Below are 110749 nucleotides of genomic sequence, written 5' to 3'. Positions count from 1 at the left end.
AAAAACTAAAAGATTTAAAAAAAACCATTCCTTCTTTTCACTGTTTGCATAATATTTCTCTAGCTTCTACAAGCGTCGCGACGCGGTTTTATTAGATTAGGTTAAAAAATCCTCGTTACCACACAGTAAAAAATTTTGCGTCAAAAAAGTTAGTGTTAAAAATTTTTGTGTTAATTATTTAACACTTTTAAGCGTAAATTTAACATTTATTGTGTTAAATCAACACAAAAAAATGTTAAATATTTAACATAAAAATTTTTAACACAAAATTTTTTAACGCAATGACGTAAAATTTTTTACTGTGCATCTTACATAGCAATAGTTACCATTTTACATTGAAAATATAACTATTATTTCTTCTCTCCGTAGTGCTCTAAATTTTAAAATTACAATTTAGAATTATTCATTCAAATTAATCACTTGAAAAATTAATTATCAAACATACTAAAAAAATTATTTTAAACCCCATTTTTGATTCACAGTCGCAGAAACTAAAAAAAATAATACAAAGGTTTAAGACTACTGTAATAGTAAGTACTTTTTTTTCTATCTATAACATGATAATTGTATATGTATATATTAAGTAGTTATTAATTAAATATTAAACATTAATGGACTTGCTTACAGTAATATTATTTAACTTAAGTGTTTATTGACTAGACACTTGATTAAATGTTTTATTTACTCATCTCAAAACAGTATTTGAAAAAGATACGAGTAGAGATAAAAAGCACGAGCCTTCTTGATTGTCTAAGCTAACTGGCGTTTTTCGCCTCTTAATACTTTTAAACGGCTCCGAAAATCTTGGCAGTGACTTTATTGATTCCAAAATTCGTTGTTGTCTTCTTTGAAATTATACAAAAAATTCCGGTGATTTTTTTCGGAAATTCAAACAAACAACAAACGGATGTCATTCAACGCAAGTTGCCGATCTAATTAAAGGCGTAGCGTCGCATCCATCGACTTCTTCACTGGATTGCGCGATTCTTTTTTGGGAACTCAAAATCATAGAACCATGTCTAGGGCTGCTGGGAGCCGAGCGACAATTGCCGTCCAACAAGACTTTATTATTACCAAAGTACAATGCCCTTCTAAAATACTGTTCACCATTACAAATGTTGTTAATCATGTCATTTTTATGATTGTCGTCCGACTCGCACAATTGTTCAACGCATGGACAAGAATTGCTGGACGATCTTGAACTTTCCATGCAATTGGAACGAATGGAACAGAGTCCTTTACCCTTGCAAGGGCTGCTGTCGACAATACACTCCAGTTCATTGCTAATAACGGGACACTTTTTATTCAACTGATCAGAACTGGAGAATCTGAGCCGTTTGGGCGACTCGCTGGAGCATCTTAAGAAAGTGGTGCGCGTTAATGACTTGTTTTTCAAAGAACTCTTCGGGACCAAAAGATCTTGGACTGCTTTCTTCCCTCCGACGCCATTTCTACGCTCCAATCGATCGTTGGTGCGTTCTGCCCTTTGGATTGGATCTTCGCCTATCAACCAGTAAGTCAAACGCTCTCCTTTTCCTTTCATTGAAACTATTCCTCGTTCTACTAACTTGAATCCGCCCAATTTATCCAGGAGTTTTTTTGTTTCTTGACTACAGTGGATTTTTAATGCTGTTGAAATAAAGTTTTATCAGAATTTGCTAATTGAGTCATTTCGAAGTTATGCAGATCCTTGTGAAGTTATCATTGATGCAATAATAAAAAATTCATGATATGAAAATATGGAGGTTTATAATTTAAACAATTTATTAATTACATTAATTTAAGGGGGAACACCACTGTGACGGTCGAAAAAAAGTGATTTTCGGGAATTTTTTTGTCAGGGATAATAAAGAAACTTGGGGATCGGATTTTTTTTTATTTTATTAAGGGTACATTAAAGATTATTACTCTAAATTTTTATGAAAAAATATTTAATTATTACAAAGTTATTAACAATCTCGTAGAGCACTACACGGAAAAAAGAAAACTCGAAAAATTACAGTATATAATGCAACGTGGTGCTTCGTGATGAAAACTGGAAAAATGACAGTTTCAGATTGTAGTTATAACAGATTTTATAAGAATTACATTGTAGAATGTAATATTTACATTAAAAGCTCTGAAAATTAAATTAAAAAATTGAATTTAGAAAAATTTTATTTCAAACTGTAATTTTTCTAGTTTTGATTACGACGGGACCAATTTTACATTTTATACTGTAATTACCCGAGTTGAAAAAATTAACAAATGAATTAAATAAATTTAACTGCTATATTAAAACAACTGATTTAAGCTCATCTAAGTTCATTTTTTTGACTTGGGTATTCCTGTTTTCTTTTTTCCGTATAGAAAAAATTTCTTCATCCATGGTCGCATCGATAATTCAAAAACGGATCATCTGAAAATAAAAAACCAAATTGCTTTCTAATCAATAGTAATTATTGTTGCACGTACGAAATTTTAAAAATTTTGATTTTAAAGATTTTTTTAGCCGGGTAAAAACAAACAAAAAACAGTAAAAATAATGGGAAAATTTTCAATCAGTCGCCATTTTTTTGAAAATTAAAATTTTTAAAATTTCATACGTGCAACGATAACTACATCTTTACTAATTTAAAAGCAATTTGGATTTTTATTTTCAGATGATCCGTTTTTGAGATACGACCATTGAGGGGGAAATTTTTTCTAGTACTCGACGACATTGTTAATAACTTTGTAAGAATTAAATAATTTTTAATAAAAATTTAGGGTTATAATCTTTAATGTACCCTTATTAATAAAATAAAAAAAATTCGATCCTCAAATTCCTTCATTTTCCCTGTCAAAAAAATTCCCGAAAATCTCCTTTTTTTCGACCATCACAGTGGTGTTCCCCTTTAAACAATTCGAATAATTTAAAAAAAAGTTAACTAAATTGTTTTCCATCTGTTTAAAAATATCGATGAAATTTGAATTTTTTTCAATAACTTAAATTCTTTTTTTTTGTATATATAAATATACAGTTTGCATTAAGCGATAGCTTTTCGATTAATATTTTTAATCAGGGCTATTAATTTTCATTGAGTTTTAAATTTGAAAAATAATAAAAGTCTAGATTATACATGGAACTAAATAATTAAATATTTGTTAAAATTATCTTCAAAAACAGCATATAAAAATTTACAGAGTATTAATTATAATTTATAATTCTATAATTTCACAAAATTATTCGAAATTTTGAATTCTTGAAGGGGAATAAATTACTCCATAATTCCTACAATAAATTTTGCAAGCAGAGTAAGAAAAAACTTCATGATATGTCTGACAAATTTCTTCAAACTGATCAAATTGAATTTTACTATTCGATTTGAACAAGATTCACACTCCCCTATTTTAAATATAATTGTAATTAGCATACTATTTCACGAAACAATACTATAAAAAAATTGCTGCTGGACTCGAAAAAATAGTAATTTTTTTGGATAATTACTAATAAATTACAAATTATATCAATATAGTAGTCAATTAATATTGACTCACCAGTTCCTGTAGATTCCATTCGACTGGCAGTGTTAACAGTATCACCAAAAAGGCAATACCTTGGCATTTTCAAGCCAACAACACCGGCACAAACTGGTCCAGAGTGAAGACCTATTCTCAGTTGAAGTTTTTCTAATGGCCGGTGACGAATAGTGAATTGCTTTATTGCGTCTAAAAGACATAATGACATACTGGCTATTTCTCCAGCGTGCTGGATACCATTTCTGATAGGTAGTCCACTGACCTAAAAAAAAATATGTATGTATATAAATATGTGTTTTATTATTTACTTACTGAATTATCAGTGGTAGTTTGTTATCTCTCACGTTTCATTATGTTATTTTTATAGGGAAGACAGCCAAGACAAACCACTTAAGGATTTTTATTAGCTTATAAATAAACCAACAGAGTATTTTTATCACATTTTATCTAAAAATACATTTCCTGTCATATATTTGATAGATTTAAAGAATAATAACATTACCGTCGAGCAAACAAAAATTACTTTTTAATTTATAGACTTTTAATTTTATTGTGATAACTGTTTCATTTCACGGTCACCCTTTTTTTGTTCATGAAAAATAAAAGAGTTGATGGTTCTCAAAGTGTTTATGGCTGTCATTATGACTACAGTGAATTAAAAGTAAAAGCTACATTGATAAAAAATTTAACTTGATTCAAGAAAAAAGATCTTGAACCAAGAGTACCATTTTGAAGGAAATCATTTTCTTGAGTCAAAAGAAAAAATTCTTAATTCAAGAATTTTTCCTCTTGACTTAAGAAAATTTTCTTGAAAATGGTATTCTTGAATCTAAATTTTTTCTTTTGAATTAAGGTAAATTTTTTATTAGTGTACTAAATTATTTTTTAATATTGAAAAGATATATTTATTTAAAACCAACAAAATCTTTCTTTGCTAAGCAAGTAAAATAATAATCAATGAATACAACACACTAAAAAAAATTCTTACACCAAGAAAATTTTAAGGAAGACAAAAGTTATTTTGGAGCAAGAAGAAATTTTCTTGGCTCAAGAAACTGACTTAATTTCAGAAATTTTCAATCTTCCTTAATATTTTCTCGAGCCAAGGAAATTTACCCTCCAGTCAAGAATTTTTTTTTCAGTGTACCTTTTACAGGCCAAAAAAATGAACTTTATCTAAATTGAAAAAATCTTTTATAAACGATGATTTTGAATTTGATTATTTTTAACTGAAAATTTTTTTTGGCTTAGCTTTTACTCGATTCAAAATTTTCTGCGCTTGATTTGAAATAAAGAAAATTTTCAAAATCTTAATTTCAGTTTTTTTGAAGATATAATTATAAATAATTGTTTCGTTCTTTTATTTGTAAATTATTTGTTGGCCTATTTTTAATGAACGTTTAAAAAATTTATCAATAAAAAAGTGCGCAGTAATTCTAAAAATAATAATTTAATTTATTTATGTTACTTGTAATTTCATCATATATTTTTAAAGTTATATCATTAAATTGCTTTTTTTTAAATTGGAAGTTCACAATTATGTACTGTTAAAAAATTAACTTGATTCAAGATGAAAATCAAAGAAAGGCATTTTTAAATGAAGATAATTTTCTGAATCCAAGAATTTCTTATCTTGAATTGAAACAATTAAATAATTTTTTAACAATAGATCTTTCAGATTAAAAAATTTATCAAAAATTATCAGGTGAGTATATTTAATTTGTCTCTGTTGAAAAAAATATCAAGAATTTTTTTTTCAGTGAAGAAGAAATAAATACGTACCACCATGTAAGCATCACCAATAGTTTCAACCTTGTAAACATCATAATTTTCAATGGTAGAATCAAAACAAGTATAAAGATCATTAAGAAAATCAACAACTTGTAACGGCGTGCTTTCAGCAGACATTGACGTAAATCCAACAATATCACTAAAATAAATGGTGACACAATCAAACCCTTCAGCTTCGACTTTATGGCCTCGTTTCAATTGCTCAGCAACATAACGGGGTAACATTTCATACAAAAGCGCATCGGTTTTCTTCTTTTCTTCAGTCAACTGATCCGTACGTTCATCTACAAGAGCCTCTAAATTATTGGCGTACTTCTCCATCATCGCCATCATATTATCGAAAATATTAGGCTTCATTCCTTTCCTCAGAGGTCGTAATTTATTTCGTATTATTTTAAAGTCTGGACGGCTCTCAGGATCTTCTGCCCAGCATTCGATCAAACAGTCGCGTACAAAGTCGAAGCAATTCTCCAACTGATCGACTGACGGTCGGAAAGGTGGTACTCCAACATCACGGACAATAAGCCGCTTCAAAATTTCTGGAGCTGTTAGTTCTGTTATACCGAAAGGTCCATGCCGACCGTGAAGTTCATACAGCACAATTGCGAATGAATACACATCTCCTTTTTGATAATCTCGCACTGTTGGCTCTTCTATTGCTGTTGATCTCAATAACTCTGGCGCTTTGTAAAGCAATCCTGTGGATAAGTTTTTTAACAATTAATTTATAATTCTGTAATCTAATATTATTTTATTAAAACTTTACCTTGATATTTCTTCATGACATCTTCTGGGTCACACTCAGCATCTTTTTTAAATTCCCGGAGACCAAAATCAGCTAGTTTTACTACCCAACGTGAATCGACGAGACAATTTGAGGTACTTAGGTTACCGTGATATTTTAGAACTGATTCATGAAGATACACCATGCCCTGCAATGTAAAGAAGAAATCAGGAGTAAGCAATGCTTAGTGTGATTAATTTTTTTGATAAGTGAAACTCTAACTTAAGAAATTAGGTGCAGTCAGAGGAATAAAAAATGAGTATTTTCATTAACTTTTTTTTACTAATTAAATTTATTTTACAAAATTAATAATTATTAATTATTATAATTTAATTATAATTAATTATTATAAATTATAATTTATTTATTTGTTTATTTAGTAACCCGAGTAAAAACAGAATTCCGCCGCACCACCGCCGCAACACCGCTGCACGGCTTTTTAAGCGCCGCACCACCGCTGCACTACAGCCGTGACAATTTTGGTTATTTTATAAGTGCCGTATCACCGCCGCACCACCGCCGTGACAAGTAAAGAATTTATCTATTCGCCGCACTACCGCCGCACCAGCGCCGTGACAAGTAAATAAATTTCTATTCGCCGCACCACCGCTGCACCACAGCTGTGACGCGCCCGGGTAAAAATAAAATTATTAATTTTTACGAAAAAATAATAAATTTCGTTCGACCGCCGCACCACCGCTGCACCACCGCCGCACCATACCACTGTTTGATGGTATATACATTGAAATAATATATTCGTTGATGATTCAAATAGCTTAACTAAATTTTTTAAGTTAAGTATGGCTTGCAGTGCAGTTGGCAATGTTCGAGACTTCCATGCAGACGATCCAGGTTCGAATCCCATCACAGTTCAATTTTTAAAATTCTTTCAGAGTATTTCGATAGGCGTACCGCTTCTGTGCAACCCGAGGACGAAATTAAAAATCTACATCAACAATACGACTAAAAAAATCAATAATTTCGCGGTGCTTTGGCCTGATTTAAAAAAAATTTTTTTTTTTAATATTAGGCATTCGATTAAAAGGAGGTTGATCGATAGGTCTTACATAAAGATTTCTAGTCGCATTATTTATTAATTAATTATTGCGTGATAAATTAATTATGATACCATTTTTTGTGAAATTGTAGGTATGATTTAGCATTGGTGCGGCGGTGGTGCAGCGGTAGTGCGGCGATGCTAGGGGGAGTAAATTTTTAGCGTGCGGCGTAATAGTCCGCCAAACGGCGGTCGTGCAGCGGTGGTGCGGCGGTATGGTGCGGTGGTGGTGCAGCGGTGGTGCGGCGGTCGAACGAAATTTATTATTTTTCCGTAAAAAATAATAATTTCATTTTTACTCGGGCGGTGAAGAATAAATTAAACTCCACTAGTAGATACATAAGAACTTTAACTATTAGATAAAAATTAATTTTATGCATAATCTAATATTTTTTATTTAACATTGATGACGAAAGGACCTTCTTAAAAGTAAATCTAGTACTTGATCAGAGCTTTTCTTTGGAAATTAAGAATTTGGAAATTAAGAAAATTTTAAAGTTTAGTGGTTTACTTGTAAACTTTGTTTAAAAAAAATTAGGAAAACGGTTGACCTTGAAGGCCATCCCTGCAACTTCCCGCTAATTCCATACTTAGGCGCTTAAAATTGCACCCATGACGTTTTTGAGCTCTTCGAGCTCAAAAATACAATTTATGGGTTATTTTGAGCTCTCCGAGCTCAAAGAGATTGCTTTCTTATGCTTTAAAGCTCTTCCTCAAAAGTCTGATAGAGATTTGATAAGATACTATTTTTTGAATTTTTAAACCGCAATAAATTTTGAATGAATAAACCGATTTTTACGCGATTAAAAGCATTCGATGCAGTTTTTCAAGCCTCACACAGAATCTCAAATTTTGAATTGATCGCGCTAGGAATTTTGGAGTTATTCCGAAAAAACACTTTGTTCGGTTTTCTTTCGTTCACGATATCTCTCGAACGAATCAACCGATTTTGACCGGACTGGTGGCGATCGACGTGGTTTTTTGAGGTTAAGAGCTGATTAGTTTTTGGAATTGAACCTTTAAGCCGTTTAAAAGTTATTCCAAAAAAACCACATTTGAAAAAAATTTTTTTTTCAGTTTTTTAAGATTTCTCAAAATCTATTGATTTGAATCGGTCCAAATAGTTTTTAAAATCTAAGTTTGGTCAAGCCCTTTCGAATGGCACCAACCGCGATGAAATCGGTCAAGCCGTTCAAAAGTTATAAGCGGTTCACATACTTTCACACACACACACACACACACACACACACACACACACACACACACACACACACACACACACACACACACACACACACACACACACACATACAGACACCGTGACAACCTCGCAAGGATAGTCAGGGAAGCTTCCTGTGACCTTCAAACGTCGAGATCTGATGAAAACTCGATTTTTGCAAAACGGGGTGAAAACAATAACTTCCCGATTTTTGAAAATCTTTGATTTTCTAAGCGGGAAGTTAAAATATTTGAAGTTAAATTTTAGTCTAAGTAAAGGTATTATTTTTTTTGTATAATTAAAAAAAATTGATAACTCAAAAATGATTAATTTTAGAGTAATTTTATAAGAATAACTTTAATTAAAAAATGACCCAAATTAATGAAATACAAAAATTAATTCACTCCCAAAAAAGTTGTTTAATTAAAATTAAAGTTTCCAGGAAAATTTTTTTAATATAAAATACTTCAAGAAAGTGCAAAGCTCAAAAATCAATTTTCTTTTTTAATTTGATTACACCTAATCCCTTAAAGACGAAAAATTATTACAGATTTTTTCAAAGAGAAAATTCTATTTATCTAAAAAAAAAAAAAAAAAAAAAAAAGACTAAATTAATTCCCAAGTTTACTGAATTTATTTTCTACCGTAATAATTCTTTCTATTAAGTAACAAGTTCATTAAGTCAACATCTCAAGCTTGAAATTGTCCTTTTTTCCGAATTTTACGATTGGACCATTTGCGTGATAATAATTACGTCGAGGTAGAAATCAAATCAAGGATCTCTCGATACGTACATATAAGTTCCCAAAAAAGAACAAGGTTAAATTAATTAAAAAAAAAAAAAAAATTCTTAGTTCCGGAAGAATGTAAAATAATAGTTAATTGCAGGAATTTAATTCTTATCTCCGGCTTTTAAATTACATAAAAATATTTGATACAGTGAGGGATAAAAGATTTTAATCAACGTAACAGCCTTTAGAAAATAGGGGAGTGCCGAGTATAATAGGACCGTTGAGAAAATATTGAAGGTAGATAAATATGAATTTTATTATTATTAAGAGCTAAAAAATATTATTGTTATTTTTCTCGAGGGCTGCAATCAGAACTAATATTTATTACATTTAAAAGCAATATATTTATCATTTGAATAATGGATTTTTGTAAAAGTTTGTTTAGTATATTTAGATAAATAAATTTTTCGCTCCCTTGGAAACTATTGAGTTGTGAAATTGAAGAATATAAGCCTATTTGTATTCATATTCACAAAGCAATACTCATCTCATAAGATGGAAATTTATTTTCTTCAACCCTCGTTACTTTCAAACTAAAAATATATATTATATATTTATACATTAATAATACATAATGAAAAAACTCACTTGAATAATATCCGCGACTAGAGAAGCCATGAACATATTATCCAGTTTCATATCTTCATTTTCCAAAATATCTTTCAAGCTACCTCTGGGACAATATTCCACAACAATACAAATGTTAGGCGGATCAGTGCAAGCCCCAATAAAAGCGTTTAAATTGTCATGCCTGAGATCGCGCATTATCTTCAATTCTTTCTTCATTTCCCTCGTAATCTCAATAGATTTTTTACGGACTTTCTTTACCGCAAACATCCTACCCTTGTAAAATCCAATCTGGGTGTAAATCATTGAGTAGCGGAAATCCGCGTCGGGGTTTGAGCTCAGAGATACTTGGCTCGTCCTTACAACAGGCTGAAAATCAACAATCAATCCTCGTTATAATCTATATAATTAAGAGAATAAGAAAAATTTTGTCTTCAGGATAGTCATATGATAAAATCGTTTTTTATTGCTATAGAGCATTCGAAAATGATCTATCGCTAGATACACGAATAAGAAATTGACCTTGTATCTTGTGAATTATTGACATTTTTATAGATATAAGCTCACCCCGACATTACACTCATCGAGACCTTTCATTTGAGTACCCACATCAATTTTGCATATATTTATATATATTATATATATGTATATATGAAAAATATATCGAAATGCATGTGGGTACTCAAATGAAAGCTCTTGATGAGTGTAACATCGGGATGAGCTTATAACTTTAAAAATGTTAATAGTTAAGGAAGTACAGTGCAATTTAACATAATTAAGAAACGACCTTGTATCTTATGAACTATTGACATTTTTGAATATATAAGCTCACCCTGACATTGCACTCATCAAGACCTTTCATTTGAGTACCCACATCAATTTTTTATATATTTCATATATTTATATATATTATATATGTGTATACATGAAAAATATATCAAAATGCATGTGGGTACTCAAATGAAAGTTCTTGATGAGTGTAACATCGGGGTGAGCTTATATCTTTAAAAAAGTCAATAGTCTAGAAAATACGATGCAATTTAACAGAAGTCATTATTTAATAAAGCAAAATTTTATTTATTTATAGTTTACAAGTCACGGCAGTCACATAGTGACTGCTAGGTCGTCAGTCTATATAATTAGGAGAATTAGGAAAATTTTGTTTCTGGCGTATTTATATGATAAAATGAGTTTTTTAAATTAAATATAGTTCATTAGGAAGGATTTGTCCTGAATTTATGCCTTTTTAATGTTTCATATGCTTTTCAGCAATAGTTAATTTATTATGATAAGCTTTCGAAGTTGTTTTAAATAGATTCGAATTTCGCGATAAACAAAATTTTTTTATTTACTTATTTTGTTTTGTACGTGTGAATGTTGTTATAAGTCAAAAATTAATTTATATAATTAAGAGACTAAGAAAAATTTTGTAACGGGTATATCTTTATCGTAAATTGGGTTTGATATTTTTTCAGCGATAGTCATTTATGATTTAAATAATTGAGAGAGTAAAAAAAATTTTGTGACGAATATATTATTATTTTTAAAAGAATTTTTATAATTAAATTTAGTATCATTAAATAGGTTTTGATAAGAATTTGTGTCTTTTCACGGTTTTATATATTTTTCAGTGATAGTCAATTTTTTATGTAAAGTTTTTGGAGCAGTTTTGAATAGTTTGGGGGCGTCCATAAATTGCGTGAGGCATTTTTGAGAATTTTTTAACCCCCCCTCCCCCCTTGATAAGATTTCGTAAGATTTTCCTCAACTCCCTCCCCCCTCCCCTAATCTCACACGAGATTATTCAAAATTTATGTTTTGGCTGTAAACGGGTTGGATTATTGAGAAAAAAAGTGCCATTCGGCTACACCCGACATGGATAGGTAGATTTCTTGTTTGAATATTGAAAAAAACACGTTATTAAAAGGCCGTAATGTCCTAAAATTCATTTTTTATTATATTTTTGCAAATAACGATATGAGACTGACTACAGCAAATAGATATTTAAAGACATCTACCTAAAAAATAAGATTTTTTACATATAAAAGTCATTTGATGATAAAAGCTAAAATTTAATTTATTATTGATTTTTTTTGAATTTTCTCAACTACGAAATAAATTGAAAAAAGTATTAAAAGTCGACGAACAATAGTTTAAATTGAAGATAATTAAACATATTATGACAAAATTGTATTAAAATTACGACATGATACCGGCTCCCACCGATAGATTTCTAAAGAAATCTATACCTAAAAAATTAGTGAATCCTATCGATCAATAATCAAATTAAACAATCGAGCGCTACTTTGCTGCTCTACAGGGTTCAGACGAATACGACAAACACTATTGTGTCAAATTTGGCCATATTTGATTATAGAAATACTTTTTCACGCAATTTTACACTGTTTTCTGCTAGAGAAAAAATTACGTGATATTTGTTAAGATCCCCCCCTTCCCCCTAAGTGAGATTTGGTAAGATTTAGCATGATCCACTCCCCCCCTAAAACACCTCACGTAATTAATGGACGCCCCCTTTGTTGGTTCTATAAATTTGTTTCGTCACATTTGTCCATTAAATTATTTATAATTGATCCTGTAATAGCACTGTTATTTTTAAAATTTATTTCAAAAGTACCTAAACTATCTATTATGTGATTATGAATATAAAAAAATCATTAAACCAAAGTTTTCTTATTCATAATCCGTAAATCTCAGCAGTCGCATAGTTAGTGCAAATTGCTAGTTATCATTAATTAATAAACCCAAAAAATGAATTAGTAAAAAAGAAATTACCTTAGAATGTGTCTTTGCTTCACAATTAACATTTTCATCCTTATTTTCCCGTATTTGAATGTCCTTATAATTGACTTTCCATAAAAGTGAATCTAATTCTTGCTCATATTTCCAGTTGCGATAAAGAATCAACGAAATTGATATAAAAATAATGAGTAATCCTCCAGCAATTCCACCGACTATTTCTCCAGTGTGAGCTAAAAATTATCACCTCGTTAAAAGTCGGTAAGTTTTAGAGAATTGCAATATATTAAAATAATAATAATAATAAATATATTACCATTACACTTTTCATCGTGATATCCGCAGAGTGGTTCAGCAAGAGGCGGACCATTACCCAGCCACATAATTTCTCTTGTCAGTCTTAATTTCTGAAAGAAAAAAATTTTACTAATAAATTCAAGCAAGTTGAGACATTTATCAATAATATTTTGGCATTGAAGCAAAAAATCGGAGTAGCAGTTGGCTTCAAAAGCTAACAGCTTAAACTCTGTTCTCTACTTGTGAAGTTGAAATAGCCATCAAAGAAAATTGAGGGATGGGAAGAACTATTACCCCACTCGTCTATCGATTCGCGAAATATTACACAGACTTCTCTCTACATTATTTAATAACTTATCGTATCACTATCACTATCTCTGGCCATCACAAAAGTAATATTTGAATAATAAATAGAATCAATACTTCATTGGTATTCAAGTTTCGTGTTAGTAAAAAAAGTAAACTTACAGGCAGGCTTGTAACTTCTTCTTTTCCAATAAAATAACCGATGGGATACAGCCCGTGTCCAGTGTCCGAACGATTGTCCAGAGAAATCAGTGTGTAATTTCCTTCAGCATCACCATTTTTATCCATGTAGACCATGTATCTGTGGAAATTATTTATTGATTACTTCAATTATAAAATTTGAGTTTATTTTATTGATAACAATAATTTTTAAAAGTTTGGAAAATCTAAAAAATTTTTATAAAAAATATTCTTTATTGGAAAATGATCAGGAGAAGGGGAGAAAAAAAATTTAATTTTAATTTAAAGAAGAAATTAACAGACATTACAATTTTTTAGATTTTTGTAACAATTAAATTATGGTGAAGAAAAATTGGTAAAAAAAATTCCAAATGTAGAAAATAAAAAAAATAAAAGAAAATAAAGAAAATAAAAAAATAAGTAATTTTTAAAAATATTTTTGTTTTTCATAAATAATTTATTTTAAAAATTTTTAGCTGTCTACTGATTTCAGTATCGTGAAAATTTATTATTGAAATTATTAATAGTATATTACATACCTAGGGTAGTAAAGTAAGAAAGCCTCAGCTCACATGTAATTGTTCACCGCGGCAAAGCCGATCTTACTGCCTTAGATATATAATATACTATTTATTTAAAATGTTTCGCGGTAAATTTCCTTACTCAATTCAGCTTCAGCTTTTCTTATAACACGCATGCGTATATGGAACAAAATTTACCGTGTATTTTTTAGATATAATAAGAAAGAAGACATCAGTTTAGTTTTTCATTAATTCGGCTGCCCAATTTCAAAACACAGTAACTGACAATTTTAAGATTTTTTTTAATTTTTCTTATTAAAAAAAAGTTTGCTCACCAAATCGATAGAAAATTTGATTTATGAATAGTAAATGCTTGAATATAAATATTTTTCAGAAAAAATACTTGAAGTTAAGGTCCAAAAGTTATAAGAAATGCAGCAATACTAAAAAAAATCAGGTATAAAAATTTTGCAGTTACTATGTTTTAAAATTGGGCAGCCGAATTATAAATAAACAAAACCGAGTCAGATAGCGATTTAAGATAATGAACATTTAACTATCAGACATCTGACAATTTTTAAGATTTTTCTGATCAAATAAATTATTACAAAAAAAAAATTTTTTTTAATTTTTACATGTAGAAAATTTGAAAAACTTTAAGTGCAATTTTTTAAAAATAATTTTTTTAGTTCTTATTTAATTAATGAAAAAAAAATAAAAAATTTTTAAATGTCTACTGATTTCAGTATCATTTAAAATACTAAATCTTTCTTAAATAATGAATTTTTATCAACTTATTGTGTTTCCAAGCTCCGGAAATTTTTCTATTGCGAAAACATGAACAAATTTGTTAATTTATTTTAATGGTATCTTTTTATCTTTAACACTCAATAAAATTTTGAAATTTGTAGAATTAATCTTCATTAAATTATCTTTTTGATGATACACAAATTATTTTGGATCTGTAAGCTAACAAAACAATAACAATAAAAATAATTGAAAAAAGGAAGCGAAAAAAATTTTTCGATGGTAGAGCACACTTCAGTGCTTCTTATTATAAGCCGTACAAAAGTGAAAAAATAAATACACACCCCATAGCGCTGTGATAATGAACCCCGTGAAGTGCTTCAACCATCTTGCGACCATCTCTAGGATCACGACCCTCATTTAAGGCAGCTAGAAGAGATCTTTCATAGAGATGAACAGCGTCGTAGAGATAAGCCGTCTCTGGTACTATCTACTTTGAAAGAAAAATAAAAAATATAAAAGTGGGTATAGTAGCAGTTGACTACATAACCGTCAATAAAATTTTTATGATAATTGTAGTATGGTGTCTCAAGTCACCTGAACTATTCCGCCAACGTTCGCCAGTGGATTACTGAAGTTGAAGGGTGGCTTCTGTCTGTACTCGTGAATTAATCTGGTAAAGTTGTCAAAGTTTACTGGAGCCGAAGCTACGATACTAAAGTAACTTCTGTAAGCGCGAAGAACTGAAAGATCCGTCTGCTTTTGCCACAGACCACGAAGATACTTGTCGGGTTGTTGTTCGTCATACTGTTCCGGGTCCACTCCAACCACCCAATAGTCTCCTAAGGTCAATAATAAAGTATTAAATCATACTGTACATTTACATAATATTTACAACTGACTAACTTATTTTTTTAATTTTTTTTTTTCTAGATTATTTGTGAGGTCAAGTTTTTTTCCCATTAAAAATGTCAATAATTAGATTTATAGGGGTAGACGAATTGATTCAATTTATTAACTTAACAGCTACCCGGCAAGGCAGACTTATACATGATGTAATAATAATAATGATAATTTAACGAAGTTAAAGTATGAAATTTGTGACTAACTTTGATTTAAAAAGTGAAGATGATAAATTATATAAATTGGTAAATAATTAAAACTCACTCGGGAGAATTAAACGTGTTAATAAGCAAAACAACAAAATTTATGAATATTCAATAAATTGGAAATAGCAGATGGTTGTAACAGTTTGCAATTTCTGTGCTTGTAGTTTCTTATTTACATTTTCGATCTATTTTAAACAGTTAAAGATAATCATAAATATTTAAATTCTTAAGGATTTTAATTTAATGATTGTTATACTGGAAAACTTTTGAAAGTTATTTGAATGAATAAACTTGAACGATAATAATGTAGTGACATTAATATACGAATAAAATATTAGCAACGTCTCATTAATCATAATTTCATGTACTTAGAATATGTAAAAGTACAATTTTTTAATATTTTATTTTAAATACTTGTGTTTCTACTTCACTAAAATAGATTAGATTTATTTAATACTGTACAACAGTAAGAACTGCTTTTTACAATTTTTCATCACAGTATTTTATATTAATCTGCATTTTATTAAATAATTAAAGCTTTGGTTCTAGCACCACTTTTTACTTAAATATTTCATTTTATCATTAATATCACTCTTTACTAGATTTGAAATTTAAAATTTTTTAATTATTTTACATTACATTACATTAAAGTTTCTGCAAATTAACTTTTATATTATATTATTTTATACCCTACTATTATATTATATCCTGAATTCACTATATTTATTGACGATAGTCAATTTACTATCGAAATAATTAAGAGAATAAGGAAAATTTTGTAACAGAGAGAGTTTTTTTTTGTTAAATTTTTGGAGGAGTTTTTAATAGTTTGTTTGTTTGTTCTATAAGTTTATTTTTGAAGATATTAATGTTATTTTCAAAATTTATTTAAAAAATATCTAAACTACATGTATTGTGATTAAAAGTATAAAAAAGAACGGCAGGTTTCTTTTTATTATAATTATTATTCAATACTTTTGAAAATTGAAGTGATAAAATTCAACAAAAGATTTTAGTTTTAAAATTTACAGTTATTACACCAGCGCTGATTATGTCAATAAGTTATTTCGTTCCAGATATTCTGTCTGCGGGTCATATGTTACAGAACTAGAATACAGAAAACTGTGGAATAGAAGAAACTGGGTTGATACATAATTAAGTTCTTGGTTTTAAGTTAAATTATGTAGTTTGATTAAATGGTTGCAATAAAAATATCTTCTTGTAAAAGAGTTTTCAAAATAAATTAAAACTTAATTGAAAATTTACGTATTGTATCTAATCTTGGTTTAATGAATAAAAATATAATAAAATAATAATATCAGGAATAAAAACAATAAAATGAAGTAATAGTTACCATTTTCAAGTAATTTCTTGTCATTTAATGCCATCAGGAGACCCATGTGCTCATAATAGTTGCCAAGTATAACATATACTAAAACAAATAAAAAAAAAATATATGTGTATATTTAAAATATATAAGAGTCAATATATTTGTAGAACGAATGAGCTCGAAAAAAGGAAATAGTAAATTATAGCTCGTTAGTTACGGCATCCGTTTCTTGGACAATATCCAAATGCTTCAGCCACTTCTATCTGTTAAAAGTTTGAATATTCAATGGCTAGTATATAGTTTATAGTATGAAGTATATAGATGGAGATGGAAAATGTTTAACCATTTATTTTCCGAGTTTAGCTTACCAGAAAAATGAAAACGGACCGTGAAAATCGTTCTTAGCTGTACGAAAGAGTTGATAAAAATATTCCCGAATATGGAGTTTCCAACACACATTTATTACTATCACTGGAAAACATTGTAAAAAAAATAATAATTTGTGAAGAGAGTGTCACGTAAATATTCTAACAAAATTTTTAGCGAGTCGTAAAGAAAAAAATAGAAAAAATAAAGACTTTTTCAAACCCTCGATCAGGTCGACGGTACTGAGAGACCAATGATCTAATAAAACCTCGTCGCGACGCTTGTAGAAGCTAGAGAAAATATTATGCAAACAGTGAAAAGAAGAATTGGTTTTTTTTTTAATCTTTTGATTTTTGTGAGTGATTTATTGATTTAAAAATTGAGCTTTTTAATTTTAATTTTTTAGCGCAATTAAAATTGAAATTAAATTCTTTTCCATTACTTAACACGGAAAGAAGAAATAATAGTTATATTTTCAATTTAAAATGGTAAATATTACTATTTAAAATGGTAACGAGGATTTTTTTAAGGCGGAAATTCCTGGACAGATTAATTTTCTCAATTCTTGATAGTGACTCCGACATGTTAACATAGTAATTATTATTATTATACATTGAGAAGAATATTATAACAGTCCAACTCATCCCTCCCCCACGGAAAAATTATGTATCCTAGAATATATGCTGGGAATATATCCTAGTATATATTCAAAGATATATGCTGAGTATAAGAAAATTCGCCGAAAAATATATCTTAGGATATATTCTAGAATATATCCTCCGATATATCCTAGAATATATTCTAGGATATATTTTAGTATATATCCTATGATATATTCTAAGATATATATATGCATGTCTTACGTCCATTGATTATGAACCAGACTATACACTGATAGAAGGATTTGTTTATAGTTAAAAATATTTGTTAATATTTAACAAATCATTTATTAGAGACCACTTTTTAGTCCTTAACAAATATTTCTTAGTATTTAAAAAGATTTATTAATATTTAATAAATGAATATCTGATTTATTAAATACAAACAAATCATTTTAAATACTAAGAAATATTTGTTTGATACTAAAAAATGGTCTCTAATAAATGATTTGTTAACTATTAACAAATATTTTTTTAATACAAATAAATCCTTCTATCAGTGTAGATCTCAAAAAAATTTTACGTACAACGGGACACATACGAGCGCAAGTATATATATCCATGGATATATCCGGGATATATACTGGAATATATACTAGCACATATATCGTAGCATATATTTTTTTGCGAATTTTCGTATATCTTAGCATATATTCTAGAGTATATTCTAGGATATATAATTTTTCCGTAGGGGCTGTTCTACATAGTTTCATTTATTATCTCCTGTATATTTATAATTCAATCAGTAAGGTTATGCATTAATAAATAAATAAATTTATTATAAATTGGATATATATTAAAATTCAATCAATAATTGAACAAATTAAAAAAAAACTAAAAACAATCTTAAATTCATTAAATCAAAATGTAATAAATAGTTTTTTTTTACTTTTATAAAAAAGCAAATTATAAAAATTTTGATAAAAGCAATTTCAGTTTAAAAAAATTGAAAAATAATAAAGTTTATTATTAAATGAAAGCAAGCTGAAGAAAATGAAAAATTTACTGTAAATTATCGCAATAAGAACTCGATAGCTACTCAATATTTAATTAAAATATTTACTTAAATATTATTGTTGACTTTTATGCTAGTGTCATGATCAATACCAATATTTCGTTATTATCAATATTTTTTAGTTATATTGCAGCTCATTTATTTAAATCAATGAAATCTATTTAATATAGGACTGAGTGGTATTCTACATAGCTTCAATTCCTAGAAATGGTATAATAGTGCTATTTACTCCTTAATTAGTTACAGTGTAACATTATAATTAATTACCATAAAATAGTAATGAATATTATCATAGATTGTATAATTAACAATTTTATTAAAAATGAGGCTCGTTACTGTTATATAATGATAAATATTACTATTTTCTTATCTCCGTGAATCATAGACGTCGCTATTTTCTTTACTTCTAAAAGATTTAAGCAATGTAATCCATATTGAAAGTGTAACATTCTTATTCTAAAAATACCATCATAGCGTAATTAAATAATACGTGGAAAAAGTGTACGCGTTGAATATTTATGTAACAGTTTATTTTTATACGACAAAGAGTAAAGAGTAATGAAAAAGCAAAAAAAGTATAAAAAAAAACGTCGGCATCGTTAGTATAGTCCCTCTTTGGGATAACGAGGCTTCAAATAAAATAACTAAACGCACGTGCGTTTTGATAACCTGCCGGGTATATAATGTACATTAAACACAGTACATTACAGTTTAGATGTGAAGGGAGTATCAAGCGAATAAAGAGCACGTGGTTGCCACATTAGTCGGCATGTAGTCGACTTATTCGCGAATAAATCCGACGTATTCCAAGCACGGTACTACTATACGTGCATGACTGTCATGCGGGTTTAGCTACTACAATACAAGTGAGAGTCTCCGAGTCTAATAAATGTGTCAAGTCCGACAATCTTACATTCTTGTGAATTGTGTGTCATATATACATAAATCGTTAAGCGCATCTCTTTTAACTTTTAATAATTACCATTTTATATAACTTTTCAAAATATCAACTGTTTTCCTTATCTTCAACGAAATTAATTATGGTAATAAATATCTGTAAGATGTCTCAATTGAAAAATATGCTGTCTTCAATTTTAATGTTTTTATTAAACTCAGATTTAAAAAAAGGCCATTCGAAAGCCCAAATGGAAGTAGATTTCATGACGAATAGAAAAAAAACTACTCGAATTATATACAAAAAAAAAAAAAAAAAAAAAAACTAGTACATAGGACATAATTTTGAGACTACACATATGATATAGTACTCAAATTCAAGCTTGTTTAACGAGCTTTCAGATGAAATTTACAGAGATTCAATAAGTTATCCCATTTAAAAGTAATTCGAGTAAGAAAGTGAAGAAAAATGAATTTTTAAGATTTCGAAAATTTTGTAATCCCGGTATTTCTAAATTACTTCATCGATTAAGCTCATCTTCGAACTTAACTTCGGTATTTATCTGTAGAATAAGTATGTTGAGTTTGATAGAGATCCGTTGCTAATTGTCGACACTATCATCCTGACAAGTTGCGTTATATCCCATACACTGTAAGAAATCCGGAGTGAATCGGGAGTGAATTTCACTTCCATTTCACTCCCATCACTCGGAGTTCCGGAGTGAAGTAATTAATCACTCTGCGTAGGGAGTGAATCCGGAGTTTTTATTTGCGGAGTGATTTCAGAGTGATTTTGGAGTGATTTCGAATTTCACTCCGAAAAACATCCGCGCTCGGAGTTTTTAAAATAAATAAAATAAGGATAAATTTTCGTTCTACAAAAAAAATCTCAAAATTAATCTTTATATATATATATATATATATATATATATATATATATATATATATATAGTATATATATATATATATATATATATTTCTTCTGTGCGTGTGTTTGTCACTGAACTCCTCCTAAACGGCTAGACCGATTTTAATGAAATTTTTTGTGTCTTCCAGTGGATTCCAGAATGGTTTAGATTCACAATTCAGTCCACGAGAAAATATTTATTTGATAGATTTCATATTTATAAATTGTTGTTGACCTTGACTACCCACATGCACTTTTCATATATTTTATAAATATCATATATATAAGATGTATGAAAAAATTCATGTGGGTACTCAAATGAAAGGTCTCGATGAGAATAGAATCATAATGGACTTATATTTATGAAAATGTTAATAATTAACGAATTATAATGTATTTTGTTAACTAATGATGTTTTTAACGATATAAGCTCATTCCGATGTTACACTCATCAAGAGCTTTCATTTGAGTACCCACATGCATTTTTGATATATTTTTCATATATATATATATATATATGCTATATATATATAGCATATATATATATATATATATATATATATACATATATATAATATATATAAATATATAAAATATGTCAAAAATTGATGTGTGTACTTAAATGAAAGGTCTTGATGAGTGTAACATCGGGATGAGCTTATATTTTTAAAAATATCATTAGTTGACAAGATACAATGTCATTTCTTAATTATTGAAGTTTTGAAAGATATAAGCTCATCCCGATGTTACACTCATCGAGTTCTTTCATTTGAGTACCCACATAACATTTTTTATATATTTTATATATATATGGTATTTGTGAAATATCTAAATATATAAAATATATCAAAAATGCATGTGGGTACTCAAATGAAAGCTCTTGATGAGTATAAAATCAGAATGGGCTTATATTTACGGAAATCAACAGACTCGATAGAGTCTGGCGCCAAGTTCCGTTCTCAAGCCAGACTACCGAGTATGTATATACCTTAAGCAGAACGGTTTTTTGAGGTTACAAATTTTTTTTCAAATTTATTTTGATTTTTTTTTTTATATGATATTTTATAATAGTAGTTCATGCTTTTTATTACGCGTATTACTTGATTATTATCGATTATCTTTATAATTTCTATTTAAAATTATTAAAAATAATCAGCACAAACTATAGCTTAAAGGGGATAGTTTGCCACCGGAAATGTATTAAATTAAAATTGTCAATTTTTATTATAATTACAAAAAATACTGGAATCCGAACAAAAACAGTTTCACTGTAAAAAAATCACGCCAAGTCCACGTTCATAAGACTATTAAGAAAAAAAAATTTTATTTCCTTACAAAAAGATATAAAATAAAAAATTTAAAAATCCAAGTAACCCGATATGGTTGTATATGATTTTCGGAAATTGAAAAAAATTTTGTTGTAAATTTAAAAATTAAAAGAAACAATTTTGGAACGTACTTGGTGTGCGTCATTGTGTACTTTAATTTTTTTTAAAAGTCCTAGTACATAGATTTTACGAATTTCATAAAAAAGTGAAATTTTTCGTAAACTGCACCACTAAATACGTTCCAAAATTGTTTCTTTTAATTTTTAAATTTACAACAAAATTTTTTTTAGCTTCCGAAAATCATATACAACCATATCGGTTACTTTGATTTTTAATAGTCTTATGAACGTGGACTTGGCGTGATTTTTTTTACAGTGAAACTGTTTTTGTTCGGTATGTTAATTATTAAAGAATGCCCATTGCATATTGTTAACTAATGATGTTTTAACTATAACAAGCTCATTCCTAAAATTTCTAAATTTAAGACGTGTGTACATGACAACGTCTGGTGGGTCCGCTAGTATATATATATGTATATATCTACATATATATATATATATATATATATATATATATATGTATATATCTACATATTTTTTTTTGACAATTTTTAATTATAATTAATTTATAAAAAAAAATAAATAAAAACATTATAATAATAATTAAAATGAAATATTATTAAAAATAATAAATTAAATTTTTAATAATTAAATATAAAAAGGGTTTATAAGAAAATATTCTTTACAAAAATTTATTTATTTCTAAATTCATTTATTTTGGGAGTGAATGCGGAGTGAATTTTATTATTAATAAAAATTAACTCCTTCTCGGAGTAAGTATCACTCCCGTTGGGAGTGAATCAATTAAAAATCATTCACTCTTCATTCACTCCTCAAATTTTTTACAGTGTATATGCATAAATAAATACATAAATAAACTTTTGAACCATATGCTTTTTCTGAATCTGATTGATGAGCTGAGTCGAAAAATAGCAAAATTTTTAAAAAGTTCCGTCATGAAGACCAATGCAATAGTTATATTTCTATGAAATCTACACGGAAAAAACATAACAACAATAATTGCAGTATAAAATGTAAAATCGGTCCCTTCGTAATCAAAACTAAAAAAATTACAGTTTGAAATAACAAATCAATGATTATTTAAATTGATTTAAACATATTTTCCAATTACCCGTGATCCTGATCATATTGTTTGAAATAACATTTTTCTAAATTCAATTTTTGAATTTAATTTTCAGAGCTTTCAATGTAAATATTACATTCTACAATGTAATTCTTATAGAATCTGTAATAATTACAATCTGAAACTGCAATTTTTCCAGTTTTCATCACGAAGCGCCACGTTGCATTATATACTGTAATTTTTCGAGTTTTATTTTTTCCATGTACTAAAAACAAACTTTAAATTTAATGACATGCTTTTTTACGCAATATTTTAGCGCATTAATGATATAAATATTAGAAAAATAAATATACTTCATTTTTTTAAATATTTTCAAATGTTGGTTTCAAAAAATTCTCGCTTCTTTAACTTAGAGAGCGCCATTTTCAAGTATAGTTTCTGTAGCGATTAATTACTGCAGAAATGAGATAATTGTAATTAAAAATAACATTTTAGCACAGGCAGTATAAATGGAGAGTGAGAAAATCACAAATACTTATGATTATTTCATTGAAAGGATCTTACGATCGTTTCAAAAAACTGATATCTGTTAGAATAATATACTTAAAATAACCCAAAAAAATTTTTAAAATCTTGACCGTGTAATTTTTTATAAATTATCAATAAACTGGATAGTTAAACAAAAATAATCATTAGTAAAAGCGAATAAGAGATAGTCTGTGAGAAAAGCAGCACTAGCGAGTGAAAAGGAAATAAATAGTACAAACTATATGTCGTGAGTGAACTACCTTAAAAAGAACAAAGATTTTAAGTAATTTACATTGGTTTATTAAAAAAAAAAGTATTTTACTAATTCGATGAAGAAATTATATTGAATTTAGCTTATAAGCCTATTGGAATTTAAATTCTGAGCGTATAGAAAATTGCAGTAAGCACTAATCGTAATAAATCTTAAGTTAAAAACTGTCAATTGAGGCTGAAAAAAAATCGAATTGTTTTAACTTACAAACATTATCAACTGTGTAATCTATCTAATTGACTAAACAATAACTTATTTTTATAGTATAATAAATAAATAAACAAATGAAAACAGAATAGAATCAAGTACATAAATAGTAAAATAAAAAATGTGTTTTCATGGCCTTACTTACTTCGCGTTTCACGATAAGTACTCGCAACGAGCTCATGGAACGGATTGTTCATGTGAGTGACGTGATACGGCTCCTTCCAGCAGCGGAGATAATTTACAGAGATTCCAGACGACTCAAATGAATCGAGAATCGTCATCGCTACGCTTGACATTTTGTTATTGAACTCAAATAAACTTGAGTTCATGTACATAAATGTGACCTAGTGATAAAAATTTATTAGAACTATTAGAAAAGATACTTTTAAAAGTAAATCATAAAACTTTTATGAATGAACTTACTTTTGTCCAGTTAAACGCTAGTAATACTGAAACGACGGATTTTGATATTTGGGTGTCTGGCGGGCGAGTCCTAGCGAATGTTGGAAATTCAATCTTGTTTGATGTTTCCTGATGTGTGCAAAACTGAAAAAAATTTATTATATTATTAGTATATTTCAATATCAAACTTTTATATTTAAGCTTGATTTATTGTAAATTTAAGAAGGTTCATTTAACTCATCTTGTCTTCTATTCTCATTCTATTACATAAGCCAGGTAATTTATCACCTGGGATTCGAGAACTTATTTTTCACTTTACTTTCCATTACATTTAGTCTATTGATGAGCTGATTTTAATATTTACTTTTGATTAATTAAGTGAAAGCAATCATTCAACTATGATGTAAAATTTTATTTTAAAAAATTTATTATTGTTTAATTTTACGGCCAAGAATATTTCAATCCATAAAAATAATTTTTATAATTTTTTGCTAAGCAATCACATATTTTTTTTATACTTTATTAAGATTAGAATAATTTTAAAAAAATTTTTAAAAAATATCAATTTTTTGACCAGAAAAATTAATAAAAATTTGACATTTTAGAAATTTTTTGTCAATTAAACTAAAATGTTTAAAACTAATTAATAAATTTATTTCTACAAATTTTCTTTACCGTATAAGATGAAATAATTTGAAAAAAATAAAGTATGATATAATAAGATGGTAATTCTCAATTAATGTTTTCATATTTAATTTAAAATAACAATAGCGTAATCTTATTCTTCTTCCTTCCTTTTGACCAGTTAACTAATAACTTAGAGCTTATCGCAACTCTATAATTAATGCAACTTACTGCGCCTTGTTTCAAGACGGAAAAGAGTTAATAACAATAAAAATAAAAATAAAATATTCTCTACTGGTTCTCACTTATAAATAATAGCCCAATCCGTAAACATTTTTACTGAATCCCAAACAGTTTTATGTCCTACGTCCTTTTTTTTACGATCAATAAGATTCAATCAAACGTACATTTTTATTCAATTTATATACAAAAGTTTATATATTTTACCCGAGTAACTTTGCGATTTTCACATGAATTGTTTTAGTGCATTTGTCGTATTGAAAACGGGAAATATAGCTTCATCGGTAAATTAAATAAAAATATAATTTAATAAAAGTCCAATTCATGTAAAATGTCTAGAAGTTTTCTAAGTCTGATTTACCATGCAATAATTCTTGGAAAAAATATATAAAGTGCTGAGTGTAGAATATCGTTATAACAATCATAGTAACAATAATAACAAGTAGATAAACTTACATATGAGATCATTGGAAGGTTGAAAGCAGCCGCCATTCTTCCTTCATGAATACAAGTCTCCTGAGGACCAATATAAGCGCTAATATTTTTAGTCCAAAGTTCAGCGGTCATGAAAATACTCGTTTCTTCTTCTCCATAAGTTTCAGCGACCAGGAACTCCAATTTATGTCCGCGTTTGCCTAGTTCACCAGCGTTGACCTTAAAAAATTGCAAGGATACCACTTTGACGTTCAGTAAGAAGATAAGTATTTTTTATGTTTCTATAGTTCTACAGTATTTTGAATTGTCCAATAGTTTTATTTAAATTAGAATTTTTCATATTGTACAATACGGTATCTTTAAACGTAGTACATAACAACAATAACATTTTTTAGTCAAACCGCCAAGGTGAAAAATTGATCTTATTTTTTTCAGGATGTAAGCGGAAAATTTTCGTTACAATTTTTATTAACAAATTAGTTCAATGATTCAAATTACAACTAAATGATTTAAAGTGTGTTTAAATTTTACAATATACTAATTATTCAATCAATTTTAATGTAAATAATAAAAAATTTTATTTTATATTAAATTTTTGACTTTATAAACACTTTTAGGTTTTTTTTTTAATAAAATTTCATTTCAACTAAAATAATTTCAATTTCTTCATAAATATTTTTATAAAGGTTTAAAATATCTGAAAAAAAAATTTTTTTTGATCTCAAAAAAACAAATGAATCAAAGTTTGATATTAATAAAATTTATTCATTAAACTTGCTGAACTACATTTCTAACTCTTGATGCAAGTAAAAATTATTTTTTGAATACAATTTCATTAAAAAAAATTAAGGTAATTATTTACAAGTGGGTACACCCTATTTTTGGCCATATCTTGGTGAAAAATTAACATTTTTTTTTATTCGGTTTGTTTTTACGGAGCACTTATGATTAAAAATATCGTGATAGGAAAAAAAAAAGATTTCGACAACTTTTTTGCCTTCAAAAGTTGGAAAAAATTTTGGCTCTCGTGTTTTTGGATAAAATTTATATTTGATCTTTTTTTGATGTTTTTTATACATTTTTTTTAAATACATAAAAAAAACGAACAATTAAAAAAAAATAAGTTGAACATCACAATTTTCTAAAAAATTTATAAATTTTTTTTTAAATTTGTTAAAATTGTGATAATCAACTTTTTTTTTATTGTTCATTTTTTTATGTATTTTTCAAAAAAAATATATCAATAAAATCAAATTAAAATTTCGTTTAAAAAAATAAAAATGGTGGACCCCACTTGTAAATAATTACCAAAATTAATTTTAATTACAATTTTATCAAGTTTTTCAAAAGTTTAAATTACTTGAAAAGTATACAAAAAAATTTTATTAGGAAAAAATTTTTACAAGTTTGATATTAACAAAATTACTTCTTAAAAATTTTCCTATCAATTTATCCACTGGTCTTTAACTATTTATAAGAAGCAAAGTGATTATTAATTGACTGAAACAAGTCTATTTTTTACAGCCAAAGGCATAATAAAATACTCCTAAAGAAGAAAGAATTACGGGGATAAAAAAAAGTTGTTGAAAACATAAAACACTTAACGATCGAGCCAAGATTTTTTTCTTCCAAGACCAAGAGCAAGATCAAGCGGTGAAAGCTATGGGAAATAATTCCGGCTGCTGTAAAATGCACGTCCAAAAATTAAAATCGTGGTTCACGCGTCATTAACACCACTCACTATTGCTTTATTTGAAATAAAATAAAAAATTAATTTTAACGAACGTTTTCAAGTCCTTGAATTATCTCCGAAATTAACCATCAATCATTTATCAAAAATTATTAATTAATATTGATAATAAATAATAATAATAAGCGATACCTCTTGAACAGCGAGAGTGATAGCTCCAGAGATACGAGTACCAGGTCTCTGGTACTCGAAATCGTCGGGCCGTCTCTTGGAACCGGTGATGTAGCCTAGGGTGAAGGTCTTCGCGTCGACAATCTCGTTGACCAAAACGTGAATCGTTGTCAGCAAGAGACACGCCCGTTCCACGTTTACTAGTCGCATGCCACTCTGATCTGCAAACATAATTTACTTTGTTTTAAATTTAAATTTAAATAAAAAAGAAGAAATAAAATAAAACAGGGATTGCGACATCAACATCGGCTCTGAGATTACTATCGATATACATGACAAATTATCGAAGTGAATTGACAATGAAAGATTGAGATTTAAATCGATGTAATGGTACTATACTTGGTACATTGAAGTAGTACAACCAAACCTTGGTCTAGCGCGTAGAAAGAATAGAAGAGACTCTGGAGATCTTAACTAAACATCTTAACAAAATATCTAACGTGTTATAAGTAATATGTAATATTGTATTAATAATGACAAACCGATCGTCTACGTCGGCATAAAATGAATTAGTCATGTTAGTGAATAGACGCGGAAGTTCTGTGACTAACTAATTCGTAAAGTTTGTTTTTTTTTTTTCGTAATCGTAAACATATTTTTAATCCTGTTGTCCTAGATGCGGCGATGATATAATCATTTATTCCTTGTATAAACCATACTATAGTCTTTTGTATTTTGAATCATGTTTATTCGATTAATCGTTTCACTGTTCTCTGTTGTCATAATTGAGTAATATTGTTTTTATAATTAATCTCTGTATTAATGAAGTATTCATTTAAAATTATGATTTGTTTATTTTTTTTTAATGTTAATTTATTGGGGACTAAAGAAGAAAATTTTGTTGATTATTTGTACAGATTTAAAAATTTTATTTGCTTTTTTAAAATACTGAAATTATGACAATATTGTTTTTTATGTAATAAATAATTTATTTTAAAAATTAAAAAAAAATATGATTGTAAAGTTTTTTAAGTATTTTATGAATTTATTTGTTTGAATCAAAATCTAAAAAATAAAAATTTAATTCTTTTTTTTTTAAGGTATTATAAAATTGTGTTTGTGTAATAGTGAATGGGTAATGTAACTATATTAGGGTAGGAAGTAAAGAAGTAAGGAAGTATATAATACAATATAATGTGATTTTAGACTTACGGAATTACTAATGGTATTATCGAGTTGTACTGAAGTTAAGTCACATTAGGAGGTCTCGTTGTGATAATGGACGAAACTGCTGCCAAGAAAAATCATTGAGGTTTCTTGATACTGAGATGTTCATTGGTATCCCGTCGATTTTTGATAAAATCATTTCCGCATCTTTAAAAGTAACGCTGGTTTTATTCTGGTGAATAAATAAATTCTTTTTTAGTAGATTTCATAGAAATCTAACTATTGCATTGGTCCTCATGATGGAACTTTTCAAAAATTTTACTATTTTTCGACTATACTCGTCGAGCTGAGTCGGAAAATGCATATGGTTCAAAAGTTTATTTTCGTCCTAGGCGGACGTATGGGGGTTTTTACGCGCAGACGACACTCAATTTGTAAATAACACGCGTACGCGCCAGTATCTACTGGGCTGTATAGAACTTTATACAGTCGAGGACAATGTCACGCAAGCGTCACCAATCTCTATACAGCCGAGTAGCTTACGTTTCAATTGTCATTTTAAATTAAAAAGCGCATCTTTGACTAACTTCAAGACTTTCATGTATTTTTATTTAGAGGATTAGAGGGTTATGGCGTCGTACGCTATTTAATTATAAATTGAGTATCCCCTGCACGTAAAAACCCGCATACGTCCGCCATAGGACGAAAAATTTTTTAAGCACCATGGGCAAGCCATGCACAAATACGGTCTCGGCGATAATTACTTGCAGCAGGGACATAAAGCCTCGGCCCTATCGGGCCTCAGGCTTATACTATCCCAGCTGAAAATATTTATCACCTCGACCGTATTGGCGCGTGGCTCGCCCAAGGTACATAAATAACTAATATGTATGTGTATGTATATGTATGTGTATATATATGTATGTATATATATATTTATATGTATGTATATATATATTTATTTATTTATTTATTTATATATATACAGGGTGTCCCAAAAGTCACGGACGCCATTGTAGCATCTGATGAAAAAAATAATTCTGAGACGAAAAGTCCTTAGCCATTTTTCAATTAACCGCATAGATAATTAATTATTAATTAAAAATAACATCTCTTTATTTGTTAGAGAGAGAAACATAACAACGAAAATTAGAGAAAAAAACATAAACATAAAACGTTAGAGAAAAAAACATAACAACGAAAATTTGTACGCCAAAATGAATGAACAGACGAACACTCATTTAGCCGAAAAATGTAAATAATTTTATAATTAGATTAGAAATTTTTTAAAATTAATTATTTTAATCAATTTAAAAATTAATCAATTTTTTAAAATTAATTTTATTTTAATTTACAAGCATGTATATAAAACACTCAAATTTCATGCTTGTAAAGGTGGACCATCTAAGAAAAATTTCCAATTTTTTGGATGAGTAATTTTCGGCTGAATCATTATTCGGATAGATAAGTATTCGGATGAATATACGTCGGAACGAACCTTTTTCGAAATCAAATTAATTTTAACTCTTGAGGAATATAAGATTTAGATTTACTTATATTCGATAACCTGGTGTTTTATAATTTACAAAATTGTTTTTCGGCTGGTATTCTATTTAAGCTAATGTATTTTATAAACTTTGAATGTAGCGGAATTTAAAATTTTCTAGAGTTTTAATAATTCGGAATGTTGTCGATCTGACTGGTTGACCGCAACCCGGCTATTCATATGTCACAATAGTTTGAATACAAATACAGTTTAATAGATAAATGTTAATTTTCCAACGAAATACTATAAATTTAATATTCAATAAAATAGGAAAAAATTATTCTAGTACTTATAAAATTATTCCAGTCATACAATTAAAAAAAAAAAAAAAAATAACTTGACTCAAAGAAAAATTTTTGAATTGAAAAATTTTTGTCTTTATTTATTTATTTTTTTTTGATATGTATAAAACCTTATACTAAGTACCAATATTTGTCTTAATCAATACATTTTATAAGACATTGAATTGATATTTTAATAAAATTATTTCTTCTTATATATATTGCTTCTGTGTTTCTTTCAATTTCAATTTTTGTTATCTATATTATTAAGAGAATAAGAAAAATTTTGTGGTCAAGATATTCATATGATAAAATCGGTTTTTTTAGTTAAATTTAGTGACATTGCAAAGGCCTTGACTTGAATTTGTACCTTTTCAAGGTTTCATATTATTCTCACCGACAGTAAATTTATTATGATAAATATTTAGGCTGCATTCGAAAATGCTCTATTTCTAGATATATAATTAAGAAATGACCTTGTATCTCGTGAACTATTGACATTTTAAAGATATTAGCTTATCCTGATGTTACACTCTATCAAGATCTTTCATTTAAGTACCTCACATCAATTTTTTCATATATTTATATATATTATATATATGTATATATGAAAAATATATCAAAAATGCATGTGGGTACCTCAAATTAAAGCTTTTGATGAGTGTAACATCGGGATGAGCTTTTATATCTTTAAAACGTCAACAGTTAAAAAAATACAGTGCAATTTAACAAAAGTCATTATTTAATAAAGCAAAATTTTATTTATTTATAGTTCATAATTCATTGCAGTCACATAGTGACTGCAAGGTTGCTAGTTATTATTATTATCATTCTAAAAAATTAAAAAAAATGATAAAATTTGGATAAAATAATGATAACAAAATTTTACGTAACAATTGAATTTAAAACGAAAGAGTGTGAACAAGTCACGACACTTACTCGTGTCGAGTAAAAAAAGGGAGATTAAATACATGTATGTAATGCGGGAGAGCTTGAGGCGAATCGTATGAAGATCGTGAGTGATTTACGTACTCGTTTACTATGGTGTCTTTTCTAGCTTCATGCCGATTTGCGAAATAACGAATAACAAGAACACACGTCGTAAACGCCTTTGAACTATAGACAAATGTGATTTATAAGTATATATTAATAATATTATTTATAAATATATACATATTTCACATTTTATATTTTCTAAGCTATACTCGTTCTAATTATACATTATTTTTTCAAGATCCATAACATGTTTTTTTTTCTACTTTATTTTAGTTTTACCGTCGAACATTTTTTTTTGTTACCTCGAAAACTCAACATTTAAAAAACGAAAGTTTATTGCTTTATTATAATAATTACATTGCCGTAAAAAATTTATCAACACACGAAATATTAAATTGCATAATAATCAATATTAATTTATTCTTGATCGTAAATACATAATATAAAATTTTTATATTTTTCTGCATTATACCAATAGTTAAATTTTAATTATCTTTTATACCTGTTTAATGCTAATTTATCTTTACGTGCGATTGTGTAATCAGTCGACGAACTTTTATGGGAAAAATTAGTGTATTTTATTTATTTTTTCATAGATTTTATTATAATTTAATTTACATAATAATATTTTTAACAAAATATGCGTGCATTGTTGTTAAATAGAGAATTTATAATTTATAATAAACATTGACAAGGTTGTAAATGATCCTACTTATCCACTTGTTAAATTACATTAAACTAATGCCTGTGGGTCTGATTCGCTGTAAAAAATATGAAATTTATTCGCGAGACATGGACACGGTAATTCGCTTGTCAAAAGTTAAGAAAACGACATGTGCTCTTTTCAAGTATAAATATTTTTAATAAAAATTATCGCTGTTTGAATTAATCTCAAAATAATATTTTTTATTTAAAATTATCATTGTTATTTTTTTTTGCATACAAGATTATAATTTATGTAACATTTAATTATGTCATGACAGTTTAAGTTCATCGAAATCAGATCAGCAATTGTCTTCTTGAGATTTATACCTAACAAGTTTGAAAAAAAAATTATCATTATTATATTATTATATATATATATCACGCAACTATTCGAGCGATAAAACCCGTGTATTTATATACTTCTTTTATTCCCCGGTAAAATATGCCGTCGACAGTTTTCACGCACAGATATTATATATATATTTTACATTATTATTGCTGTTGTTTGTTTTTTTTTCTTTGGCTTTTGGCGAGTCAAATTGAAAAGTACAAAAAGTGTTGAAAAGAGCTTGTAAATAAACAAAGTCACGAATTGGTGGATGTCAGATGCACGAGAGCGATAATGAGTCAGTACCCAATCTTGGGAGTTATCTTACAACTGTCACGATCATAAAGTACACCGGCAATCGACCTAACTATTTCAATTGCTCTGTGTCGAATATTTTATATCCTAAATAAATTAATCAACTTTTTTCCCTTCACTCTTTGATAATTTTTTTCTACATTTTATTGCAATTTTAAAAATTATAATTATTAATATTTTACTTATTTATTTAAGAACTTAAAATTATATTAAATTTAATTAAAAATTACGGATAATCAACAAATATTTAAAATTAATTAATGTTGATTCAGAATCTAATTTTAATGTTTATTTTTATTAAATGTTCAAACTTTACTTTGCAAAAAATTATTTTTTAGTGAAAAGTCGGTGCAATAAAAATAGATCTAATTTATATAAAATCTAAAGTTAAAAATAAATAGAAATAGTGAAAGCTAAGAACGAATTGGATCCTAAAAAATTAGAAATTACTTTCACTATATTCTATATCTAAAGGTATTGAAGATTAACAATTTGTTAAATTAACTTGTTGTTGAATGAAATGTGTGCCACATATGTATGAAGGAGACGCTATAAAAAGAGAATGAGAAACAATTTAGTTATACTTTTATTACAATCACGTTTTCACTAGCCCGTATAGTGTTTTAAAGTTTATCGAATCAATTTCTACTAACATATCACTCGCTAAGTGTTGTAACTTTTAACTCAACAAGTTTTAGATATAACGAAATTAATTTTTTTATTATGTTCGACCTACTTGCCCCTTAAATTCAAAGCTTTTATCATACTTATCTTTTATGTAAATTATCTTATTAATAATATTAGCAATAATAATTTTTCTTAATTTAAATTAATGTCAAAATTTACTGATGATCAATCGTTTAATATAACAAACATTTGTTTACAAAAAATTTATAGAAGAAGAAATCATTTGAATTTATTTAAAAAAATAATTATTCATATTGAAAAATGAAAAAACTTTTTAAAAGAATTTTATCAATAATTTATTAATGAAAAGTTAAATATAAAAATTTATAAAGAAAAATTCATTTGAATATTGAAAAATTTTAATAATTGAAAAATTTTAAAAATAAATTTAAAATTTAAAAATATTAAAAATTCATATAAAAGAAAAATTCATTTAAATATTGAAAAAAAGTTAAATAAATTTATATAAAATTGAAAATTAAAGAAGTTTTGATAACAATTTTACGAACAATAAGAAGAAATGATTATAATTAAAATATTAACCTACCTGAAAAAAACCCACTATAAAATGATCACAAAATAAAAGTTAGAGAGTAATAATAATACTTTTTAACTGACAAGTTAAGTTTGACAAAAAAATTAAGAAAAATAGAAACAAGAATAATTGAAAGATGTTAAGTACGTGAAAAAATTGTATGAAAAGTGAGGGAGGACAGCGACAGTAGTCGAAGACGTGCGCGCGGCCAGACTGGTCGTTCATTCACCAAGAGCCAGAATATACTCAACTAAAAACAGTGTAGAGTAAAGCTGGTATGGGATGTAGAGCTGCAATCGTATCCTCAGGGGTAATCGCACTACATTTGTGGCGCATGACCACCCACAGGATCACTTCCCTTGAGAACATGATCAGACGATGCTTTCTTCCTATACACCTTTATCCGCCCACCTTTGGATTTTCCTTTTAAAGGAAAGAAAAAATATAAAGAAAGAAAATCGCAACAATAAAACTTTAAGTACCCATGACCAACACGTCTTTGTGGTTTTATCACTCACTTGGAAAATTTATTATGTGAAACTTAACTTTTCAACTCAACATTAAATTATTTTTATTTTTCTTTTAAGTTATTGTTATACATTATAGTATTTGTAGACAAAGAATAAATAAATAACTTTATTTGAAATTTTGTAATTGCGAAAAATAAATTTAATGATAACAAAAAAATTCTTTTAAATTTTAATTTACTAAAAAATCGAACGCGCTTTGCGCGCTTCTGTCAAAATGATTATTATCGCCAATTTAATTAATCATTATTTTTACAAATTTTACTCATTTATATTTAACCGTTGCCATGGTAACTGTTGCCATAGTAACCGTAAGCCATTTCATGGTAATCGTTCTATGGTAACTGTTACCATGATAAATCGCTATGGTAACTGCTGCCATAGTAACCGTTGCCATAGTAACCGTTGCTATGATAACCGTGGCCATAATAACCGTTGCTATGGTAACTATTGCCATTGTAATGGTTTGCCAGTGAATGCATAGCAACGAAAAGCGACAACAATGAAAAACGTCACATCAACTTTTAATGCAAGGATTTAAATTAAATTAAAATTTTTTTTAATTTTTAGTTTGCTAAATAAATTTTCAAAGTAAATTTATAACTAATTAGGTACTCGCAGATCATAGCTTTTTAATAGTTAAGAGATATTTTTAATAATAAGAGATATTAAATTGGCTATCGATCCGACAGATGATAGTTTACAATACTTTATTTTACAATAATAATATTTATAATACTAGAAACCAAAATTTGTTAAAATTGCTATTATTAGAACTTACACCCCAGAAATATTGAGACTGATAGAAGGATTTGTTTATAGTTAAAAAGATTTCTTAATATTTAACAAATCATTTATTAGAAGCCATTTGTTAGTCCTTAACAAATATTTGTTAGTATTTAAAAAGATTTATTAATATTTAATAAATGAAAATCAGATTTATTATATACAAACAAATCATTTTAAATACTAAGAAATATTTGTTTAATACTAAAAAATGGTCTGTAATAAATGATTTGTTAACTATTAACAAATATTATTTAATACAAATAAATCCTTCTATCAGTGTACATTATAGAGGGTTTAAATGTTATAATTCTCTGCTGGACGAATTATAAAAAGAAAATCGTTTAAAATATATTAAAATAAAATTAAAACTATTTATTAAGAATACAATTGATTATCTACATAAACTGTAATTTTATACCAAAAGTATTATTACATTGTATATTGTGAAATTAGTGTAAATAGCTGATGTTAAATAATAAATCATTCATTCATTTATTAATGAAAAGAAAACTATCTGATAAATTTTTAATAAAAAGAAATAAAAATAGTTATTTTTACTATAACTGAAGATAATATCAAACATTTAACATGTAGTAGAGTAATGAGGCTTACAAAAAATTTTTCTTTTAATTCAAGTCGATCTAAAATGATATTTTCTTTAAATTGTTAATTTTTTATCAGTTTATTTAAATAATTAAACTAAACTTTATATATGTTGGCCCCTTAAAATTAATAATCATGTTAATTTTTAAAAATAATACTTTCATTATTGATCTTAAATACTAAGTAAAGATGTGTACAATATATGATTGAGTTAAAGTAGATTAAAATAATCCTTATACAGTAAAAAAATTTTTAATTGTTACGGTTGTTTTTGAATATTTAATTTACCCTTGTTTGTGATAAGTTTTTTATTTTTGTATATTTTAAAAGTAGAATATTTGATGATGAATTGACATGAAAATTTGTTGATTAAATTTGATATTTTTCATTTTATCAAAACATTTCATAGGTAATTTACTAAAATTAAAAAAATCAGCAGACATCTGACAATTTTACAATTTTATTTAAAAATAAATTAATCCATATCTCTGTGAAACCTTTTCTATGAATAATTTTATTTTTAACAATTCAATATGAAAAATTAAAAATTTTTAAGAATTCTAAAAATTTGTCTGTTAAGTTTTCAGTTTCATATTGGATTAATCTAGAGTAAATAAATAATGTAATTTACCACTTTTTAATATGACTCTTAAATTGACAGACATTAGAAATTATTAATGATGTTATAGCAATTAAATTTATTATGAAAAAACGACAAAAAATTTCACATGTAATATTAAAAAAAAATTACTAGTGAAATTTTTAAAAAGTATTTTCATTATTGTAATTGATTTGTTATAAGAATTTAAAAAATTGACAGCTGTCAGCTAATTTCAGTATCATCTTTTAACAATACATAGAGTTAATAAAAGTTCTACTGAATCTTATATTAATAAAAAAAATAAAATTTTACTTTTATCATTATTTTGAATCTCAATTTCACTAAAATTAGTTGGTACCATATACGTCCATAATACCCTTGCATCTTGCTTTAAGCTTCGCCAGATGTTAATTAAATTGTTTCCAACCAGGACAAACTTTTTGCTCGACGTACTTGGATTCGATTAATGAATTTATTCATTATTGCAATTACAGCTTGGCCTGTGTAATGTTCAGTATCAAACAAAACAATACAACACACATAACAGAGAAAGAACATCATAGAATGAATCGCGTAGGACGGTGAGTGTCTAAATTTCCCACTGACATTATAATCTCTGTAAATCTCATCTGAAATTTAAAGAAGATAAATTATTTATATTTAAAACTTATTGTCTTCTTTATTTACCGATTTCTTCTTTGAAACAAGTCACGTGCTCATATATGATACACCAGCGTTCTTAATCACAATAAATATACATTCTTACGTAATGCGCCTGTAACCTGTAAGTAAAAAAAGTATAAAGAATAAGCGAAAAAAAGTTAAATAAAGAAAGCCAGATTATTTTAAAGCAGGATAAATGTATCCCATAAACTGTAATTTAATTCCCGTTTTTTACCCTTTAGCGATCGTTGTCGGAAAGTTTTCCGCCAAAGTAAAGCCTTGTGCTCCGACACCGACATCTCATCAGGTATGGACTCTATCATGCTTGCACGAGTTTTCTTTACAGTAAAACTTGAAACGAAATAACTCACTGGCATACTTTCGCGACGATAAATCGTTCCCAATGGATTCGCATCCATGTACGTATCTATACACACATGTATGTACAATATACTTGTACATAATTGCGTGTATATATTACGTCCATACATCTGTATTAGTCTTCTCCTATCTTCTATCTCCTATCGTAAGTTAACGTATACACGCATGCACTTAGAGACGGAAGCGGAAGCAATGTTTCTCCGGATATTTGACCACGCTCGGGGGAAAAATTTAATAAACTTTTTCATTTTATTTATTTCTTATTCAATTTCATTATTTTTAACTGGGATAAGTTATAATTTACTATTTATCTAGGCATTGAGTTTTTCATTTTTTTATTTTCAATAAAAAATTCGACAAATTTATGATATAATGAAATCATATTAATCATCATACTGAAATCAACAGATATTTAAAAATTTTTTGATTTTCATTAAGGGGTTACATGGGTTTCCTCCGGGAAAAAATGGCCTATTTTCAATGATTTTTTTTAATAGAAAAAATGAAATATTTTATTCAAACTTTTTACTGTATTGAAGATACATGTTTAATAAGGGATTACTGAAATTAAAAAAAAAATATTAAAAACTCTGCTAATGCGACGTCATTTCCGGCGAGCTCTCGGAAAAAAGATGCGCCCGCGTGATCAACAGAACTCCTAGCAAGATCATCAGAAGTGGAAAAAAAAAAAATATGTACTTTACACGGAGAAAAATTAATAATAGTATTTACTATACGAAAATATTAACTCCTACTATTTGAAATGGTAATAAAATTAATTAGTCACAAAATAATAGGTGTTATCATTGACAATTGTACTAGTTACTATTAATAATGGTAACGATTATTATCGAAAATAATAATTGTAATTATTAAAAATTATAACTGCTATAATCGAAGATGGTAACTGTAACCATCTCAGATTGTGAAAATTCTGAAAGAAAAAATAATATAAATCCATTTAATTTAATTCTTTATTTGCATCCATATTTTAGTGATGAGCATTTTTTCCTTTAAAATACTAAAACAAATAATAACACAATCGTTTAAATCCATATATGATAAAAATTTTCAAATATTAGAGCTATTATTGATTATTTTGAATGATTGACTATGATTATCAAAATAGCAATCATCCAAGATTTGGGTTACTAAAAAAGTCTTATTATTATCAATTATTAATATTTTTTCACAAGATAAAATTATGAAACATCATATAGTATTTCCATTATAATTGAATTAAGCCAGTCCCATGGCTAAGCGGTATAATGCTTGTCATGCTTGCTTGGGACTGGTGAGGCGTGGGTTCGAATCCCGGTGTGAGCTGAAATTTAATTTTCAGTGAACATCGGTGCTCGTAACTCACGCCGGGCTGCCAGGATTTGGGTTTTCGATGGTTTCCCAAAGCCTGTGCTACCGGTGGGGCACAGGCAAATGCGTGCAGTTTCCCCAAAGTCGGCCCATCGCCGCATTACTCTCCAGGCTGAAAAAGTATGTAATACCGCCAAAACTTATTCTGCCAAAACTTAATGTACCGATCAGCCTGGAGTCCCCTTCCGGTCTCGGCCGGACCCCCATTGAGACAGAAGTCTGAAAAGCGGGGTTAAAATAAATAAATAAAATTATAATTGAATTAATTGTAATCCTATCATCTATATTATTAAGAGAATATCATTAAGAGAAAATACTCTATCTCTAGATTCATAATTAATAAATGATCTTATATCTTGTGAATTATTGACATTTTTACAGATATAAGCTCGCTCCGACATTATACTCATCGAGACCTTTCATTTGAGCACCCACATCAATTTTTCATATATTTATATATTATTTATATATATATATATATATATATATATATATATATATATATATATATATTTATATATTATTTATATATATATATAAATGCATGTGGGTACTCAAATGAAAGCTATTGATGAGTGTAACATCGGGATGAGCTTATATCTTTGAAAATATCAATAGTTAAGAAATTACCTTGTATCTTGTGAGCTATTGACATTTTTAAAGGTATAAGCTCATCCCGACATTACACTCATCGAGACCTTTCATTTGAGTACCCACATCAATATTTCATATATTTATATTTATATTATATATATATGTATATATGAAAAATATATAAAAAGGCATGTGGGTACTTAAATGAGAGCTCTTGATGAGTGTAACATCGGGATGAGCTTACATCTTTAAAAATATCAATAATTAAGAAATGACCTTGTATCTTGTGAACTATTGACATTTTTAAAGATATAAGCTCATACCGATATTACACTCGTCGAAAACTTTCATTTGAGTACCCACATGAATTTTTTATATATTTATATATATTATATATGAAAAATATATCAAAAATGCAAGTGGGTACTCAAATAAAAGCTCGTTATGATTGTAACATCGGGATGAGCTTATATCTTTATAAATATCAATAGTTAAGAAAGTAAAGTACACTTTAACGAAAATCATTATACAATTAAGCAAAATTTTATTTATTATAGTTCGCAACTCTTGGCAGTCACATAGGGACTGTAGGTTGCTAGTTTTGATAATTTGTGCATTGAATTTCTTCAACAGAATGCATAACTAGAACAGGTCAATAAGTTTATTTCATCTGCTAGCTTTAAGAATATCATTTAATTTAATGCAGAAGAAAAATTACATGTAGTCAAGCTGATTCGGTGCATTTCAAAATATGATACCATCAGCTGGAGCAAAGAGTATGCTCTCATTAATTGCAATTGTTAAAGGGAAAATTTTAATTTTAATAATTAGATAATTATGATTAATAATTAGTTTAAAGCTTCATTGTATTCAAAATTTTTTTCTGAAAATCTTAGATTTTTTGAAAATTATGTTTTTAAAAATTTTTTGTAAGATTAAAATTTTTTTTTTGAAATTTTAATTTTTTTGAAATTTAAATTTTATTGAAAATTTTGATTTCTTTGGAAATTTCAATTTTTTTTTTTTGAAAAATTTGGCGTTGAAACTTGCTTTAGACAAATAAAAATTTAAATATACATTCAATCCGAATTTAATCCCGATTTTTTGTGTACTACACTGCGCTACAACTGTTTTTAGTTTATTCAGAAATGCATCCACGCTAACGCAAATTTTTAATTTTTTTAATATTTTTTACTAGCTTAGATAGTAGCTATTATTATTACTGATGGTAACTGTAACCATCAGGTTATATTAGGAATTACGATTTTGATAATAGTAGTAACTAGTTAAAATAATAATAGCTATTATTACTGATTACCATCATAATAGTAGTAGTAACCATCAGGATGGTAACTACTACAATTCAGATGGATTACATAATTATTTAAATAATATTTACTACTATCGAATTCAGTTAATAGATTTTACCATAACTAGATAGTAATCTCTACTATAAAATTTTCTCCGTGTAGTTAAGATTTCAAACTAAGTCTTGAATGAAGGAAAAAAAATGAAAATTGGATTTTTTGCAGAGGTTTTTACAAGAAAATAAAAAATTTAGCTAAAATTTCACGGCATTTTTTTTTTTTTTAATAGTTAAAATTGAAAAAAAAAATCCTTCGTTCAAGAGCTTGTAAATTATATCTCGAAGACCTGTCTAAAATTTCATCAAGATTGGTTGAGTAGTTCTCGAGAAATCTTGGGTACCGTCTTTGAAAACATAGTTTTGAGAAAAACGCGTTTAAAGTTTTGAGTGACAATACAACAGCGTCTTGGGTGCGCAACTTTTTAAAACTATCTCCGAAATTATTATTCGAATCGATTTGAAACTTTAGGACAATATTCTAGAAATGTTGTAGAATTTAATAAGACAAAAAAATCGATTTTTTGAAACCGTGATACCCATGTAACCCCTTAATTAAATTAGAATTTTAAAAAATATTAAAAAAAAATTGAACTTATAGTTTTTTAAATCTTCTACATGTGAAATTTTTCTTTTTATTTTTTAATAAGAACAATTCAAAAAAAAATTGTTTAAATGTTTCATTTTTATCATTAATCATTATTTTCACAGACCATTATTTTTCATTAATCACTATCATTTATCGTATGACTTAATTACCTCTAATAATCGGTGTTGTATTTCCTACCGTCAAAGTTTAAATCTACGTCTACACTAATAAAATAGTGTAGTCAAACTAGAGTATGAGAGTATATTCATATTACGCCAGTCTACAAAATAATAACTCAACATGTTTTAAAAATGTCATTTTTTTGTTAAACAATTTCAACTCGTTTCATCGGTTATAAATATCTCTCTAAATTTAAAAACAATTTTTTTCTTGAGTAATTAAAAAAAAAGTCTTTTTTCGATCCACTACCCGTGTAAAAAAAAAAGTTCCGATTATGAGACGATCCGGAACTTTTATATCTTGTACACTTATAATCAATATGTATGTATATGTATAATTTACCATCAGGCCTAGGCTTTGGCATAATCTAAATAAATCTAAATCTAAATCTAAATCTAAAAGTTTGTAAATAAATTTTTTTAACTGTTTCTAAAGAGTTCCGCAAAAGTTCCGGAGAAGTTCCTTAAAAATGTCAAGAATTTAAAATTTTTGGTTACTCAAAAGTTTGTCAGTAAACTTTTTTAATGTTGTTTCCAAAGAGTTCCGAAAAAGTTCCTCAAAAATTTGTAAGTAAACTTTTTAAATGTTGTTTCTAAAGAGTTCCGAAAAAGTTCCGCAAAAGTTCCGGAGAAGTTCCTCAAAAATTTTAAGAATTTCAAATTTTTAGTTACTCAAAAGTTTGTAAATGAAATTTTTTTTAATACTGTTTCTAAAGAGTTTCGGAGAAGTTCCGCAAAAGTTCCGGATCGTCCCATAATCGGAACTTTTCTGAGGAATGTTTCTGGAAATTTTTTTTTTACACGGATATTTCATAATTTTATGATCCATAAACTTTATAAAAGTCGCTGATAAGATAAACTAATTATCAAAATCGTTAATTAAAAAAAAATCTATTTGAAATTTTTAACACTCATTTGAGTACATAAAGATACGTTGTAAGCGTAAAAATTTTTATAGTCCACGTTAAATTTTTAAATAATTTTTTTACCAATTTTTTAAATGGCTGTTTTTCTTCGTACCACTATAATTTTTTTTATAAATTTTTTAGTGATTCAAAACAAACTAACTGAAGGATGCAGATGTCTTTCTTTAAATTATAAAAATCAAATATTGATTGCAGATATGGGTAACTAAATTAACAATTTTTAATTTTTAACAAGTATTCATTAATAATAATTGCTACACTGTAAAAAATTTCGGTGTAAAAATTCGACCCAGAGACTTTTACACCGTCGTGAAAGTGTGAAAAGTCGGTGTAAAATTTCCTCCGTGTGAAATTTTCACTCCTGTAAATTTAACACGGTGTAATTTACTGTTTTACTCTATTCCGTGTTATTATTTATAACTTTGCTAATTTAATAACTATTACTATATGACTGCCGTGACTTGTGAACTATAAATAAATAAAATTTTGCTTTATATTAAATAATAACTTTTGTTAAATTGCACTGAACTTTTTTAACTATTAACGTTTTTAAAGATATAAGCTCATCCTGATGTTACACTCATCAAGAGCTTTCATTTGAGTACCCACATGCATTTTGATATATTTTTTATATATACATATATATAATATCCGGAGGCACTGTAGTGCCTCAAGCCAAGTACACGTTCAACAACATATGTAATAATATGTGTGAACGTGTAGGCGTGAGGCTACATGCCTCTATTCTCGAGTCAGATGTCAACATCCGGAGGCACTGTAGTGCCTCAAACCAAGTACACGTTCAACAACATATGTAATAATATGTGTGAACGTGTAGGCGTGAGACTACATGCTGCCTCTATTCTCGAGTCAGATGTCAACATAACCTCACCATATTTTAAACTCGATTTATTTTATTACTACATTCATATCAACACTTTACACTCGCTTTAAATAGTTTAATTATTAGTTCTTTCTGTAAAACACCAAAAACTATATTGTTTTTTTCATTATTTAGCGTTATCCTAATTTATAAAATTTTCCCTCCCCCGTTTTTCGATTCTACGAGAGATTTTACTAATTTCGGTCGAATTTTTTATTTCGAAGTTGGTACAGTTTAATTTTCTGCGGATAGTATACTACTGTGTAGTATCACAGTTAGTCCGTTTCCGTTTGGCGTCTGAGATCCTCTCCGGATAGTTACTCTGCTCTAGATTTTTAAGTTGGTACAATTCAATTTTCTAAGTATAGTAACCACTGTATAGTATGAGAGTTATTCCATTTCCATTGGACTGTCTGACATTGGACTGTCTGCTCTTATTGTACTACAACAACAACAACAACAAACTTCAGCAAATAGCTAATCGCTAACTTACTATAATCTACCACTTTCTACTACCTTGAGATTCTACCTGATGCCCAGGGGATTACGTCGCATCACGTAATAATTACCGTAACGCCTCTTCTTTCCCGCTTCACATCATTATTTAATTTTAATTTAAAAAATGTGGATTATAAATGAATCAAATATTATAAATGCTGGATCATAACAAAGATACAGTATTACTGTATTATTAATGTTGGATCATAACAAAGACACAGTAATACTGTACCTTTAATATTTATAAAAAATTTATTTAAATTAATTATATATTTGAAAATTTTATTTTTTTCCTATATAACTTTTAAACAAATTTATAATTTTTTTTTAATGTGAGTTTGGCAAAACGAAACCCTATTGATCAGCTATCGACCGGGGTTGGAAAATATAAAATTTTATTTAAAAATCGGGGTTGATCGTAGAAGGGTGAAAATTGAGAGTAATATGAATTTTTAACTTCCCGCTAAGAAAATCGAAGATTTTCAAAAATCGGGAAGTTATTGTTTTCACCCCGTTTTGCAAAAATCGAGTTTTCATCAGATCTCGACGTTTGAAGGTCATAGGAAGCTTCCCTGACTACTCCCGCGAGGTTGTCACTGTGTGTGTATGTGTGTGTGTGTTTTTTTTTTCCTTAGGGGGGGGGGGAATCCTTTTTACGGATTCTAGGCATAGCTGTTTGGCCTGGATATGTGGCAACTCGACGCAGCGTCATATTAAAACTCGACGCTGACAGCCCTACTCACTAAACCCTAAACCCCTTTCTCTTCTATCCTCTGATCCCCCATGGTACCGCCGTAAGGCATTTCTTCGCGGGGGGAGGAATTAGCTGCCGCTCTTCCTTCTGGTGGCTAAGATGTTATTTCTTTCTTCTAGATTCTGTCTTTCGCTCTTTTCCTCTCAATGGATCGCAACTCTGTAAGCACTTTTGTAGCAAAAGTGCTTGTGGCATTCCAGGCAGCTTCTGACGACAACATTGCTTCTACTATTGATTCTGGTTGGGTTCTCTTTTTCAGAATCTTCTCTAACTCATCGCGCTGTTGGTTGAAACGTGGACACACAAAGAAAACATGCTCCGCATCTTCATTGACCCCTGGACAGGACGGGCACTCTGGGGTATCATCGTGCTTAAAGCGGTGAAGATACTTCCGGTAACATCCGTGTCCTGATAACATCTACGTTAAATAATAGTTGATCTCACCGTGACTCCGGTTGAACCACACATCAATCCGAGGTATGAGACGGTACGTCCACCGAGCTTTCTCTGCAGAATTCCACTCCTGTTGCCATCTTGCGATGCTGTGTTGCCGTTCTTCACTTCTAAGTTCTTCAGGGCTCAGTGTGGTTGACCTTTTTCGTTGATATAGGTTCCGTCTTTCCTCAGCTAGGACTCTGAGAGGCAGAGTACCGGAAATAACATACACTGCTTCCTCTGATATTGTGCGGAAGGCGCTAGTTACTCGTAGGGCACTCAGTCGATATACTGGTCCAGCCTTTCTCCATGATTCTTGCGTCTTTAGTGCGTCGGCCCAAATGGATATTCCGTAAGTGAGCACCGATGTGACTACTGATGACAATAATAGCCTCCTGCTCTGCTTTGGGCCTCCGACGTTCGGCATCAGTCGTGCGAGACTAGCCCTCACTACTGACGCTTTGGCACTGACATGTTCCACTTGCTGCTTGAAGTTGAGTCGGGCATCAAGCATCACTCCCAAATATCGGATATAAGGTTGTGATGTGATTTCTTGTTCGCCGACTTTCAGCTTAATGGTCTCTACCACTTTTCTGCTGGTAATAAGCACTGCCTCAGTCTTGTGTTGCGCCAGTTGCAGGTTCACTGCGTCCATCCACCGGTTAACGCGCTCAAAAGTGAGATCGAACATATGGTTTATCTCGTCCAGGTGTTTGGCAACGATCACTATGGCTACGTCATCTGCATATGCTACGAGTTTGACGTTTCTTGGCAGAGTTAGTCTTAATAGACAGTCATACATAATATTCCACAGGAGCGGGCCTAGAACTGAATCTTGTGGTACACCTCCAGTAAAATCATACTCCCTCGGACCGTTCTTCGTGTCATACTTCAGGACCCTGTTTTCAAAGTAGCTTGCTACGATCTTAAGAAGGTATTCTGGTACATTCTTCTCTTGGAGGGCCTGCATGACGCTTGATGGTGTAAAATTTAGGATTCACACCGTTTAAATTTAACATTACATGTAGTGCGATTTTCTCACACCGCGTCCGTGTTAAAAATTTTTACACCAAATCATTTACACCACACAGAGTCCAAAAAATTTTTTACAGTGTATGATTAACATCAATGTTGGTTTAATAATTTAATTAAGCAGAAATAAGGACGTATTTTTAAAAATACTAATGATTAATTCAGCAGTGCTTCGGGTTTTTATTTAGCGTTCATGACTCACCTAAAACATATACAATATTAGACAATAACACCTAAATAAAAACATGTTATAACAACGCATAAATGTTTTTATTTATTTTTTATTGTCTAATATTGTATAAGTTTTAGTTGAATGATGAACGCTAAATAAAAACCCGAAACACTCCTGAATTAACCATTAGTGTTATTAAAAATCTGTCCCCATTCCTGCTAAATTAATTGATGTCACGATAAATTAAATTTTATGTTTATACAGTTTTAAAAATACAAGTTAAGGAAGATCAAGAATACAATCTTCACTCATATTATAATCATCTGTACAATTTTACAGTGCTGAAAGTTTATAAGGTAAAATTTAAAACAAAAAAATGCAGCTACTTACTGATAATCTAATTGAACTTCTTTAAAGGTGTCACGGAGATTTTTACCGTACTTAAATCAAAACTACTTGATCACGCCATGCAGCGATTGCTGGTGTGGAATTGAAATGCGATATAATGAAACACTCATAGTTAGTGGCATAATACAAAATGATGTCCTAACTAATGATTTATGCTTTTTTCACGTTCAAGGAGAAAGTGAAATCGCTAACTATGATACATATCGTAAAATATTTTAATTAAATAAGTAACTAACTTTAAAAAAATGATGAAACTAATTTTAAAAATAAGTACTTACATAACAATATTTTTAATTTTATTTGATTATCTACTTTTTAAAAATCGAAATTTAATAAATTTCCATCATTCAGTCCCTTATTTTACATGAAAAATTGTAGAAAATTTTCTCAATAAAAAACTCTTCTCCACTCTTCTTAAGAAATCTAAAAAAATGTGTACTAAAAATTCTTAAGCTTAATAAATTAATTTTATATTAAAAATAAATCACCTTACATTTTGTTAGTCTAATTCTGCTTATTAATTTTATCAAAATATTTATAAATTTAAGTGATAAATATATTATAAATTAATTATATAGATTTATAATTATATTAATTATATTTTAATGAATTTAAGTGATAAAGATATTGAAAAGTTATAAATAAGTTAATTGCAAAGAAGATTAAAATTTTTTTTTCATTCGACACATGCACTGGAGTGCGGAAGATGTGGAGTTAATCTTCTTGCAATTAAACCAATTTCATAGTTTCGATACTTGAACGTATCATGCATAGTTTAATTATAAACAAATAACTCTTTTACACAAAGAAGATCACAATTGATGATTTAAATTGCTAAATAACAATAATTAGAGTCATGTAACGGCGAGTTATTAAAAAACAGATAAAATAGAGTAATGTAACTATGCAATGTTTATGTATTATTTTTCCTTGAAAAAGAAACAAATTGGTATCTTATCTTCCACTGGTTCGTTTGTGTATAAATATCCGATTTTTGTTCATACTTATTCAGTAGAATAAAAAACGGAAACTTTGTTGGGTTGTTTGATTACAGAACCTGTAACAAAAAAATTATAAAAATGAAAAACTTCATTTTTTCCATCGGTTTACTAAGTATATACTTTACTGTAAGTCAATTTGATAACAACTCTTTTGAAGTTTGTGTAAATAATTTATTGAAATTAAATTTTATAGACAACAGCGAATTCACTACTAACAGAAACAAACCCTATACGAAGAGATTTCTCAGAAAATAGAGAACGGTGTTTACATCTTTTAAGTAATCGTAAGTGATTAAAATTCTTAAGTATACACTGAGAATTTCTTAATTTAATTAAAAAAATCAATTTTTTTCTCGCCATAACTTTCTTGTTTAAAAAAAGTTTTTTATAATTGAGAAAAAACAATTTTAGATAAACAACTGGCGAATTTTCATCAAAAATTGTATTTTCTCAAATTTAGAAAATTTTTTTTTAACAATTGAGTTACTATGAGAAAAATTTTAATTGTTTCAATTAAGAAATTAAATTTTAGAAAATTTTAAATATATAATTTCTTTATCTTACACTGATAAAAAAAATAAACTTATTTAAAAAGAGAAATTCTTGATCTAAGAAGATAATTTTTAAGAATTTGAATATCTTCAATCAAGTGGAAAAATTCTTGATCCAAGAAATTATTCTTTATTCAAGTAAATTTTACTCTATTTAAGAATTTTTCAACTTGAATCTATTTAATTTTTTTCATTAGTGTTCTGTTTGTTCTTTAATTACTATTTTATTATTATAAACAATTTTTTTGTGATCATGTAGAAACGGATGGAGTGAATATAACTGCAAACAGCCCAAATTTTCGGTGTTATCAAACATGTTTGGTAAAACGTAAAGGATACGTAAGTTATACAAATTTATTATTAATAAAAAAACACTTATCCAGTCGCGATTGCCGGTGACTTCAACTCCTGGGCAGTAGACTGGGGCAGCAAGCAGACCAATGCACGAGGAAAAGCACTACTAGAAGCTTTTACTACACTAGATGTAGTCCAGCTCAACAGTGGTGATACGCCAACCTATACTAAAGGAGAAGCAAGCTCTATTGTAGATCTCACTTTCGTCAGCAGCAGCCTCATCAGTGGGAAATACGACTGGAAGGTGATGAATATCTACACAGCCAGCGACCACAAGGCAATTCTCTGGGAAATATCACATGACTGGAATACAAGAAGACCAATCAAGTCACTCAATACCATTGGATGGAAAGTGAAGTCTTTTGACACAAGCACATTGGTGATAGCCCTGAATAGTGAACCGATTACTACAACAACAACAACAACAACAAACTTCAGCAAATAGCTAATCGCTAACTTACTATAATCTACCACTTCCTACTACCTTGAGATTCTACCTGATGCCCAGGAGATTACGTCGCATCACGTAACAATTACCGTAACGCCTCTTCTTTCCCGCTTCACATCATTATTTAATTTTAATTTAAAAAATGTGGATTACATACATACATACAGACATACAGACACCATCGCGGGAATAGTCAAGGAAGCTTCCTAGGACCTCAAAACATCAAGATCTGATGAAAACTCGATTTTCGGAAAACAGGGTGAAAACAGTAACTTCCCGATTTTTGAAAATTTTCAATTTTCTTAGCGGAAAGTTAAAAATATACTTTTAAATATTTATTTCTATATGTTTATATTTTTAATCTAATATCGTACAAGCCTGAAACTAAAAAATCAAATTATATGTTGGATTATGTTGAATTATCATGAAAAACAAAAACTAAAAAATGTCATAATATTAGCAATTTTTATTTAAAAATTTCAAAAAATTATAATTAATTATATATGTTTAGCTCTTGAAGAGCTCAAAAGTATAGAAAAGCTGTCCCTCTAACCAATGTAAAAAAAAATTGTCCCAAAAATGCCCCAAGCTTAGGACATTTTTAAAATATTTTTAGGACAATTTTGGACGTTTTTCAAATTATTTTAAGAAAGACAATTGTTTTTTGCTCAGTTGTAGATACATCATAAAATTAATGGGTAAAAAATTTTAGGACAGTTTTGGGACATTGTTGGGTCACTTTTAGGACAATTTTGGGAGATTCTTAAAATATTTTTAGGACATTTTTTCAATGTTTTGAAGATAATTTTAAACGTTTTTCAAATGATTTTATGACAATTGCTTTCTTGCACGGTTGTAAATTCTTCCTTAAATTAATGAATGAAAAATTTTAGGACAATTTAGGGATATTTTTGGGACAATTTTAGGACATTTCTGGGATAACTTTAAGAAATTTTTGTAATATTTTTACAACAAACTTTGAACATTTTTAGAACTATTTCATGATAATTTTGAACAATTTTTGAATGATTTCAATGAAGATAATTTAGTTTGCACAATTGTAGATTTGTCCTAAGATGCATAAATGAAAAATTTTAGGACATTTTTGAAACACTTTTGTGATGTTTCTACAACAAACTTTGAACATTTCTAGAACTAATTCCCAACAGTATGGAACGATTTTTGAATGATTTTAGAAAAGAGAATTTATTTTTGCACAGCTATAGATTTTTTTCGAAACTAATGGATGAAACATTTATTGAACTTTTTTGGGACTGTTTTAAGACATTTTTGGGACAATTTTGGAACATTTTCAGGACATTTTTGGGAACACTTTTTAGACATTTTTTTAATATTTTCAAGACACTTTTTAAATATTCTTAGGACAAATTTGAAATCTTAAAATCATTTGAAAAACGTTCAAAATTGTCCTGAAAGTATTTAAAAACGTCCAAAAAATGTTCTGAAAATGTCCTTAAATTGTCCCAAAATTGTCCTAAAAGTGTCCCAACAATGTCCCAAAACTGTCCTAAAATTTTTTATCCATTAATTTTATGATGTATCTACAACTGAGCAAAAAACAATTGTCTTTCTTAAAATCATTTGAAAAACGTCCAAAATTGTCCTAAAAATATTTAAAAAATGTCTAAAAAATGTTTTCAAAATGTCCAAAAAATGTTCCGAAAATTGTCCCAAAAATGTCCTAAAATTGTCCTAAAATTTTGTATCCATTACTTTTATGATGTATCTACAACCGTGCAAAAAACATTTGTCTTCAAATCATTCAAAAAACGTTAAAAATGTCCCGAAAATATTCAAAAAATGTCCCAAAAATGTCATAAAATTTTGAATCCATTAATTTTAGGAAGAATCTACAACCGTGCTAAAAACAATTGTCTTTCTTAAAATCATTTGAAAAACGTTAAAAATTGTCCTAAAGATATTTTTTAAATATCCTGAAAATTTAAAAAAAATGTTCTAAAAATGTCCCAAAATTGTTCCGAAAATGTCCTAAAATTGTTCCAAAAATGTCCCAAAAATGTCCTAAAATTGTTCCATGAATGTCCCAAAATTTTCCTAAAAATTTTCATCCATTAATCGTTTAAAATTGTATTAAAATTGTCATAAAATTGAAGAAGTTCTCTGAAAATCTTTAAAAAAATACGTAAAATTGACGAAAAATTACTTAAATGCCCAATTTACAATTTCTGTTTATTTCTAAGATGTCCCAAAAATGTCCTAAATTGTGTCACGTTTGGATGTCCTAAGCTTGGGGCATTTTTGGGACAATTTTTTTTTACATTGGTGAGAGGGACAGCTTTTCTATGCTTTTGAGCTCTTCGAGCTCAAAAGTCTGATAGAACTTCGATAAAACACAATTTTTCAAATTTTCAAACTGCAGTAACTTTTAAATAAATGAATTGATTTTTACGCGGTTGGCAGCATTCGACGCAATTTTTTAAGCCCCATAAAGAATTTGTAAGTTTAGTTTGATCGAACCAGGAATTTCGGAGTAATTCTGGAAAAACACTTTTTTCGGTTTTCTTTCGTCAACGATAACTCACGAACGAATGAACCGATGTTGACCGGATTAGCAGTGATCGACGTGGTTTTCCAATTTCAAGGGCGGATTAGTTTTTGAAGTTGATCGATGAAGCCGTTTAAAAGTTATTCCAAAAAAACCACTTTCAAAAAACAATTTTTTCCGATTTTTTTTTAATTTTTCAAAATTTCTCAAAATCTATCGGTCCGAATCGATTCAAATTCATAGGAAATCTAAGTTTGAGGGAACTATTTAGAACGACGTTTGGTAGATTCCGATCGGTTCAATCGTTCAAAAGTTATAAGCGATTCACATACTTATACACACACACACACACACACACACACACACACACACACACACACACACACAATCTGATGAAAATTCGATTTATGCAAAACGGGGTGAAAACTATAACTTCCCGATTTTTAAAAATCTTCGATTTTCTTAGCGGGAAGTTAAAAATGTAATATTAACAGAAATTGATTTTTAACTTCCCGCTAAAAATCTCAGATTTTCAAAAATCAGGGAAGTTGTTTTACCCCGTTTGGCAAAAATCGAAGTTTTCATCAGATCTCGACGTTTGAAGGTCACAGGAAGCTTCCCTGACTACCCCCGCGATGTTGTCACTATGTCTGTATGTATGTATGTGTGTGTGTGTGATGTGTGTGTGTGACTTATGTGACTAAAACTTATAACTTTTGAACGGTTGAACCGATTTCATCGCGGTTGGTGCCATTCGAAAGGGCTACGCTGAACTTAAGATTTCCTGAGAATTTGAACCGATTCAGACCGATAGATTTTAAGAAATCTTGAAAAAATCTTAAAAAATAAGAAAAAATCATTTTTGAAAGTAGTTTTGGAATATCTTTTAAACGGCTATATCGATCAATCTTCAAAAACTAATCCGCCCTTAAGATCGGCTTGAAAAACCACGCCGATCAAAATCGGTTGATTCGTTCGAGAGATAGCGTGAACGAAAGAAAACCGAAAACCGAAAGTGTTTTTCACATAACTTCGTCATTTCTTCTCGGATCACTTTTGATGACACTTTGCATAATTTATAGAGCTTAAAAAACCGCGTCGATTGCCGCCAAAAACGTAGAAATCGGTTAATTAGTTCAAAAGATATCGTCAATAAAAGATTTGAAAACAAGTGTTTTTAAAATCACTGCGACATTTTTAACTTCCCACTCAACAAAATCGAAGATTTTCAAAAATTAGGAAGTTATTGTTTTCACCCTGTTTTGAAAAATCGAGTTTTCATCAGATCTCGACGTTTTAAGGTCATAGGAAGCTTCCCTGACTACCCTCACGATGTTGTCACTTTGTGTCTATATGTATATATATATATATATATATATGTGTAACGTATAGTTTGAGACACCCTATTTTTCTTTAATTACGTTAAAAATACAATTGGCAATCGGGGATGAGAGTTTTTTTTTTTTATATATAAATTTCAAAGTTAAAATTTCGAAGACTGTCTCAATGTTTAAAGCATTCCTTATAATTCAAGGACATGAGTTCAAAATTTTGATACAATTTCGAGCGAATGTATTGTTTGAGGACTTATGTGCACTTTGAGACCATATATATATTTCTTTTCAGGTCTGTGCTGAAAAATTTCCACTTATTTTCAAGACATTCTTCGAAATTTATACATATTACTATAGCATAGATTGCTAAAACTTCTGAGGACAGGCCTCAAAATTTTGTTATCATTTTTAATAATGTCTTTGAACTTTACACACTTCTTTTAACTTCCTGCTAGAAAAATTGAAAATTTCCAAAAATCGGGATGTTATTGTTCTTACCCCGTTTTCAAAAAATCGAGTTTTCGTCAAATCTCGACGTTTTGAGGTCTTAGGAAGCTTCCCTGACGATTCCCGCGAAAGTGTCTGTATGTATGTACGGATTGATGATGTGTGTGATGTGTGTGTGTGTGTGTGTGTGTGTGTGTGTGTGTGTGTGTGTGTGTGTGTGTGTGTGTGTGTGTGTGTGTGTGTGTGTGTGTGTAAACCTCTCATAACTTTTGAACGGCTTGACCGGTTTGATCGCGGTTGGTGCCATTCGAAAGGCTTCGACTAAACCTTAGATTTTAAATACAAGTTGGACTGATTTGGGCCGATAGATTTTGAGAAATCTTAGAAAAACTGCGAAAAAAATTTTTTCCAAATGTGGTTTTCCGAATAACTTTAAACGGCTCGACCGATCAATTCCAAAAACTAATCAGCTCTTAATCAATTTGTGTTTAAAAATGTATCATAGAATTTGAAAAAAACTGCGTCGAATGTTGCCAACCGCCTGAAAATCGGTTCATTCATTCAAAGTTATTGCGGTTTGAAAATTCAAAAATAGTGTTTTATTAAACTTCTATCAGACTTTTTGAGCTCGGAAAGCTCAAAAATTACACAAAATTATGTTTTTCGAGCTCTTTGAGGTTTAAAAACGTAATGTGCGATGTTGAGCACTTTAATTACGAAAGCAGCGGGAAGTTGCAGGATGGCCTTCAGGGTCAACCGTTTTCCTAATTTTTCCCAGTTGAATCTATCTTCTGTTTTCCGTCGCTGCTCTTGATAATAATGAAGTCAACGTCAAAACTTTCCATCAATACTGAAACGGTTATTCACGTATGACCAATGGATGAATACGCCTAGCAGAAAGCAAGGGCTAGATTCAGACAAAGAGCTGAAGTATCGCCAGGAATCAGCGAGCTTGATCTCCGACGCTGGTCAAGTCCTGAAGCTTTCAATGGAGCTAATAAACAGTGCTGTGGTTTATATGCATCGATTTTATATGTATCATTCAATGTTTAAGTTTCATCGATACGCTACAGCTTGTACTGCGCTGTATTTAGCAGCGAAAGTTGGAAACGATTTTCGAAAATACGAACACGTGTATGATGCTTGCAAACAGTTCTTTGATGCAAGTGGTGTGTCTCTCGAGACCATAAAGGAATGGAAAATGGATCGAGAAAATATCTTCTTCGATGAAACAATAATGCTCCAAACTTTGGGCTTTGAAGTAGACATCGAACTGCCGCATACTCACATCATTAAGTGCTTGATTTTAATAAACGCTGATGAAAATCCAGATATAAGCAAAACTTCTTATCTTCTGGCGACCTAGTTAATGCAGCTGACGACTTTTAGTATTCACTTCGAGCCTTCAGTGATTGCTTGCATCGCTATTTACATTGCACTGAAGTGGACTAACTGGAAGATTCCTCTCAGCAGCGAGGGCAAAGAGTGGTTCTCGTATGATGAATCTACTGTGACTATCGAATTGATGGACCAAGCGGTCGAAGTCTTCCTGGACATCTATTGCGATTCTCCCTGCAGAATGAGGAGAACATTTGACGCCATTTGTGAAAAGTACAAACTTTAATCCCCAAAGAAATTCTACTTCAAGAATACATGAAGAGAAAACCTTCAGACAATTCAGCAACCAGAATTCCTATAGATCTACCGCTTCCGAAGTTTTCTGCTGAATTTCAGACTTCTATTTCAATGGCGGCTGAAAAATGTCCGGTCAGAAAACGAAAACACTCAAGTTAATCATCATACACTTGATAGATCTGAAAATAATTTGTAAATTATGACTGAGTACAGAATGATAGTTTTAGCTGGTGAATCACTGTAAATTTTATTGCCATTAACGCTCACAATATTAATGTTACCTATTATAGCTATTTTTTTATTTTAATTCTTAGAAATTTTATCGATGATAACGTTAAAACTTTAAAAATTAAAGAATTCAAAGACTGGTTTTACATATAATAACTGTACTAGTTATTAAATTTTATAAATTTGACTGAAGAAAATTGTTTTATCATTCGAACTGAGTCTTAATTTTTTCATGAATAAAAACATGATAACTGTAAATTTTATGATTTTTTTTATTTATTTAATAAATTATTAATTTGAATTTCAGAAACGTATTTTAAATTATTTAATTAACTGTTGTTGCATTAAAAAAAAAAAAAAAAAACATTTTTTTGAAAAATTCTAAAATTAATAAAGAAAAAAAAATATAAATAATAGAAATAATTACTTTGATTTTCACTTAAATTAATTAACGCATGAAAAATTTTTAGGATTTTTCAATGAATAAATTATGATAGAGAAAATTTTTCAAAAAATGGTTCTTTTAGAAATTAAAAAAAATAAAATATATTGATGCTGTTTTTCTTAAATATTAAAATTTATTATGAGATTAACTTATGAGATCTTTGAATTTTCTTTTAAATAAAAGTTCATAAAATTGAAAATTAAAAAAAAAAAGTCATTGATTTGCCGAGAAATAAATTGTAATAGACAAAATTTGTTTTTTAACTTATAAATTAAAAAAATTATGTTTCATCTTGCATATTGAATTTTTTAAAGATTCCATTTTGACAATTCATTTGTTAAAAACAATTTCAAAAACACTAACATCAGCAGATAGCTAACTATTTTTTGCTTTTATTTAAAAAATAAATTAGTATGAAAAATTTTTCTTCAACTATTGCTTTTATAGATTGTTTAAATTCCTACAAGGGAGAAATTATTTTTCTTTTTATAATAGTTTGTTAAAAAAATCTAAAAAATTATTATTTTATTATTAATTTAAAAGAATCATTTTGAAAGGATAAAAGAGTTTTGGAAAAGAAAACCTAAAATCTGATTCAGTTAATTCAAACTCATTAAGTTCAAAATTTTGAAAAAAAAAATGAAATCTAAGTTTGGTCAAGCCCTTTCGAATGGCGTCGACCGCGATGAAATCGGTCAAGCCATTTAAAAATTATTAGGAGGTTTACATACTTACATACACACACAAATACATACATAACAGACATAGTGACACCCTTGCGAGAGGGAAGCTTCCTAGGACCTCAGAACGTCGAGATCTGATAAGAATTCGATTGTTGCAAAACAGGGTAAAACCAATAACTTGCCGATTTTTTTCAATTTTCAATTTTCTTAGCGGGAAGTTAAAAAATTAGAACGAACACTAATAAATTCTTTGAAATTATCAATTGCCGTTACCTCGGTCCGCAAGAAATTCCAGAAACATATATAATTAATTATAATTTTTTCTAATTTTTAAATAAAAATTGCTAATATTATGACTTTTCTTAGTTTTTGTTTTTCATGATAATTCAACATTCATTTATTTATATAACGGTTTAATCATATTTAGGATTTTCTGTATAAATTTTTCATTTTCTAATCTTAAGGTAGTTGTAGCGTGATAGGCATTTCAACAGAAAATTATGAAATTTTTTTTATCAAAAGATAAATATATTAATAATTTACTACCAAAATTTCAGATCAATTGACCGCACCGTATTTGAGTAATTAATTTTCGAAATTGCATCTTTTAGCATTACCCCGAAATTTTGGGGGTACCCCATTTTGCCCCCCCCTCCCCTAAATAATTTAATGATTTCTTCTCAATATATATAAATAAAAAAAAAAAAAAAAAACAATTAAAACTTTTTAATTGTAATAAATAATTTTGGAACTCCCAGGCAACTTACCATAAGAGAAAATCATTTTTTTTTTTCTCTTAGAACCATCAATCCTAATATAAAATTGAGATGAAATGTATGTGGCATCAAACTATTCGTAACGTGATTGGTCGAATATATCATAAGCATGAAAATATATGCAAACCCTATAGTCAGGCGCGCGCTTGCGCGCGCACAATTCAATTCTAGTGTGACAAAAACTATATGAGAACCCCTGATGTTTAAATTCAGTGAACACGTGTGGCGTAGTTGAGTATCAACTCCAAACAGTTAAATTTGTCAACATAACAAATTATTAACCTTATATCTAGCTTATAACCAAATATAAATTTTTATAAGGAAAATGACGGAAGAAAATGACGAGGCATGGAAAGAATTATCAGAAATATCAGCAGATCCACCTGAAATGCGAGATCAATGTTCACAGTGCAGGTAAATCACTTTTACTTTTAATTTTTTAGAATCAAAATAATGATAACTTTTTAAAATAAATATTTCTTCACAGAAGGCCAATTACTGTGTGTTGGTGTCCAGGATTGCCGAAAACTCCTCTGTGTCCTCAATCACGGATAATAATCCTCCAACATCCCGCAGAGGTTAAACGTTGTCTCCGAACAGCTCCAATGCTCTCTCTATCTCTTGAACAGAACAAGTGTCTCTTATTTCGAGGCAAAAAGTTTCCTTCAAAACACGAAGGGCTGATGGAAATTTTAAAAGAAGAAAACACTATTCTTCTGTATCCTTCAGCGAACGCGGTGGATATAAACGAACTTCCTAAAGTTGGAGTTAATGGCCAGAGACCTTACAACCTTGTGCTGTTGGACGGTACTTGGCCTCAAGCAAAAGTATTATTTTAATATAAAATTATTTAACTTCAAAAATTTTTTTTAAATTAATTAAAACTAGCAACCTTGCAGTCACTATGTGACTGCCGTGATTTGTGAGCTATAAATAAATTTAATTTTGCTTTATTAAATAATGACTTTTGTTAAACTGCACTGTAATTTTTTTAACTATTGACGTTTTTAAAGATATAAGCTCATCCCGATGTTATACTCATCAAGAGCTTTCATTTGAGTACCCACATTCATTTTGATATATTTTTCATATATACATATATATAATATATATAAATATATGAAAAATTTATGTGGGTACTCGAATGAAAGGTCTTGATGAGTGTAACATCGGGATGAGCTTATATCTTTAAAAATGTCAATAGTTCACGAGATACAAGGTCGTTTCTTAATCATGTTAAATTGCACTGTACTTTTTTAACTATTGACGTTATTTAAAAATGTATATATATGTATATATATATATATATATATATATATATATATATATATATATATATATATATATATATATATATATATATAGATATATGAAAAATTGATGTGGGTACTCAAATGAAAGGTCTTGATGAGTGTAACATCGGGATGAGCTTATATCTTTAAAAATGTCAATAGTTGACAAGATACAAGGTCATTTCTTAATTATGTTAAATTGCACTGTACTTTCTTGAATATTGACATTTTTAAATATATAAGCTCATCCCGATATTACACTCATCAAGAGCTTTCATTTGAGTACCCACATGCATTTTGATATATTTTTCATGTATACATATCGACGTTCTAATTAGCAAATTGTCTAACTCCATTTTAAAGAATCTTCTATTTGCACGAAAAAAACAATTAGTTCAAAATTTATTATCACTTTAAAAAACCATTTATTATCATTATTATCTAATAGAGATATAATATTTAGGTTTGAATCATTCAAATAATTTATAATTCGATTATGGCTACATCAAAATGTTAAAAAATCACCCAATAAAAATAAGGAGTTACACAAATTGCTAATTAGATCATCGATATATATATATAATATATATATAAATATATGAAAAATTGATGTGGGTATTCAAATGAATGGTCTTGATGAGTGTAACACCGGGATGAGCTTATATCTTTAAAAATGTCAATAGTTCACGAGATACAAGGTCATTTTTTAATTCTGTATCTAGAGATAGAGCATTTTCTAATGCAGCCTAAATACTTATCATCATAAATTGAGTATTGGTGAGAATGATATGAAACCATGAAAAGGCACAACTCCAGCTCAAGACTTTTTCAAAGATACCAAATTTAACCATAAAAGCTCATTTTATCATATAAATACACTGGCCACAAAATTTTGCTTATTCTCTTAATAATATAGATTTAATTTTTATTTTTTAGTCCATGTATCATTCCAGTCCTTGCTTGTCGAGTCTGAAAGCTTGTAAGTTAGTGCAAAATACTGCAAGCAGTTACGTGATAAGGACTCAGCCTGCTGAAGGATGTCTATCTACTCTAGAAAGTGGTGCATTCTCTCTTTCGATTTTAGAAAACCAATCTTGGTACAAAGACGCGATGCTTGGACCTCTTCATTATCTTTGCAAGTATGTTGAATTTTAAACTTTCAGTAGAAGATATTTAATTTATTAATTTTAAACTTTTCTTTTAAGATTTCAACTTGAGAACGGAGCGGTAACGCATCAGAGCAAAGAATTTTTAATAAAACAGAAAACTTACCCAAAATTAGTGGGTAAACGACTAACTAGACAATTGAAGATATCTTCAAATGCAATTTATAATTAAATAAATATTTTAATATAACTTATGATAGAAAATTATAAATTTACAAATGCAAATATATAATAAATTTTTATACAATTTTATTATTGTTATTTTAAATAAAAGTTTTATTTTATTTATTGTAAGCGGATCCGTGTCAAATAAATTTTATGGAAGACTTGAAGTCAAAATATTGGTAGTCTTCGTTATGGTATTTAAAGAACCATGAAAGAGAGTTTTGTTTGTTGACGTTTTGGATTTTTCGCAGGAGATGGACTCCTTGGCGGTTGTTCATGTCCCAGGATATTCTCTGACCGGCGACTACGGGCTTTGAAGGTCCTGTTGAGACTACTGTTTCAGAATCCAGGGACCAGTCTATCCATAAAGCTACTCCATTGCATGATCCTTCTCTAAAGAAGCAAAAAAAAATATTTACTTACATGTTATGTATTATAATTTTTATTTTAATGTTGTGATATTCAATTTTTTTTTTTTTTAATTATTCGTTTTTTTATGTAATTTTCAAAAAAAAAATATGCTTTAAAAACATCAAAAAAAGATCAAATAGAAGTTTTATCCAAAAACTTTTGAAGGCAAAAAAGCTATCGAAATCTTTTTTTTTTTCTTTCACATTATTTATCATAAATGCGTCGTAAAAACAAGCAGAATAAAAAGAAAGTTAAAAAATGTTAATTTTCACCTAGATATGGCCAAAAATAGGGTGGACCCCACTTGTAAATAATTACCAAAAAGTTTTAAAGTAGTTCACTCGGGACACATAGTTTATGCTATTTCTTTCCTTTTCACTCGCTAGAGCTGCTTTTCTCACGAGTTATCTCTTATTCACTTTTACTAATGATTACTTTTGTTTAACTAGCCAGTATATTAACAATTTATGAAAACTACATGGTCAAAATTTTCAAAATTTTTTTGGACTATTTTAAGTATATGATTCTAACAGGTATCAGTTTTTTGAAACGATTTTAAAATCCTTTCAATGCAATAACCAATAATATTTGTGATTTTCTCACTCTCCATCCATACTGTCTATGCTAAAATGTCATTTTCAATTCCAATTATCTCATTTCTGGTAGGGTCAACTAATTTCAAATTTCAACAGCACATATAGTGCGTATTCTACTACCCATATTTCAAATTTCGATAACTTCTTAAAATTTTGCATTTATGACCGGACTGCCTTAAGCTCAATTACTTCAAATTAAGTATCATACTCACTCAAGAATCGGCACTTGACCAGAAAATTCCTTCTTGCTCTCACTATCAAAGTCATCTTCAAACCTAAAAGTCGCGACATCAAAAGTCGCTGATAGTGCCCGCCCCGTGTACTCCCAAAGTGGATGTACCTCCACTGGATGATCACTAATTTTACTGGAAGACTGAAACATAAAAATAAAAAAATAATCCCACCTTATTTAGACAAATAACATGAGGTGAAATTTTAGAAACAAGACATACCATAATTAATTTATCAAAAATTGTCAGATCAAATCCTTCGCAGACTCCAAGCGGTGCGCGGATATGATGAAGATCTTTAAACTCCACGACGACTCCTCGAATAGTTGCCGCCACCGGGATCGCAGGAATTCCTTTCATATAAGCCGAGGTCAAATACCAAAATCTTAAATTATCCCACGGAAGAATTGAATTGGCGTAATAAGGCTCTCCAATAATTAAACAGTTCGATTTATCATTATCTTTGCAAGTAAACTGTTCAATAGATTCAATAATTTCTACCTTGTCTTTCAGGTGATTAGCTTCAATGAAATATTCAATAGATCTTCGAGACAAATAATTAGGCTCAAACAAAATAACTTTTTTGGCTCCCAGATTAGCAGCCGCGACTCCAATCAAAAAGCCGTCTGATAAGCAAAGGCAGGTAGTGTCCGATGTGATATGTTTCTTCAACACACTTATATACTTTTCATTCCTCTCGCAGTCGTTCAACTGGCCCAGCCTCGTCCTCGAGTACGCAATGTGCAGCGAGCAATCACAGACTGGACTCTTGGCAGATTTAAGCTTCGACTCATTGGAAACCGGCAAGTTGAACCAAAACGAGTAGCTGTCGTGATAACCGACCAAAGTTACTTGCTCGTTCATTTTTATAGGTATTTCTTTCGGAAGATAGTAAATCGCCTGCATCCAGTGATCACGCCAAGGAAGCTTGTCAGTGATTTCAGTCATAGAAAGCCCTTTATTTTCCTCCAGCTTTGTGTACGGGTGTTCCCAAACTGGCGCGCAGCTCAGCAAAATTTCCTTGTCCTCGTCCATGTTCAGGTCCCACCACATAAATACTGCATGTGCTGTACCAGACGCGATGGCGTTGCATTGCAGAGTATTTATCTCGTTAAACACCAGAGGAACTTTTCCTGACCAGTCGAATCTAAAAATCGGCTGGGGCGCCAGTAAAGCCACGAAAGACTCTCTGGGAAGCTGGCTCAGTTGAATGTCGTGGACAGCCGATGAACCAGCGCATTTATTTACTGAACTAGGTGGCTTCATCAATTCCTTCCCGGTCTTTGGATCTTTTATCTTGTTAATGCGGTTCCATTTACGCACGGTTAAGCTGTCGATCACTTGGACCCATACTGTTCCGCTGTCAGGAACTACGATGCAGTCTTTCTGAAATAATAAATTTATATTAATATATCTGAAAATTTTTTTAATTTTTTTAACAAATAAATTATAGCAAAACCGGTGACGTTAGCCGAGTCGTCTAAGGCGCATGGCCTATAGAGAACTCGGACTAACTTACCGACCAGGCGTGGGTTCGAATCCCAAGCTGGTCTTAGAAACCAACTTGGTTGATATTCGGCCCTTGCCGCGTAGGTTAAGATTTACACAACCCAAAAAGACCCAACGTACCACTCCCAACAGTTAAAAGTCGGCGATATGACCACAGCAGTTAAAACCGACTCTAAATAATAATAAATAAAAAAAAAAAAAAAAAAAAATATAGCAAGAAAAATTTATTTTTAAAATTCCATCTTTAAAAAATTATAAATGCAATTTTGGTAAATATTTGCAAGTGGGATCAACGATTTTAATTTTCATTTTTTGGAACGAAATTTCTATTTGATTCTATGGATATATATTTTTTTTTTGAAAAATACATAAAAAAATGAACACTTAAAAAAAAAAGTTGATTATCACAATTTTAACAAATTTTCAAAAAAATCTATAAATTTTTTGAAAATTGTGATATTCAACTTTTTTTTTTTAAATTGTTCATTTTTGTATGAATTTAAAAAAAAAAAAAAACATCAAAAAAAGATAAAATAGAAATTTTATCCAACAACATGAAAGCCAATTTTTTTCCAACTTTTAAAGACAAAAAAGCTATCGAAATCTTTATTTTTTTCTTTCACGACATTATTTATCATAAATGCGCCGTAAAAATAAGCAGAATAAAAAAAAAGTAAATAAATGTTAATTTATCATCTAGATATGACCAAAAAATAGGGTGGACCCTACTTGTAAATAATGACCGCAATTTTTAAAAATAATTTTCTATACCTAATCTATTTTTCAAGAAAAATAAAAAATTGTCACTAATTTAAGTGTCATATATTAATAAATAAATCTATATTATTTTATAATCGTGGCTTCATATATTTTTTAATATAGCACGTCGAAATTTATTTACCTCTAAGAGATGCTCATGAGCGTGTTTAAATGTCGGCAAAGCACCTTCGCCAATCAATTCAGTGTCAAATACTTCAGTGACGAGAATATTTGCTCGACGTTCCATGTCACCATTATTACCGACGATTATCTCAGTTGACTTTTTCTTAATTAATTTAATCTGGGACTCGAATCCATTTTTTTTAATTATTTTTTCTGCGCACTCTGCCATGGGTCTAAAAGCCTTTAAATTAAAAAAATAAAGAATTTATAAGTAGTAATTTATTATTTTTATACTTTTAATATAATATGGTGTATGTGGAATCAAAAAAAAAATAATTGTATATAATTTCACAGCTTATTATTGAAAAAATTAATGACACTGAAATTTAGCAGACGCTTGGAACTTTTTTTATTTTTCTTGAAAAATAAACTAAGATAAAAAACCCAGTTATTGACACTGGCCTAGTTGACTGACACTTGCAATTTTATTTTAATTAAAAAAATAAAATGTTTTCAAAAAACCAATTATCTTAAAATTTATAATTCAAAAATTATATTTATTAATTTATTGGAGTCGATTTGTTTTAATTAATTAAAATAAAATTGCAAGTGTTAATAACTAGGCCAGTATCAATAACTAGGTCTTTTTCTTAGTTCTAGAAAACTGCATTTATAATTTTTTAGAGCTTCTAAAGATGGAATTTTTTATAGGATTTTTTTTTCTTGTGAAAATTTAATTAATAAAAAAAACTTTTTAAATTATCAGATGTCTCTCAATTTCAGTGTCATAAAATTAATTACCTCACACGCGACTACTGTATCAGCACCACATTTAGCTGCCATCATTGACAACAAACCTGTGCCGGTACCAATATCTAATACATTTGCCTTCAATCCTTGTTTATGTTTCTTGTCGATAGCTTTCCGAAGAGCCGAGTAATATTTCTCGTTCTGAATTAAAAAAATAAAATTATGTAAATGATTATAAAAAATTGTATTCAGTAATTTATATTTTTTTTTATTTACTGTAGTGACAGTAAACTTACTCGTTCATGATCGTGGAGCATGTCAGCAAATGCTGAACGTGCAACTTCCTGGTGATAGTCATAATTAGGGTTTTTTTCTTCCCAAACAGAACAGCCAGTAATTGGATCAAACGTCTGCGTAAATATACTCATCTTTGTTAATTTAAATTTTGGTTTATTGCGTATTAATCTGGATAACATGCAAGTACTTCGTCTAGGTTAAGTTATTACAATGTTTAATTATCAATAACACAACATGTGGGTTTATATGAGCGCCAAACAGTTTCGGATTTCACTTTCGGTCAAATTCGGATCAGCTCGGAGTGGCCTGGAGGGGGTCATCTGAGTGCAGCGCGAGCGTGGGTAGAAGTTACCCTTTCCCTAGACCTCTACCCACACGCCACACAATGATACACTACTGTATCCGTGAGCGAGCAGCGTCGATGTTGCTCGGAAGGAGCCGAGAGCGACCGAAGTCCGTTGCCCCTCGCGCGCCAAAGTTCCACCACCAAACCGCCAGCATTTACTCTAATACATGGAAGCTGAGCACGTTCGTGAGTCGGCAAGCCAAAAGTGAGGCTTGGAAAAATGAAGTCAGCGCGAGGATCCTCGCGTGTGACGTCATGCGTCAAATTTTTTATGTTTTCAGGTTCTTCTTTCATAAATTATAAATTATAATAATAATAATAATAATAATAATAATAATAATAATAATAATTATTATTATTATTATTATTATTTATCATTAATAATTGTTATTACGGTTAATTCTTACTCGGAATTCCTAAATGCAAGTTAAATATAAATTACCACTGTAAATATAAATTACCACGGATACAGTAGTGTATCATTGTGTGGCGTGTGGGTAGAGGTCTAGGGAAAGGGTAACCTCTACCCACGATCTGGCTGCACTGGGTCATCTGAGTGATGCGAACGGAAATGTAGCCAATGTAATAATTGTAAAGGAATTCAAAAAGTAACTTGCTTTCTAACGAGTTATATACATTTAACACTTTATATATAACGCTTAATTGAGGTCAAATAATAGTAAATCCTATGTAATAAAATACACACATTAAAACATTTAAATACCATATTTGTGAAAAAATTGAACTGTAACCAATTAAGCTTTACAAAACAACGACAATTGATCTGTCTTCTAAGTCACTAGAATTTAATTTACGCGCGCAAGCGCGCGCCTCATATTTATTGTCATGATATATTTGTGTGTCGTTTATGTATATTATATTCACTTTCAACCAATCAGAATGAGAGTATTTATTTTCGACCAATCACAACACGAATAAATTGGTTTCACATAAATTTCATCTCAATTTTATTATGGGACTAGAATTCAAATTTGCGCGCGTCTCATATTTATGGTCATGATATATTTATGTGTAGTTTATGTATATTATATTCACTTTCAACCAATCAGAATGAGAATAAATATTTTCAACCAATCACATTACGAATAAATTGGTTTCACATACATTTCATCTCAATTTTATATTAGGATTATGGGATAAGTAAGAAATTAGCTGTCAGTAAGGTAAGTTTTGTTAGGTAACTGGCGGTGGAGTAAATTCAAATTATATAGTTAAATTTAAATACAACTTTTATTACTAAATAAGAATAATTTTTCTTGAAAATATTCATTTTTTTTATTTATTACAATATGTAAGGATTGATTATTGAAAGAAAAGAACTAATCGCTTATTTAATTTGAAATTATTTATTTTTCCTTGTAAAATAATTTTTTTTTTTAATTTTATAAAATAGTAAAATCAGACTGTCTAAAAGATTACAGGACATAGTTTATTTTCATTTAATAGAATTATTAAATTTAAATGATATTAATAAATTTTTATGTATTTCAAACTTAGACCATTATGTCATTTATTTATATCAATTAAATAAGCGATTAGTTCTTTTTTTTCAATAATCAATCCTTGCATATTGTAATAAATAAAAAAAATAAATATTTTCAACCCTGATAGCCAGCGCTTTCTCAGTAAGTGTTGACTTCCAGCAGTTACGGTTAATTTATACATCAAGTTGGCGGTAATTCTTCACTCAACAACAGTTGTAAGCAAATTGACGGAAATTTACGGCCGCAACTTGAATACAAGTTAACAATCAAACTTGTAGTTAAATTTCCTTTCAACTTTACTACAATTTGACGAAAATACTTGTACAGCAAGTTTTTACGTCTATTTGCAGAGTAAGTTATAGGTAACTAATAGGTAATCGCTCGCTTTGCCAACTTTTTCCGTCAAGTTTGCTTCAAATTGCGAACGTAGATTGACAGTAAGTTATAGGTAAGGTGGCTATCAGAGAAGAAGAATTATTCTTATTTAGTAATAAAAGGTTGTGTTTAAATTTAACTATATGAAGTGTTAAATGTATATAACTTGTTAGAAAGCAAGTTACTTTTTGAATTCCTTTACAATTATTACATTGGCTACATTTCCGTTCGGATCACTCAGATGACCCCGCCTGGAGTTTTGAAAAAAACCGCGAAGAAATTTGTAATTTAAAAAGAATTCATGCTGACAAATTATTTATCCTCTTAAGGTAGTTGTTGCGTGATAAGCATTTCAACAGAAAATTACGAAATTTTTTTTATCGAAAGATAAATATATTAATAATTCACTACCAAAATTTCAGATCAATTCACCGCACCGTTTTTGAGTAATTAATTTTCGAAATTGCATCTTTTACACGTAGAGGTATAGAGAGATGGTAAAGTTAGTATGAAATCTTTGGCCCACTCGAGTGGTACGGAAGATTTCATACTAACTTTACCATCTCTCTATATAATACCTCTACCCTGATAGCCAAGTTGGCCGCAACTTTCTGTCAATCTACTGCCGCAACTTGTCACCAACTTGGCGGCAACTCTTGGAATGTAACTCGGTTGGTGTCAACTTGTTCACCAAGTTGTCGGCAAAAGTTGCTCTGAAACTTTTTCACACCAAGTTGACGATAAGTTTCTCAAGAAATTTGGCGACATATTGCGGCAGTAGATTGGTCTCTTTTTTCTCAGAAACTTGTAGCCAACTTGGCGCCAACAGTTACAAATTCGGAAGTTGACCGCAAGTTGTCGCTAAGTTGGTGGCAACTATCTGACACCAACTTGGTTGGTCTGAAACTGTGGCTATCAGGGTAAAAGATGCAATTTCAACAATTAATTACTCAAAAACGGTGCGGTCAATTGATCTGAAATTTTGGTAGTGAATTACTAATATGGAGGAGGAGGAGGATGGTTTTACTTGTATCACTGTAGAGTGTTTTACAAGGGAGGGTGGGGAATTATTGTCTCTCCACTTTTTTTTCTCTCCGCAATATAATCTCTCAACCCCGTCATTATAATAACTCTCAACCACTTTTTTTCGTCCCCACCTCCCTGCATGTCGGGATTTTTTCATGCCCGACACACATGTGCTGCGACTGTGGCCGACTTACGCGTTATAATCAGTACCTGCATTTGCATTACGGTCTTAAATAGTATGGAGGTACTTCTATAGTGACATTTTACCTCCATAACTATATGGGAAAACCACAGAAAACCCGACCGGTACAGAGGCTGGCAATGAAACGCATATATTCTTAGTTTATAATCATTGAAAAATATTGGTGCGCGCCGGAATCGAACCCTGGCCCCACTCTTTCGAAATGCAGGTACCGAGCTGATTAGGCTATTGCCAACCTGAATTACTAATATGTTTATCTTTCAATAAAAAAAAAATTTCATAATTTTCTGTTGAAATGCTTATCACGCAACAACTACCTTAAGAAAATAATTGTGTTACTGAAATTAAGAGACATCTGATAATTTTTAGATTTTTTTTACAAGAAAAATTGATTTAAAAAATGCTTTCTCTAAAAGCACTAAAAAATATGAAAATAAAGTTAGCCGACATTTAGAAATTTTTATAATTTTTTTTATTAAAGAATTATTAAAAAAAATTTTTTTCATTTGTTAAAAACTTCAAAAACTATAAGTGCAGTTTTTTAAAAATATTTTTTTGTTATATTTTAATAAATTAAGTAAAATAAAAAAATCAAAATGTCGGCTAAGTTTATTATTATCATCTAAAAAATTATGAATGCAATTTTTTAAAAATAATTTTTTATAACTAGTTTATTATTCAAGAAAAATAAAAAAATTGCCAAATTTCTACTAATTTAAGTATCGTAATTATTTTAAATATTTTCATTTTATAAATTTACAATTTTAAATAAAAATATAAATTAAAAAATTTTCAAACAAATTAATTATTTTTTAAAATTAATCCTTTTTTTTACTTGATTTTTTCTTTTTTTTCTTTTTTAATAATATTACATAAAATTATGACACTGAAATTAGCAGACACTTGATAATTTTTTGGTTTTTCTTGAGAAATATACTAGGTCTAGAAAATTATTAAAAAAAATTACATTTATAATTTTTCGGAGCTTCTAAGGATGAAAATTTTTAAATGATTTTTTTTTAATATAATTTATTTATTAAAAAAATTCTAAAAATTATCAGATGTCTCTCAAATGCCAGTATTATATAAAATTACTTAGTTGTAATCTATAAATAATAAAAAAACCAATTGAAATAATTTTTTTGTCGTTTATTTAACATCAACTGACAACAATGTATATACAACTTTGAAGTATATATTGTAAGTATACATGTATATTTAATATATAATTAATTTATAATATATTCATCAGAGCATTACTCACTTCACATACTCAATATCATATAGTTAAATCACAAATAATCGGTAAACAATTACTATAACAATAGTATATCATCTTCATAATAATATTTATAATAATAATAGGTCCTATAACTTAAAACAATGATTAAACAAACATAAAACTGAATAGAGGAAACATTTGGAAGCAAACACATTGTCCATAACAACAATAGAATAAATAAATAAAATACATATGTATATTTAACAATATTAAACATTGTAAAGCACATTTTATTGTCAAATTAGTCTAATAATTAATAATAAATGTTTCACTAAAAATACCACATTGTTTATTGTCAAGTGATCAAATGATCTTATTGTCAATAGGTATATTTACTTATAGTTCGTTACGCTAAAAAGCTTTGTTAATTTTAATAGTCTACTATTATTTAATTCTGTTACTCTTTCATATTAAATTTAAAATTTAAATCCATTAATCATTTTCTGTGCGCATGAATTTGTTATCACTATGTACAATTTTATATTCGTTATGTCTTCTAATAAACTTACCATAATTTACTAAATTAAATATAATAATTAGCAATCAATATAATATAATAATAATGTATAATTTATATTTCTTCTTTAACTATATATTGTTTAGCCGCTCATATTTTAATATATTTTTTTTTCCAGTATTGTCTCGGTGATAATCAGTCAACTTTTTAAGCATAAACATATGAACAAAAAAAATTAACATATTTCTTCATTATCTTATCACTATTATTATTATTAGTATTATTAATTATTATCATTATTATCGCCATCATCATCATTATTATTAATATTATTATTATTACTATTATTATCAATATTAATATTATTAATAGTATTATTGTATCTCGATTATTAATTTATATTTCTTCATTCAACATTTCACCCAGTCTCTTCATAATTTTATGTATATATGGCATTACACAGTACTACACAATTCTAAATTTTTAATCAATGATATAGGTGATACTTAACAATTAGGATATGTATACATACATATGTATATAGAACAATTTAATAGAATATACAGTAAAGTGGAAGGCATGAGGTCGCGAAACAAAGTTACCTACGGTGTAGAAGACTACCGATATGTTTTAATAAATACAATCAATATAATATAACAGGGCGACAAAAAAATATAAAACGTGCGTTAATATAATCTATTTAATAAATAAATTATCAGGTTAAATCGTTATCACTTTTATATTTTTTAAAACGTGGTTTAATTATTAGCTTCTCGATAGAAAATAGTTAACTTTCAAAGTCGAGAAATTTTTATTATAACTATAGTGTGATTTAACATGTATTGCCAGTTAGATTATTGTCAATAATGTAAATGTCCAATTTTTTTCCATTATGGTAAGGTAAATATGGACGTTTTATTGTCGTTTATCATTTCTAATATAGTAACAGTTTATTGAAAAGTTATTATCCTTTTAAACCATAAACTTTTATCTCAAACGTAAACGTTTAAATAAATTGATACTATATATTATGCCCAATGGACGGTTCCTATACTAATTTCAGTACAGTTACTTTTTTTTTTTATTTTTATGATATTTTTTTTCCATTAGGTACTTTTGTTATATCGAATAGCTTGCCCTCATGAAAGAAAATTTTTTTACCAATTTATTTATTAAAATCATGTTTAGATCTGAGGATTTATCATTTTTTTTATCAAATGTTAAAATTGAAAAATTTTTCAAAAATGTAACGCATGATATGTAATTTTTTAATTTCTTGATTTTGTTATTTCTTCATACTCTTTAATAAAAAAATATTGTGGTACTAGATAAATTGATGTGTGAAAAATATTATTGGAATTATTCGTAAATCTAATTAAGAAGAATGAAATGAAAAAAATAATTAATGAATAAGTTTTTAATTTTTTATGACTGACCTTCAAATCTAAACAATTACTCATGTATATCATCTTCATTATTTATTTTTCTATTACTTAAAAAAAAATAAATAAACAAATATTGCTGAATTTTACTCAACAAAATAAAATTAATAATAAAAATTGTACGCTGTAAAATGATTAATTTTAATTGAATAATCTCAATAAAAAAAATAATAAAATTTTTTTCCATGAGAAACTTTAAATATATAGGCGAGAGCTTCGATATGCAAATTTTCCATATGATATATTATTTGATATCTGCGTCAATATAATAATTACTTTTAATAATAGCTATTAGCATTAAATATTATAAACTTAACTAATTAAAATCCGATCTAACAAGATAATATGCAACTGTACTATTTTTAAATATATTAATTTAATATCTATTGATATAATAGCGTAATTGACACGGTTAACTTTACGATCGTTTATAAACCGAAAAACAATTAATAATAAGATTAATAAAATGTATATTAATAATAAAATATAAACATGAGATATATATGAAATGCTTTACATACGAATAACGATGGTATCAAGTACTTTAATTGTTATCTTCGTTTAAAAGTATGGGTATTGTCATTAAATGCGATGTTGATGTTACTGTTGCTGATTCTTTCAGATTGTTAAATAATATTATTGTTCTAGGTCAAGTTACCGTTATCTATATCATCGTCGTCATCGTTGAGGCCACCTGTAGGGCAGCACAGCCCTTCTGAGCCGTCAGGTCTGATACAGAACAACAGTTTCTCGGCAGCAGTCACCTCATGGGGAACAATCCCGTGGAATTCTTTAAGATCTTCTGCAGGGAACCAGGCTTTCTCATTATCGTCGATTATCGGGATTCCGAATGATCGGAAAATGGCCACCGCTGGTATCCAGAGGACCGACGCCAGTATAAGAATAAATATTAAAACTAGGGCCCAAGTCGGCCACTCTTGTCTCTCGGTAGAGCCTTTATTAGGCACCCAGGTCTGGTATCCACTTCCTTCGCATATTATTTCGACAAACGAGGCCACCAAAATCGTTAGCATCGCCAACGGGCTCAAGTACTTCCAGCAAATTAACCAATAAAGTCCTGGTCTATTTCCAGTCATCAATTCAATGTCGTCAGCAAATCGTCTCAATCCGTAGACGTAAGAGACTCCAATGCACTCGAAAAAGGCAATTATTAATAATGGAAAATTACCACTGAAGTTATCGAATAATACAAACACGTAACTTCCGGCACCGTGAGCAAATGCCATAGAAATTATACAGCATACTAAACATATTGCACCTTTTATGGTAAAAAAATGAGAAGAAGAAATAAATTTTATTAAGAGTACTGTTAAATACTTTTGCAATAAATTTTTTAATTACTTACCAGTAAGAATTTCTTTTCTGAGATTGGGAAAAAGTTTCATGTCGACGATGCTCGTTACGACGCCCTCCAATGTCCCAAATTGCGAATCAATACCGAGTGTAAAAAGCATGAGGAAAAATAAAACTGACCAGAATTGGGCTCCTGGGAATTGATTTATTGCCTCGGTGAAAATAATAAAAGCCAAACCTGTTCCTGATGCTGACTATGTTGATAAAACAATTGAAAGTTATTATTATTGTTATTTGTAATTTAAATTTTATTACATGTAAGTGGAGCTTTCTAGTGATGAGGTTTTCATTTATTTGTTGTCAAATCACATGGAAATTAATTTAAATCGAGAATTTAATGAATATGTAATTTTATTTTATTCAACAGGAAGCTTTTAATTAAGATCTACTTTTATTTAGTTGAGGGGAAAATCCCTTTAGAATTTATGAAGAGAATTTTTTTTTATATTTTAAAAATTTATCACAGTGAGAGTTTATTGAGAGAAGAAAAATCAAAATATTAAATTTTTATAGAGTTATTGCACATATTTAAAAACGTTAGGAACCTAATTATTTATTGTGAATATTATTGAAATTACTTAATTTTTTATTTCATATTTTTTATCATTTTAAAGGATTATTTTTTCTGTGCATATCGACGGTCTAATTAGCAATTTGTCTAACTCCTTATTTTTTAGAGAGTGATTTTTTAATATTTTGATATAGCCATAATTCAATTATAAATTATTTGAATGATTCAAACCTAAACATTATATCTCTATTAGATATTAATGATATTAAATGGTTTTTTGAAGTGATAATAAATTTTGAACTAATTGTTTTTTTCGTACAAATAGAAGATTTTCTAAAATAGAGTTAGACAATTTGCTAATTAGAACGTCGATATGTATACATGAAAAATATATCAAAATGCATGTGGGTACTCAAATGAAAGCTCTTGATGAGTGTAACATCGGAATGACCTTATATATTTAAAAATGTCAATATTCAAGAAAGTACAGTGCAATTTAACATAATTAAGAAATGACCTTGTATCTTGTCAACTATCGACATTTTTAAAGATATAAACTCATCCCGATGTTACACTCATCAAGACCTTTCATTTGAGTACCCACATCAATTTTTCATATATATATATATATATATATATATATATATATATATATATATATATATATATATATATATATATATATATATATATATGTTAAAATAGAAAGCAATTTTTTTTTCACATCAATAAAAAAAAGACCAGTGCAACACTTTTGGACCTTGCGCCAGAGTAGTCAGAAAAAAAATTAACCCCCCATTTTGTAAAATAAAAAAAATTGTTCTTGTACCTAATCTTTAAAAATGAAATAAAATCATTTTAAATCTTCAAAATATTTTAATTATTTTTTCATCGAAAATTACTAATTTTGAGCCAGAAGAGATTTTTTCCTATAAGTTGTCAAAAAATAAAAAAAAGTTAATAATTCATATAAATCTTACATTATCCAATTCTTTTTGAAGATCACATTCCGGAATTTCAGGCATTATTATATTGTCAACACTATTATTTCCATTTGTGAAATTTAATAATGTACCGGCCGGTGGAATTTCATCTGGGAATCTCTCAGGATGTCCAAATATACTGATCAAAGTTGAATTTCTATCCACCAAGCATTGTTCATAAACCATCGTCGCTTTAAAACCTAAAAGATAAAGAATAAATGTATTTAATAATTCGTAATTTATGACCAAGAAATAATTGCAATTAACCATAATAAATATCATTACCGATAACTGAAAATACCACGATTCCAGCGAACATCGATGTGAAACAATTCGTCAAACTGACCATAATTGCATCGCGGTAGCAGTTATTATTGACTGGATTGTAAGAGGAGAATGCGATTAAACCACCGAAAGCTAGACCGAGGGAGAAAAATATTTGCGTTCCTGCTTCGAGCCAGACAACAGGATCCGTCAGCGTATACCACTTTGGGGTGAACAGGTGACGTAGGCCGTCGGACATTCCTGGTAAGGTTACACCACGGAAGAAGAAAATTATCAAAACGAGGTACGGAAATGTCGCTGTCACGTAAACGACCTGCAATTTTTTTGTAATTAATAATTAGTCATCTTCATAAATTATTATTGATTATTAATTAATAGTGATGTAATGATAATGATTATACTTTTCCAGATGAAGCTATTCCTTTGATCATACACATGTAAACTAAAATCCAAGCGATAACGAGTGCCAAAGCTATTTTCCAATTGAACACTTCTGGGGTATTTATGTCTTTTGATATCATTAGTGTTGTACGATACCAAAAATATTGTGTAGGGCTGCTTTCCTGAATAGGTAATTTAATTTTAATTTTTTATTTAAATTAGATTTAATTTTAATTTTTTGAAATGAAAAATTTTAATAATAACGACTAAATTTTAGAAGGAATAATTTATAAAATTAGAAATATCGATTACTTGACATTCAGGTTCTAGAGCGTATGATCCATTTTGAAAATATTTATTCGGACATTCTGACCATGGTAATTCAGATTGAAAACTCTGTAATAATTTCACGTTAAAGTATGTTGAGAAAAATTATATTGCTAGTGAAATATATTTACTTGAACAAAATAGAAAAGGCACCAGGCAATTATTGTGTTGTAATAAAGCGCGACATTGAAAGAAACAACTGCGCTGCTAATTCCTATTCCTCCTAGATATGGTGAAACCTAAAAAAAAATTTATGTTCTTGTATTTGTATAAGAAATATCTCTAAAATTAATCTTGAAATGTTGTTATATATTAGAGACGTCTTCAATTATACAGCTGATGTATAAAATAGAATTTTTAATTATTGATAATTTGTCATATTAATTATTTAAACTTTAAGAAAGACAATATAAAGAGAAATAATTAAATATTTATAATTATACTTATTTATCTTCTTAAGTTTTATTAAAAATTTAATGAAGACGATACTAGTAACATGAATTTTTAATATTAATTATTTAAACTTCAATTAAATCAGAAAATTTAAGAAAGGAGAGACAATAAAAGAAGAAATAATTAAATATTAATAACTGTGCTTATTTATCATCTTAAGTTGTATAAAAAGGAACAAAAATTAACACGATATCAGTAATAAGATGAAGAAACACAGAAAAACAAGTATATAAAACTAAAAGTTATAATTGTAATCTTTGTGAATAAGTTTTTAATTACTTTTCCTATAATACAAATATATGCTTGAGAAATTTAAACGCAACTTAAAAGAAAAAAGAAAATAATTAATTTAACAGATATTTAATAATTTTTAGAATTTTTTTTAACAAATAAATATCGCAAAAATAATGAAAAAAAAAATAATGACATGTAGAAATTTTAAAAAATTATAAATGCAATTTTTTAAAAATACTTTTTTGGAACAAAATTGTTTATTAAATAAAATTAAAAAATTATCAAGTGACTGCTAACTTTAATGTCATAAAAATAAATATGAATTATAAATAAACCTGATTCCAGACTCCAATGGCTCCTTTTCTCAATCTCTGTCCGATAGCCAGCTCCAAGTAGAAAATGGGAATCCCTTCAATGGCCAGCATAACAAAATAAGGTATCAAAAACGCTCCACCCCCGTTTTTTTGCGCAAGATATGGAAATCTCCAAACGTTTCCCAATCCGACGGCATAACCAACAGTAGCCAGCAGGAATGTTAATTTGCTATCCCAATTTTCTCGCTCATCTTCGCCCGCCTCAGGACGAAATATCCCTTTGCCCTCTGTACTGCCGGTTGGCATTTTCGGCGCAGTACTTTCAACAATGCTACTGCTTACATTCACGCTGACGTGAGCGGCCGCATTTGGTTTCTTGGCCTATAATTAAAATTATTCATCATCAATCATATCACATCATAAAAATTAATCTATGCATAAAATCAAGAGGTCAATTATCATACAACCTTGGTGCTGGGGCTCGAGTCGTCGAAGCCCGGATTGGTAGTTCCATAATTAGTGGTCGGATTTTTCCGACTGTCGACCACCAATCTACCTCGCATTTCTTTCATCTCAAGCCGATCCACGCTTTTTTGGGGCTTCAAGTCCCGAGAACTTTGTCTGCGTACCAAGTGAGCCGTGTTTGCCATTTTTCTTTATTTAGGATTTTATTATCTTGAATTATTATTTACTTTTAAATTACCAAGCATATCGTTGATGACAATCTCGGTATTAATAAATAATATTCATTCTAAAATAAAAAAAAATTAATTTTATCATTTACAATTTTTTTTATTCTTCTTTAAGTTTTACTTTTCTTCCTTTGAGTTAAGAAGTTTACAGTTTTAATTATCAAATTTATTTTTTTTTTATTGACCGGTATTAATAAATAATATTCATTCTAAAAAAAAAAAAATTAATTTTATAATTAAAAATTTTTTTATTCTTCTTTAAGTTTTATTTCTCTTCCTTTGAGTTAAGAAGTTTACAGTTTTAATTATCAAATTTATTTTTTTTTATTGATCGCCTAATTCCAATACTACTTGACATTTGTAAATATAAGACAACTTTCAATATAATATATACATATATATAATATACCCACAGATCTATACATAAATGATCGTTACGTAATTTTTATATTTATATATTGAAAAATATTTGAGACATGTAAAAAATTATTTATTAAACGGAAATTGCTATTGTTTTTCGATAGTTTTAATTAAAAAAGTATAAGAACTGGTAATGGATTGTTTACACAAATATTGATTTCCGAAGCAGAAGTTTTATCGTACTAAAAGGTGAAGAAAATACATACATATATATTTATATATATATTTATTGCTATATATATTTATGTAGCTTCGAAATCTTAATTATTATTTGTAAAAGTATTTACGAAGCGCGAAATTAAAATACCAAGTCTTTACACTAGTTCCACTGACGTCATCACATTGAGCGACTCTTACAAATATAAGTACTAATTATTTACTTACATACATATATGTATATGTATAAATATTCATGTAATGTATGTATATAAAGATATTTGAATAATATATGTATATATAGGTGTATATTTGATATTTGATGTATATATTTATGTATTTTAGGATATTGTGCAAAAACTAGGTCCACTAGTGATAAAAGAAAGGAGTTGATCTAGTATTGGATGTAGGGCAATCGAAACTGTTATGATCATGTAATATTTTGTAGAAATTAAAAAGTTCGATTGGATAACTTGTATGTAAATTAATAAATCTGTGAAAAAAATGATGATTAATAAGTGTAAATAAAAAATAAATTGCAAAAAAATAAAAAGTAAAATTATTAATTATGAGTAAAAAGTATGAATGTGATTCCGTAATCACTCGATTGAAGAATTCAGTAAGATTAAATGTATATTAATGTAAGTACTAAGATAAAATAATAAATTTAATATAATAACTGACCTGATAATGTTAGGGGAAGAAGAGATGAGCGAGCGACTCCTTTTGGGATGTTTTGGGGCACTCGGGGGTGAGAGTCCAAACTTGTTCGTTAGTGTCGCGCCCTTCAGGAAAATTATAATAACTTTAACGTGGGGAATCCTTGATTTTGTGTATGGTGACGGCGAATCAATAGTAGGCGCCGGCGCGCGTTCATTTTATTTAGATTTGTTGATAAGAAAAGGTCCATTTAAGTGATTAAAGATTTCAATCAGATAATGTCAGTTAATAAAAATATTATAGATTTTTTATTCAAAAATACATCAGTACACGCTAGCGAAGTTTGTTGTTTAAGTATTGCGTGAATGCGAGAATTTTTTTTATTCTTTTACTGCTGCTGGAATTAAAAGAGTCTATTAATCTGTCAACGCTGGCTTCATCTTTTATGTTTAATGCCTTAAAACTAGCGGTTATGTCACTGTAATAATTTTTGTAGAACTCTAAACTTTCCATGGACCACTCTAGCAATAAATTCAGGCGAGGTCGCTCACTTGTTCCATTCACAAAATTAATTATTGTCGGGTCGTCGAAATTTATTTTGCTGCGAGCTTGTTCTAGCTGATGATATTTATCCTTTAGCTCCTACGGAAGAATATGTGTAATAATAAATAATTAATACCACTTAAGTAAGCAATAAAAGAAGATATTTACCTGAGTGTAATTGTTTAGAGTATTGATAGCTTCAACAATAAGCTTTAGTTCTTCTTCGATTCCCAAGTTTATTTTAAAAATAAGTTTTTCCCGGGCGCCTTTGATCAAGCAAATTTCTGCAGTATCTACCGCAGGGCTGTAACACACAGATGGCGTTAGTTTAATCCATGATAAGTTTGATAATATATTATAAAAAATTATAAATAAAATAAATATTATTTGTGTAAATTAATTAATTATTTAATTAATTATAAAATTTTTAGAGAAGAAAAGATGCTTACCTGGTTACATGACGAAGTTGTTCCATCTGATTTTTGAGTGATGTTAATGGTCCGGTTTTAACCTTATTAATCTCATTGTTGCAGTAACAATAAATTTTTTCGAGTGTTAAATAATAATTAACAATTGCTTTTTGAAGTTGCTGAAGGTCTTTGTCCATTATTATTGTTGATAATTTAACTCGATGATGTCATAAATTAAATATACCACGTGAAGAGCTTAATAACTACTTTTCAGATTGTAATTTGACGTTAAATCAAGTGGTAAAAAAAATTAACCAACAGCACGTGGCTGCTAAGATAAAACAGATATAAATATAAATATATTGCTATACATACTTATAAATATATCTAATCAAAATAGAGTATAAATAATCAAAGGGGTTAATGCCAAAAATCAAAACAATTAAGTCATGACAAAAAAAAATTATAAATATATATTATTAAAAAGAATGACAGAGAAAATTTTATTTTTACTTATGTGTAAATAAATTTAAAAATAAGATATAAATATAATTAACGTAATTGTTGCCAAAAAATATAAACAAAGCACTGGACTGAAAGAAGAAACAAAACAAATGTTAAAAACAATAACGCGGTATTTTAATTTATTTAAAAATGATGAAAATTAATTTAACAAATATTTAATAATTTTAAGAACTTTTTTAATAAATAAATTATGACAAATATAATTAGAGAAAAAAATGGACATTTATAAAATTAAAAAAATAAAAAATGCAATTTTTTAGAAATAATTTTTCGGAGCAAATTTATTTATTAAAAAAAATTGAAAAATGGTCAAGCGACTGCTAACTTAAATTTCATTCAAAAATGACATTAAAGTTAGCTGTGTCACTTGAAAAATTTTTTATTTTATTTAACAATTATCATATTAATTCTAAAAAATTATTTTTAAAAAATGGCATTTTTTATCTTTTTTAATTTCTACATGTCAATTTTTTTTCTTATTTTTTTTTGCCATAATTTATTTGTTAACAAAAGTTCAAAAAATTATTAAATATCTGCAAAATTAATTTTCATTATTTAAAAATTGAATTGACAACAAAATATTGTAATAATTATCTGTCTTATTGTTAGATTTGAATTAAAAATATGACGTAGTAGTAAATAATAAATATCACGGAAGTATACTACGGAAGATTGATTTCATTGTAAATATGAGAAGAGGTGGAAATAAAAATTCTTAAAGTAAAGTTAAAGAAGTTGGTGGCGCGTCGACTGAACAACGGGAATGATTAATATAATATAAATGAAAGGTAACAACCGCTGGCTGCTAGTTTTAGTTTATATCAGTCTGTTCTGTTTCCTTTTATTCAGTTTTACGTCTGAGTATACACGTTGCAGTCGATAATACATGTCTTGTACAGTACACTCTACTGCTGGTGCAATTCAAGTACTCAGTGCTTGTGCTATGTGCTAGCTATTTCAGACTGTCTTGTGCGGAGTTGCGCGACGGATCTTGTTGTGTTTACTTGTAATTTATACTAATTGATATTTTATTTTAAAAAGTACAACAATAAATAAAAAAAAATTTTTAATCATTTGTATTTACTTCAATTGTCAGGTGTTAGTTTTTTAACATTTCTTCTTGACTTTTTCAGTGTAAAATATATTAAAAAGTGATAGTTTCAGAAACTGTTTTTTTTTTTTAAACATTTATGATTGTTTTTAGAATAATATCGGATCGGTGGTGTTCACCCTCGTGATGCGCCGCCGCTAAACACTCACCCCGTCCTCGGATTTTCCACGGATTTTCCCGAGGCCAAGTGACAACGTCGGCACCAGTTAACGCTTGACTATTGATTTTGATAAGTTTTAGTGGATAAAAACGACATTTAATTTTTATTAAATTAGTGTTGCTTTTCTTTATAAGTGTTTGGTTTACTTAAAGCCATCCATATTTTTTGACTTATCGATTATTATTTATTAAGCACACATGGAAAAAATAGACAGCGATATGAGAGATACCAGTGAGTTAAAACCACCTTCCATTGATACTGATATCCTCAACCCTTTTGTTCATCGACTAGAACTCGATACAACTTATGAAAAACTCAAGGTCAGTACAATAACAATAACAATATAAATAAATATTATTTATTTAATTAATAATATAATATACTATTATAATTTATATAAGCTAATAACAGGATTAAATAAAACAAAGTTGACATTACGCAATATCAGATGCAGAGTCAATGACATGCGGATATTTACAGCCCATAAATGTTTGCTGAGTGTTTAAAAAATAATTTATTGTTTTATTTTTATAAGAGTTTCAGTAATAACAGAAAAAGAAAGTGGATACCTGGTTTAATTTGATACATTTTTTATTAAAGACATTGGCCTGTTAAATTCTCACGGACGGACGTACCCGATAATCGGATAACGGGTTTTAAAACTCCGAGTCATACCGAGTCAACCCGAGAAATGCCGGGTTACTTTTTAGCTTGACACAACTAAGGAATTTCTATTGCTATTATTTGTCAAGAATTGTTTTAAAAATTCAATGAGCAACAAGCAATAGATAATTAGCTAATTTTAAGTACGAGTTTGCAAATTGAAGCTTTGGATTTTGCATATGAAAGAGCGCGGTTAATGTGGGACAAAAATGTAGGCTACGAGGAGAAACGATAGTTTTTACGTGTATTAGTGTTGTACTCAAATTTGTTACGAGTTATTTTAAATATTTAAATATTTTTTGTAAGCCTCTAGAGCGTTAACGAGCTCCAAAATTACAGCCTTGATTTCTTATTGCTGAAACGGTAAACGCTTTTTTAGTGTTATAAAAAATTTTAACTTTAATTGACGATAATAATAAAAATAATTTTTATTATTGTTAAAATTATTACAACTGTTTATTTTTTTTTGATTAAAATAACATTCCATTGAAGCGTTTAATTTATTCATATAAGTCAATCTATTATTCAAAAAGTTATGCAATAAAGAAGAAATTAGTAATTAAAAGTGCAAATATTGTAAACAATGTAATAGTAGTGAATAATTTATTTAAAAAAATACTGTATGTTAAGCCGATGATCATGGTGAGATGAAAGTAGCGGTCGTGTTCACCTGCAAAAGATGTAGGTCAACATTCGAATAGAATGTATTCGATAACTCAAGAGTGAAACGTCGTAACCACGATAAATTTTTAACAGTATTACTTACAAGTTAAAAAAAATTGCTGTGTAAAAATTGAGTCAGTATAGTATAGAGCGTCGCAAAAAATGACACCGTTTACTTTACTACAATTTTTAATACTATTAAAATTATTATTTTTATTAAAATTATAAAAAAAAAAAGAAAGTCAGAGGGATTAAATGATAGACCACGTGTTGTATTGACGTGTCGGGCACGTGAAGAATGCTATTAATTCTCGGACGCGCTTGTGCTTATCACTAAATCGATGTTACTATTAGTACCAATAAATCTATTTTTTTTTTAATTCTAATTAATTTTCTTCTTGATATTTGATAATAGTAAATTGAATAAAAAAAATTTTTATTGTTTAAATGATTTAATACAACGAAAAATTCGCTTAGGGTAGTTCGGTCATAAATGCAAAATTTTAAAAAGTTTTTGAAATTTAAAATATGGGTAATAGAATACGCATTACATGTGCTGTTGAAATTATAAGTCAATTGATCATAACAGAAATGAGATAATTTTAATTAAAAATGACATTTTATTTTAGCACAGACAGTATAGGTACACAGAAAAAAAATTTCTTGACTGAAGAACAAAATTCTTGGCTCAAGAAAATTTTTGGGTGCCTGAAGGAAGACTAAAGTAGTGTTGGCCGAAGTAAAAATTTTTCTTGAAATTCTATTCTTGGTGGAAGTAATTTTTTCTTAATTTAAATTATCATAAATACTTGATACAATAAATTTTTTTATTCGATCAAGATTTTTAGATACTTTAGGGAAGCAGCGCAATCTACTTCAGCTGAGAAAAAAATTTTGTCACCTTGAGAAAGTTTTTCTCTTGAATATTTGATCTCCATTTTATATTATTTTTGCGTGCAATTATACATATTGAATGAAAAAAAATGATTCAATAATATTTGATTTTCCCATTTGACATGTTAATCAATAAAAATATTAATGAAAATTTACTTCGAGATATTTAATTTTTTGGAGCAAGAGAGAAATTTTCTCAAAACAAGAAAATTTACTTCTATCAAGAATTAAATTTTTTGGAGCAAGAGGCTTAATTTTGTCAAAACAAGAAGATTATCTTGACAAATAAATTTTCGTGGATCAAGATACGTATTTCTTAAAGCAAGAGAATTAATTTTGTTGGAATAAGTGAAATTTTTTGTGACAAGAAAAATTTTTTTTTTCACTCAAGAAAATAATTAGGAAGAAAAATATTTTCTTGACTCAAGTGAACCTTTTTTTTCTGTGTTGAGAGTGAGAAAATCACAAATATTAATGGTTATTGCATTGAAAGGATTTTTCAAAAAACTGATACCTGTTAGAATAATATACTTAAAATGATCCAAAGAAATTTTGAAAATTCTGACCATGTAGTTTTTTATAAATTGATAATAAACTGACTAATTAAACAAAAATAACCATTAGTAAAAGCGAATAAGAGATAACTCGTGAGAAAGGCAACACTAGCGAGTGAAAAGGAAAGAAATAGTACAAACTATATGTCCCGAGTGAACCTTAAAGATTTTTTCAGAAAATATTCATCAATTTAATGAAACTTTTTTATTTTTATATTTATAAAAATTTGTATATATTTTCAGACAGCTTTCCTAACGGTGGCTTTGCTGCCTTTACGACTGGCAGCGATCACAGCATTAGTGATTATCGGATGGCTACTAGCTTGTTTAGGACTTCATGGATTGTCTGAAGATGATTTACGGCGAGCACCTCTTACTGGTTGGAGACGGTAAGCTTAAGCTATTATTTTTCCCTATTAATTTTTAGCTTATAGTATTTGTGTTACTATTACTATTAATTTTATGATTTTTAAAATAGTTTATTTATGTTAAGTTATAAAATTGTAACTAATGCGCATTGAATTTTATTTTCCATCGCCAGTATTTTAAAAACAAGCCATCAAATTTGAAATTATCATCATATGCACTTATAATTTTTAACTACGCAGTATTTAGTACCTGTCATATTTTTATCTGTATATTCAAATTTGTGTTGCTTATTTTCTAGTACACGTTGTATATAGATAACAATTATTACTAAGCGTAATTAATTTTAAGACCTTGACCACCACTTTAGTAAATATTTCTAACTATTTATGTTTCAATGTTATTTTTTTTTGTTAGTCATTGGCTGGATTTTTTTTTTATTCCTAATTAATAATTATTTTTGTAGATAATCGTATTATAGCATTATAAATAACAAGATATAATTTAAGTAATATTAAAATCGTACTAGTAAATAATAAAAGCGTTACATAAAATGATAAAATAGCGACATGAGGGTGTTGGTGTGCTGGGTGATGAGAGCGATGTTCGTCTGTGGGGGATTCCATCAATTGAAGGTGAAGGGTCAGCAAGCAACAACTAAAGATGCACCGGTGCTAGCACTGGCTCCGCATTCGAGTTTCTTCGATGCATTGCCGGTAGTTTACCTCGGCGGACCAAGCATCGTCGCTAAAGCTGAAACTGGAAAAATACCTTTTTTCGGAAGTAGGTCTTCTTTCTTATTCCTACTTACGTAGATGATTTTTTTTTTATTTTCATGTCATCAGCATCAACCAGCATAATTTATACTGTAATTATTTTTAAATTCTCTTGACAGTTAATATTAGTTTTTAATCTATTTATTATTAATCTAAATTGTATGAATGTCATTGATGCATAATTAATGGTTCATTTTAATAATGCAGTTTTCTAGTTCATATTGACTGTTCTTAACCTGACTATAGAGATTTCTTAATGTCAAGGTCCGAATTTTTATTCAAATTCATACAAAGAATCTGAATTGAGGAAATTATTTACATAATTTTTTATAAATGTTACCAATAATTATTCTAAAAAATGTTAAAAAATTTTTAACAACAATTTTGCTTAATTTCCTTAAAATTTTGTATTTTTTACAATATTGTATACCTATTATTCAGAAGCGTTGCAAAAGTTTAAAATCTTGTCTTTTAATATTTTCAACATCATACTTAATTGAACTTTTTATCACTGTTATCAATTTATATACTGAGAAAAAAAAGTACTACTCTTGAGAAAATTTTCTTGTCACAAGAATATATATTCTTGAAAATTATCAAGAATATATTTTCTTGTCTCAAGAATTGATCGAATTATTCGAAGTGTTTTTTGTTTAATTCAAGTGAACCTATTAGTTTGTTAATCTATCATAATGAATGCCGACATTTTATTATCATGATAGATATTAATATTTTTTTGTCAAAAAACCAAAATTTATTTTAAACGATTCTTAAGCCAAGAAATTTTTTTCTGGACAAAAAATTTTTTTTTTCTCAGTCTACACAAAACTCTCTCGATTCTACGACAGTTTATCAAAGATGTATTTTTATAAATCATTTTAAATTAAATAAATAAATAAAAAAATTATAACTAAAAAACGTGAATCGAAGAAATATATATTTAATAATTTATTATCAACGAAAAAGAAAATTGTGATTGTAACTTGTGAAGAAAAGGAATTAAACTTTTAATTTCTTGACGCTTTCTAAAATACTTAGCTAATTTATCTAATAGTACAATTGTTTTACTTTGTAATGTACATACATTTCTTGAGCGCTGACAAATTAGCGTTAGAAACATTGTAGATCTGTAATTTAACTATAATTAATCACATTATACAAATAATTACTACTTATAACACTCGTTAATTATACAGTTATAAATGATACAAAATTTTTATATTGAAGAAAACTTATTAAGAAAGCCTATTTTAGAATGTAAAAACTGTTTACAGATTTATTGATGTTTGTTAATTATTTTTACTGTACGGTACTACTTTTTATTATCTTCGGAGAGTCAATGGATTGATAAAAAAAAATTTTACTGGAAATTCTCAAAGGAAGAAAGAAAGAAAATAATATTTTTCTTCTTAAAGAAAAAGAATGTGAGACCAAGTTATTGTACTTTTTACAAACTTTTAAAGGTTTTTTTCACTTCAATATTTTTATGACTAATATAATTTTTTCTAAAAACAGTTACAGTATTAAAAATTAATTGCATTACATTCTACTTCAATTCTGCAGATAGAAATCTAAAAGCATTAAATTTATTACGGTTCTTCTTACAGTTCCTTAATACAACATTAATCTTTCTGTTTTTACCAATCATTGCCACTCATTATTCCGAGTGACGGTTCAATTTTTTAGCAACACAACAGCTCTATTTAAACATAATAATATATCACCTCGTTAATGTGGTAATGAAAACCTAGAAAAATTGTTTACTTCGAAGTAACAGCAACTACAAATATTAACGACTATAAATGAAGTTCTTAAATACATAATTAGTTGTTTAGCTTTCTACTTTTCTTGTTTGATAGATATCAAAGTTATATTTTAGATAAATTTTGTAATTTCTTTATTTTCTAACTTTCTTACGTCAATAAGTGTCCGTTATTCGCTAAAGATAAAATTTTGTTATAAATATTTATTTTTAACATGAAAGTACTATATAATTATTATATAAGTATACACGCAGAAAATAAATATTTTATGTATCTACTCATACATTATTCATTTATTGTAAATATTGTCTTCACTACCGTGTCATGATTTCTTCACTATCATTTTTATAATTTTAAGTAAGAATTTTTACTTATAGTAAATTTATAAATTATAATTATTAAAAAAATTTTTGAATATTCCAGTTGAATTTTGAATCTAAAACATTTATGAGTTTCATCTTTCTTTAACTTTTAATTTATGATCTTCCGGAATATTCTAAAACTTTCGTGAAAGTTATAATTTACTTTCAAGAACTATTAGAACTCCTTTAAATTATTTTTAGAAGTCATAAAACGATTTTATAACCCCGTAAAAATTATTTTAATGTCTGTCAATTTACTTGGAATATTTATTGGTTAATGGGAAGAATATAAAAATTAAAACTTTTTATATTCTTCCTCTAAAAACACAAGCGAAGTTATATATTTTAAGCATGTAAATATATGGTGGATGGTACGGTAAAATAATTTAATGTCATCATAACTTCTTTGTACAATGAGCGATGGAAAATTAAAATTGATAAATAATAATCAGCAATCTGAAAGAAAAATGATTATATATAAAAATATTTATAAAATGTACATTTTGAAATATAAAAGTAAATGTATAATACTACTACCACAGAAAAATAGTGCCATGGCTATGTTTTCTTGGCCGTTTAACATATACAGCAGCAGGAATGAAAATAGTGGTCCGGGGAAGACAAGCCTCAAGATCAGAAGCTCCGATATTGGTGGTGGCGCCACACTCAACTTTCATTGACGGAGGTATTGTTTACATCCTGGGATTCCCGTCAACAATCGTCAGAAGAGAGTCTGGTCTTAATCCATTTACCGGAAGTATGTTTTCTTACTCGATTATCCTTTACTGAAGCTACATAAATAATAATAATAATGAAAAAAATATAAACAAAAATAATAATAATGATAAAATTATCTTCTTGCCAATTCCATCCACCGTATAATACTTAACAATTTCACTTCCATTACTGTAATCATTGTAATCTTTTATTTCTTCTTCCTACTAATAACTAATGCTGCTCATCTGAAATGTTAAATATTATTTTTAGTTCATTTCTTATGTATTATTTTACCAATTATGTTTATGTTTGTGTTTTTTTGTTTTGTTTGTAATTTTTTTCTTCTAAATTAATTTATAGAATTGATAAACTATACGCAGCCAGTCTATGTGTGGAGAGATGACCCCAACTCCAGACAGAACACGATTAAGGAAATAATTGAGCGTGCCACTTCAAAAGAAGACTGGCCTCAGGTAAAAGGAAGCCTTTTTAATTTTTAAAAATTTTTAATAATTGTTTTATTTAAATTATAATGCACGAATTTATTTTATTTTAGATAATGATTTTTCCGGAAGGAACTTGCACTAATCGATCCTGTTTAATAACTTTTAAATGTGGAGCATTTTACCCCGGTGTCCCAGTCCAGCCTGTGTGTATTCGTTATCCCAATAAATTAGATACCGTTACTTGGACTTGGGAAGGTCCCGGAGCGTAAGTTAAATTTTATGTTAATATTTTTTCTTTAGACTTTATTTTATTCATCAGCGTGTTTTCACTAATGCTTAAACTTTCTAAAACAAAGTTACTGTGAATCGATAGTTTCAAAGTTACCATCTTTTTCTTATGCTTTTATTATTAACTTTTTATATCAAGGCTTTTTTATTTCTTTTAACTGCTTAAAAAATACGTTATCGAAAAAACATTCTATTTTTATAGTACATTCCGATAAGTCTATATGGATCATTAAGTTGATAAATTACTTATCGAAAGAACAGAGATTGTCGCTATCGACCGATTATTGTTAATTAATAAAACTAATGGATTTTTTTTTTTTATTTTTTTAGGCTTAAATTGTTGTGGCTTACATTGACCCAATTGAACAGCAGTTGTGAAATCGAATTTTTACCGGTCTACAGGCCGAGTGAAGCTGAAAAGACAGACCCTAAATTATATGCTAATAATGTCCGTCGATTAATGGCAGAGTGAGTTTTTAATTATATTTTATTTTTTGGTACTAAATATCGGTAAATTAAAAAGAAATTTTTTTAAGGGATATATTTAATTGATAAGAATTTCATTTATGCAAATTAAAGAGTTATACGCACTTAGAAAGCAAAAAAAAAAACGGACGTTTCATTCATTTTTTCTAAAGAGAATTTTTAGTTAATTAATATGAAAATAAGACAATAAGAGGCGTCAACAACTTCCAATGAAGTAAAAAAAGGACAATCAACCAATTCTATCATGCGTTTAGGATGACTTATTTTAAGGATGCAAGATTATGTCCAAAAAATAAAAAAAAATTGAAATTAATTTATTATTTAATATTTCCACGTCGTGCATTTGATTTTTGAATGCTCAAAATTACAAAATTATGTATCTGCATAACTTTACCTTATTTAGAAGTTGCAAAAAAAAAATTTTTTTTGAAATTCAAAAATTCATATTTTTGAGAAAAAAAACTCCTTCCCAAAAATTTCAAGATCTTTTAAAATTAGTACAAGGTATTATACAAAAAAAAATTGAGCCAAAATTTTAATTGTGCTCGTCATTTTTGACGATTTCCAAAAATTTTAAATTTGGCATTTTTCTAAAATATTTTTTTTCAATAGCCCCAAGTGTCCTCTTTCAAACAAAACGAAAGACCATTCCTGTATCTATAATAGCGTTCGAGATATTACAAATACAAAATTGAAAAACTGGAAAAACCGCAAAATTTTGAATTTGCATATCGACGGTCTAATTAGCAATTTGTCAAACTCCTTATTTTTTAGAGGATGATTTTTTAACATTTTGATGTAGCCATAATCGAATTATAAATTATTTGAATGATTCAGACCTAAATATTATATCTCTATTAGATAATAATGATATTAAATCGTTTTTTAAAGTGATAATAAATTTTGAACTAATTTTTTTTTTCAAACAAATAGTAAATTCTCTAAAATGGAGTTAGACAATTTGCTAATTAGAACGTCGATAGACAGCTTTTTAAGTTGTATTGAAATTATATTTTCTGCGTAGTTACTTAAATATAAGTAAATTTCAAAATACATTTTTATAAAATTCTAAATGCATTTAACTCCTTAATTTAAAAAATATATAAAGTAAGTAACTCCTTATTGATCATCCATTACAAAATTGTTTTAAATTTGTTTCCTAAATTACATAAAATGATTTTAGCGTAAATAATTAATTAAATCATCATAAATTAAATAAAAAAAAATGATTTTTGTCAACATCATAAAAAGCAAATATCTCATATTTACATTTTTAATTATTATTTATAACATATGATAAGTCTTCTTCGGAATATTAATTAATGAGAAAGTTTTAGTAAACAATAACTGACATTTTAATTAATTAAAAAAAAGTCACCGATACTATAATTAAATCGATTGGCCAACAGAAGAGTTATGAATGACAAATTGATTAAATTTTTATTAAATGTTACAGAGCTCTCGAAATTCCTGTCTCGGATTACACATACGATGATTGTCGCATAATTAACAAAGCACACATGCTACACTTACCCCACGCAGCGGGAATTGTGGAAGCCCACAAGCTGCGCTGCAAACTCGGTCTACAAAAAGTTAAAGTAGAAGAAGAATTAGTACAAAAAAGACTGGTAAACATTGAAGAAACAGTTAACTTTAATGAATTCGCCAGGATACTTAGATTAGATGCCAAAGATCCTTCAGTCCAGCAGCTGTTCAGGATCCACGATCGTGCTAATAAAGGAACAATAGATATTGAAGAGTACATGTTTACAGTTCTCGCAATAGCTAACGCAAATTCCGTCCTAGATCTCGTTGATATTGCATTTGATGTCTGCGACGCCAATGGTACTAAATGCCTCGATAATAAAAAATTACGAAAGGCCTTGAAACTTTCTCTTCAGCTGGAACCAGAAGAAAGTGAAAGAATTTTTTCACAAGCCAGTCACGATGTCAGTGGAGGCGAAGCTGTATCTTTCGGTAAATTATCTTTTATCATAGAATTGCTTTGCATAACTACACCGCAAAACATGAGATTTTTTTTATCTTTACAAGATGTTATTTTACCGGTTAGGTACATGCATTCAAATATTATTGTTTTCACCTGTTTCCTTAGAAGAATTCTATTGAACGGGTTGATTACGGTTTAGAAAAAAAAACTAAACTTTCATATTTCTGATAAAAAAGTTTGTTATTTTCCATACAAGAGATATCTTCCGAAAGACGTAATGAGTACATAACAAAATACAAGTTTCTAACATAGATCATAATGATAGGTCTTTTAATTTATTTAAATTTTCTTTTCACGATACTAAAAATTTTTACTTTTTTGACATGAAAATTGAACAATTATTTGGCACATTTATTTTATTTAAAGAGTTAGGGGAGAAGGGGGGCAATTGAACCACTCGACTTAAAAAATCAAAAAAATTGAAAAAACGCTACATGCTATTAGAATTAGATTCTAATATGTTAAACTCGGATATGATCAAAATTTGAAATTATTGTGATTAATAAATTTTGAAAAATTGAGATTTTCTTATTTTTAGGCATGTAAACTGTTTTTTCGGCTGGTGACAAATTGTTTAATAATATTTCAATTTTTGAATTAATTGATAAAATTTGAATTGTAGTAGTTGTATATACTTATACTTTATAATCCTCAACTTTGTTCATAGTGATATAATAGTTTATTTATTTATTATTTACTATTAATTGTTATAAAATTATATGGGGTCAATTGAACCAGTAGTCCTGGGGACGATTGAACCATACGGAGAAGCATGGGACATGCGCGCGCATCTTGACTCTATGTGAAAAATACTCAGGGAAATAACCTAACAATTTAATGAACAGAATTTATAATGAAAATTATTTTTAAATTGATTTTTAATTTATTTAATATAATATCTGTGCATTAAAAATGTGCAACAGTAATATTAGCAAGTAGCTATTAATTTATTATTTATTAAAAGTTCGGGTTTGAGTTTTAAATATTATTGGTTCAATTGACCCCAAGCAGTGGTTCAATTGCCCCCGAGCGGGGGTCAATTGAACCATTCGACGCGTTTGGATAAATTAATAATTTTTAAAAATTCACGTTGTTTATTGACTAATTTATGTGTTGATAATAATAGTAGGCTTAATAAGCTACCATTCCAAGAAAATAAAATTAGAAAAACGGTAGACCCTGAAGGCCGTCTGTGCAACTTCCCGCTAATTCCATATCTGGGTGCATAAAACTGCACTAATGATGTTTTTGAGCTTCTCGAGCTCAAAAATACAATTTATGTGTTATTTTGAGCTCTTCGAGCTCAAAAGTCTGATAGAAGTATCATAGAACAATATTTTTAAAATTTTCAAACCACACTAACTTTTGAATGAATCAACCGATTTTCACGCGGTTGGCAGTATTTGACGCAATTTTTTTAGTTTCGTGAATAACCTTCAAGTTTGAATTGATAAAACTAGGAAATTTGGAGTAATTTAAAAAAAAAAACACTTTTTTTGGTTTTCTTTCGTTCATGATATTTCTTGAACGAATTGACCAATTTTGACCGGCTTGACGGCGATCGACGTAATTTTTTCATGCTAATAGCTGATTAGTTTTTGAAATCGATCAGTGAAACCGTTTAAAAGTTATTCCAAAAAATGTCGGAGTTATGTTAAAAAAACACTTGTTTCCAAATATTTTATCGAGAATATCTCTCGAACTAATCAACCGATTTCCACGTTTTTGGCGGCGATCGACGCTGTTTTTTAAACTCTGAAATTATTCTATATCATAAAAACGACCCGAGAAGAAATGACGAAGTTATGTCAAAAAAACCCTTTTTTCGGTTTTCTTTCGTTCACGATATCTCTCGAACGAATCAACCGATTTTGACCGGATTATCGACGATCGGCGTGGCTTTTCAAGCTTAAGGGCGAATTAGTTTTTGAAGTTGATCGATAGATCCGTTTAAAAGTTATTCCAAAAAAACCACTTTCAAAAATGATTTTTTTCTTATTGTTTTTGAGATTTTTCAAAATTTCTCAAAATCTATCGGTCCGAATCGGTTCAAATTCTCAGGAAATCTAAATGAGGGAACTCTTAGAACACCGTTCGGTACGTTCCGATCGGTTCAGTCGTTCAAAAGTTATAAGCGAGTCACATAGTCACACAAACACAAACACAAACACACACACACACACACACAGACAGACAGACATAGTGACAACCTCGCAGGGATAGTCAGGGAAGCTTCCTGTGACCTTCAAACGTCGAGATCTGATGAAAACTTGATTTTTGCAAAACGGGGTGAAAACAATAACTTCCCGATTTTTGAAAATCTTCGATTTTCTTAGCGGGAAGTTAAAAATTATTTTTTAGTTTTAATTCGAATAGTAAAAAATTACTAAACTTTTTTTGGTTCAATTGACCCCCTTCTCCCCTACATGGGTTTTCTACGGGAAAAAATGGCCTATTTTCAACAATTTTTTTTAATAGAAAAAATGAAATATTTCATTCAAACTTTTTACTGTCTTAAAGATACATGTTTAATAAGGGATTACTGCACTGATAGAAGGATTTATTTGTGATAAAAAATATTTGTTAATAGTTAACAAATCAGTTATTAGAGACCACTTTTTAGTATTAAACAAATATTTCTTAGTATTTTAAAAGATTTATTAATATTTAATAAATGAATATCAGATTTATTAAATACAAACTCCGCGCTCCAAAAAATAACCAAGACAATTGTTAAATAACGAGTGTCGTGTTTATCAGAGTTAGCTACTCATAATGGTTTACGGAGTCGGTTCTCCAGGAGGTCGCGGATCAGGCAGCGGCGAGATTCCCCTCGCTCCAAAAAATAACCTAGACATTTTTAAAATAGCGTGTGTATTTCTTCAGACTGACGTTGTATATGTTCCCTACAATTTTGCATTCTGTTATTATTTTTTTCTTAATATTTTTTTTTTTAGGGCCAGTTTTTCAATCCGGGATAAAATTTTATCCGAGATAAAAGTACTGCCATTATGATAAAAAAATAAATAATTCAGCACAGTGATATTGCCTACGAGTAATCCTCCTTGAATTCAGTCACTTATTTTGAATTAAAATAAATAAACATTAGCCACATGTCACAGAAATATTCACCTCCAACTGTGAAAACTTCCTGATTGTAAATAAATAAAGTAAAAATTAGGAAAACGGATGACCCGGAAGGAGATCCTTGTAACTTCCCGCTAATTCCATACTTAAGCGCTTGAAATTGCACTTATAATGTTGTTGAGCTCTTCAAGCTCCAAATTACAATTTATGCACTGATAGAAGGATTTATTTGTATTAAATAATATTTGTTAATAGTTAACAAATCATTTATTACAGACCATTTTTTAGTATTAAACAAATATTTCTTAGTATTTAAAATGATTTGTTTGTATATAATAAATCTGATTTTCATTTATTAAATATTAATAAATCTTTTTAAATACTAACAAATATTTGTTAAGGACTAACAAATGACTTCTAATAAATGATTTGTTAAATATTAAGAAATCTTTTTAACTATAAACAAATCCTTCTATCAGTGTGTATTATTTTGAACTTTATGAGCTCAAAGAGGTAGCTGTTCTATGCTTTTGAGACCTTCGAGTTCATATCTTGCGTTTGACATATATATTATTAATTTATAATTGTGTTAATTAATTTAAAATAATTTAAATGACACAATAAGAAGTTATTATTATTTTTATGATATATTTATTTATTTTTATTTAAATAAACGACCAAATTCATGGAGAACTAATTGAGAGCAATATCTCGTCGCTGAATTATTTATTTTTTTTTTTATTTTATTGGCGGTACTTTTATCTCGGATAAAATTTTATCCCGAATTGAAAAACTGGCCCTTGCGTCGTGGACGCTTATTTTTGACTGTAAACGAAGAATTTTATAAAATAAAGCAGAAACAGAAAAATAAAATAACCATTTGAAAAATTGACATGTGTATGAAGATTCAAAACTGTACATAAATTTTTATATTTAATTAAAAACTATATGAAAAAAATAGGTTATTTTTTCCAGTACAAAGAATCCATCCGCTGCCTGATCCGCAACTTCCTGGAGGACGATAAACCTCCATGAGTAGCTAACTCTGATAAGCTCGACACTCGCTATTTAAAAATTGTCTAAGTTATTTTTTGGAGCGTGGGGAATCTCGCCGCTGCCTGATCCGCGACCTCCTGGAGAACCGACTCCGTAAACCATTATGAGTAGCTAACTCTGATAAGCTCGACGCTCGCTATTTAAAAATTGTCTAGATTATTTTTTGGAGCGTGGGGAATCTCGCCGCTGCCTGATCCGCAACCTTCTGGAGAACCGACTCCGTGTAAGCATCCAAGGGTTGTAGTCGAGGGCTCTCGAGCATTATAGAAGTTTTGTTTTAATTTTCTATAACCTCATAAATTGCAAGCAATTATATATTTAATTGTATTTTTATTTTAATTTATGAATTTATAGAAATCAAAATTTACAGATGTCTAAAATTACGGGTTTCTAAATTTGCTAGTTTATATTTATAGATGTCTATTGTTTAAGAATTTATATATTAATAACTATCAATATTTTTATAAATATAAATATTCAAATGTCTTTTTACTGACTTGTCTGAATTCAGTTCATTTTATTTTATTCAATGTTTATATTTATATTTGATAAATTTTAAAATTATCCAATTATATTGTTGTCTTTTTTATTTAATATTATAAATTTACTATTATTTATTTTGTAAAGTGTAATTATTTTAATTACTGATATTTTTAATTTCTATTTTAATCGTGATTGATATTTTGAGTTGTTTATTTTCAGTGCATTATTTTTTCAATTTTGTTTAAATTGATGCTTATAAAGATTTTCCTTTTATTGATTTCTTTATTTACAGATGTCGAAATTTTGATTTTTCTATTTTACCAAAAAATTTTTAACCGGTATGAATCAATGACGCGCACTGTATATCATAACAGAAATTAAAAAAAAAAATTTATTATTTTTCAAAAAAAAAAATTTTGTTATTGAAAAATTAATATTGTTGCTTATTATTATTCTTTACTTAATGAACCTTAAGGACAACAATATATAATTATTAATTAAAAAATAATGGATTGAATTATTGTGGATCGTGAAGCTTAACAATTTCCAGTTTTTTTTTTTTTTATTATTTCTTATTTTTTTTTTTTGCATCATTAATTTTAATACATTTAAGTACAATAATCATCCCATTATTTTTTCAGAGGATGTTATAACAGTATTGGGAACAAGGACAGAATTCAGTCATATCTTCGCAGATGACAGTGAAGGCCGTCGGAAGAAAACCATTTGAGAATGTCTCTTCGGCTCGTCGCCTAGTCCTCAAATTAGGAAAAGCCGGGACTCAGACAAGCCGCTTCTGATGGGTGTATGCTCGAATTCCGTATAAATAATTAAATAATAAAATAGAAAAAAAAACCTAATAAGAACAACCAATTTAAATAAAAATAACTTACTCTGAAGATTCTGAATAATTAAGCTCTTCCTAATAAATAAATAATTAAATAAATGAATTAATTAATTAATAATTTTTTTTGCTCGTTATTATCAAGTCATGTAAATAGGAGATAATGAGAGTATTGGTAGGACGAAGAGTAATTTTCAGCATTATTAACTTATTAAATACTAGACTAGGATACTCGATCATGCAAATATTAGATTTATTTAAGTAGATTACTCAGGGTTAGTGATCACATTCTAAACGCTTGATAACATCGACAGATTAAATAGCAATATTATTCAATATTATAAATCTTTTTTTTAATTCAGATTTTAGCATTATAGAGAGATATATATTTCATGTTATTTAAAGTTCATATATTGCTCAATAATTCATTTAATATTGTTATTTATTTATTATCATTAAACCTTTATTCAGAGATCGTTAAGCAAATGAATTTGATATGTTAATAGACAATTTAGTACATCGCGAGCCGTCGTATCATCTAACGTTCTCTAAGCGTAACTTAAATTTATTTGTATACTTGAATACACATAGTTATGTAAATGTATATATAGAAATTAAATAAATATATTATTCTTACATTTTTTAAGGTTTTTTTATTTATCTGTTACTTTATAAATTATTTTAACAATAAATATTTCTCATTTATTCTTTAAGATCAAGATTAAGATATTTTTCACAACCTTTAATGATAATTATTTAATTAATCGCCGTAGCGGCGTTTAATAAAAATTCAAAAATTTTGGAATAAAATTTGGATTTAAAGAATTAAATTCTCTATGTTTCATTTATTAACAATTATTATTTTTATTAATTTATTGTGTAAAAAAAATAATTAGCAAATTTAAATAAAGATCTCAAAAATTTTTGGCACTAATAAAATTAATTATTTTTTATTTAATTTCAGCCAAAATAAAATTCCCATTTTGATTATCAATTGTACGCAAAATATTTGTAGAAATAAAAAAAAATACGTATAAAAAAATTACAGTAAAATTAAAGTTATGAGATTCCAGTAATGGTAACATTGATCATTTACAATAAAATTTAATACATTTCAAATAAATTTAATGCAGAATTAAATCTACTTTTAGAGAGATCGTTAAAAATTGATAATAGCCGTCTTTTAATATTGTAATAAGTATAAAAATTTATATATACATAAATAAATATTCTGATATATACATATATTTATGAAACCGTATATATAGAAATAAAATAATTTTGTTCATTAACCGAATTATTAAACAGTCCAAAAATAATTGTGCGATTTAAACGATTTTGAGCAGAGTAAGTATGTTTAGTACCTGCACTTTAATTTTATTAAAAAAAAAATTAAATATCACACTGTTAATGATTAAATTATTATATTAAAATTGAAATCAAGAATGTTTTCATTTTACAGTGTTTTTTTTTAGAGCAATAAATTAATAATTTTATTTTTAATTAATACTAAACACATTAATCACTAAAAACAATTAAACTGTTTTCAATCAATTTTTTTTAAATTCAAAATTTTTATTTATTTTCTTAATTAATAATAAAATATTTAAAAAATAAGAAAACAGTTATCAAACATCCTACTCTCTTCAAAACTCAATCACGATTACTAAAAATTTAAATTTCTCGCTCTTTTTGTATAACATTTAAAAAAGGCACCTCATATAATTTATGTACACGATTATCTTCATTTCTTACGGAATATGTTAGTAATACCCGGAGACGTCGGCTTTGGACTAAACATTTTCGACATCCTCTGTCTCATATCTTCGACACCTTGGCCCACATTGGTGGTAGTGAGCGGTAATGATAGTGGTGAGCTGGGAAAAATCCTAAAAGCATAAATAAATATTAATTAACAAAGAACTAGTTTAATAATCTACTATTAAGATAATTTAAGACTGCTGAAAACAACTAAGTTTACAAAAAGTTATGTGGTGAATGGACCACATGACAGAATTATAAACTTTGTGAACAAGCTAAATAGTGAAGTGGAATTCTATGGTGGCACATTCAGTGCATTTATGTCAAATATCAAAAAACAATTGCTATATTAATAGCAATTTATATAAATTACAAGGACTTTTTTCTCGTTTTTTCATTAAGGGGTTACATGGGTTTCACGGTTTCAAAAAATCGATTTTTTTTTGTCCTATTAAAATCTACAGCATCTCTAGAATATTGTCCTAAAGTTTCAAATCGATCCGAATAATAATTTTGAAGATACAGTTTTAAAAAGTTACGCGTTCAAGGCGCTGTTGTATTGTAAACACGTTTTTCTCAAAACCATCCTCTGAAAAAATAATGGGATAATTATTGTACTTAAATTTATTAAAATTAATGATACAAAAAAAGAAGAAATTATAAAAAAAAAAAAAAAAAAAAACTGGCAATTGTGAAGCTTCTCGATCTACAATAATTCAATCCATTATTTTTTAATTAATAATTATATATTGTTGTTCTCAAGGTTCATTAAATAAAGAATAATAATAAGCAATAATATTAATTTTTCAATAAAAAATTTTTTTTTTTTTTTGGAAAAATATAAAATTTTTTTTTTTTAATTTCTGTTATGACTTATGTGGACTTATTCTATTAATGATTTTCGAACGACATAAAATTTTTGTAATTACTTAAAACATTGAAACTAATTGAAATATTTATTTTTACAAATTTTCATGATTATTATCTCAAATCCACCATTAAGGGATTACACGGGTTTCACGGTTTCAAAAAATCGATTTTTTTTTGTCTTATTAAATTCTACAATTAGTCCAGTCGAAATAAAGATTTTACTTCGCAAAAATCGCTAAGAAGAAATTTCTTTCACAGAATGATCCAAAATATGCTAAAACTACGACATCCGGAAAAATCCAACAAGAAAGTTTGTCGCGAGTATTTTTTTATAACAAAACGGTCAAAATTGTGGTTTTAAGCAAATATATGATCAACTGCAGTACACAGATGAGTAAATCCTTCGTAGTAGTATATAGTTAAGACTAATGGATAAAACAAGTCAATCAGTAGACTCCTACGTGCTATAAATCTTTAATTATCTAAAAGTTAATTAATTTTCTCCGTAAGGTAATGTTATTGTTGATCCGCCATATTGCTTGGCGTCGAAAGTTTTATTGCGCATGCGCAGCACGCGCGCGCACCGACTCAAATTCAAACGCTGAGAAATAACTCCAAATAAACATCTCTAGAATATTGTCCTAAAGTTTCAAATCGATCCGAATAATAATTTTGGAGATACATTTTTAAAAAGTTGCGCATTCAAAGCGCTGTTGTATTATTACTCAAAACTTTAAACGCGTTTTTCTCAAAATTATGTTTTCAAAGACGGTACCCAAGATTTCTCGAGAACTACCGATCTTGATGGAATTTTTGACAGGTCTTCAAGATATAATTTACAAGTCTTGAACGAAGGATTTTTTTTTTCAATTTCAACTATTTAAAAAAAAAATGCCGCGAAATTTTAGTCAAATTTTTAATTTTTTAGTAAAAACCTCTGCCAAAAATCCAATTTTCATTTTTTTTTCCTTCGTTCAAGACCTAGTTTAAAGTCTTAACTGAAGCACATATTTTTTTTTTCACTTCAAATAATCCTGCTAGGAGTTCTGCTGATCACGCGGACGCATCTTTTTTCCGAGGACTCGCCGAAAATGACGTCACATTATCAGAGTTTTTAATATTTTTTTTTTTTTAATTTCATTAATCCCTTATTAACATGTATCTTTAAGACAGTAAAAAGTTTGAATAAAATATTTCATTTTTTCTATTAAAAAAAATTGTTGAAAATAGGCCATTTTTTCCCGGAGGAAATCCATGTAACCCCTCAATTAAATTCTAATTAATTTTCCTCTTAAATTAATGTTATTTAATTATGAAAATTAAATTAGCAGACATCTGAAAATTTTTATAATAATTTGTATTGAAAAAATTGTTACAATAAAATTATAAGAAAAAATTTCACATGTAGAAATTTAAAAAAATTATACGTGCAATTTTTATAAAGTATTTTTTTATTTGCAATTTAATTATTGAAAAAAATAGAAAATTTTTTTAACGTCGGCTAACTTTAATATCATTATTTAATTTTAAATACTTTCTATTGATGTATATTGCCGATAGGCGTATGTTGATTAATAAATAAATAATGTAAAAAATAAACTCATACTTTTCATTATTTTTCGCTGTATTGTGTCGTGACTCAGCTTCTCTGATTAGAGACTTAACGCTATCTCTCTGGTGCGGTAACAATTGATTAGTTAAAGTTTCTAAGTACTTTAAGCCCGGCAATAAAACACTCATGGTACACCGATCACTAAGAGAACTGTACACAAGAACCGAGTATGCATCAAGTAACGCAGTTGTTAATTCGACCTTATGCGGTTGTTGAGATGCAGATGCCGTTATTCCGGCCAAGTGTGGAGCAATAACATCCTCAATGTAATGCTGAGAGCAATTTGGTGCTATACAAGTGAGTGTAGTTATCAAAGGTATCGTTAAAGTTTGGGAAACTCCTTGAGGATCTTTAACAATCGACTCCAAAGTCAACCGGCCTTTGTCTCTCACTTGACTTGCCGCGCAATCAGTAATAAGTTTCCCAAGAGCTGAAACAGCTGCTGCTTTTACAGTTATGTCGCCATCACTCGCCAAAGTCACTATCGCTGGAGCGACCCGGGATATAACGAGCTTCTCGTCGACAGTGGCAATAATATTCCCAAACAATTTAGACGTTACACATCTTACAACATTCTTCTGATGAACAACTCCGTCCCAAAGAGCACTGACAACTTCCTCAACGACATCCGGCTGCTTGCACAGTAATTTAACAGCTATTGCCAGACTATCAACTTCAAATCCGTTTATTGAAAAAGTAACGATGAAATGTTTAAGTATTTTAGTTACTTCCTGCAAATCTAAAGTCGACAAAATTATTAAATAAGCCGGAATAAATGACATACTTATCGGTGAGCGATCAGAAGACATTAATTTCTGCTCGCAGGCCATCAGTTCGTCTTCGAAAAATTTCTTTATCCTCAATTCGACAATTTGGCGTCCTAAACCATTGCACAGAGAATGTATGTACATCAATAGGTTATTCAGGACATTTTCTTGCGTTACATCTATCAACCTCAGCATCTCCAAAATATCAGGAATTAATTTTATCGTTAGCCACTCGAATTCCGGCCACATTTCTTCCCAATTATTTGTCAGAAAAACATTCAATATTTTACCAATGTCCAAACTTTCTGCAAAAGCCAATGGTTCCATAATTGCTGAGGGACATAGCTTCAGAATTTTATCCGGGACTTCAGAGGGTGTTTCTTCGTTGACTAAAGTCCTGACAATATCCGTGTCCGCCATAAAAACAATCATGTGTGGTAGTAATATTTTTAGAGTATCAATTAACCGTATAATTTTATCATCATTTCTACCATCCTTACTTTGAGAGTATTTAATGTTAGATTTGTCAGCTTTGATGAAATTATTTTTCAACCTTGAAAGTATTCTGGACATAAGATGCGACAGTATTCTTTTCAGAGATAACGCCCACTGGGCTAAAGTGGGTAGTAGCAGAGAAGAAGCTGCCTGGAATACTTGGGTAGATTCATCACCGAGTGCAGTGAGCGTCAGTTCCTCAAATTGAAAATACTTATCAGGGTCATCAGTGAGAGCAACCAGTAAAGCCAGGCTGCGAATGACCGCTGCGCGTACAACGGGTTCCTTATCATCCAGCAGCATCTGTTGAAGCATTGATATTATCAACGAATTACGTACCGCGTTAGAAGTGTAAGGAGCCAATGCTGAGCAGCACTCGACCGCCAGTAAACGTCTCTCCGGGTACTTGTGTTGACTCTGCTCCCAACAGAGAGTTATCAGCTCCTCTGGCTCTGGTGGTACCCCGTCGATTTTAATCGCCGCTATCATTGCCTTCAGCAAGACTCTTCTTTCTTCCTGCTGAGGTTTCTTCTTCAAATTAAACAGCAGCTGCAGCAGCTTATCCCGATCGTTATTCTTCGGCAACACTCGAATAGTCTTCAGAAGCAGCGGAATAACTTCTTCACGTTTCGCAGATATAACATTCGGACTAACTACCAGCAAGCTTTTCGCCAGGAGATTTATCAGCGACTCCGAGGAGTTGCTTTTTATCAGCTCGTCGACCATTTGCACTCCCGTAGATGTTGTAGTTATCGAGTACGTTAAAATGTATTCCTTGAAACGCTCTGGAATGAATCTATTAGGAAGATTTATAAATACTGAAGAAGACTCCGGGATATCCAGCCTTGACAGCTGAACTTTCGTCCAGTCTTTATCTCCTGGGTCTGTGTCCTCCAGACTCATCACTGCTGATATGCTAATGCTGTCATCATCCACCTGGCTACCACTCAGCGTTTCCTGGTGAACTGACTCCAGCGCGTCTAATTTCTCGGGTGTCGTCGAGGTTGAAGCTACACTGGAAATTTTATTATCATTATTACAATTATTTTCATTACCTTGATTGCTGTTATTTTTGTCAATAATTTCTTCGCTATCTTTTTTATCTTCCTGATTTTTAACAAACTCAAATTCTTCCGAGACATTTAAATCTTTCGGTTCATTTTCATTTCTTTCTTCGCTGTTAATTTCTTCATTAATTACTTCTTCTTCTTCTTCGATAAAATCAGTTTGCGTAGAAACGTCAACAAAAGATTTATCCAAACCAGTTTTGCTCAAAAATTCTCTGTAAATTACCAACAAATTTGGAGGCTTGGGTATATTAAGGCCAACATCGTCCCAATCCTCGAAATCCTGGTTCTCATTTTCGTCGCTAAACGTTATAGAGGTCAACTTATAACACTGAGTTAACAAATATTCATAAACGAGGTAATTAAGTGCGCGCTGCTCGTGAGGTTTTATTGAATAATTTTTATCACTCAAGTCCTTACTGGTTTTTTTATCTGGAGAGGTGCTGGCTGATTCAGTAACTACCGTGAGATTTGCCCGAAGCGCTGATATATTTTCTCTGGCCTTTCGGAGCTCGAACTCCAGAACAGCAACTCGCTCATCCACCCCGCCGTCGTCTTCTGAGTACCTTGTCATGTCCAGAGAGTCCAAGGTCGCCTGGCTGGAGGATCTTGCTATAGATACAAAAGATTCATTTTTAGTGGAGCAGTCAAAATTGTTGGGGTTGGAAAAATAATCACGGAGAAGCGGTAATTCCTTTCCAGACTCGGATAATTCAGCGTGAAGCTCTAGGGCGGTTAGTAACAATTTTTCACTTAATAATTTACTGGCAATGTCATAGTATGACACTGATGACGTATCACTATGTTGTTTTACGCTAATTGATGCTGGGTTGGACGGTAAATTCGTAACAGTATCCATTATTGCAATGGTTTTTTTTTTAACTATTTCTTCGGAGGAAATTTGATGTTAAATAATAAAATAATAATTTTGTTATTATTTATATTTGCCATTGAATTTTATTTACCACTTACTGTACATACACTATACACTGGGATGAGCCATTTTGGGTATACAGTTTTTTTGTTTTTATTTTTTTTAAGTGGAAATTTAATTACCGACAGTTGTGAACGTTGTGTTGAAATATGAAACAATTAGCGGAATCCACTAGATGGCAGTGTAAGAAAATTACTAAGACTTATTCATGGATCATTCAGTCGTCTCTCTAACGTCATTTATCCAATCATAATTGATCGTACATAGTTCATACCTAGCGTAGTGCATACACACCAGTGATTACATCTGTACTCAGTATAATAATTTAACTTTTCTTTCTCTCTTACCTACGGCTCCCGTGGATATGTTACAACTAAAACAAACAACTCTAAACAATAATCCTGTTCTATTAGTTGCTAAAAAATAATGTGAAACTCCAGTGCTCAGTACAATCCTAGATCATAAGAGATTAAATTCACAGTCCGGTAAACTGTGAAAAGACTGAGACAGTCAAAAATCCAGTTGTATTTGATGCTTTACTTTAAGCGAACAAGTTGACGATAAACTGTGTTTTTTTTTTTTTATTCATACTTAGTTTATTTTTTTTTTTATTTTTGCCTCAACATATTCTTAAGGACATCCGGTATCTCAATAATCGCTTTGTTTCTTCTCTACTATTTATTTTTTTATAAAAAATTCTTAATCGTTAAACAGTTTTTATTAGTAATTATTATTGCCGCAATAACTAATTAGATTTATTGAATAAAAATTTCAAGAATTGCGTGGGCTGTGGTAAATTAATATATTATAAATAAAATAAAATAAAATAAAATAAAATTGTGATAACAATTTTAGTCTATAAATATAATCTAATGGGTGCAATTGTTGTTGTTTAGAGTTTAGAGTAATTGTAGTTTATAATTAAATAAACAACAACAATAACAATAGAATTAGTATAATCCTGCGTTTAAACGTAACACAAGGATCACACACGGACTGGCTTGTACTAGTGTCACCGCCCATATGTCATGTGTCCTAGTGAATGAGTAATCATGTACTGTCAAGACAAGGGATCAGCAACTTCTAAGGGTAAAGAGGGTGGTGAGTACAATTTAAATTTTTAAATCAATAATTATTTTATTTATAAATACACTTAACTTATCTGTTAGTTAAATGGTACTTAAATATAAATAGAAGTTCATGTTAAAGACAATAACAACTGACTATTAAGTATTGTTAGCTTAACTGGTACATGTGGCGAATAATTGATGTGTGATAATTTATTTTTTATTGTATTTATTGCAGGTACCGTGACAATGAGAGACAAAAAAAATGGTGCACTTAGCAGAGTACAGAAGTTAAAAAAACGACTGAGCCACAGTTTTGGTCGATTGTGTATGTATTTATTTTTATTGTTGAGTTTAAATTGATAAATTTTTATACAAATTAATTTAACAGATATTTGATAATTTTAAGAATTTTTGTAATAAATAAATTATGGTAAAAAAAATTAGAAAAAAAATTGACATGTGGAAATTTAAAAATGCAATTTTTTAAAAATCATTTTTCGGAACAAATTTATTTGTTAAAAAAAAAGTAAAAAATAATCAAGTGACTGCTTGATGTCATTAAATTTTTTATTTAAATTTATTATTTTTTAAGGTTTCTGAAAGAAACTATTATTTTATTTATTCAAATCATATTATTTATGATTAAATTTTCATTTTAATTTGTTGACATTTTTTTTTTTTAAATGAAAATATTGATTTGTTTTTAATTATAATTTTAATGAATTAATATTAGATATAAATAATTTAAAAAATAAAAAAAATAGATTTTTTATCAAAGTATTTGATTTTAATTATAAGTAATAAAAAATATTTTTCAGCAATATCAAAAGAAGAGGCGGAAGACGTAGCCAATAGAGGGCCACTTCCGTACAATGGATTCTCGGAAGAATTTTTGGATCGTTTGGAGCGAAATGGTAATGTTTCTGGCGACAAAGATCGCCGTTACGGTAAGTAGTTTAATAGTAACTATTGAGCTACGTCATCGGTGATTAATGTCATTTTTTTAGTGTCTGTCAGAAGCTTTGTATCATTCATAGAAAGTTGAATCATTTTATTGAATAATGTGATTAACCCGTATGAGAAAAAATTGTTCCTAAAGCCTGTATAGAGACTAAATTAAGCGGGATTTTTTGTTAAATTATATTTATTGTACTCTATAATTTTTTATGATCATTTTATAATAAAAATAAATATTGAGTAATTGATAAAAAATTATTTAGTTAAAGACAATGTACAGGAATGATTTTTTCGTGTAAAAGTCAAAAGTTATTATTCTACTAAACTTTGCAATTTGTTTAGCAAAATCAATTACTTTAACATCTATATCACATGTCTCAGAATGGTCAGGCGTTGGCGATCATGAAAGAGTTCATCGGCAGCTATCAGTATCCAGTGATTCAAAACTACTTGATGAGGATATACGAGAAGAAGCAAGAGTTATTCTGAGACCACGTCGACCACCTCGACCTAAGTCTGAAGTATTTTTGGGACCCGATCCTGGACCAAGACGAACTAAGAGATTTTCTGCATTTGGAGTACGTAATTATTAGACTCAGTATTTTTATTATTTAATGATAAATTTGAAAAAGTTTGATTAATTTTTTAAAATTAAAATTATTTATTTATTTATTAATCAACATACGCTTATCGGCAATCTACATCAATAGAAAGTATTTAAAATTAAATAACATTAATTTAAAAGAAAAATTAATTAGAATTTAATTATTTAGTTTTAATGCCAAGGCGTTAAGCCGAATGGCAAATTGTATATACATAGATACTGTTCAAATAAGTACAGTAAATTTTTGAGTATTACTAAAATATATTAAGCAAATTGCATTTAAAAAAAATGTACATCATATTATTATTTACATTACGTTATTATATTATTTTCTAGCATACTAATTTCTGACTATTCATTACTTGATAAAAAATCAAATTAATGAAAAGAAAAAAAAAACGAAAAAAAAAAAAATCTGTAATTTATATATAAATGAGTAATTCAACGTTATAATTTAATTAGCAAATTGTCTAACTCCATTTTAAAGAATCTTCCATTTGTACGAAAAAAACAATTAGTTCAAAATTTATTATTACTTTAAAAAACCATTTAGTATCATTAATATCTAATAGAGGTATAATATTTAGGTTTGAATCATTCAAATAATTTATAATTGGACAATTGCTATATCAAAATATTAAAAAATCACCCTCTAAAAAATAAGGAGTTAGACCAATTGCTAATTAGACCGTTGAATTGTTTTTTGAAACATTTTACACCAACTATAAATGAAAAATTTTATTTTAGGGAGACTCGCCTTTTGGTAAATCCGAAGGGTACATAAAGCTGGAACAGTTGGGTGAGGGTTCCTACGCGACGGTATTCAAAGGATACAGCCACCTCGCAGAGCAAGTAGTCGCGTTGAAGGAGATTCGACTCCAAGAGGAGGAAGGAGCACCATTTACTGCCATCCGCGAAGCAAGCTTACTAAAAGAGCTTAAACACAGCAATATAGTTACGTTACACGACATTATTCATACTCGAGAAACACTTACTTTTGTGTTTGAGTACGTTCATACTGATCTCTCTCAGTATATGGCCAAGTACGGCAGCGGTGGCTTAGATCCTCGAAATGTCAGGCTCTTTCTCTTCCAGCTTTTACGCGGATTGGCTTATTGTCATCGCAGGTGAATATTTACATTTATTTTTTGTTTTTATTACAAGAATCACGAGTTCAACATTGAATGATAAATTATTAAAGATAAAAAATGTTGTCTTCAACTATCTTAACTTGAATTTATGAGAATATTATATACTTTATTTAATACTTATTCGCTTTTTTTATTCTATCACGAATTTAATCTCGAAAAATTCTTATTAAAAAATTTATTGCCATGAATTCGTGATATGGTTAATAAATTTTTAATTTATTATCTTTTTATTTGTAATTTACAATTTACAAATACTGAAAAAAGATTTTTTTTTTATATTTTTAGGAAGACAATTATTTTAATTATTTATAGTACACAGAAACATGAATAAAAATGAGAATAAAAATAAGAATAAGAATAAGAACAGTACTTGAAAGAGTAATCGACCTAATTACAAAAGAATGTCAGTATTATAAGTACTGAAATGTTTGTGTTTTAATTTCAGAAAAGTGTTACATCGTGACGTTAAACCTCAAAATCTTTTAATTAGTGAATTAGGAGAATTAAAGCTCGCTGATTTTGGATTAGCGCGAGCTAAGTCTGTTCCATCACATACATATTCACACGAAGTAGTGACACTGTGGTACAGGCCACCAGACGTACTTCTCGGGTCAACAGAATATTCAACTTCACTAGATATGTGGGGCGTGGGATGTATATTTGTTGAGATGCTCACAGGTGTACCGACATTTCCGGGTGTGCGATGTACCTATGATCAGCTCGATAAAATATTCAAAATATTGGGAACGCCGACAGAAGAGACATGGCCTGGAGTAACGCGGCTCCCTGGCTATAAACCTCATCGACTGGCATTTTATCCAATTCGTAAACTCGGTCTCTCTTTCCCGAAACTTTACGATGTCGCTCAGGGGGATATTATGGCGTCTTCACTATTACAACTCAATCCAGACGAGCGAATAGACGCTGAAGAAGCACTCAGACATCCGTATTTTACGTCTTTACCTAGAAAATTATACGAGTTGCCGGATGGTAAGTAGATTACTTATTAACTCAATGGTTTTATTAACAGCATACAAGTAGATTATATTCGAATGACTTCTCATATCACGTTTAACTGTTTACTATTGACTCACATTACGTCATTTATATTCTTTTGTTGTAGGATATTTTATTGGTGTACTGAATTATTCATCTTAAAATTTTTTATATCACTTTAATTTTTAATCTAAACTATATTAATTATTTTTATTAAGAATTACAAGACCATTAATTAAAGTAATTAAATTTTTAATCAGATAGATGCCCAACATTGATATTTTTTTTCTATTTACCAGTCAACGCTGTTATTTTGATTAACTAAAAATTATATAAGCTTTTACTATATTAAATTTATTAATTAAATTAAAATATTTACAGAGGTCTCGATATTCTCAGTAGAAGGTATTTATCTTCACACTGAAACCGGAGATACGTACATGGACTCACGTCATACGGCACTCAAAACTTGAGGACGAGGATAGATTGTTCAAATAATAATTAAAATTTTATTAACTGTAAGAAGATAAAAAAAAGTGCTAAAAAATCACCCAACCGAATTGAAATTATACTTAATTTTATTTTATTGATTATTTACTATTTTACTTTCAATTATAAATGAGCTAATTAGAGTCAAGATATTTTATTCTGTAATTGATTGTTCTTATAATTCTCAATATATCATCAGTAAATTCTTAATTATCAAAAAAAATAGTTGTATTTACTATTAAAAAAAAAAGTAAGCGGAGATGAAAGAAATATTTCATTATATTTAGAGTAACGACATTTTTAATAATGAGTCGGGTAAAATGTTTGCATTTGAAAGTTATATACACGTTGTAGAAAGCAAGAGCACGCACAACCCATCCTCGCACTTCGTCCAACTACTAGTTATTAGACTGAATCAATCAAAAAGTTTTGAAAAAACGTAAAAATATCCATTTAATATCATGCCACCGTTAAGGTTCTTACCGAGTTATTTCAATAACGATGGTTTGATATGTAATAGCAATTATTAATTAAATAGATTAATACTACTATTAAAATTTTTAATAACAACAACAATAAAAAATTAATGGAAGATTTGTAGCGCTCGAAGCACGTTTTAATAATTATTGTGTTCACTCACACATCTGTTTATTTGTGTCATTTAAAAAATTAAAGTACGTAAATTACAATCAAATGGTACATAAAGACCATAATGTAATAAATAGAATTAATTAGAAAATGTATTCAAGTAAATAATTAAAAGAAGATAAGTGTACCAACGGTTTAATAAATTAATCGTTGAGGTATAAATGTATAAAATAATAATAACAGTAATAATATTAATAACAATAATCAGTGAGTGTTATTTGAATTGATAATTTTATAAATTAATAGTAGTTTAATTTTTATAAAATTAATTACATAGGCCAATGGTGCTCGAATATATTATTATATAATTAAATAATTATTAAATAAATAAATGGATTTAAAGACAGATTTAAATATCATATTGATGAATAATATCGGTTAACTAGTAATAGTTACCTAGGTGATATTATAAATAAATAAAAAGAAGTAATAAATAATAATTATTAGTTATAATTATAAACATTTAGATAAATTTGTCAATCAACCAGCGTTACAAGTCTTCCAGTAAACTCGAGCTAGACGTAGTCTAAAATTAATTATTATTACTATTATTATTATTTTATCCATCATTAGTAACATTACTTATATCACCATGTATTAGTACATTTATATATAAATTTTCTTTATTTTCTGCGCTATTTAATATCGCAAAAGTTTTATTTGCTCATGTATACTATGCAATTATATTATATAAAATGGTTTTTGATTTTTTTATTCTTTATAAACGAAAAGAGTTTATAGTACAGTACACTAGTATGTAAATAGAACACCATTTATTATTTTTATTTTTATTATTATTACTATTA

At 28.6% G+C, this 110749-nt stretch overlaps 8 protein-coding genes and 3 long non-coding RNA genes across 18 annotated transcripts; 5 read left to right on the top strand and 6 right to left on the bottom strand.

Annotated features, from left to right (window-relative positions):
* Window positions 1–251: 251 nt before the first annotated feature.
* On the bottom strand, window positions 252–34545 carry LOC123266199 (guanylate cyclase 32E). Of its 2 annotated transcripts, none has more exons than XM_044730272.1 (17): window positions 34410–34545; window positions 29050–29236; window positions 27859–28058; window positions 25998–26195; window positions 24699–24821; window positions 24421–24619; window positions 16982–17059; window positions 15116–15360; window positions 14863–15008; window positions 13233–13371; window positions 12784–12874; window positions 12504–12700; window positions 9732–10079; window positions 6059–6224; window positions 5284–5990; window positions 3520–3763; window positions 252–1629 (listed from the first exon to the last, which is right to left on the bottom strand). In XM_044730272.1, the coding sequence occupies exons 3-17, from the start codon at window positions 28045–28047 to the stop codon at window positions 911–913; spliced, it is 3789 nt and encodes a 1262-aa protein (XP_044586207.1). In that variant the 5' UTR covers window positions 28048–28058; window positions 29050–29236; window positions 34410–34545; the 3' UTR covers window positions 252–910. The 2 variants fall into 2 exon arrangements, with proteins under 2 accessions (XP_044586207.1, XP_044586206.1); XM_044730271.1 differs by having other exon boundaries at window positions 29050–29211.
* A 2666-nt stretch (window positions 34546–37211) lies between these two features.
* On the bottom strand, window positions 37212–42213 carry LOC123266220. 2 transcript variants are annotated; one of them, XR_006509727.1, is made up of 3 exons: window positions 42049–42213; window positions 37605–37699; window positions 37212–37546 (listed from the first exon to the last, which is right to left on the bottom strand). It is a non-coding gene; the product is annotated as an uncharacterized LOC123266220 (long non-coding RNA). The 2 variants fall into 2 exon arrangements; XR_006509726.1 differs by lacking the exon at window positions 42049–42213 and adding an exon at window positions 37816–38128.
* Window positions 42214–43053: 840 nt separating this feature from the next.
* LOC123266219 lies at window positions 43054–47260 on the top strand. Its single transcript, XR_006509725.1, has 3 exons — window positions 43054–43184; window positions 47022–47113; window positions 47175–47260. It is a non-coding gene; the product is annotated as an uncharacterized LOC123266219 (long non-coding RNA).
* A 935-nt stretch (window positions 47261–48195) lies between these two features.
* On the top strand, window positions 48196–54570 carry LOC123266216. Its single transcript, XR_006509721.1, has 4 exons — window positions 48196–48292; window positions 48360–48450; window positions 48977–49056; window positions 54560–54570. It is a non-coding gene; the product is annotated as an uncharacterized LOC123266216 (long non-coding RNA).
* A 3203-nt stretch (window positions 54571–57773) lies between these two features.
* LOC123266212 (tRNA-uridine aminocarboxypropyltransferase 2) lies at window positions 57774–60276 on the top strand. Its single transcript, XM_044730306.1, has 4 exons — window positions 57774–58008; window positions 58082–58421; window positions 59823–60025; window positions 60092–60276. The coding sequence occupies exons 1-4, from the start codon at window positions 57920–57922 to the stop codon at window positions 60222–60224; spliced, it is 765 nt and encodes a 254-aa protein (XP_044586241.1). The 5' UTR covers window positions 57774–57919; the 3' UTR covers window positions 60225–60276.
* A 23-nt stretch (window positions 60277–60299) lies between these two features.
* LOC123266204 (protein arginine N-methyltransferase 7) lies at window positions 60300–65155 on the bottom strand. Its single transcript, XM_044730281.1, has 6 exons — window positions 64892–65155; window positions 64647–64796; window positions 63865–64086; window positions 61677–62840; window positions 61437–61597; window positions 60300–60610 (listed from the first exon to the last, which is right to left on the bottom strand). The coding sequence occupies exons 1-6, from the start codon at window positions 65069–65071 to the stop codon at window positions 60358–60360; spliced, it is 2130 nt and encodes a 709-aa protein (XP_044586216.1). The 5' UTR covers window positions 65072–65155; the 3' UTR covers window positions 60300–60357.
* A 6503-nt stretch (window positions 65156–71658) lies between these two features.
* LOC123266203 (sodium-dependent neutral amino acid transporter B(0)AT3) lies at window positions 71659–78452 on the bottom strand. The gene is made up of 10 exons (XM_044730280.1): window positions 78342–78452; window positions 76857–77140; window positions 76411–76770; window positions 75520–75627; window positions 75374–75457; window positions 75082–75243; window positions 74681–74993; window positions 74393–74595; window positions 72894–73095; window positions 71659–72806 (listed from the first exon to the last, which is right to left on the bottom strand). Exons 2-10 carry the CDS (start codon window positions 77037–77039, stop codon window positions 72172–72174), a joined length of 2250 nt encoding a protein of 749 aa, XP_044586215.1. The 5' UTR covers window positions 77040–77140; window positions 78342–78452; the 3' UTR covers window positions 71659–72171.
* A 148-nt stretch (window positions 78453–78600) lies between these two features.
* Window positions 78601–79598, bottom strand: LOC123266213. Its single transcript, XM_044730307.1, has 3 exons — window positions 79310–79598; window positions 79029–79164; window positions 78601–78959 (listed from the first exon to the last, which is right to left on the bottom strand). Exons 1-3 carry the CDS (start codon window positions 79465–79467, stop codon window positions 78651–78653), a joined length of 603 nt encoding a protein of 200 aa, XP_044586242.1. The 5' UTR covers window positions 79468–79598; the 3' UTR covers window positions 78601–78650.
* Window positions 79599–80451: 853 nt separating this feature from the next.
* LOC123266206 (lysophosphatidylcholine acyltransferase) lies at window positions 80452–97163 on the top strand. Of its 3 annotated transcripts, none has more exons than XM_044730289.1 (9): window positions 80452–80893; window positions 81000–81386; window positions 84084–84229; window positions 87650–87864; window positions 88185–88297; window positions 88381–88535; window positions 88889–89026; window positions 90501–91021; window positions 96320–97163. In XM_044730289.1, the coding sequence occupies exons 2-9, from the start codon at window positions 81264–81266 to the stop codon at window positions 96406–96408; spliced, it is 1500 nt and encodes a 499-aa protein (XP_044586224.1). In that variant the 5' UTR covers window positions 80452–80893; window positions 81000–81263; the 3' UTR covers window positions 96409–97163. The 3 variants fall into 3 exon arrangements, with proteins under 3 accessions (XP_044586224.1, XP_044586222.1, XP_044586223.1); XM_044730287.1 differs by lacking the exon at window positions 87650–87864 and adding an exon at window positions 84772–84989 and having other exon boundaries at window positions 80460–80893; XM_044730288.1 differs by lacking the exons at window positions 80452–80893; window positions 87650–87864 and adding an exon at window positions 84772–84989 and having other exon boundaries at window positions 80929–81386.
* A 962-nt stretch (window positions 97164–98125) lies between these two features.
* LOC123266202 (RAB11-binding protein RELCH homolog) lies at window positions 98126–104117 on the bottom strand. The gene is made up of 2 exons (XM_044730279.1): window positions 100760–104117; window positions 98126–98411 (listed from the first exon to the last, which is right to left on the bottom strand). Exons 1-2 carry the CDS (start codon window positions 103951–103953, stop codon window positions 98267–98269), a joined length of 3339 nt encoding a protein of 1112 aa, XP_044586214.1. The 5' UTR covers window positions 103954–104117; the 3' UTR covers window positions 98126–98266.
* A 680-nt stretch (window positions 104118–104797) lies between these two features.
* LOC123266205 (cyclin-dependent kinase 14) lies at window positions 104798–109342 on the top strand. Of its 4 annotated transcripts, none has more exons than XM_044730284.1 (7): window positions 104798–105129; window positions 105334–105423; window positions 105917–106012; window positions 106398–106633; window positions 107407–107786; window positions 108256–108800; window positions 109188–109342. In XM_044730284.1, exons 1-7 carry the CDS (start codon window positions 105081–105083, stop codon window positions 109277–109279), a joined length of 1488 nt encoding a protein of 495 aa, XP_044586219.1. In that variant the 5' UTR covers window positions 104798–105080; the 3' UTR covers window positions 109280–109342. The 4 variants fall into 4 exon arrangements, with proteins under 4 accessions (XP_044586219.1, XP_044586217.1, XP_044586221.1 ...); XM_044730282.1 differs by having other exon boundaries at window positions 104799–105129; window positions 105917–106045; XM_044730286.1 differs by having other exon boundaries at window positions 104800–105129; window positions 106437–106633.
* Window positions 109343–110749: the final 1407 nt, after the last annotated feature.

This window comes from Cotesia glomerata, linkage group LG5, assembly GCF_020080835.1.
Source record: "Cotesia glomerata isolate CgM1 linkage group LG5, MPM_Cglom_v2.3, whole genome shotgun sequence".
Taxonomy (NCBI): Eukaryota; Metazoa; Arthropoda; class Insecta; order Hymenoptera; family Braconidae; genus Cotesia; species Cotesia glomerata.
Note: the sequence above shows the minus strand (reverse complement) of the source record. Positions and strands in the feature narration are given on the sequence as shown.

Coding starts and splice junctions, on each gene's coding strand:
- LOC123266199 (XM_044730272.1), bottom strand. CDS start 28,047: ATGCGACTAGTAAACGTGGAACGGGCGTGTCTCTTGCTGACAACGATT. Junction 26,196..27,858: donor TCACTCTCGCTGTTCAAGAG/GTATCGCTTATT, acceptor CAATTTTTTAAG/GTCAACGCTGGTGAACTAGG. Junction 12,875..13,232: donor AAGAAGTTACAAGCCTGCCT/GTAAGTTTACTT, acceptor TTTTTCTTTCAG/AAATTAAGACTGACAAGAGA.
- LOC123266213 (XM_044730307.1), bottom strand. CDS start 79,467: ATGGACAAAGACCTTCAGCAACTTCAAAAAGCAATTGTTAATTATTAT. Junction 79,165..79,309: donor CAACTTCGTCATGTAACCAG/GTAAGCATCTTT, acceptor TGTGTGTTACAG/CCCTGCGGTAGATACTGCAG. Junction 78,960..79,028: donor CTCTAAACAATTACACTCAG/GTAAATATCTTC, acceptor ATTCTTCCGTAG/GAGCTAAAGGATAAATATCA.
- LOC123266204 (XM_044730281.1), bottom strand. CDS start 65,071: ATGTTATCCAGATTAATACGCAATAAACCAAAATTTAAATTAACAAAG. Junction 64,797..64,891: donor TGCTCCACGATCATGAACGA/GTAAGTTTACTG, acceptor TTTTTAATTCAG/AACGAGAAATATTACTCGGC. Junction 61,598..61,676: donor TTTTTGATAAATTAATTATG/GTATGTCTTGTT, acceptor TTTATGTTTCAG/TCTTCCAGTAAAATTAGTGA.
- LOC123266203 (XM_044730280.1), bottom strand. CDS start 77,039: ATGGCAAACACGGCTCACTTGGTACGCAGACAAAGTTCTCGGGACTTG. Junction 74,994..75,081: donor GAATAGCTTCATCTGGAAAA/GTATAATCATTA, acceptor AAAAAATTGCAG/GTCGTTTACGTGACAGCGAC. Junction 73,096..74,392: donor TTCAAAAAGAATTGGATAAT/GTAAGATTTATA, acceptor TTATCAACATAG/TCAGCATCAGGAACAGGTTT.
- LOC123266212 (XM_044730306.1), top strand. CDS start 57,920: ATGACGGAAGAAAATGACGAGGCATGGAAAGAATTATCAGAAATATCA. Junction 58,009..58,081: donor GATCAATGTTCACAGTGCAG/GTAAATCACTTT, acceptor ATTTCTTCACAG/AAGGCCAATTACTGTGTGTT. Junction 58,422..59,822: donor GTACTTGGCCTCAAGCAAAA/GTATTATTTTAA, acceptor TTTATTTTTTAG/TCCATGTATCATTCCAGTCC.
- LOC123266202 (XM_044730279.1), bottom strand. CDS start 103,953: ATGGATACTGTTACGAATTTACCGTCCAACCCAGCATCAATTAGCGTA. Junction 98,412..100,759: donor ACAGCGAAAAATAATGAAAA/GTATGAGTTTAT, acceptor TTATGCTTTTAG/GATTTTTCCCAGCTCACCAC.
- LOC123266206 (XM_044730287.1), top strand. CDS start 81,264: ATGGAAAAAATAGACAGCGATATGAGAGATACCAGTGAGTTAAAACCA. Junction 84,990..88,184: donor AAAAATACCTTTTTTCGGAA/GTAGGTCTTCTT, acceptor ATTAATTTATAG/AATTGATAAACTATACGCAG. Junction 88,536..88,888: donor ACTTGGGAAGGTCCCGGAGC/GTAAGTTAAATT, acceptor TTATTTTTTTAG/GCTTAAATTGTTGTGGCTTA.
- LOC123266205 (XM_044730282.1), top strand. CDS start 105,081: ATGTACTGTCAAGACAAGGGATCAGCAACTTCTAAGGGTAAAGAGGGT. Junction 105,130..105,333: donor TTCTAAGGGTAAAGAGGGTG/GTGAGTACAATT, acceptor TATTTATTGCAG/GTACCGTGACAATGAGAGAC. Junction 106,634..107,406: donor AGAGATTTTCTGCATTTGGA/GTACGTAATTAT, acceptor ATTTTATTTTAG/GGAGACTCGCCTTTTGGTAA.